The following is a 119,435-nucleotide window of genomic DNA, read 5'->3' on the forward strand; positions in this document are numbered from 1 at the left end:
GTGTAAAAAAAAAACATAAAATAAAATGTTTTATAAAACATTTAAATTACTACACTAAAGCTTATAAGTCGACGGACCGGTTTAAACATCTGTAGTTAAATAATAAGAAACATTTGGGAATTAAAAGATTGTAACAAAAAATGTAGCATGTCCTCGTAATTTGTTTTGCCTCAACTTAACTTCCCTGTTTTAATGGGGACAAGGGCACGACCTATAACTGAGCACTGCCATCAATGTGGGGATGCATCGTCCCGTCGGTGCCCTGGCCCAAGGTGTCCCCCCCCCCCCTGCCCATGCCCTTCCACTCTTCAAGGGGGAAGGTGCAAATCTGTCCAACGATTGAGCATTCGTGTGAGAAGCCTTTTAGGCGTGGGGTCCGGGCCCGCTTAAGGGCCCGTAATTTTTTTGCATTTTTGATGCTCTTTGGTGCAATCTAGGGCCAATTTTGTGGGGGGGGGGGACACCCCTTCCAAAAGTTGTGTCATCCTTTGCCCCAAGGATGCCCATCGGGACACATGGTTTGGTCTTACACAGTGCAACTTCACTTGGGCTTCACGATAAAAGTGGTCAAAAAAATGGGGGGGGGGGCATTTGATATTGTGTCCCCCACCCTCCAAAAGATGGGGGAGGGGGGACACATCCCCCCTGTGCCCCCCCCCCCGATTGACGCCCATGTGTCAAAGTATGGAGGTTACCTCGGCCATGGTCAAAATATCTTTTTTAAACTCGCGCATAATATTGGCGGCTCGCATGCCCTTCCCCCAAAATAAGAGTACCTGCGAGCCACGCACGAGCTCTCCATTTTGGTGTAAAGAAATACTTCTCTCAATTTCATAGTCACATTTTTTAATTTATTAAAAATGAGCACCCGTACTCTTGGAAATACATGCTTCTTCCTTCTTTTTGAAAAAGTAGAGAATGTAAGTTTGCAATGATGCATCATCAAAAAATTACCGTCCCAAAAATATTCCATACTTGCAATATCGCTCATGCCGCATCAAAAATTTCAACGCCCCCGCAATACGCTTTCGTCATTGGATCGGCACGAATTTTTTATGGGAGCGGCATGCTTTCGTTTAGGCCTGCACAAGTCTAGTTATTTAAAGAAATGTGGTGAGCTGCGGAGTTTCTAGAAGCTAGAAGGTATATATAGTTTTTTAAATAAAGAAATGCTACATTTTGCGGAACCTTGTTCAAAACAACCTTTGACCGTATAAACCGGCAGCGCCCTCTTTTTCGTCCAATCAGTGTAATACTACCGTGATTGACCGCACGTTCTCTCTCTGCTGGCTCTCGGCCATTTTGCTGAGTGCTTCACATGACTTCAATACTACACACTGCAATTTGCCTGGGCCACCATCTGACTACTGACGGCCTCCACCCTACACCTGAACCTACACTACGTCCTCTGCTCTTCTCGTTTGAGCCATTTGCACGGAAATTAAATTTTCTTGAAAAGGGTGAGTTTGTTGTTGTGTTACTTTATTCCGGGAGTTTTCAGGGCTATTTTTGTGGTGGTTTTGGTCGTTTATTTGAAGTGGTACATGGTGTTTTTCCTCAACGGCAGTTCTTGTTATTTTCGTCCCCCATTTAAATTGTACACAATGCATTGATGCACTGTGCAGTGCGGTATCTATCTGGCTGTACTGCAACCTCTTTCGATATTGGTCTGAGCATGCGCACTTTGCCATAACAACACATCGCAATGTTTCACCTAAAATGGCAGCGAGTGGATTAGAACGGGACGATGGCGGGCTGAAAATCGAACCGAATTTCGAGCTTTTGGCGCTACTTTTAGCCCTTGCGCTTCAGGGGGAAGACGCAGAAAGATTTCTAGAAGTGTATGATAACATTGTACCAAAGTCACTGTCCGTTTGTGAGGTAAGAAAAAAAGGAGAGTTTGGACCAACCAGCACACACAGCAGACCCAGCCACTACCGAAAACTCCAGAACAAACTGGGTTGTTTCAATTTTGACTTGTCATTCTGAGATAGGCCTAATGTAGGTCTGAAATAAAAATGCATTCCACATTTTACCAACAAATGCCACTTGCTACTGGTTGTAAATGCTTATGTTTCTTTGTTTCCAACTACAATTACATTGTTTGTTTAAATTAAATCACAAAATTTATTGTGTCACAATAAATTTGAAATTACCAAATGTCAACTGTCATGACATTGTGATTGTCACAAAACTGTACAGTTTTGCTTCCATGTTTAATCATGTTTAACCACTTACTAAGACGCTAATTTTGTAAAACAATAAAATGCCCTATGGAAGAGCACAATCCCATACATGATTTTTGGTTCTCTTTCATGATGAAACTATCGATTGGAATGGTCCTGTTTGGACTGGTGCATTTCATGTGAACAATATTTTATGATATTTAGTCATTATTTTATAATTTTTCTTTGTAAAATCAATGCAAGGGTTTCTCAACAAAATTATCAAACAATACACCACAAGGGAAAGGAACTGACTTGGTAAATTTTAAATGATTTCTGTTGAACTAACAAGAATTACTAGAGAAGAGCGGGATTTGAACCAACGACCTCCTACCCCACCTTGTTGAGCTGTAAATGGCTCCGCTTTTATTAACATTGGTCTCATGGCGACAGTGATGAGACTGAAGTTAAAAGCGGAGCCATTTACAGCTCAACAAGGTGGGCTAACGACCTCCGTATTAGTAATGTGCCAGCGCTCTTCCAACTGAGGTATCTATTCTATCCCTATGTTGGCGGTCTCCCTATTTTATTAATCTTTGTTTAGGGGTGACAGTCAGAAGCCATCCATACAACCATTACCTGTTGTGCAGCCAGGAATCACACACATGTTTACGATACAACCTGTGAAGCGACAGCCAGTAGTGTTAGGGGACAGAAAATAATTTACTTTGGAAGTTCTATAAAGATCTAAATAATGATAAAGTACTGCTCGAAGGCATGGTAACTTTTTGTTGATACATGTACCATTTATATGACATGGTTAATTTACAATATATCAGGCCTTCATTGAGTAGACAAATATTGTTTTCAACCAGGAGTCATTTTATACCAAATGCCATAGGCCTACCCATTATAAAGGTCACTTCTGTTTGAAAAACTTCAGTCCAGTTTAGAAAATAAGTTTGTTGAAACGTTCATAAGTTGAGCTAGGAAATACTTGATCGATATCGCGATATATCGCGATATATCGCGATATATCGACATTTCGATTAAAACCAAATTGATCCGATATCAAAATCGTTTCCAAATTAATATCGCGATATTCGATAATATCGTGGTATCGCCCAAGCTTACTAATTGCACTTTGCCCCAAAAATTAATCCCCAAACAATTGCAACCCATGCATCCTGCTGACAAACCAGTAGAATTCAACATTTAGTGCAGTAGTGACAATGACATAGATGTTTTTTTAGCTCGAATACACTAGCTTTAAAGCAGCATTCACAACAGTAGAAAAATCTTCTGCTGATCCAAACTATTGTGAATTTGCGAGTAATTACGGGATCTTCCATTGAGGGATGGTTTTTTTTGTGGATTCACAAAATTTGGATACAGACAACTGAATGAAACCCCAGACCATGTACACGTATAACCAATCCATGGAGGTACAATGCGGAACACGTAAACAGGACTTTATACAGGTGTGTTGTTGGACATGGGTGAGTGGTCTTAACATGCAGCTGTACTTGGTTTATCTATCCACTCTACAGGCACAAGTGCTGCACTGTCATGATATGTTTTTTAAATATTGATAGAAATATCCCACATGCATACATGTACACTTCATGCACACGCAGTGAAGATTGTGTAACCAATGGGGAAGGGGGTGGGGGGGGGGCAGAGAGAGATACTCTTTGCTGGTAGAATGTCTGTAGTATGTGCAGACATACTTCACTTCAATTATATTTATAATGTATAGCTTGGGTGACTAGTGCGACTGGTTATTATTTTGTATTAATGTTTTTTTCAATTTTGTCTACTGATTCAAAAGACACAATGCAGTATAAATAGGGAGTTGATGTCTCCAATGTACAACATGGTACATAGAGTTAAATCGATAAAAGGCAGAAAACATTAAAATGATGAGTGTTGATGTTGCGACTATTGTTTGCTTAGTCGAGTTGGGACTACCGTTATTCAACTAACTCAGTAGAGCTGCCTCGACTTCTACAAAACGCAACTACCTGCTTGGTGAACTAGTTGTATCGCTCACGACTATTCAGACAACATAATTTACTTTCAAAACACACTCAAACATCAGTTACACAATCCTTCAATCCTTTCAGCACAAATTTTACTATTTGCGCCTGCAGCAAAGATAATGCCGCAATTCATCTTGGGAATTAAAAATTAGTCATGACTATTATTAAATGTTGAAAGTTGCAACCATTTTGAGGCACAACTAGTCGTGTAGTCAATTTTACTAGTCACCTATGTTAATATAGTATCTTTCTTGGGAATGTTAAAAATCTAAATATCAGTAACTTTTAACTAAATTATCTTTACTCAACCCTAAAATATGTCATAGTCCCCCTGCAGTTTTCAGTCTTGGTCATCCACTGATAAAGATGAATAATATGATCTATGTATTGAACCTTTCAGACTAGAAGAAAAAATCACAGTTGAGTTGGTTGAAGGTCAAAGTTTATATTGATATCTGATTCCATTCCAGATGAACTCACACAAATGTTGATTTATTTGTGTACTATTTGGAGTGCAGTTATACCTTACACAGTTTGAGGGATCTTCTTCAAGTACTATTGTTAAAAGTATGTCTTCCACAATCCCCTTTCAAGCTCATGGTAAATTTAAACCTTTACAAAACATTTGTGGGCAAAAATGGCCTTCAGATGTTAGAAAACTGTGCTTAGTGTCCCCAGCTCTACTGTCATATGTACAGCAAACTGTGTAGACATTTTGTCTGAAATTTTGTGTAGAAATTGTTGTTTTCACACGCTGGTAGTACAAAAACAGCACCTGGGTACATGTACTTCACCGAGGCAACAAAGGCGATTGGCTCCATTTCCCCTGGCCATTGCCTTGGAGCCCTTGAAATGCTCTCCCCCAGTAGAAATTTACAATTTCCTCATAGGCTGGCCCTTTACCAAGGAGAAAATGCCTTGGTGCCCTTAGTATCTTGCCCTTAAAAAACAAAGCATAGGCCTACAGGCCTGTAGTTTATTTTGGCTTTTGACACACACTGCAGGCACACTGTAGAGCAAGGACTAGTGTTCATGTATGTGCCTAGTACACTGTTGTACATCCTTGTACATGTACTATGTTCAAATAACACAATGTATGTTTTACACATGCATACATCTACATGTACATGTTCATGTCATGTCATGTCATGAAATGTACACTGGTATTGTATACAGTTCACTATGTACATGTACATGTACATGTACCTTGTACAATGAATGTGTACAACACTTAATAATCCAGTACATGTATGGGTATATCATGTATACTGTGTGGTACTCCATGATTGGTACATCCATGTTGTTGTACAGTTGCAATTGTACACAGTTGTGTGTATTTTTGGCTTACTAAATCAATGAGTGATGAGTGGGCATGGTGGGTGTGTCAAAAGAAGAGCACCAATACCTGATCCATATTACACACTGTTATTATCAATGCCAATCAATATAGGTTGTAAAGTCTGCTTCCAATTTCTATTATGATTCGTTGATCATACAATTTGGTTTGTGTATCTGGTGTAAAGTTGAAAGTCTCAATGTCCAATAGTAAGTGTACCACCAGACCACTGTGTATTTAACATATTTAATAGTTCATATTGTACATGACACAGAATAGGGCAATCTCAGTATTTACAAAACGATCATAATGTTGGTGGCTACTTAGTGGCCAGTCATGTTCATTTGGATGTCAGTTTTGAAATGGAAAAATTTGCCTCTCCCCCTCCTCTTGCCTGCTCTAGGCTGCCATTCTGTCAGTCATCTTGTCCACCTGTTGTCTTGGACCCTTGAAACATGGCCTGCCCATCTCCTTTATCCTTTCAATGATTGATGTCCTTGGCTTGTGTTTTCTCTAGTATTTTGTTACATGGTTAATTTTATCCTGTATTGTTAAATTGACCATTCTTCTCTGTGTTGTTCTCAAGTTGCTGACTACAGTCATTTGTTGTAGTCCAACTTTGTGTTATTTTCTATTCCCTATAAAATGTAAGCTTAGTGCTGTGAAACTATCATGATTTTGATCAGCCCTTGAACTTTGCTCTCGGACATGCTGGAGGGGCACAGCAATTTCCTCTTATAAGGTGCACTTCTGTATAAGGAAAATATAATTTGTATTAGAACTTTGCAAAGGGCACCACAAAAGGCACAGGTCACCAAGGCAATTGCTGTGGGTGCAGCGTGGTATTTTTGGGCATGTTGTACACATGGTTGTTTTATTCATACATAATGCCACGTTCTGTATTTGGTAATATACATGTAGTATCTCATCCAGAAATGAAAGTAATTTTTAGCAAAAAATACGCGTTCTTTGTAGTGTGGTAAAATAAGCATTCATTGTAAACCACATGGAGGTATGTGGATTACCATCATCAGTATTCCTTTGTGTGAGTTGTTCCCCTTTTGATCCTTGTTGCGCTGGACCACAATGAGGCCATCAAGATGCACTATGTGATTAGTAGGTTTAAATGTAAGGCAGGCCTCGACCTCTACAGCGGCCACCAGCTGCCATTGCCGCGATGCCCCAGCCAATTGCTGTGAAGCCCTTTTAAAAATCACGTATCTTACTGCCACTTGGCCGTCGTGCCCTTTTCCATTGATTCCATAACATTATTTATTCGAAAAAGTTATTTAATGTTAACATTGTGACCCATTTAATTTATATGGAGGTAAAATTCGGAACGTACGATCCCGCACACTAGTTTTTCACAATGCTGCTTCTGTGCAATAAAAAATGTGTCGAGAATGTGGCATGGTAACCATATCAAACGTAGTTGAGCTGTTTACTACTAAAAACGCAGCACCAGACTACTCCAATGTATAAACTCGCTACAAGTCCCTACATTAAATTACGCATTTTCGCACTGATTTTGTCCATTGAGATCTGTATTTGTAGCGGATGGGGCGAGGGAGGCGCGCGGCCGGGGGCTGGATACAGTCTATGTTTTTCCCCTGGCTATTTCGCTGGTGTCCAAGGCTTGTACTGGATTAATGTTTGTGACCCACCACTACCAGTGATCTGCCTGCCTTGCGACTTTGTTTTTCATTGCCAAACACATGTTTGTGTACACACAAAAAGCGTGGAATTGTAAAACGTCAAACGGCAGAGCCCTAATTTGGCAATCATCAAACTCCATCAAGTTCATTATTGATTAATCAGCATGCCATCCCCACAAAAGATGCAAAAATAAGCAGGAAGGCGAAAGGGCTAGAGTGGTAGCAAAGTGCCAACTTAAGAAGCATTTTTTAATTAGGTGCGTTTGTTTACTTTTTTTATAGTAATTATTTAGCGCAGTCTAGCATGGCATAAACGCCGGCATGCAAAATACAACTTACAAGTTTAGCTAAATGCTAGGCCAATTATTTTGTGCTAAGGGGTTGAGGGTTCGTTTTTAATTTTCTTAATCATATTTATATAAAAAAAGAAGGGAAAAAAAGAAATAAATATTTTTCCAAATCATCGGATTTAGCTGAGCCTCCGGGTTGTTGGTGTATGATGGGGGTTGTTGGCGTGGGGTGGGTTGGGCTCGTTTGTCTCACAGAGTTGGGGTAGTGGTGAGCCAGAGACTAATTGATCTTTTTTCTTCAGATTAACACGCAGGGAATTATTTTTCTTAATATTTTTTCTGTATGATTTTTTCAACAATTCTTTGTTCTGGAGCAACGATTTGTTTTCAGATGACCAGAAGGGAGTTTAATTAAGTCGGTGAATAAGGGTTAGGGGGTAAGTTAATTACTGGGGTAATCGTTTGCAATTCGAGCGCTGCAAAAAAACTGTAAATAATTCAGAAACAAATATTTTTAAACTTTTATTCAATTTCAGCGACAATGAAATAAATATGGGTTGGAAAGTTGACCACCATCTTGAAATCAGTGGAAAGTATTTTAACATAATCATCAACAAATAAAGGTTTGAAAATGGCCTTGGTGCCCTTTCAGTTGGCCTTGGTGCCCCTTTCTTTTTGAGAGCTTTTGAGGCCAAGTGGCCTTGCCCCTCTGAAGCTAAAGGTTGAGGCCTGGTAAGGCCTTTAGGGAGTTCCATACTTGAAAGGAAACAAAAGAAGAAGATTTACCGTATGCATCGTAATAAGGAGGGTTGCTTTTGTCACAATGTATGTAAAAATATATCTCAAAATATGCTCCATACTTTAGTCTAATTATTGGGTTTTCCCCCTTTGACACAGAAAAAGTGATTAAAATCCTGATCCAGTCAATTTTTCTTTGTTCAAACCAAAACAAGGTTAGTCGATATTCAAAATATGCGAACTTGGTGTCATGGAAGAGTTGAATACAATACCAATATTACCAACTTCAGTAAAAGGGGCAATAGACCGATCCATTAAGCTCCGCCCCATTGCGTATTGACCAATCACAACGCAACGAAGGTCCGACACTAAGGTCCGACATCCGTGCACGTATGCTTGGCGCGCGCCGCAGAGTTGTGCAGAAAGGCATTGGAGAGGCTCACATGTTCTTGCTCACACGTGCGTCGTGGGCGGAGCCTACTGGATCGGTCTATTTGCTGAGTCACCTATGAATACACGTGTGTGCGTGTCTGGGTCATACAAACTTCAATTAGGTGTTTTTGTAATGTTTAAATGTATGTTCCTTTTTTTTTTCTTTTTCTTTTCTGTTCTAATGTATTCAAGATTTTTCTCAGCTTAAAGGGAAGTGTTGCCTTGGATGGGGCGAGTTGGTCTATGAAAAGGGTTTGAAACCATTTTTTATAAAATGCATATTGTTTAGAAAGATGTATTAAAAGTATGTATGCCTCGAAATTCCTTGGTTTTCCTTAAGCCGTAAACTTAATTATAAAACACAGCACGCCATTTTGTCGAGTCAAGTTTGTGACTCCATAAAATGGCCGAACGCGTTAGTTTGCTAAGTGGAAAACCACCCAATTTCGAGGCATGTTTGTGTAGATCATTATATTCTACTTTTAAAACATCTTTCTAACCGTATAACTGCTAACCATGCATTTTATATCGAACGGTTTCATGGACCAACTCGACCGATCCAAGTTTCGTTCTTTTGTGCATCTTGTTTGTATTACAATGTAGCACCATGAGAAATTTATGGATATTTTTTGTAAATTTTCATTGTGTTCAGTTTTCATTATAAAAATTGTTAAAATAATTCTTTTACTGTGGGAAGTAAACAGTATCTGCCATATTTTGTGTAGCTCGAAGATCAAGCTTACATTTGGTGTGATACACCAACCTTTTTTTCAGGACGCACCAATGTATGCAGACAAACGTGTCTTTTGGTCATATTATAATAGCAGAGGTCATCCTATACTGTTGTGTATGTATTGTAATCATGTGTGTACATTGTTGATGCAAATTTCTCGTTGCTACATTTGCAGGTTGATAATTGATTGGACCTGCTAAAAGCAGGATTAACAAGGAGAAACCAATCAAGCTGAAATTAATAAATCTTTTATGGGCCAAAGCGTCTACAATATTGTCCTTTTTATCACTGACTGCAGACAATTTTTTAAAACACATGGGAAACTGACTGGGTTTAATTTAAGTTTCTGGATTAGACAAAGCAAGGCTAGAGTGGGGTTTGAACCAGTGACCTCCGGTTTAACAAGACAGCATTCTACCAACAGAGCTATCTGGGCTCAATTTCATAAAGCCTTTAAGCACAAAAATTTGTTTAGCATGCATTTTCTTCCTAATAAAAACAGGATTACCGAGCAAATTTCCATGTGATTTTCAGGATAAACCAAACAACAGCTGAATTCCAGTAACAAGCAATATGCAACAAATTAAAATTTGGTTGGTAATCTTGTTTTTATCAAGGAAGACATTTTATGCTAAGCATTTTTTTGTGCTTGCAGGCTTTATCAAATTGGGCCAAGGGGAGCAAGTCAAAAGCCATTCAACCTGTAACTGTCATATTATAACTAGGGATCACCAGCCCTGATACTTCGGCTTTTAAGGGGCACGGCAGTTTTGCCTTGACTTTTTGTAAAAATTTAGGGCACCAAAGCAATTTTCAAAAATTTGGAAGGGCATCACGGCAATCATAAAAAATTGCGAAGGGCATGACGGCAGTTTGAAAAAAAACCTCGGAGTTGCCTGTAAAAAATAGTTCTTCCAATTTTTCCATTTTCTAACTGTTACCCAATGAAAAAAGAAAGCATTCATCTAATTCAACAAAATAAAGAACAACGACTTACAATACACAATAAATAATTTTTGTTCATACGTAATCCTACTATTGGTCATGCACGTTGTGTAGTTTTTCGTAGAGACGCTAAAATTCCCACGTAACTGCTCCATTTTGACACGATGTTGACAGAATAAATGCATGCGGTGCGCGACGACTATGCTGTACATGATGGTACATCATATGTACCAAGCATGGGGAAAACCACTATCCCAGCATGCACAGACACGTCGAGTCTTTGTCTCAAGGCGTTTAGCGTTGGTTTGCGTAATTTTACCACTAGAGGGCGTTTAATCTCACGCTATCGCTTTGTTCCGAAACGCCCTTTAGCGTTCGATGTTTCGAGTATTTTTTTGTCGCACGCAAAGAACAACGACTAACGGGCCTGAAATCTGCTGTTGTGCCTTACGTGCGTGAAATTTGGGTCTATTTCGTTGCGTGAAATTTACACAGACATCGGGACTTTTTGGCTTATTTTCGAACTTTGACAACGTTGAATATTATTTGTTTTCGGGAGGAAGGGCACGGCGGCAATGATGAGAAAAGGGCACGGCAATCATTGCCGTGAAAAATTGGGTTTTTGAAGGGCATTGCAACTGCGGTAGGGGCAACGACGGCAATTGCCGTCGTTGCCGTCGTGAAGTATCAGGGCTGGATCACGCTCAAGTTTTCAATACAACCTGGGAAGTGGCAGGGGAGGGATCACCTTACGTTTGAAATGCATGGAAGTAAAAACAAATTTAATTAATTTAGCAGAAAAAAAACTTTCAATTTATTTTGTCTAATTTTTTTGTTTTGCTCTTTTACAGGTTAATAACTTGAAAGAGAAATCACGAGAGCTGTCAGAATTACCGGGACAAACTCTCTTGCAACTGAAGTTGGACCAAGAAAAGGAGGCCGCACTTTTTTCATCCCAATCTGCCCCCCTTGCGGGTGGGTGTCTCGGACGTTTTGTCAGCCGTCGCATTGCTGATAGCTTCCACCAACAGAGCGAACCAGAACAGAGCAACAAGGGTACAGGGAAATTTCTATCGAGATCCGGGGCATTGTTGAGTCAACGACTAAATGTCCAAAATAAGACTGCCAGTGGTGTAGAACAGACAAGAGATTATGGTGGTCGAATCAACTCTGGGAATCAAGCTGGTGCTAGTTATCTCGGTGAACACAGTAAACCTCGGGATTCTGCACGGCTATTAAATCAGGATCGCAGTGTTCTTCTTGCTGATGATGACCTCAGCATAGTAGAAGCAACTGGCGATACAAAATCATCTTTAATGCCAAATAAATGGAGCACTATGGAATCTGACATTGCAGGAGAGCGGAAGGTCCTGACTGGTGTAAAATCACAGAAGCCGACATCCGCGGATCGAGAGCTGGTCTTGATGAATGGTACGGCGGAGAATGTAGAGGATAGAACTGTGACTGATAGGAGTAAACACTGCGTCAAATCCAAACCACCTCACGCCCCGACTGGAGAGGGCGCTAAAACCAAAACACGAAATTGTTTTCCGAAAAACACTACAGTTGAATTGCATTGCGACTGCGATTCGGACGAGTGCACAAATGAGGAGAAGGCTGCGCTGATACCCAAGTCCCCACCGTTCAATTCTCTGGAAGACATTGGTCATTCAGTCGGCATACTCCTCACCAACAACAGTCTGCCTAAGAACTCAACTTGCCCACCACCTTTGTTCCTCTCAAATAAGCCAACAACGCATCCAAACTCAATGGATAGCAGTATGGCTGCCAATGCCGAGACTAAGTACGGCAGTATTTCGTGCTCGGATGTGAACAGCGACGCTGCAAAGTTTGACGAGTTCCCAGGCAGTATTACAAACAGCGAGAGCGTCTTAAATCATTGTATGCCTGATGAGAAGTCTGCGAATAAGAAATTGCTTAATGACAGATTACCAAACTCGGACTTAACCGTTTCGTCAAGTGCTCCAGAAGTGCCTAAATCATGTGTAAATAAGTCATCCGCGGACGGCAGTTTTGAAAGAGAGGAATCTGACTTTGGCTGCTCCGAGGATCAACCGCAGAGTATTGACACGAAATGGGCTGCTGCCAAAAAGAAGAAAAAGAAAAGCAAGAAAAAGAAATCCACAGGTAGGTAGCCTTCACCCCCACACTAAGCTTCGGCGTTTCCTTCGATTACCCGGTTCTACCCGGTTCCAAATTGAGAACCGGACCCGCGGGTCCACTCTTTTGTGGAACCGAGTGACCGCTTTCCTTGGTTCAGATTCCCAATCACCTAGACCGAGTCCCAACTGCTCTGAGGAGCTGGTCTCAGGACCGCTAACCGAACCCCACTCTGTAAATTTAGTACTGAGGTCATAAGCATTGATTGCAGATGTACACAGTGAAGAATTAAGAGCTGATAAGAACTTGCCCTCAGGGTGTTTGCCAGAAGTTGGAAGTGAATTGTTTGAATTTGCTATGTCTTGGTGATAGGTTCCAATTACACAAAAAGGTGTCAAAAAGTCACCACAGACCCCTTTGGCTACTTACATTGGTATGACTCTAAAATTGTATCATGCTGGGACCATTGTTGTTAGAGTCGTCATAGACACAATGACTACAATATCCAGGGATCTCTCTACGAGTAATGAAATGTGGTGTGTGTGTGTGGGGGGGGGGGGGGCTTTCTGGACCCCAATTTTTTTTTAAGTTGGCCTAAGCTCGCTGATCAATAAGGTTTGTCCCAGTCTTGACACGCTATGCGAGACACCTAAGAACCTACTCGGTCGGTCCTGCGGTCCATCGTTAAATTTAAGCACTGCTTTTGTAGTACTGCAAAATGCTACACAAAACGTATACATGTATATATTGCTACTCAAAATAAAACGTTTGACCTCGGTCCTGCAGTCTAGTGTAAAATTTAAGCAACGCTTGTATAGCATTGCAAAATGCTACAAGAAACATATCAGCTGCTACTAAAAATCATTGCTGCTCAATATTAGCATTCAGTGTGCTCAAAACATGTTCAGTCAAACTATATTGCAGTGCAAAATTGACGAAATGATTGAACACTTTAATTAATTTGTTTTTCTTAAATGTAGGAACTGTGAACGACATCATGAATGTTAACAGTATGAAGTTGGCATCTCCCCAGTCACCGCCAGAACACCACACTAAACACCCGCTCAGAGACTCTGAAACCAGAGGCGAGGTCACCTCACCACTACCTAACGAGCTCGGCCGTCACCCGCCCATTGTTTCATCAGATAGTGTTACCTCCAGTGGGGATTCATCTACGGATGGAGCTGCCTGTTTGAACGACGTCAGCAGTGTGGGTTTTTCGGCCACTAGGAACCAGCCTGATGCATTGTTTGGGAAGGTAGACCTTCCTCTAAATGAACTGGACGAAAACAATACCACTCAAACCTCAAAACCGGACAGCAGTTTCATTGGGAGAAGGGACAAAGTGCAGCCCAACAACAACAAGGGGGTGAAGATGCAGGATGATCCCGTGAAACTCCAGCATGTGGACGCAACTTCCAAAACAGTCAAGCCTTCAGATACTGACAATCCTGTACTTTCAAAAGTTTCATCTCAGCCTAGTCAAAGTGTTCCTCCTGCCAAATGTTTTCACAGCGACTCTGATAGTGAGAAGCATGACCCACAGATGCAGTCACTTGACACGGTAACTGTAACAGATTGCCACCAAGCCACCACTGTTGGAAAGCCCCACAGTTTGAGTGAGCCAACGGTGAGCGCAGACTCCTCAGCAGATAACGACAATGCCGACTTTAAAGAAGTTAAATATAAGCGTTCCTTGCGCAGCGCGAAGAAACGCGGCGGCGTCATGGACGATCACCGCTACGCTGCCACCACAGGACGGTACATGGACAGGGAGTCCTACCGGAGAAACTTACTCGCCGCTGGGTTGCGTAAATCCAGCAGTGAGCCAACTGGAATGTCCCAGCTAGGTGACAAAGACAGTGAAGATGTTGATCATAACAAGTTGAAACCAAAGAATCTTTCAGAGAATCTTAAGAAAACGGACAAAGTTATTACACCACCTGTACAGACTGAGCCCACCACAGCACCACAGTTTGAATTGTCGTATGCAAGCAAAGTCAAGTCCAACATGAAAGCTTCGTCGCTTCCCCTGAAGTTATCCCCCCAGGTGCTTTTGGACTTTAAGGATGGCGATCATGTGGATAGCCCATCCAATAGCGAGAACTCTATGGAGTCCGTAACTGCAATTAAAACCACGGCCTCGGACTCGAAGGCCCTGCCTTCAGGAGCAACAGTACTAGATTTGAATAATCCTATTAATGCAGAACAGAGTGAGGCTATCGCAGCCGCACAGTCTGCAAAAGACTTTCAATCAGTGAAGAGTAATATTAGACCTGATCAAAAATATATCGCCGCTCAAACTGCGAGGTCGGACAGAAGCAGCAGTGTGGGTCAAGGCAGCAGAACCTTCCAGCGGAGTAGCTCTGTCGACCACAACAAGGTGATTAAGGAAGTGTCATTTGATGATACATGTAGACGTGCAGTATCCCCTCAAGGCCCAGAAGCCAGTGTGCAATATTTAAACTTAGAATCATCAGGACTGACCAATCTGACGTATGCAAACTGTTTGAAACTGACCCCTATTCCTAAAACGGCTGCAGCCAGTCGGCAGCCCCTAGCATCCAATATGCCTCAGGCTCCAATGGTGGCCCTCAAAGACCTGAAATCACAACCTTTGGGGGTTAAGACGAGTGAGAAGGAACCGTTAGTCACAAGCAAGGCTAGCATTGTTCTCTCAACGAACCCTCCATCAGGTCATTCTGCAACGAGCAAAGGAAACTTACCCGCAGCTAAAAAACAAGTAGACAGACCCGACTCTTCCACGGACGAGAAACCAATCAATTTAAGATCCAGAGTCCAAGCTCCAGTACCTGTGCCTCCTAGAAACACCTCCTCACCGACGCCCTCGGCTGGCTCTTCCACATCCAAACCTTACCCCGTCTTTGACTTGGAGCCGCAAGGCAACTGTGGTGTCACTTTTGGCTCGCTTATTTTTGACAAGGGTAATTTTGAGATCTTGGAGGAGGACAACGCTACTCTCCAAAAAGGAAAACCAGCTGTTGAGTTCACGTCCAAGGCTCAAGTACATGTACCTAGACCAACTACCCAGGGGCAGGGATTGAGCTGCGCTGAACTTGAGAGATCGATTATTAGTCAACATTCAGCTCCGTCTTCTAAAATTATTCTGGACACCACTACTTCAGGCGGTCATACACAACCCGCTGGAGGGGTCAGTTTTGGCAAGTTTGACCTGGGGATTGCAGCAGCGCTGGACAGGAAGAATGACACTAATGGAGAATTCAACCACTTCGAGGTGGCTGCAATGCTTTTGGCAGGTAAAGTGGTTTTCCTTTTTGGTTTGAAGAAAAGTTTTTGAGAGGTTTTCTGTTCTCCCTCACCATTTAGTGAAATAAAGAGGAGTGAAATCAAAGTAAGGGAGCATCTCAAAAGTCGGGAACATTCCCATCCAATTTGAACGTTTCTGATTTGTGGACTGCAAACACATGTCCATTTGAACGCAGCCGCTTTCTTTTTGCACCCTTCTGTTAGGAATGTTCACATTGAGTTATTCACTGGAACATCCAAGTGGGAACATTCTTTAAAAGTTCGATCAGAGAATTGTTTGGTTCATTGTTTCGGGTGAAATTTTAATAGTGGTGTTCAAACATTCTCATTCGATTGCAACTCTTTAATTGCAACTCTTTAATTGCTTTTGCTGTGGTGCCCTCTGCAAAGTTCCAATAAAAATGTGCATTTGCCTCATAGAAGCGGAGGAAAAATTCTGTGCCCTATCACAGATTGAAATGCAAGGCCTGAAAAGGCACACACACATGCATACAGAGTAAAAATAATAGCCCAACACGTTTCAGTGAGAGTGGTTAACTGGAGGTGCCTCAAGGTCCTCGGTAAAAATGGAATTTGAACAACTGTTGGAAGGAGACGTTCTCATCTCAACCTTATTCGGTTTCTGTACTGGCAATCTGTGCCACTGATAGACCATACTTGTACATTCAATCAGGGACTTTTTGGACAAAAGGTGGCAGCAGACTAAAGGTAAATCTGTTGTTCTCGGTATTGTGCGCATGCTCAGAACTACAAAGTACCTAAAGAATGGAAATTTACCCGGTAAGTCTGCTGCCATCTAGTGTTCCAAAGTCAATGACACGACACTGTGGCCTAGGTTACTGCACCGAAGTGCGCATAGCACATGTACAATTTTAAGGCATTTTGGTCAGCACCTACATGTATAAGAGGGTTTAAGATTGTTCAATCTATAAAAAACATCTTCCTGTTTGATTGGCAGAATGGCGCAAGACGGAGGTCGAGATCAACCAGAATAAAGTCACCGTTATAGGCATCAACGGAGCACCCAATTAAAACCCAACAGCTGTTTCGTGGCCAGGACTTCTTAGACTCAGCATTATTCTTACAGTATCATCAGCCAGTCAGTCATTGGTGTATTGCTGCAACTGTCAAACATAAAACAGTAATAGGGGAGAAATCTTGACAATATAAGGTATTAAATTACTGTATATAGGTGAATGAACCTTTCCTCTATAATTTAAGACATTCGGTGTGGTTTTTTTTTGTTTATGAGAATTTAATTGGTAATTTGAGGGGGAAGTTGAGGCAAACAGATTGACAGGATGTACATACTGTAAAGTTTGTACACAGAAAATGGAAATTGTAAGGCATTGACTTACTGTAGATTTGGTTGCTCAGTATTACTCAGATCAAGAAATTCTGTTATTTTTGGTGTATTGAATGCGATCGTTTTAAAGGCCCTGGGGTGGATTTCACAGATGGTGCTAAGCTTGTCTCATGGAATTTCTAAAGTGACGAGATGCTGTCTTCTGTGATGGCTTAGTGAGAGGGTTCCCCCCACTGCGCCTTTTCTACAAATTCAACCCCCAAATTAGTATCAAGGGCCACCATAAAGTATGTACACGGAGCATTGATGTTGAGTTACTGTAGTAGTCGGTACCTGCAAGACTATAATCTATGTTCCGGTTGTTGCACTGACTTCTATTGGAACTGTTCAAATTTAGTTTCCAGAGATTTTGTTTATTCAACTTTCACTATCCTCTTGAGACGAATTGTTGGAGATATGATGGGCAGGATGTGGGCAGTTGAGTTGGCACATGTACACTGTACATGCACATGTACAGCGTATACAGTTGTCTCAACTTGGACGTGAAATGTATAACATGAATTCTTTGGTGAGGCCCAATTATGTGGAACTGCCAAAAAGAAAAGGGCATCAAGGCAACTGCCTCCAAGAGACAGCAGGCCTTGAACTTCACTCTTGAAGGGCCACAGCAATTTTCCTCTCGTAAGGTGCACTTCTAGCTATGAGAAAATTGTAAATTTTTATAGGAACTTCGCAAAGGGTTTTACCATAGCAAAAAGCGCAGGGCATAACGGCAATTGCTGTGGATGCTGGTGGTTAATTCGAGGCCTGAAGAGGTATGAAGCCTGCTGTACTCGCAACCACACATTTTCTTGTTTACTGCAACTGTGTTCATTTATCTTTATCATGTGAGAAATTAATGATAACAACTTGAAGATTTTGTTTGTCCCCACAGAGATAATGCCATTTCAAAGGTAGATAGACCCTCAATCCGCTTTTTGGGGGAGACAAAATATGCTTTCTAATTACTAAACTGCTCGATCTTCCCTTGAAACTCATCCCATGTTTTTTTTTATTCATTTTAGTAATGCATAGTCAAACCATATGCTTGGCTTAGCCCTCAGCGTTCTCCCGTAACAATGGTCCATCGGCTTAATGCCAATTAAAACACCCAAGAACCAGTCAAAAATCTCTCCAAGATGGCTAGTTCAGTGTTGAAAAACATTCCCTATTTCATATGAGTGCAAAAGCTAAGGGACCAGTGAAGTGAAAAGCTAACTGGTACTCTTGGCTAGTCACTGGGGTAATCCCTGTCCCTACTTATCTTGTCAAATTCCAAAGATTTTACTGTCGAAGTGGCAGGAGATTCGGTCTTCCCCTTACTGCGAACTGTGTAAAAACCTCTTCTGATGGTGATAGCGCCCTCTTTGGAATCAACCTCCTTCAGCCCTTGTGAAATTCCCATATAGGGGACAGAATCTTTGGCAGACAGATTTCCCTAAGACACCTGCATGGCTGCACTACTTGCACCAAAAGCCAAGGCCCAATTTCGAACAGCTGCTTAAGCAGAAAATACTGCTTAACAATTTTCTGCTAAGCAGAAATGAGCAGGATACTAGTCACATATTGTACTTGTAACATGGTAGTTTGGCTGGTAACCATATTCTGGTAAACGTAATTTTGTTATGCTTAGCTGCTTGTTCGTGCTGAAGCAACTCTATAGGAAATTCGGCCCCAAGTGAGTTTGATGGATTCATAGAAGCCCAGAAAAATCACTGGGCAGGTAGAATTAGGCTTAAATGCCAAATTTTTCCACTCTAACCCTGAATGAATGTTTGTCTCACACTATGCATTTTTAAACACTGCCCTCTATTGAAACTGGGTCCTGCTATGTACAAAGTCAAACTTTTCCTACTGTCTACTTACCTGTATATTTTTTAGACTTGAGTCACTGACCATGTTGTCCTGTCAAGCTGATTGCCTTTTTATTTTGAAGATTGGGAATGTTCTACAAACAAACCATAATTTCTGTTAAGCAAGTTCCAAATCCTCTTTGTACTTCAACATTAGTAAAAAATTCTTTGTCGTTTCAAAAATGTTTGTGGGTGTCGTGCCGAAGGTCTGCCGGCAACTACCCACTCTATTGTACATCAAGATGTAAATAAACATTGCTTGAAAATATTGTTTTCTGGCAATGCATTGCTTCGACTCTATACAACAGTTTGAATTTTACTTTAAAAGTTACGAAATCCAAGATCAGAAATGTTAAAGATCTCTTTCAGACTGGCACTGTGGCTAGAAAAGAAAAATTATATATTATATGTGTATATATAAATAGAAGAAGAAAAATGGTTTATTACAAATTTAAGTGACAAAAATTTGAGCATTTAAGGGAATACCTAAAAGGTTAAGGTTTATAGTTTCGTTTTAAAATTCTTGAAATTTCTTTCAACTACCAATGGTGTGCATAAATTTCACTCTGCTAAATGTAATGAATTGAACCTTTGAAAGCTCCATTGTTTTACTCGGCATCAGTTGGTAATTACTCAAAACAATTGTTAGCATAAAACCTTACTTGGTACCGAGTAATGGGGAGAGGTTGATAGTATAAAACATTGTGAGAAACAGCTCCCTCTGAAGTGAAGTAGTGTACGAGAAAGAAGTAATTTTCCATGAATTTGATTTAGAGACCTAAGATTTAGAATTTGAGGTCTCGAAATCAAGCATCTGAAAGCACACAACTTCGTGTGACAAGGGTGTTTTTACTTTCATAGTTATCTCGCAACTACGGCGACCAATTGAGCTCAAATTTTCACAGGTTTGTTATTTTATGCATATGTTGAGATACACCAAGTGAGAAGACTGGTCTTTGACAATAACCAATAGTGTCCATTGTCTTTAAGTACTGTATACCCAGTACTTTCTCGAGTCTTGTGGCAATAAAATCCAGGCATATTACTCGGTTGGGATTTGAACCCACAGCCTTTGCCATTCCAAAGAAGATTACCGAGTGCCTGACACAAATATCTTCTTTACCACTGATGCAAATTTAACATTCATTAAAGACATTCTGCTTAGCAAAAATAGATAAGCTGATTTCCTCTTTTTCTCAGTTTTCTTTAGTGCCATTACAAAAGAGAAACTGAAAAAAAAAAAACTGCAACAAGTTTTAGTGTGGAGCAGTTTCCTCTTTTTTACAAAGCAAAGTTGTAAGTCTGTGTATGTCATTGTGGGGGAGTGGGGATGAACCCTTTAACACCCAACCCCCCCCCACCACCACTGTTAAAGGGTGTTTCCTTAGGCACATTAAGTTTTACAACTCTAACCTCTTTGACAGCAAACTAATTGAAAGTGTGTGGGGTTTTTTTAAATTTGGTTTTGTCCTTCCTAATTTGAAATTTTCAGTGGAAGGCGTTTTTGTTGTTGGAGTTTAGTACGTATCTGTGTGTAATCTTGATTGATAATTATATACTCCCTGCACTAGACAGATTGTATGTCCATTTGTTCATTTTAAATCATACATTTACATGTATTTATATTGTTTTTTAAAATTATCAATTGAAGTGGGGGTTGCGTTAGAGTTTTAATTCAGAAAGGAGCATAATGGATAGTTCCGGCATGAATGACATTACCCAGTGTAAACTCGGCCATATGTATTGGCAAAGTTATCATTCTTTGAGTGCACAACTATGCATTTTGCATTAATATATCGTGCGGCATGAAGGGATTTTATTAAATTCTGTGCATGATTGGTCGGTGAACCACTTGGCTGTGTAGTAAAGTCAGAACACAAGACGCAGCCCAAAGCCAAAACCCAAGACGCCCTTAAAAAGATGGCATCTATTGGATCTGTAAAGGGAATTATCTAAGAAAAAAGTGGTGGTTAAAAAGTGTAGGTTACAGTTATGGCTGCGGCTATTTATGAGTGACTTTAAAGCAGCAGCCAACAATTTGGATACTTCCTACGGCTCTTTGTCTATACAGTTTAGAGTTAATCAGAGATAACTTTGTTTTACTTTAAAATTTGGGGAACCAGAGTTATGGAACAGAGTCATATTTCCTTGCAGATTTTGAATATTTTTTGGTGCAGTTGAGAAAGATTTCTTGTTGATAAATTTTAAATTGAATTAAATGTACATGGTTTATTTAAATAATGTATACTTCTATTGAATGATTTGTCCAAAATGGTTGCTACCAGTAACATTTATGATGAGATACGGTGAGGTCATTGCCCAGCTCTATGCGCCATCTTTGAAAAATGCTTAATATCGGCGCCTCATTATTTTTAAGACTCCGAAGAGCTGTGGCTTATTAATAATAAGCTCAAAAAAATAAAATAAAATATAAGTAAATAAAATTTAGAAAAAAAAAAAAAAAAAAAGCAATAGAAAAAAAAGTGCATTTTCCAGTGGTTACTTTCTGTAAACTTGTTTTTACTTAATACCCTTGAGATTTAAACAGCTTTAGAGACATCGTGTATTTCATTGCTTCCTATAAATTATGTCCAATTTACCTCTTTTAATTTTTTTTTTAATCTCTTAGAATAGAACTCTTTTTTTTCTGTGTGTGTTTTAATTTCATCAATTGAAAAGTAACAACACAGATTTACACAAATCTTTAAGATTACCACTGCTCGACCCTCTATGCTTTTTCCTGCTGCCAATTGCAAATTATTCAAATTGCATACACTGTTTGCAGTCTAAAGGTAATTGTTTATGAATTTATGAGTAAGTTTTATGCTAATAATTATTTTGAGTAATAACCTTTAAGTTTTTGAACTACTACAGCAGATTATGTCACTGAACCTAAGTTCATAGGGAAATGAAGTTGGAGCGCTGTTTTGTCATGCTTTCTCTGAACATTTATTGAATTGACTCCCAACCTTTGTCCTTCTCTGGATATATCACCTTTTTCCTCAGTAGTTTGAGTCCCTAGTGGTGCAAATTATTCAGTGGATTAATTTAATCAGAAAGTTTGGTGATATGGCATCCTCAATTAATTTGGTTTTTGTACAGCTTTTTTGGTAGTTTTTGGTGAAACTTTTGTCAAACAAGTGAATTGAAAACAGGTTTACTCCTTTTGGTATAACTAAATCTAAACATTTGACCATCCAGGGGTCAATTTCACAAAGAGTTAGGACTAGTCCTAACTTAGGACTAGTCGTAGGGGATATGAAAAACCTATGGCTAGTCCTAAGTTAGGACGAGTAACTCGTCCTAACTCGAGATAAGACTAGTCTTAACTCTTTGTGAAATCCACCCCAGCAATGTTTCAGTCTGCACTTGACCCAACTAATTTGATGTCGCCAACCATGGTTGGGGCCTTTGAAGGAGCCATATTATTCCCTTTGTGTTATTGCGTACATGTATTTTGCAGTGTGCATTTGTAGGTGACGCTGAACTGGTTTAACACAAACAATTATCTTTCCATGAAGTCTGCCTTCCAAAATGACCGGCTTTAGTCAGTTGCCTTGTGTGCAAGGTGTGATTGGGTCGCTTTATGTCCGCATTTTGATATAAGTTCTTTCAAATTCATTGATTTTTACATGTGTAATTTATGGTGTTGCTTACTGAATGGTGACTGCTCTATACTTTGACACCCCTATGGTGCATACACCCCTATGTTCCAACAACCCGGTGTAATCAATTTGCTTGGGTTGGGGTAAGGGTTATGGTTAGTTTTTGAGAATACATGGTTTTTGGAACTAAAGGGGTGACTGAACATAGGGGTGTAACCTACTGAATACTACCAGTGTGTGTTTGCAAGTTTTCTATGCCATGAAAACAAAACAATTTATTAAGCTTTTGAGAAATGAAAAGTCAAAATGTATAATTGGAAATGTATGTTTTGTTGTGCACAACCATTGTAATTATATACTGTCTCAGTACATTTGCCGACCTCATTAATGTAAATGTTTGTTTAACTCATCACGAACCAATTACACTGATCTCCTTCGACGTGAATTGACAGCCAATTTTGTTAAGTAGATTAAATTGGTCAACAGCCAAGTTTCATACTAATATTGGCCTGATACTTCACGGAGGCATTGCAGGCGATTGCCTTGATGCCCCCCTGGCATTGATGCTCTTGAAATGCTAGAATTTGTAGAATTTTACAATTTCCTAATAGGGTGCCCTTTACCAAATAGAAAATGCCTTGGTGTCCCTGCCCTTTCAAAAACAAAACATATAGGCCTGCTGATTAGTGAAACTTGGTTGTTGGACTGTATTTATAAAACTTTGCTTACCAATACTGCTTTAGTTTTTTCAACAATATCCTATCATTATTATTGTGATGTAAAGGTGACTCTGTCTTACATTGACGGGTCAACTGAACTGACATCAGCAAATTAGATTATAACTTCTGAGTGATATTAACTTTAAAATTAGTTGAGAAAACTTTGATTTTGAAAAGTACAAGCCAGTTTTGAAATTTGGCAGAAGTGTTGTAATTAATTGTCCCACATAAATAACAATATCAAATTATATTTATTTAAATTGTTTGTGTCAAGTTAACTGTGTCCCATAGGTAAAAGATCCTTCAAAATGTTAAACTTGGCTATGAATTGTTCTGTCCATTAATTTATAGAAAAGGGAAATATTTGTGTACATGTTTTTGATTTTTGATTTCTTTTTAAGAATTATAAATTGGCAAAAGTAATGGCCAATAACAGCAATTTAAACTATACACGGCTGCTTGTAGACAAATGTAATGATGTTATTTCTGTTGCGGCATTTAGTTTGCATTACTTTGAATATTACGAGCACAGCAAACATTGTTTAAAAAAATGTGTCCGGGAAATGTACTGTTTACTTCTAGCTGAATAAATCGATTCATTTTCAAAATGACAAATCTTCTATTATGCCTGAATTGCACCTAACATGCTTAATAAGCCAAACTTTCAATAAATAATATAAAAAAATATTAAAAATTATGAGCTCAAAAAGGAAACAAATATCATGGATGTGATGGACTGCTTTATTTTAGTATTTGTCGTTCTTAGTAAGTAATTTTTTCGTTTGTCTTTTTTTTGCATCACAGTATTGATGTTTGTTCCTTTCCAAGCTGGATTGTTTAAATTTTTAAAACTTTTTTTCCCGAAAAAAATCAACAAAAGGTGTGTTATCACATTAATTTGTTTTCAAGCTGTCTGCTTATTCCACCTTGGCTTGTCTTAAAGACACTGGACACTATAGGTAATTGTCAAAGACCAGTCCTCTCACTTGCTGTATCTCAACATATGCATAAAATAACAAACCTGTACAGCAAGTGAGAGGACTGGTCTTTGACAATTACCTATAGTGTCCAGTGTCTTTAAGACAAGCCAAGGTGGAATAAGCAGACAGCTTGAAAACAAATTAATGTAATAGTGTAGTCTAGATTTGCCAGTGTAGTCTAGATTTCAAGCCGTCCAATTAACTAAATCATACCATGGCGGGCGTGCTTTGGCGATTCAACCGCGTGTAGTACACTATCCAGAATCAAGCACCATAGTCTTGGGCCAAGACTAATAAAATGCACGAAGACGAATTGTACAATAAAGTGGGATATATTTTGGTACTCATTAAAGGAACACGTTGCCTTGGATCGGACGAGTTGGTCTATAAAAAAGCGTTTGTAACCGTTTGTTATAAAATGCATATGGTTGGAGAGATAATTTAAAAGTAGAATACAATGATCCACACAAGTTTGCCTCGAAATTGCGTGGTTTTCCTGTTACTGTGCGAACTAACACGGTCGGCCATTGATGGGAGTAAAAAATTTGACTCCCATAAATGGCCGACCGTGTTAGTTGACGAGGTAAAAGAAAAACCGTGCAATTTCGAGGCATGTTTGTGTGGATCATTGTATTCTACTTTTACAGCATCTTTCTACCCATATGCATATTATAACAAACGCTTTTCAAAGACCAACTCGAACGATCCAAGGCAACGTATTCCTTTAAATCTGTCCTGGCAAGGATGACTTTTTCTTCTTCTCCCACAGCAGTTGGATTCATGTATACCACAACCTCTGCCCAGCAGCAGCCCAATGAAGGACTCTTTCGAGTCGAGGGCTATATAGTGAACAACAATTTTGACCGATGATGATGGCGGTCTTGATGTGGTCTTAGTCAAAATTTATGACCTTTGAGGAATGCAGTGGCGGAGGAGGATCATCCACGGTGGCTCATGGCTGAAGGGAGATGGCATCTTCCAACCTTTTGCTTTTTCACTAATGTGAATTTTCTGAACAATTTAGATTTCAGACGATTTTATGTTTTATTAAATAAAATCTCAAGGATACTCATTTGATGGCTCTTTCAGAAAACAAATCGTGTACTTTCGCCCCTTATCTGAACAAATTCATTTGTTTTACAAAATAGTTAGACACTTGGGATACAATCAGAAAATATTTCTTTAATTCTGTTTGGCTATAATATGTATGGCAAATATATATATTTAAAAAAGTAAGAGAGATAAGCGGACAGTTAAAACTGTTTATTTATTTTTTATTTTTTTGACAATTTGTTTCTTTTGTCTTAATGACACACTATTGTATTCTCTGCAGGGGGGTTAAAGTTTGGGAGTGAACAAAACTTGGGTCTTCAGAATAAACTGCTGCCTCTCCTACTCCTATCAATAGGTGGCACTCTTTAATGAGACACTTCAACTCAACTCAATCTATTCCGAGCTAGATACCACATCTTAAACAAAGTACAAAACGCCCTCTTGTGGACGACTTTAAGTTCAGTCTATATCCTCCATGATATACTTGTACATTATAATATAAAAAATAGGCCTATTTTTGCCTCCGTTTTTTTTTTTTTTGGAAAATAGTAAAAACGTACAAATAACAATCATTTGGCCTACTATTTGTGATAATGTCAGAATCTGATTAAATATGATTAAACAGTTCAAACATGCAAGCTTGCTTTGTAAAAAAAAAAATGAAATTGCTTCTGCATATTCCTTTGTAGTTTGCGCCAGAGTACACTTTTGGGTACATTTTGTAAATATTTTGTGTCTGTTTTAAGGCATGTGCATATCAGAGGAAACTTCTTATTTTTGATTCAAGAGGCAGTATTTCTTTATCATCTTCTTTAGTACTTGGGTCACTTGCCGCTTTCTTCCCCTCTTTTGGTGGTGGGGGAGGAGGGGGGGGGGGGGTAAGCGGGGAAAGATATAATTCATTTCTACATTTGTTTTCATTCTCATTTTGTGAAATTACTCTTTGTTTATCTATTGATTTTATTGTTTATTTAATAATAACAAAAAACATTTATTTATTTAGCTTAATCATTTGATTTCATCTAATACAAAATTACTCAAACAGATCATTGAGGAGGAGGGAATTCATTCACCCATGCATGGCGCAAGGATCACAGAGGGTTCATATCGCTGGTTGTTTACTTGACTCATAAACTAGCACAATCTGATAAAGAATGGATCATTTATGACAAATGAAGCCCTCGCCCCAATAACTCCAGTGATCACAGATAATTGCCAGAATTTATTTCAACTTAGAAACGTCACTGCAACACCACTGAGTGTGTGACTGTTCTCGTAAAAGTCGATTTGGAACATGAAATAGCCGTCAAGATGCAGAGACGAGAGGATTAATGCTCCATTATTTCCGCGATGCCTGGAACTCACGAAAAAATATGGACCGTGATTTATACTTAAACTATACGCCAAGGTTGCTTGTAATTACTTGATTTCCTGCTCAAATTATGTTCAAGTCAAATTCCAATGTTGTGCATAATTTAGTAAAGCACACGTTTAATTTTGTGTGAAAATATCTCGACCCGAGTGGTGTGCCCGGACGGAACGTAGGATTTCAGCAAGCGGGGGCGATATTGAAAGTTGGTATTAAACAAAATGGCGACCACGACGAAGAACGGAGGTAAGTGAATGTCAAAACAAAACATGACTGAAAATTGGGAATAACTGGGAGTTAATAGCTGAATGAATTACAGATACGGAGCTGAGATTTTAATAATCATGCTTGTGTTTTATTTACTTATTTTGTAGATAAGGAGCATCATGAAAAGCTCATTAGGACCGTTAAAAAAGAGGTAAGCAAAAAAATGAATATAAAAATTATAAGAAGTTGCTTGTGTTTATAAATAATGTCAGGTTGGTTGTGCATGCGGTGCAAAGTGGCCAGGGGGTGGGTCCGCCGATGAATGAACTGGACAGATCTTGCAGTGGTGGACTAGGGATGGATGGTGTTTTGGGGTGTAGTAGTTAACTGGTTTTTGGTTAAAAAGAAAATCCTTATCTGAAGTCATTACATTACATTGTTGACGTTTCACTTAATTCAGTTCAGTCTTCAGTTTTCATTTTATTTTTAGTTGGGGGCCTTTTCTCATTTTTAATGTAAGTTTAAAGCCATTGGACATTTTCGGTAAACAGTATTGTCCAAGGCCCACATTTCGTGTATCACAACTTCTATATAAAATAACAAACCTGTGAAAATTTAGGCTCAATCGGACGTCGGAGTCGGGAGAAAATAACGGGGAAACCCGCTCTTGTATCCGCACGTTTCGCCGTGTCATGACATGTGTTTAAAATAAATCCGTAATTCTCGCTATCGAGAATTGATATTGTTTTACTGTTTTCTCAAAAAGTAAAGCATTTCATGGAATAATATTTCAAGAGAAGTCTTTTTTTGTTTTCTGTACCGAAAGAGTCCACTGGCTTTAAACAACAAAATACTCCCACCAGTCCGTCCTGACTCCTAGTGATTGACAGTTGCTTTCATGGGTTAGTGTTGTTCTTGCTGGTTATGTTTACAACTACTGAATAACATAGGATTTAAAATGACATTAAATTAAAGGCACTGGACACTATCTCAAACTAATTGTTGGCATAGCCATAACAACTTACTTGGTAACGAGCAACGGCCACATGATGAAGAGCTGTTGATTGTGTAGAACATTGTGAGTAACGGCTCCCTCTGTCTGAAGTAACATAGTTTTTGAGAAAGAGGTAATTTCTCAATAGCACGCAAATTTGTGCAATAAGGGTGTTTTTTCTTTCACTATTCTCTTAAACTTCGACGACTAATCAGTCCCAAATTTTCACAGATTTATTATTTGCTGAATTTGATTGCCAAGGGTACTACTTTAACTTTTGCAGGTTGCACTCATCTTGGCAAAGCAAGCGCCAAAAAAGAATTCCTTGATAGCTTCTGACCTGTACTTGGCTGAATTTAGAGAAAGATTTCCGTATCCTGTCGGAAAAAGGAATATATATTATTTGAGTAAATTAAATACTGTTTTATTTAATTATAAATTTCTGAATTTAGTACTAAAAAAAAGGCAAAGCAGCTCTTAATTTCTATCTGATTATCATGTTGTTGTGTAATTTCAGGTCAAACAGATTATGGAAGAGGCAGTTACTCGTAAATTTGTGCATGAAGATAGCGGAAGCATTATTTCATTATGTGGTAAGTAGATGGCCTTGCAAAAGAAACATGTGCAGCATGTAACTCGCACTACTCTTTTTCTGACTCCTACAAAATGCGTGCAGCAGGCCTGCAAGCTTCGTTTTGTATAAGGCCAGGTTAGGGCACAGGGTACAAAGGCATTTTCTCTTTGGTAATCCTATGAGGACACTGGAGGGGCATTCCAAGGGGCACCAAGGCAATGACCAGCAGGGGGGCATGGAGCCAATCGCCTTTTTCGCCTCCATGAAGTATCAGGCCTGGGGTGCAGGCTTCGAAATAACCCATGACACACACAGCAATTGGCGTGGTGCCCTGTGCTTTTGCTGTGGTGCCCTTTGCAAAGTTCCAGTACAAATTTTCATTTTCCTCATATAGTAGTGCCCCTTACCACAGGGAAATTGCTGTGCCCCTTCAAGACAAGGTTCAAGACCTGTGCATGAGTTGTACAGGTAAAGTGATCATGTGTGACACAAATCACAGTTAGCCAATGAGCAAGTTCGAGTGTGCACCATGGCTAACTAAAGGTTGACTATTTTGACTCGAACCCAGGCTAGTCGACCATTAGTCGACTACTGTGGTCAACCATTTGGAACCAGCCTCATGAGCATGGTTTCTTCACTGGTCCCAAAAGCCTGTTCCATACTACATGTGTAAAGCGCAGAGGGGAACCAGTGACACTATCGCGGAAACCTGTAAGGCAATGGAGTGTTGAATACCGTAGTAATGATGGAAAACTAGACTTCTACTAGACTAGTCAACTAAATGTGTGCACTCGAACTTGCTCATAGTTAAGTTACACTACAGTGGTAAGCAGAGTTGCTGGGCATTTGAGGGAGTTATAAAATAAAGTACCAGTACAAATTATCTCAATGTCGTCTGGCTGGCAAGTTCATGGTACTCTAAGACCACACGTAAAGCACTTCAAGTACAAATTGTTCATAAGGTTTTACAGGACTCATTTTTTGACACATGTTCTCAACATCCATGGCTCTGGAGGATTGTAATGGATAAGTGGCAGCCATGCCCTGATCTCTGGACAGGCTGACACTCCTTTGTTATGTATTTAATAATCACAGTCAAGTGTCAGTTCTTTTGTCTACAGTTCAATGTCAGCAACCCAAACAGTGCCAAACAGTTGATTTCTGAATGCATAGTATGCTAAAGCTTAAAAAATAAACCATTTGGGGCAAACGTTTGCCCAACCATTTCCATTTGGACTGTATGCCTCAGTATCTCACTTTTAGAACCTCACTTGGTAGTTTCAGACCTTTTAACGGTCATGAATATTGTTGTGTTAATGCTCCTAAGAACATAAAACAGTTTGTACGGTTCGCTTAAATACAAGGACTCAACAGAAGACAATTTGTCTAAAAAAAAAAGCTTAAAAAATTAACCATTTTGGGCAAATGTTTGCCCAGCCATTTTCATTTGGACTGTTTGCCTCAGTATCTCACTTAGAACCTTACTTGGTAGTTTGAGACCTTTTAACGGTCATGAATATTGTTGTGTTAAATGCTCCTAAGAACAATACAGTTTGTACGGTTCGCTTAAATACAAGGACTCAACAGAAGACAATTTGTAGTTAACTTCATCTGCATGAAGTCTATCTATTTTTTACAAAAGGCTTTCCTTTCGGTTACCATACAGTAGTGCACGATTGGGTGCCTAAGAGTAATAATTAAGAGTAATAAATTTTCTTGCTCTAGCCCACTTTTATTTCTCCTCAAATCATTGAAGGAACATTGGTTTTTGCTAACAAAACAGTTGCTGGCAGTGTAAAGCACTTTATGTAATCCACCATATACATAAACTGACAAACCTGTAGAAGCTTGGGATCGATCGGTCATCTGGGTCACGAGATAATAGTTAAAAACCGGTTACAAATTTTGCATTGCATCGATGCCAAAATAAAAAGGAATAAAACAGTCACTGAGCGATAAACTCCAAACGCGAAGTTAGATTATTTATTTCTCATCAAATATGACATTTTTCATACCAATTCTGTAACATTCCTTTAAGATGTCATCATTCCTTGAATGAGGCAAAAACCACATCCTTAAGTCCAGGTACATGTAGGTCCCTAACCATAGACCCCCACACAGATACCCACTACTACCACAGTGACCCTCTCACAACCAGGATCTGTGTGAAAGTTTGGACATAGACTTATTGACATCACAAGCATGAAAAACATGTCACAGCTTCCAAACAAATACATTTATTTAAACACAGACAAATAAATCCTTTCAAAATACCTCAAAAAACATGTAGTGTATCTGTCTCATGTTTATTTCTTTGCTCGTGAATGATTCAATGCAGATGCTCCATGGTGATTATTAGTCTTCTCTGCTTTTCTGAGCTGGTCATTCATTCGTAATCATTCAGTAGCTTAGTTTATGTACGGTGGAACAACTGCACAGAACTGTGAACTGTACATTCTGTATCTGTCAAATACTGCAACAATGTCCACACTGGGATATATTATTAGTTGCAGGCAGGCGCAATAGTGGCAAGAGGACAAATTCAATGGTGGGCCCTCCTCAGGAAAGTGGACATCTTTATAGCATTAATCTGATAAAATTATATTATGCATTCACCACAACATAATTGCAGGGGGTAGGCCTATTTATTTCCCACTCAGTGCAGGCCTGAAATTTCATTTTTGAACATATTAAAAGAGCAGGGCCATCTTCATTTTCAAAGGGCACTTACAATACATTGGAAAAACTTTAAGTCTCTAGGAAACATTTTGAAGGGCACTAATGCCAGGACCAGGGGCAACGGAGGCCTCTGTGGCCTGCGTGTACTTCTAGGCCTGCTATGTACTGTATGGAGTATGTAAAGACGATGTGACCTCTGACGTCACACGAAAACTATAACATGGTTCGCGCGCATACCGCCGGGCAAAACCTTTGTGTTTTGGCAGCTAGAAAGTGTACGCAATCTTACTATGACTACTCAACTCAGTGCCCGGCGAAACATGACGTATATAGTGTTTTGTCAACAGAGGGCAGTTTGAATGTAAACATAGGTCACATCGTCTATTCACCACTAGAATCATATTGCAGGCTGTTATTTTTTCCCATTCAGTGGATGATCATGAAGGATCAGAAAAGATGTCTTAAAAGGCCTGATACTTCAAGGAGGCAACGATAGTGATTGTCTTCACCCTTTAATTGCTCTGGTAGAAATTTACAATTTTCTCATAGGGTACGCGTTACCGAGGAGAAAATGCCTTGGTGCCCTTGCCCATTCAAAAACAAAGTATACAGGCCTGAGAAGAAGACAAAATGAAATTTGGGGGACAATTTTGTTGTACAGCTTGTTGACTTGTGAATGGGGTGAACCGTGACATATTGAATGATTTACAGCATGTGGAATCCAGGGTTTACTGTTCAGTTATTCAATAGCTTGCTACTTGGACACTGTAGCATTGCATTCCTCTGTCTACTTCACTGATCCTACAACATTTATCTTTGAAGGTTTCGCTGTTGTCATTGTTATTTTATGGGACTTCAATTTGAGGTCATGAACTGTCTGTGTAGGCAGTTAGCAGGGCTCAACAATTCTCAAATATGCATCCCTTTGGAGACATCTTTTGTTCTTTCCATTGTCCCTGTACTTAAGATTTGCCCATATACGTTGTACACAAAATTTCTTATGAAGCCCCCCTGTCTTTAGAATTTCCCTGTGGAGTCATTTTATTTTCCCTATTTTGTTTCGTCCTTGGTCTCCAGAAGGTACCGAATATGAGAGCAAATTTGTTACAATTTCAGGCTTGAAGAAATTGACTTTAGCAGGGGGCCAGTGAACTCATGCCGGGCAGTCTTGTGTTTTTCAATTCAATAGTAATACCTCACTGTGTAATATCTTGAACAAAAACAAATACGTTCAACTGTTGACTTTAGGTCTAGAATAATTTTTTAAATTCTTTTCAGAGATGGAATTTCCATAAAGACAAATAAGATAAAACTTCTCTTATGTTCAGGCATGATAATATTCTTCCTACTTAAAGACAGTGGACACTATTGGTAAATGTCAAAGATGAGTCTTCACAGTTGGTGTATCTCAACAAATGCATAAAATAACAAACCTGTAAAAGTTTGAGCTCAATCGGTCATCGAAGTTGCGAGATAATAATGAAAGAAAAAACAGCCTTGTCACACGAAGTTGTGTGCTTTCTGATGCTTGATTTCGAGACCTCAAATTCTAAACTTGAGGTCTCAAAATCAAATTCGTGGAAAATTACTTCTTTCTCGAAAACTATGTCACTTTAGAGGGAGCTGTTTCTCACAGTGTTTTATACTATCAACCTCTCCCCATTACTTGTAATCAAGAAAGGTTTTATGATGATAATTATTTTGAGTAATTACCAATAGTGTCCACTGCCTTTAAGTCTGATTTCTAATTTTGTGAAAACTCAAATAGAAATTGTATCATGACACACCAAGTGGTTTTTGTTTTGCTTTGTCAAGACAAAGTGCACTCCAACTATCCCGAATCACCCTGGGAATATTTTTCATTGGAATGAAACATTGAAACATTTTTGGCTTATCCTACAACAACAACCTCCTGTTTGCTGACAAATGATCGGTTGCGGTACATTTTATGATCATGTTTTTCTTTCATTTAAATGTGATTTGCAGCTGCCGTAGATAACTGTCTATCGCAAGGCTTGAAGAAAAGAATCTCCGGGATTTTTAAAGGGAATTTAACGACGGCATCTTTAATTAAGCATCTCGCTAAGCACCACCCGGAGGCAGCCGAAGTCGCTCATAAAGTACAGGAAATCGAGGCCAGACTTGAAGAGGCTAACAAGTGAGTTTTTTGTTTTGCTTTCTTTCCTCACCCCCTAATCCTCGGAAATCCTTCCTCATGCTGTCTTTCATAGCCTCCATTGCCCCGGGTTGGCCTTGGTGCCATTTCAAAAGTTTCCCATAGACTTTAAATTTTTTCAACTGGAGTGCCCTTTTTAAAGTCATCAAATGTTTCGTATAGGCTTTAAGATTTTCCAATGGATGTGCCCTTTTTTTAAATTGTCAAAAGTTTCCAAAAGACTTAAAGCTTCTCCAATGGAAGTGCCCTTTTCAAAATGAGAATACCCGTGCCCTCTCAAAGAGGAAATTCCAGGCCTTTGTTTGAGATTGATTCCTTACTCCTTTGGGTAATTCAATTGGGTCCTTCCTCACTCTTACGAAATCCTACACCATTTTTTTGTAGCCTTCGAGAGAAAGACTCAAAGAGCCGAAACGTCGGGTCAATAACTATTTTATTTTGCAAAATTCTACACCTTTAAGAGAATTCAACAATCACTGACTCTGATTGTGGTTGTACTATGTATGCGTATAAGTTTATTTGTGCAGTCTGCAGTTCAAAAAAATCAAACAAAAAGTGTGGTTTGTTTTGGTTGGGCTTGGTGTTCACAACCAAACCAAGCTTACATGGCATGCGGCCATGCATGTCAATATTATCTATTGATGTATTTCCCTTCCTCCATGATTGAAGTAAACATCATCGATCGTAATTGATATTGTTAATTAGGATGGTCGGCATTCAAGTGGGCCTATTTTTGTTTATAAAAATTCATACAATGTTTCATTTTATAGATTTAAGGACAAACTTACACAAATAATTAAACAAAGCCTTTCAAAACTATCCAAATGTCACAATAGAGCATAACAAAATGACCTTTCAATTCATCTTGCGTCAGCCAAACAAAAAATTGGGTCTAGAATGCCCCACAGTTTAAAAAAAAAAAAAGGAAAAAAAGAACTAGATGGAAACCTGACCATTGAATGAAGATCTTTCTTCACAAACTTCAATTCTGCTCTGGTTTAATTTATTATAAAATATGAACAGGCTGCTGGAACATAAAAATATCAACTTTCATGTAGCTCTGTTATCGAGGAAATTTCCCCCCAAGGTAATCTGTTATGAAATATTGTCATCAACATTTTATAATTATGTTGACTGTGGTAGCACGAGTTACCGATGGTGACAAGCCTGCCTCAGGGCATGGCTACTCTAAGAATTGAAAAAAAAAGTAAACTCATGAGATTTTCTCAGATGTCTTCAAGGAACAATCGTTTGTAATGCTAATTTTTACCAAAAAAATAAATTATCGGAAGGCCGTTTCATAATAGGAATTACTTGTAGAGCTGTCTCATAATGAGATATTTACGTAGGGTGTTCTGCACAACACTTCCTGGTCATCTGTTTACCAAACATCATACTGAGCAGGGCTCTGTTTTGTGGGGGAATATCTATTACACTGAAGGGCTTGTACATACATGTAGCTCGAACTTCTTACAGGATCAGATGGGGCCAACTTCACAAAGAACTGAGATTGATCTTAATCAGTTAAGCTTGGGCGATACCACGATATTATCGAATATCGCGATACTAATTTGGAAATGATTTCGATATCGGATCGATTTGGTTCTAATAAAAAAATCAATAGAACGCGATATCGATTAAGTATCGCGATATCGATTTAGTATCGCAATGTATTTCCTAGCCGAGACATCTTGCACCCCATAGGTTTGGAGTAAAACCAGAAGAATAGGTCATTAGAACACCTCTCTTTCAATGCTATGACTGTCTCTTCTACAACTTTCACTGGGAGTTTGAAGACTGATGATGTCAAATTTAATTAATCGGGATTATCGAAGATCGCGTTATATGTGAAATGATTTATCGTGAATAAAATCAATTGGTATCGCCCAAGCTTAGAATCAGTCTGATATTGGTATTTGCAAAATGTGATGTCACAGTTCAAATCACTACTCACAGGACACATCTTCAATTGCAATTCAATTCAAATCAACATTTATTTTCCTTTGGGTATAAAAAAGATTACCAGTAAAAATAACAGGTCACATGTTCCGTCTGTGTCAGGTATTCTGCTAATTTTTTTCCTAGCAGAACAATTGTCAGCAATATTTTATGCTGGTGAAGCAGTTATTTGGCCCTGATAAAAACAAAACGTGTATGAAAATATTGCAGAAATTACAAAGTAAATTGTGTAACCTGAAATGACTTGTGACTTAGTTTACCTTGATTCCCATGCAGATGACTTGTAAGTGAGGCAGGGCGCGAAATTAACACTGGGCCACAGGCCCCAGGCCTTTGAGTTTATTGTTGGGCCAATTTGTTTGTGGTCTTGTTGTTTTCGTTTGATTAAAAAAAAAAAATTATCATTGTGTAATTTATCTTTGTGAAAAAAGTTGACTGGGAATCATAGAGCTTTATATCTAGCTCTATGCTGTGAACGAAATACTTATCTTCCAATTCTGTTTAAAGATTATCAAAGCTCACTTAACATTTAAAAACACAATTGAAATAGATTCCCTGAGTGCTTATTCAACAACTCATCGTGGTTCGGGTGTTGTAAAATAAATAAATAAATTCTGTTCAAGTAAAACAAATATTGGAGCTGCAAGCCGTACAGTCTTGTGGATTTTTCTCTGAATTCAAGTCCTGAAGACTCCTGAGTGAGGCGAAGAAATAAACTCAGTGATTAAAAAGCCATTCACACAGTGTGCAAACTCGGGGGGATACGCAAATGTGCCTTGATTCAATCTCTGCATCCATTACTGGCAAGCTTTTTACGCGCATTGAGGACGAGTCATGAACCACGTTCAGGATCCCGGGTGGAAAGTTCTCTGTGATGATTTGGAAAAAACAACAGGAAAAGCGCTCTTTGAATGTACGCACAGTGTCTACAATGCCTGTATTACCATTATCATCTTACATTTGAGATCAGAGGGGAACACTCCATTCAAATCTTTATTCATCATGCCCAGCATGAAAATCACTTTCTCGGTTTGCAAAATAAAATACAGGATTTAAAAATAGCAGAAAAAATACAACATTTGTTGTTTGCGATCCTGTGTGAATTTTACTTCTCCCTAGTTAAATTTTCGTCGTGATGATTCAGAAAAAAACCCAGGAAATGCACTCTCTGAATGTGCTATCTACAATTCCTATATAACCATATTATTTGATCACCTTTAATGTACGTTTGAAATAAGAGTGGCTACCCTGTGTAAATAATATATTTAATAATAAATTATAATAATAATAATAAATAATAATATTAATAAGGGTTTTTCCTGTGTCCTCAATGCGCTTAAAGCCTTGCAATTGTACACCAATGTGTGTGTTAGCACTGAATACTCAATCTTTGTGAAATTGTGTATTTAGTCGGTAATAATAATAATTTGTAAGCGTGCCATTTTGTTTTCAATTATGCCACAGTGCTGATTTCAGTCATATACTGTATACAGCAGTAATCAATATCAGCCATCCACTAACCTAATGAGATTCTGTGGAATCCACTCACTCATCCTGCATTGTAGAATAGAAGATCATAAGCTTTAGTGTCTACAATTAACGCCTACAAACATGACAAATGAAAATGCATTTCATTTGATTTCCATACAAATCCCAGACTTAACTCATACAGGAGGATTATTGTTTCCTTGATTGGTGTGGTTGTCCTTGGCAGGCGGCTGTGTACAAATCTCAGAAGTCTTGCCTTAAAGGCACTGCACACGTTTGGTAATTAGTCAAATAATATTGCATAAAAACGCACGTAGTAATGAGCAATGGAGAGCTTTTGATAGTAAAACAATGTGAGAAACGGCTCCCTCTGAGATTGACTTCAGGCCTGAAGCCTTTCTCAGGCATCTGGGCCAATAACATTCCTTTAATCTTTCTCAGCTTCCGGAGCATGCAGCTCCTGGCTGCCTAACGTTTCAAAGGTTTGTTCATACACAATGAATTCTACCCTTTTATGTACATGTACGTATACTTGTACCCATTTGTACCCCTGGGTAAAGAGAATCAATTATAGTACAGCATCTAAGGCTCAAAGACACAAGTGTCATCGTGACTGGAATTCAAACCCATACTCCGATGACTTAAAGCCATTGTACACTCTCGGAACAGAAAAAAAAAAGTTCACAGATTTACAAACAAATAATTTACAGGTTTTACAGAAGGTAGTAGTAAAAGACTTCTCTTGAAATATTATTCCATGAAATGCTTTACTTTTTGAGAAAACAGTAAAACAATTATCAACTCTCGACAACGAGAAGTACGGATTTATAGGCGAAACGTGCAGAAACAAGGGTGGGTTTTCCCGGTATTCTCTCCCAACTCCGATGACCGATTGAGCCTAAATTTTCACAGGTTTGTTATAAGTTGTGACATACGAAGTGTGGGCCTTGGACAACGCTGTTTACCGAAAGTGTCCAATGGTTTTAACCACCTAAACTTGAATTTGATGCTTTAAACCAATAGCCATGACACAAGGGAAAAATGCTTTGCCTTGAGTTGACATACTATACAGGCCTTGAAATAACCAAAGACACCAACAGCAATTGTCACGGTGCCCTGTGCTTTTGCTGTGGTGCCCTTTGCAAAGTTCAAATACAAATAAAATTTCCCTGATAGCAGTGCCCTTTACCAGAGGAACAATGCCCTCCCCTTTCAACAAGAACGAAATTCAAGGGCTGTGTACATTTTTTTTTAATTTATGGCGTATGAAACATGCACTGTACAAAGTTCGTTTCAGATCAATGTTATTTTTTTTTATGTATTTACCTGGTGACATATGGCCCATGCTAGTCTAAGTACAAATTAATTTTGATCACACATGTCATGAATCTGGTTTTCAAGGTTGTAAACCATCTTTATGGATGTACATAATTGTATGTTCATGATAAAATATTTTCCCGTTTTAAAGGGATGATAATTGTGTACATTTGGTTTGCGGTAACACCATGTGTGTATCTACTTGCCAGGTAGAGTTGTTCTTAGGGAACTGTCTTGCTTTATTCTACTGCCGCGGAGTAGATAAATGGAGGTTCTGGAGACTTCTCAGTTCTGAAAAGAACTGTCCTGCTTTTGAACTATTACCTGGGCGGATGGTATAGAAATTAGACTGGACTACTACTTTAGCTTATAGGATCGTAATTAACTGTACTGCCGCGGAGTCAGTTCTGAATTGGTCTCAATGTTTGGTCTCAATGTTTCGAATTAGCAATGATAATTGTGATTAACAATTTGCAACCAATGACCAACAACATCTTTCTGTGTAAATACATTGCTCTATAATGAAAGATACATTGTAGTAAAAGTACAAAACACGCAAAAGGAAAACACACTATTCAATTTTTTGTTTTATTCCAAGTTTGACAACAAATACATACATTCTGAAATATTTTAGCAGCGTAGTTCTACATTATACCTCTCTCATGCTAAGCTAACGTATCGGGCAGATAAGTGCAGATTTTGACTTTTTTTTTTTAAATCAAATTATTAAAAATATTAATGCATGATTTTAATTGCTCAGTAGAGCTTTTAAAACCAAATATAAACACGACATAAAAATAATTCTGAGGTCACCTACAGTTTGATGAACAAAGCCTGTTTAGGCTAAACACAGAATAATCAGTTTCAGAAATCCCCACAGTTTTTGATAAAATATTAGGACAACCCTGTACACCATGGAGAAAACACTTGTATCGTACATATAGCAATAGAATCTCTCACTGTAATAAACCAACCAGACAAATGGAGCAACTTCATTAGCCATAATGTTCCCCTTTCACTTTAATGATGGCAGACTGTAGACTGTGATCCTAAACGTCCCATTAATTCGACCAGGTATCCAAGGTTTATTGTCTTTGTGCAATGATCCAGTGAAATTAATGGGGCGTGACTCCTGTTGTGTTTTCACCCTTACTGGATTCATCATCTATTGCTTTGTATGAGAATGTGATTAAATCATTACAGGGGAGTACAGGGTGTGCATACAGCATATGGTGGTGCATGCCTGCTGGCCACTGATAGACGATGCGTTCACACTAAACGCTTATAAAGGGGAAATTTGGGATTGGTGATGTATTAGTCTAGTTGTGAACAGTCAGTTGTTGATTTTTAATCAGAATGGCTGAATCATACATTTTTAAAGGCAAGCTTTAAGGGATTAACGCAACTCTCTGAAATTATTGCTGTGTGATTATTTATTTTTTTTTCCTTAAAAACTTGACGACTAATGAAGCTGTAAATTATGTTGCATGGTGTACATCTTTATTCACAGGTCATGGCCAAAAAATTGATCTACAAAGGGGAAAATTCAGGATTTGTGAGTTATCAGTTGTTGATTCTTAAAGACACTGGACACTATTGGTAATTTGTCAAAGACCAGTCTTCTTTCTTAGTGTATACTCAACATATGCATAAAACAACAAACCTGTGAAAATTTGAGCTCAATCGGTCTTCGAAGTTGCGAGATAATAATGAAAGAAAAAAACACACTTGTCACACGAAGTTGTGTGCTTCCAGATGCTTGATTTCGAGACCTCAAATTCTAAATCTGAGGTCTTGAAATCAAATTCGCGGAAAATTACTTCTTTCTCGGAAGCTACGTTACTTCAGAGGGAGCCGTTTCTCACAATGTTTTATACTATCAACCTCTCCCCATTACTAGTTACCAATAGTGTCCACTGCCTTTAACCAGAAAGGCTGCACAAATGTATACCTAATATTATAATTAGCTGATTATTCTGCCAGTTATCCAAAGGTAAACTTTAATTAGCTGAATCGTCAAGACAATTGTGTGCTAAATAACCAATGTTTACAATAAATATTGAAACTGATAATTATATAATTTTCATGAAAATCTATTAAGCCACCCACCTGAATAACATATTTATGTCCATAGGCATAGATCATATGTTATTTTTTGTGTATATGCAGTTACAGTTCTATACAGCTGAAAGAATTGCATTTATTCATCATAATATTAATTATGCAATGCAACTGTGTCTTAAAGTTACTCTTTTGGGGGTAAAATATTGTCATTAGGGAAATTGAGTTTTAGGGAAATATCCACAAAAATGTAGTACTTGTAGCAAGAGTTTTTACTGGACCCAAATTTTTGTCCAGCCTCAAAAGTGGGAAAATGACAAGACCAGAATCAAAATGAAGTCTTTGAGACTGCAGGACTTGATGTTCAGAATGTTTATTGAGCCCAACATTGGTTCACAAGGGGTACTTGTTTCTTTCCCTGGCCCTCAACTTCTAGGACCCGGGTTTGAATCCCACTGTTGGCACTAATGTTGTTTTTATTTTGTTTAGTCCCTCACATGGAAAGGGTTTTCCCTGGAGTCTGCATTTGCCTCCTTCATGGACATTTTAAAACCCTTTAATTCCCTCTTTGTATTCTCTCCATAAGCCTTTTTGAGGTATGGCGGACGCGATACGCGCGCGTCACACGCCGCGACTGATAATAATAATAATAATAATAACAGTATTTATAAAGCGCCAAATTGCCAAAGGATACAAGGCGCTGAGAAGGAATGAAGAGGGAAAAAAAAAAAAAAAAAGACAGAACAAAGATAAAGATGACCAGCTACGAAGAGGCAAAAAGGTGGGTTTTGAGAGCACGTTTGAAGGCTGGGACACTGTTGGACACTGCCACGCTCACCATGTTGGTGGTCATTAGGTTTACGTGTAAACGCTGCGTCGCCTAAAATGCGCACTTCACTGAATAACATACGTTCTATTTCTATGGTCAATACGCACAAATTTACCACAACAACTTTACAGTGTTGTAGCATTGTGTCCGCCATACCTCAAAAAGGCTTATGGGGTTCTTGGATAAAATATGGATTAAAATTCACAACTGACTGAGAGTTAATTAACAAATGAAATGACATGTGGTACATGAAGCCTTAAACCCTCCTGTACAGCTACACACCATTTCTTTTTGAATATGATTGCACAGACCCAAGCTGCACAATCCTGATAATATAGATTTTGGCAGCATTTAATTTCCTGCGTAACCTATGTTTGCTTATATCTGTACAATAAAGCGTACCGTACATGTACATACATACCTTGTGAGGCAAACAAAATTATGGTTACCTAAATGCATGGAATGAGGACACCAACCAAGCTCTGTACAATGTCACATGCATCATTAATTACTGGTATCCTGCTCATTTCTGCTAAGCAAACAAATTGCTAAGCACTTGTTTCCCTGCTCTTTGAAATTAGGCCTGCATTTTAGGTCATGCAGGTTGTACACACAAACTGCATTACCGTAATGCACATTCGAAATGCATGGTTAGTCATTCTCATTAATGTTAGCAATGTCATAGTTTACATGTATTGACAATCAATGTAATTTTGTCATACAGTACAAAATAAAGAGAATAAAGTGTTCAGATTAGTCCCTTGAGGCCAGAGCTTTTTATATATTTTTATGCTGGTTATGAATAATGGATTACTATGTGATATCACTGGAACGGAGTAAATCAAAACTTTGTGATTTAAAGTGCCTAGGGACAGGAGATTCAGTGTGTACAGATATTAAAGGGACTGGACATACACGTAGCAATAGAATAATGAAAGAAAAAACACCCTTGTTGCACAAATTTGTGTATGCTTTCAGATGCTTGATAAAAGGCTTCAGGCCTGAACTCTTGTATAGTTATTTGAGTGAGAAATTACCTCTTGCTCAAAAACTCTGTTACTTTTAGAGGGAGCAGTTTCTCACTAGGTGAGACAGCTCTCCATTGCTCGTTTTTTCAAACATGGATTCACAAGTCTTTTGAAGTCTTTCTATGTTTTGATTTAGGCCGTGTCCGAAACGGCGACTTCGGCTACAGCTACGGCTAGATCGCGCGCGTCTGCCTATTCTTCAACACTGGTAGACGCGCTGATCTAGACGTAGCTGTAGCCGAAGTCGTCGTTTCGGACACGGCCTTAGTCAGATTCCATTGTGTTTGGTACACATGTACCTTTGGTAACTACTAAACAAATTACTATTGGATCATGAAACATAAAAAAACTGACTTGGTAAGAAGCACTGACATAGTAGTTGCTAATATATGTATTCGACGGAACAATTCCCTTTAAAGAAATGTGGTTTTAGTGAGGGGGATTCAAAAATAATTTAATATATATGTAAACTGTTAAAAATAAAACAACTTCACCATGTTAGGGGGGGCGATTACTTTTGTCGCTTTTGTGAAGTATTCCTGTAGGCTAATACATGTACATGTATATGGCCTGCTATGAATGGTTAAACACATGTATAATAATGTTTTATAATAAATAACTACAGTACATGTAGTTGTTATTATTGCTTTTTACAGTTATGTTTCAATGCCTTATATGGTCCATGGCTAACTGCCAGTTGTACACATTTCTGTAGGTAAACTGGGCATCTTTCTGCAGTGAATGAGAAATATTGCCAATACGTACACCCCATACTATTATTATACGTTCACTATACGTTAACTTCTTCGTCAAAATAAACGTAGGTGGACTTTGTCCACGCTGCATCATTTTCATATTTTGTATAACTTCTGTTGGTAAACAGCTGAAGGAGACAGGTTGTGAATATTGACGTCCACCCATGTTTACCACACCGAAACCAAGCGCTTGTTAAATGGGCATAGTAGAGTCAGTTGATGATTGCTTGTGTGTACGTAGTGCTGCACACTTGTACGCTGCGCACTACACGCACAATGTATATTTAGAGTGTTGTGCACTGTGTTTAATGGCCCAGTAGAACCTGTGTTCTAATCTGGTAATAGAGTTTATGGTTGTCATCAAATGCCCGAGGGACCTTTGTCGGACAATCGGTCGGATGGCACTGTTTACTAATATTTATATTATTCAATAAAAATATTATCTTGTTTTACACGTCCCAAAGTGTGTATTCACTGAACATGTACTTTCCACACTTATGACAAAAGTTCTATCACATATTTAAAGCCATTGGACACTTTCGGTACAGAAAAAAAATTAAAAGTTCACAGATTTGCAAATAACTTACAGGGTTTACAGAAGGTAATGGTGAAAGACTTCTCTTGAAGTATTGTTCTATGAAATGCTTTACTTTTTGAGCAAGCATTAAGACAATATCAATTCTCGATATCGAGAATTACGGATTTATTTTAAACACATGTCATGACACGGCAAAACGTGCGGAAACAAGGGTGGGTTTTCCCGTTATTTTTTTGCCGTCTCCGATGACCGATTGAGCCTAAATTTTCACAGGTTTGTTATTTTATAGAAGGTGTGATACACGAAGGGCGGACCTTGGACAATACTGTTTACCGAAAGTGTCCAATGGCTTTAAGTATCCCTGAATCTTCAACTTTACAATTAGCACATAAATTTTGTTCATTGAATTAATGTTACTACTTCATGTTTTAAATTTTGTCAAAAAAAATTTGACATACAATTGCAAACAGATTACTGATATTGTGTTCTACGCTTTCCTAAAGTTTCCGCATTCATGACAAAAGTTCACACGTAAGTATCTTGGAATCTTCAACTTTAAAATTAGCGCATAAATTTGGTTAATCGATAATTGTTGCTACTAAAATATTTTCATTATTAAATTTAATAGAAAAATATTACATTAACATGTACATCATTAAACAAACTACTTTGCTCGAAACGACTCGTGTCAAGCAAGATCTAATTAGCGTCCTGAAAAAATTACAGTCAGGTCATTACCGAACCTTTCCTTTAAAACTCTGGGATGCAAGGCCAGGTATTTTCATTCACAATTGAAGATGTTCTCTAATTTGATTGATTCTCGACTCCCTGGGTATCTGACACCCTTAATGAGCCTTCAGTTGTCATGGTATTGTCTGGTCCCATCAAAAAAAAAAACATAAAAAAAAAAAAAAAACCTGCTTCACAACAACAGATGCTCTGTATACTCTCAAGTACATTGTTACATGATGACTCGACTAGAAATGAAGTTAAAGGCACTGGACACTATTGGTAATTACTCAAAATAATTGTTAGCATAAAAACTTACTTGGTAACAAGCAATGGAGAGCTGTTGATAGTATCAACATTGTGAGGAATGGCTCCCTTCAAAGTGCATACTAACAAACACAGTTTTTGAGATACATATACATGTAACTCACAAAAATATGAAAAGACTTTGAACAGGCCTTTTAAGCATCTGATGAAAACACACAAATTTGTGCAATAAGGGTGTTTTTTCTTTCATTATTCTCTTGCAACTTTGATGACAAATTTAGTCCAAATTTTCACAGATTTAGTATTTTACGCATTATGTTAGGATACTGGTCTTTGACAATTACCAAAGGTGTCCAGTGCCTTTAAAGGGACATATTGACATGTGTGTGTCACCGTACATGTACATAGATGATGTGATGTTTACAGTCCTGATACTTCACAAAGGCAATGAACCGATTGCCTCAATGCCCCCTGTTCATTGCCTTGGTGCCCTTGAAATGCTCCAATAGAAATTTACAATGTCCTCATAGGGTGCCCCTTAGCGAGGAGAAACGTCTTGGTGCCCTTGCCCTTTCAAAAACGAAGCACAGGCTTGTGTTTACTTTGCTTTGATTATTAATTATTTTGAGTAATTACCAGTAGTGTCCACTGTCATTTAGTAGCCCTTAATGAAATTGAGCCCTGACTCTCATCCCTAAATTTTAATTCACGGTAATTCATAAGTAGATTAATGGTCTGACAATCTCCGATGTGGCAGAGTCACTGTCAAAAGCTAATGCCAAGAAAACATCTTGGTTTTTTTAATCCGTCTTCGGAGACCGAGAACACGGGAAGCGGGCAGTCGAAAGGCGAGCACAAACATGCGGTGCGGTCCATCAGACCAGCTGTACACAGCTGCACATGATCGGTACTGAGTACACAAACAAGTGTACTTGATGTCATAAAACCATGCTCGTACTATGTACTCACCGCGCTCATTTAGCTATTCGCCAGCTTTCAAAACGTACAAGGTGACCTTTTCAACATTAAAGGGTTTTGATACCTTTTTGTAGATCAAGTTCTCGAGCATGACATGAATTCCTACTCACTGTGAATGAAGATGTATGTAATATAACTTACCTGTAGAAGTTTTAGCTTCATTAGTCATCAAGTTTTTGAAGAAAAAAAACGTGAAAATCACAGACCAATGTTTTCAGGAGAGTCGTGTAAATCCGTTTAAATGCACGCTTAAATAATTTTCGTATCACTGAGCCGAAATTTTTTTTTGTGAAACTGTTTTACTCATTTCTTAAAAACTATACAGCACCTCAGCAAGTAATATTTTAAGGAAAGCTTTCTACCATCAATATCTTCAAACCCGTAAGTTTTAAATATAATCTGTGGAAACTTTTGTTTTGTCTCATACAAAAAGTACCCAAATAAATAAATAATAAGTGCATACATTGTGTAGTACGTATCAATTAGTGTGAAAATTTAGAAGCAAAACATTAAAAGAGTAGTGGGCACAGGGCCTCAAAATATAAAATAAACAATCATTGATTACCTAGTCTGCAAGTTGCTGGACCCAACAACGCTTTTTCACATATAAATATATAAACATATAAATAAGATAGTGAACGATTAATTTTCTACCCGGTACACAATGATTACTGCAAGAAAAAAGTATGATTAAAAATCATCTTCGGAAAAAGGGTGTTTTTAACTGCTTACAAATCCAAGTTTTTGAGGCACTTACATGTAGCTACAGTGGCAATTTGCCAGATGAATGATGGATTGTTGTGATGAATGTGCGTAACACACGTGTGTAATTACTCAGACAAATTGTTCATGTACACTGAAAAAACAAACATGTACACAATGTATGGTATAACAATTTTCTGCTTTTGTACACGCAGGCCTGTATGCTTAGTTTTTGAAAGGGCAAGGGCACCTAGGCATTTTCGAATTGGTAAAGGGCACCCTATGAGGAAATTGTAAATTTTAAATGGAGCATTTAAAGGGCACCAAGGCAATGACAAGGGGGCATGGAGGCAATCGCCTTTGTTGCCTCTGGAAGTATCAGGACTGTTAGGTACACAATGTAATACAATGTATTGTACAATGTCACTGACTGATGGAGCAAAAACACTTGTTCTACAACCGGAGAGATCTGTGTGTATAGAAAGAAAAAGTATTATTAATAATAAAAACAATTTCACGTACACATTGTAATAACAGACCTTATGCTCTGACTGTGTAAGGGCAAGGATGTTGTTCCCCGGTAAGAAGCGCGAGGGAAATGTTAATTAAATTATTCAGAAACATTTTAAGTGACACCGACACCGAGGTTTATGACTACGAGGCATTAAGGCAATGGGGGTGGGGGGGGGGGGGATTGGGGTTGATAGGATCAATGAAGTGTCATGTAAAAAAGAGAAAAATATACCTGATGTGATCAAGCAAAATTAGTCGTTTGTCGACCAAGGTCATTTGTATGATTTTTCACATTTGAAAAGAGCATTAATACACTGTACACTATTGGTAATTGTCAAAGACCAGTCTTCTCACTTGGTGTATCTCAACATATGCATAAAAAAACAAACCTGTGAAAATTTGAGCTCAATAGGTCGTCGAAATTGCGAGATAACAATGAAAGAAAAACCACTCTTGTCACACTTAGTTGTGTGCTTTCAGATGCTTGATTTCGAGACCTCTAAATTTGAGGTCTTGAAATCAAATTCATGGAAAACTGTTTCTTTCTCAAAAACTACGTTACCTCAGAGGGAGCCGTTTCTCCCACTGTTTTATACTATCAACCTCTCCCTGTAACTCATTACCAAGTAAGGTTCTATTGCTAATAATTATTTTGAGTAATTACCAATAGTGTCCACTGCCTGTAACCAGTTTTTAATTTTGTTACAATACCAGGTTGATAGATACCTTCTTTGGTTTAACAGTTGTGAAAGTAGAAACACCGAGAGATAAGAGAGAATGAAACTTACAAAACAGACAGTGGACACGATTTGTAATTACTCAAAATAATTATTTTAGGATAAAACCTTACTTGGTAACAAGTAATAGGGAGCTGTTGATAGTATAAAACACTGTGAGAAACGGCTCCCTCTGAAGTAACGTAGTTTTCGAGAAAGAAGTAATTTTCCACGAATTTGATTTTGAGACGTCGGATTTAGAATTTGAGGTCTCGAAATCGAGCATCCTGAAAGCACACAACTTCGTGTGACAAGGGTGTTTTTTCTTTCATAGTTATCTCGCAACTTCGACGATCGATTGAGCTCAAGTTTTCACAGGTTTGTTATTTTATGCATACGATGAGATACACCAAGTGAGAAGACTGGTCTTTGACAATTACCAAGTGTCCAGTGTCTTTAAAGTCGGCACATTTTCTTTCAGTCTCAATTTTAACCCCTTTTTGACGCTATTTATCAGGAGGAAATTTGCCAATATAAAATAAGATAAATTTTTTAATTTAAAGCCATTGGACCCTTTCGGTAAACAGTATTGTCCAAGGTCAACACTTCGTGTATCACAACTTATATATCAAATAACAAACCTGTGAAAATTTAGGTTCAATCAGTCATCGAAAATAACGGGAAAACCCACCCTTGTTTCCGCGTGTTTCCCCGTGTCATGACATGTGTTTAAAATAAATCCGTAATTCTCGTGAACGAGAATTGATATTGTTTTGCTGTTTTCTCAAAAAGTAAAGCATTTCATGGAATAATATTTCAAGAGAAGTCTTTCACCAATGCCTTCTGTAAACCCTGTAAGTTATTTGTAAATCTGTGAACTTTTATTTTATTTTTTGTACCGAAAGGGTCCAATGGCTTTAACCAATTTACAAATATGTCAACAAATTTCACCGCTGTTAGTCTGTTTTGGCTTGTTTCTCCATAATGATATTTCCGACAAACAACTTCTAGTTTGATTGCATCATGTCATCTGGTAGTCCATTAACTCAACTCAAACCAAGACGAGACACTTCAAAAGACTAAAGGTCACCGGTATCATCCAAACGATTTTGAGAATTGATTTTGCACTGAGATTATTAGAACCCAAGACAACAGGTGAAATGAGAAGCTCACAGATTAGCAAAAAGGAAGAGGGCAACGATAGAGAAGATGGGTTTGCAACAATCTGTAGAAACAGATGGACATCTCATATAAAGGGCTGCAGCCAGTACACAATTTTTGCACGCTGTGACGGGGTCCATGGCGTTTTGTACACCCGAGGGGGAAAATGGCACCCGAGGCGAACCATTTGCCACCGAGGGTGTACAAAACCCATGAAATTGAAATTGTTTTCAGTTTTTCAAAAAATAATATACAACAACAAAACTGACTAAATACAAGATATTTGGGTTTTTTAGAACAAAGACAAATTTACTAGAGCAAGGTTTTAACTATGGACTTCCAGATCAACTACCAACTGAGGTAGCCCTATGTTGGTGGTCTCCCTTTTCATTTTGTACTGAGGAAGGGGGAAAGGAATGTGTATGTTGTCCTCCCAGAAACCATGGTCTCCACTTTAAAAATGTAATACTTTAGTATTTGCAGGAATATATTTAAAGGCAGTGGACACTATTGGTAATTGCTCAAAATAATTATTAGCATAAAAGCTTACTTGGTAACAAGTAATGGGGAGATGTTGATAGTAAAACATTGTGAAAAACGGCTCTCTCTACAGTAACATAGTTTTCGAGAAAGAAGTAATTTTCCATGAATTTCATTTTGAGACGTCAGAATTAGACTTTGAGGTCTCGAAATATAGCATCTGAAAGGGTGTTTTTTCTTTCACAATCATTATCTTGCAACTTCGACGACCAATTGAGCTCAAATTTTCACAGGTTTGTTATTTTATACATATGTTGTGATACACCAAGTTAGAAGACTGGTCTTTGACAATTACCAATAGTGTCCAGTGTCTTTAAGATATTACAACTATTTAAAACGTAAAAGCGTCATCACTGAGTTACGGATATGAGCGCTATAAGAAACCACTTCTATTAGTTGTATTATTAAAAATGTAATATCTTTGTATTTACATTTGTTCTTGTCGTGACTGTCTCAATCAACTTCTCTCCTCTTGCATCAGGAAAATCAGCAGCAACAGCAACAGTTTAAATGGAGAAAGTCCCAACAAACCACACACAAGCATCCGTGCTACACTGCAGCAACGCTATCTGTGGATACGTGTCGCCCTCTTTGAGAAAGAGCTCTCCAAGCTCATTGAGTTCATCAATCAAGAAAGCAGGTCAGTTCCTTGGTCATGTTCCTTGTATTCAGCAACAGCAGTGACATTTATTGTACAAAGAGGAACCAGACTAATTCCCATTTCAGCCTCGGTTTGGTTACATTGATTTGAATAGGACTAGTCAGAGACTGTAAACACCACAATCAATTGTTATTAAGATAATCAAACTGACTGGGTAAAGTTGAAATCAATTTGGGTTGAACAAAAACAAATTTACTAGAGCGGGACTGGAACCTGCGGCCTTCGGATTAACGTCAGCACTCTACCAACTGAGCAACTTGTATAGCTTAAAAATGTACAGGTGGTCTCCCCTTGTCAACAATTTTGTTTGGGGTGCCATTAAGAAGACATTCAACCTGTAACTGCCATTCCTTTGGTGGATTGCTGTACCAATCCAGACATTCAACCTGTAACTGCCATTCCTTTGGTGGATTGCTGTACCAATCCAGACATTCAACCTGTAACTGCCATTCCTTTGGTGGATTGCTGTACCAATCCAGACATTCAACCTGTAACTGCCATTCCTTTGGTGGATTGCTGTACCGATCCACTACAGGAACATTTCCATCTGAAAAATTGTCAAATGTTGGCATTTCTTTTCTTTGATGGATTTTGTCAATGGTTGGTATGAGCTTTGCTGCTTGTGAGCTTTAAAATTGAAACAAATCCTTTTTTTGTTTAAAATCAATAATTCTTACAAATCCATGGGTGTATTTTTGGGGTGCTATATGTAGTCCGCAGCAGACTTACCAGATAAATCCAAATTGTTCTCGATAATGTGAGCAGGCTCATAACTACGTTAGAAATGAAAATTAAGCCTGCTGCCACCAAGCGATCAAAAGTCTCTTATTAAGAAGATTTAATGTTGTTGATGAAAACCATGCATCTGTGCTCATAATGACATCTGTTTCCCCCACACCTGTTTTCCCCTTGCTCACAAGTCACCTAGTCCATGTAACTTTACAGTCCTGATACTTCACAGAGGCAACGATGGCAATTGCTTCCATGCCCCCTGGTCAGTGCCTTGGTGCTCCAGTAGAATAGAATTTTACAAAATTTCTTCATACATGTAGGTGCCCGTTACCCAAGCAGAAATGCCTTGGTGCCCTTGCCCTTTCGAAAAACAAAGCATACAGGCCTGACTTCACAGGTTAAAGTTGCAGAACAGGTGTACACCTACATTACAAGTCACTGCCTTCTCGCACAAACACTCCAAAACCATTGACAAAACCCATCAAAGAAAAGACTGTTTATAGCAATTAGCTCGCAGCATTTTCAATTGAAGAAAAACAAAAGAGGAAGAAAAAAAAACCCACCCGAAACCCTCAGGTACATGTAATGTAGCTTTGAAAGGTTTTAAACTCTGCATAATAGAGTGAGCTCTGCATCATGAGACGGGCCACGACTTCACAGGAAGACGCACGAAGTAATAGCGCACTTACGTTGAATTGCTAGAAGCCATTAGTATTCGCTCTAGCAGATGAGGCAGGAGTACTTTAGGAGAACCTCAGGAAAAACAAATCCCAACGGATTATGTCCCGAGCTGTTATAATTATGCAAACTGTTGTGATTACAGTGTTTGTTTTTACAAGGAGATTATAGCACCTCTAAATGCTAAAATTAAAGTGTGCTATCATTTACATGTTGTACATTGTACATTGGACATAATGTGTATCTTCATGTTGTTATCGATTTTAAAGGCAGTGGACACTATTGCTAATTACTCTAAATAATTATCATCATAAAACCTTTCTTGATTACGAGTAATGGGGAGAGGTTGATAGTATAAAACATTGTGAGAAACAGCTCCCTCCATGAAGTGACGTAGTTTTTGAGAAAGAAGTAATTTCACAGGTTTGTTATTTTATGCATATGTTGAGAAACACCAACTGTGAAGACTAGTCTTTGACAATTACCAATAGTGTCCACTGTCTTTAAGTTTTGCAACTGTCTTTAAGTTTTGAGTGACTGCAAACTATCATTTCTTATATGTTGTGTTTACAGTTATCTGCTTATTGTATTATGGGAAAACAGAATTAAAAAATGTAGCTGTTGCAAACTGCTTACCAAACAAAAAAACCATGGTATAAATGATTAGTAGCCTGACATTTCAACCCTATTGACCCCTTGCACGCGCGTCACACGCGGCGACTGATGCCAAGATCACCATGTTGGTGGGCAGTTAGGTTTACGTGTATTAATACGCGTCGCCTAAAATGCACACTTCACTGCATAATGCACGGCATAGAGTTATATCGGCATAGAGTTATATATGAAAACGGCGCATTCAAGATGATGGCGCATTTTCTGATGATGACCTCAGGTGAAATACGTCAATAGACCGTATTGAATATGACATCACCATTCAAATATCTGCCCTACAACATGGCGTCCTTGGGTGTGTGCGTGCATGTGCCTTAGAAATCAAACCGGGAAAGCTGCGTGCTGCATGCTTCATTGATGTACGCGTTTGGACGTGCATACGGTTTGCCCTACAAGATGGCGACTTTCATAGCAATTAAGGGGTTATTCAATTGGTCTATAGTACCAGAGTATTCCTTAATATATTGTATTTCTTTTTGTTTGATTACAGCAAGTACTATGAGAAGGAAGCCCTGATGGCCGACCCAGTAGAGGGTCCTATAATTGCCTCATTACTTGGTAAGTGTGTTTTGCGGGAAAGTCTCATACCTACGTGTGCTGGTACTGCCTGCTTGCTGCCTCCCAAATAGTTTGCTAAAATGTCAACCCTGGCTTAGCCTTTGGTTGATAATGTACACGTGGCAGATTCAGTGCTACTAGAAATGCAACTTACCTGATTTGAATTGGAAATCATGTAACTTTTTACCCCCAAATATCCTTTCTTTCCCCAAGCTCCCAAAAGAAGTGTTTTCCTAAACCCAAAATGTGTTTAAATCCCCAAAATTTGGAAAACGCTATGACACTAGAGGTGCCTGTAAAGAAGGCTCAACTACCTCGCCCTACAAGAAGTGTTAATTACCCTAGTACTTGTACATGTGGTGACTTACAATTATCATGCTTTGAGTCTTTCCTCAAAGCACTTTGATTGCTGTGCAGCTACACGCGTAATTATTTGTTTCAATATTTTAATGTTATCACCCAACATAGGGTATGCCACAATATAACACTTCTGCATTCCAAATCCAACGAGGCCAAAGACCAAGTTGGATACGGCACGCAGAAGCGCTATATTTTTTTCGTCAAGCAAACTTTAGGGGCAGCTTAACGCAAGGGGCAGTGTTGGAACAGCTTGTTTTGCGTGTACAGTAGCTTAAGATGGCGTTGTTGGAACAGCTTGGTTTGCTTGTAGCTTAAAGTAGCGCAATATGCGAAGTTAGAACTGCACAATACTCAGCAGTTTTTGATATATGCTGTGTAATAAAGGCTTTGATCACACTTCTTGTTGCTATGGGTAGTCCAATTAGAATCAAGGATTCTTTAGTTTGCTTGAAGGTAATTTTATTTAATGCACAAGAGCCTTTTAAGGGGAATACATGTATCTCACAACATTAGCTCATTTCACAATATTAACCACAAATAATGTGCTTAACATTAGTGCCCTGGTCATTGTGCCAATAACATTCCTGTAATCTTTAGCTCCCTTAGGATTATACAGCCCCAGGTTGTTGGGGCGCTCTGAAGGCTTTTTCATGCACAATATCAAGAGCAAGCTAGATGAAACAATGATACCAATTAAAGGCAGTGGACACTATTGCTAATTACTTAAAATATTTATTAGCATAAAACCTTACTTGGTGACGAGTAATGGGGAGAGGTTGACGGTATAAAACATTGTGAGAAACGGCTCCCTCTGAAGTGACATAGTTGTCGAGAAAGAAGTAATTTTCCACGAATTTGATTTCGAGACCTCGGATTTAGAATTTGAGGTCTCGAAATGAACCATCTAAAAGCACACAACTTCGTGTGACAAGGGTGCTTTTTTCTGTTGTTATTATCTCGCAACTTCGACGACCAATTGAGCTCCAATTTTCACAGGTTTGTTATTTTATGCATATGTTGAGATACACCAAGTGAGAAGACTGGTCTCTGACAATTGCCAATAGTGTCCACTGCCTTTAAGAACTCACTCTGCTGTAGGGCAGTTAACACCGATCCTAAAGATTAAAGTAAGAGTCCCAGCCAATTTTCTACCTTCCGCCCAGGTACTGTAGTAGTTAAAAAGCAGGACAGTTCTTTTCAGAACTGAGAAGTCTCCAGAAAAATCTGAAAAAATCTATTCCACGGTAGTAGAATATATAGCAAGACAGTTCTCTATAGACCAAACTCTACCTTGCAAGTAGATATACGCATGGTGTTACCGCAAACCAAATATATTTTATAATATATCGTTTCCCTACTCCCTGCCAAAACATAGGATTAGAACTGCCTCTAGCTACCGGGCAACCTCGGTAGGGTTAGTTGGTAAGACACTGCTCTAGAATTGCAAGGGTCGTGGGTTCGAATCCCACCCGAGAAACATGCCTGTGATATTTTCTTCACAGGACTCAGGAAAGTACTGATTATACAGTGCTAACACACATCGGTGTATGGGTAAAAACCGAAATTAATACAAACATATATTGATACCTCACCATGCAATGCCTCAAATCCTATAAACTTGCAATCTGTCTTTGTCTTTTCTTCACCAGTGGGGCCTTGTGCTCTTGACTATTCCAAGATGAAGACAGCGGACCACTACTGGACCGACCCTCCAGCTGACGAGCTGGTGCAGAGACATAGGATTCATAGTATGAACCCTGGTGTTAGCTCCAATACACCGGCATCTCCAAAGAGACCTGGACTACAGGTAGGATTGAATCATGGAACCCGTTTACACTAGATCTAGAAGTTACTAAAGTCCAATAACAATGATATAAAGTGATGAGCTAGTGCAGAGACATGTAGGAGCCATAGTATGAACCCTGGTGTTAGCTCCAATACACCAACATCTCCAAAGAGACCTGGACTACAGGTAGGATTGAATCATGGAACCCGTTTACACTAGATCTAGAAGTTACTAAAGTCCAATAACAATGATATAAAGTGATGAGCTAGTGCAGAGACATGTAGGAGCCATAGTATGAACCCTGGTGTTAGCTCCAATACACCGGCATCTCCAAAGAGACCTGGACTACAGGTAGGATTGAATCATGGAACCCGTTTACACTAGATCTTTTAAGTAGATCAGACCTTGACCCAATTTCGTGGCTCTGCTTAACGCCGAATTACGATCATGATTCCCCGCTTACGTGCAAGCACCGAATTTCTGTGCTAGCCTTGTAAGCGTAGAATGCCTAGATCCCAAAATTCGTCGCTAACCCGTGAAATACACTTGTTGCAAGAACAGAATTCCATGCTTCCGTAAGCGTCGATTCTGTGCTTACGGTAAGCAGAGCCATGAAATTGGGCCCTGGATCTCATCATGCAATGTTGATTAAGAGCTATTTTAAACGCAAAAAAACCCAGGTTATGACCTGTTTCAAGTGCCTGCAATTTTAATCCACCTTCTTGAGGAGGTTTGATTACACAGTCCAGACACAGACACAAGCTCTCGTCGTACAGCATACCTTCTACACTATTTTTGCCACAGTCTGGCTCCGTGGTGTTATTATTGGTTTTGTATAAGGGGATACTGCGGGAACCAAACACTGTAAGTAAGAGTGCGAGTGAACCACACGATTGATGTTTGCTAAAAAATCCGACTTAGAAAAAAACGTCTTTTGTTTTCAGTTCTGACTTTTTAAAAATCACTGAATTTTGAAGTGGCGGGCAAGTCATATCCTTTCATATCTGTTGAAGAACCTGTCACCCCTCTCTTATTTCCTTATTTAATTTGCTGAACAAATACACTTCACAAAAAACGAAAAACAGTTGTATGCTTTGCTAGTTTTTTTTCCCTTCATTTTTTGTTTTTTCATTCACATCATGCTTAGTTTGGATCTTACACTCTGCATTTGATTTTCTTTTCCGCCCAGGTCAAGCGTACCCACGGACAGGGGTCATCAGATGACCACCGAAGCACACCGCTGTCGGCGAGAGACTATGTGGAGTCGCTGCACCAAAACTCTAGAAGTACTCTGCTGTACGGGAAGAACAATGTCATGGTTCAGCCGGTGAGTCACGTTTAGTTCGTTAATCCCGCTGGGGGTCCTGAAATGAAATTTTGTATGATTATGATAATTGGGAGCTCAATGCGAGAGTTGTTACTGGAAAAGATAGATAGATAGATAGATAGTTTATTTCTTTTTACATTCATGGCCAACGGCCAAATTACAGTAAAAATTACAATACATACAAAAAAAGTTTACATACAAAAATAGTTACATATAAAAATATACAGCAAGTTTATATAAAAAATATAACGCCATTGGAGGCTATATTAAAATTTAAAAATTTACAAAACAACTGTTTGAGTTAATAGATGTTAAATTTGCATCGGGGATAAAGAATATTAATTTTTGTAACATCAATGTATGTAAGCACTGTATACTCAGTACTTTCAGTTATTTGCCTGTAATTTCTTTCTTACAGAGCTCGAGGAAGTACTGAGTATACAGTGCTAACACACATCGGTGTAAGGGTTAAAACCAAAGTCTCCCATTAAACTCAAAGCCTGGACCAAAACAGAAAAAAATTTCTACTCTTTGCTTTACAGAAAGAAGATATCCAGCATATACCCGGCTACCTGTCTCTGCATCAGACTGCCGAGCATCTGACGATTAAATGGACTCCAAATCAACTCATGAATGGCGGAGGAGGAAGCTCCGAAGACAGCGAGATTGACCCTGAAAAAAGGTAACTTAAGAAATAAGAAATAAAAAAAAACACTATTCTGATATTTGGATTCGGGTTGTACATGTAAATAACATACATGTAGATTTTCTGCGAGAAACGTAGGGAAGAAACAAAAAACAAGTTGGGTTGTGACCGGGGACCAGGCATGTTTCATGTACCTTCATGCAATGCTTCAAGCTTTCATGTGGTTGTGCACACATTATCGCCAGCTTTTTCATCATGTTGCAACCATCATTGGTTGAATTAATTGATTGGAAGTCTTCATATAATTTCCATGGCTTGATCACCATGATCAGTTGGTATTGTCTGTGTTTAATTTGAGACCTTTCAAATGAGTCTTGAGTTTGTCTTACATGAATGTTTTAATATTCTAACGAATTTTCATTATTCAAAATTGACTTAAATGGGATTCGAACCTGTGACCTCTGGGTTTAGGCGAATAAATTAATGTAAATTACTTACAACTTTCAGGTTCTTCCCTTTAAGGGGCAAACACCACCAAGCCAAGTCCAAACATGCATTGGCTAAAGAAAATAGCAGTGAAGAAAACTGTCTTTGGTAAATATCAGAGAACCTTCTCTGACAAGAGCTGATGTTGAAGTGGACGAGCTTTTGCATTGCGCCCCTCGTTGTTGCTACGCCTCAGTGGTTTTCAAAAGAAAAAAGGTGCTTTCAAACAAAAACGTGCGTCTTCTGCGCACAAGGAAAGCATTATTCATCCTTACAACGAATTCACTACAGAAGATTCCACTAGGGTCGAATCGTCAGGTTATTACCACGTTTTGCATGTTTATTTTATAGCTTTGCTGCAAACGGCATGCTACTGTGTACATGTACTATGTAGTCACACATGTATCATGTTTTCAGATTAATATCATTTTTATTTTCATTCTCTTTTGTTATGTCAGTATTTTTGTGTATCGAACACGGTAAGTTGAGCTGCATCCGTACATTGATTCAATTTAAGAAGGCAATGGAAACTTAATCTCGGTCATTCTACTACATGTAGTTGCCACCTTCTGGCTCCTTCTTTCAATCCATGGCTACAACTACGGCTATGGCTTAGACGCTATCAGCCACCTGTTAGAGCTGCATAGAGGCAAGCACACAATTATCAAAATGGCAGGTAAAGTCAAAGCCATGGCTTAGAGAGGGCTCCTGATTTCTATAGATCGTTCCAAGTACGCAAGTGTTCCCTTTTGCCGCGCAGCCATTGCTGGGTCGCGGCAGCGCAATGTTTTGTAAAGGAGGGCATGGCAAAATCATCATCTTTTTAGCTTGTTATGCAACTTAAGTGTCTTCCTAAATGATTTCCACACTGTCCCTTGCAGGGCAGTTTGACACAATTATGTAATACATTCTTATTAAATAATTTGAAACTAAACAGAAAGTGAATACTGAAATTTTGTTGAAAAACCGATGCAACACAGTGTAGAGACCCCACCGTGGAGTTTCTGCGTCTATGCCACTTAAAGGCAGTGGACACTATTGGTAATTGTCAAAGACTAGCCTTCACAGTTAGTGTGTCTGAACATATGCATAAAATAAAAAACCTGTGAAAATTTGAGCTCAATCGGTCATCGAACTTGCGAGATAATAATGACAGAAAAAAACAACTTTGTCACACGAAGTTGTGTGCATTTAGATGGTTGATTTCGAGACCTCAAGTTTTAAATCTGAGGTCTCGAAATCAAATTCGTGGAAAATTACTTCTTTCACGTAAACTATGGCACTTCAGAGGGAGCCGTTTCTCACAATGTTTTATACCATTAACCTCTCCCCATTACTCGTCACCAAGAAAGGTTTTATGCTAATAATTATTTTGAGTAATTACCAATAGTGTCCACTGCCTTTAACTCACCTATTGTCTGCTTAGTTTTCAGGGTAAAATTTTCGTTTAGTAGTCATTATTTATGACCAGTGTTCTATACATTGATATTTTATGCTGCCCTGTGACTGAAATTGTGTTAATCGTTGAGAAAGACAGCCTAATTATGTACATAAAGAGTAAAAAAGACAATGATTTTCCCATGTATTTGTGTACAAAACATCGCGCTGCCATGACCCAGCAAATGCGGCGCAGCCAACGACAGCGTACAACACTTGCGCATGAGGCCTAAAATGGAATGATCTATAGAACCCTTTGCATACTATTTCTATAGACCGCTATAAGTCATGACTTGAAAACTAACTCATTACGCCTTCTAAGGCGTTGCAGGTGGCTGATAAAGGAAACCCCTCTTCCCATGCAAGCGGTGATGGCTTTTGATCTTAACCAATACTTGTAGACAATCATTCTTGTAGACTTTCTAGACTGATTAACGCTGGTATCTTTGTTCTGCTGAATTTTTGGAAAACAAAATTGGGATCGGAAAGAGAAAAATTTACCTTTAGGTGGGTGATAACGGAAACCCCTCTTCCCATGCAAGCGTTGATGGCTTTTGATCTTAACCAATACTTGTAGACAATCATTTCTAGACTGATTAAGGCTGGTATCTTTTTTTGTAGGACAAAGAAACATTGGCAAAGCGAGATTTGAATCAATGACCTCCGGATTAATGTGCAAGCGCTCTACCATTTCTAGCCCTATTTTTCTGGGCTCCCTAGGGCTAGATAGCTCAGTTGATAGAGTGCTGGTGTGGCAGGAGATTCTGTCCCCCGGAGATTCTATCCCAATATACGGCAGACTGTGTACAGAACTTCTTCTGATAGCGCTCTCATTTGAACCATCCTCCTTCAGCCCATGTTAATTTCCCATATGGTGGACAGAATCTCTGGGGGACAGATATCCCTGGGAAACTTGTACATTAAGCCGAAGGTCCTTGGTTCAAATACCACTCTAGCCAATTTTTTTACTTGTTCACACCCAAACTCTTTAGAATTTACCCAGACAGTTTCCCTTGTGTTTATTACTTGAATTTACGAAAATTAGTTCATGAAAATCAAGCTACAAATCTGGCCAAAATGCTTGGGCTAGGTGGCACTAAACATACCCTCCCCCCCCCCACTCCCTTGCTCAATGTTGTTAGGGTGCAGACTGGACAATAAGAGGCAGACCTACCAAGTCTCAGGCATTAGGCGTGAGACTCACGCATTAGGGGTCTGTCTCACGCTCTCACGCGCTGCAACCATTTTCTCACGCATTGGGGCCAGACCAGAGAAAGAAAAAAAAATAACGACAATGCATTGCCATATTGCGCAAGTGTGTACAAAAAAAAAACAAAGTTTGCACAATCTTCAGATTGCACGCAGTTTATCAGAATCATCAACTTGAGCTGCCGTACAAGCGAAGAGCAAATTTGCAGATTGCGCACGCTTTTGCTCTCCCAGCAGATTCAGCAGACAATTCGGCAGAGCGCAAAACGCACATTGCGCACAAGTATGTCCCCGATTCGTTTAGCAAATTCGTTCATTGCGCTCCATGAGCGTAGACTCTTCAAAAACGGGCAGAAGTAGTGAGCAGAGGATTTTAGGCATAATTTTTAGCCGAAAATTGATCTTTTCGGGGGAAATAATCTGACACAATCGACCCTCCACATTGACCAGCAACATCTCCTGTGTACCTCATGTGAGTTTGAAGTATACTGAAGAGGTTTTTGATGCGTTTTGAAACACTTTTTTTGTCCATAAATAAATTTCTGGAAAAAAAAAGAAGTTTTTATTATTACTTTTTTTTTTTGGGCGGCGATTTCCCAGAGAGAAAAACAGGCCTTCCAAAATGCTTTTTTTTTAGGGGGGGGGGGGTAGGCTTCGAAAAATCTCACGCATAGCTGGCCTCTGAACTTGGCATCTCTGAAGAGTTGCACCACAGTAACAAGTTTACTCATTCAAGAAAATAGCAGTATATTATATTTTCTTTAGAACAAAAGTATTGCCCTCTTATTCTTGATATACAAAAAAAGACAAAGTAGCAAAATTTCCATTTGACTTTTATTATTTTCATTTCATATAAAGCACATATAACTTGCTACTAAACCAACATTGAACTGGGGCCGGGGGACGGGGGCGCCATATGGTCGGGACTGTAGAACCCTTGCATGTACGGGGTACATCAATACGTGCTGTATATGGAAAGGGACACAACAATCAATAATTGGCCTGAATGCGTGACTAACCGTAAAATTAGAAAAGAAATACAAACATTTGCTGTTGACTTCCATGCCATAGTACTTGCTAATCCATTGACACGCTTTTCGGGAATTGATCGGCAGAGTGTTTACAATGCTGTCCATCTGTGCCCAATCTCCCCCGTGGGCACAATTTCATAGACCTTCTTAAGCACAAAAGTAACTTGGCATGACAAAATTATGCTTACCAGAATAAGGTCACCAGCCAAACTTCAATGTCACATGTTCAATTTGTGACTGGTATCCTGCTCCTCTCTGCTCAGAAACAAATTGTTAAGCAGTTTTTTTCCTGCTTAAACAGCTCTATGAAATTGTCACACTTCAAATTTATGATCTGTTTGATTTTGTACATATAATTAGTAGTTAATTTGAATGACAAGCGTCACGGCTGGGGAATCGAACCCACACTCAGCTGATCAGAAACACAACTGTTTGAATACTGTGCTCTTAACCACTCAGCCATGACACTTCCAATTTTGCTGATATTCAATCAAGGCAGCCTTGTGTTTGGCCTTTTTGAGACTGGCGCCAAACAAATCCCCTTTATATTGCGTAGACCCAATCGTTTTTGATGTACGATAATGTCTCGTTTCAAATTCCGTTCTGAAAGAGTATCACTCAAAATGAAAGTTAACACCATTTCAATGTGAATTTCAAGACTTGTATTACCCCCCCCCCCCCCCCCCCCCCCCTTCATAAGAACTCTTTACTGAGTGCATCACAAAAATGAATTTGTCATTGAAGCCCCTCTTTAATTATAGAACAAACATTCTGTGCTGGGAGGGGAGCTTGCTTAAAAAAAAAAAAAAGTTTTTTGTTTACTTATGGGAAAACATCAAAGATGCCAGCAGGGATAAATTTAACAATCATTCATTTTAATATAGACTGAAGCCATTTCTGATTTAGTCTTTTTTTCAAGGCCCTGGATCCCTCTGTCTCTCTCTGTTCTTGTCTGTCACTAAGTCAGGACGGCTGGTTCGTTAGTTTCTCTTGCACCATGATAATTCATTAGATCATCCCATCGACACTGCCATCCTGTCTTCTTCATCTTACACCTGCAGCTTCCCCTCGGTGGCAAATATTCAACACTCATAAATGATTTATTAACCGCATTGATTTGTTAACATCTGGCATTAAACTAGTCATAAGAAGGCCTAGCTGTTTCAAGGAAGTCTGTTGGGGTTAGCAGTCAAAGGGGGCAAAGACCAACCCATTTTTCTCTTAAATTTCCAGTGTAAAAAGGGTAAAACTAGACTTAAAGGAACACTGTGCCTTGGATCGGACGAGTTGGTCTATAAAAAAGCGTTTGTAACCGTGTGTTATAAAATGCATATGGTTGGAAAGATAATTTAAAAGTAGAATACAATAATCCACACAAGTTTGCCTCGAAATTGCGTGGTTTTCCTTTTACTGTGCGAACTAACACGGTCGGCCATTTATGGGAGTCAAACATTTGACTCCCATAAATGGCTGACCGTGTTAGTCGACGAGGTAAAAGGAAAACCGTGCAATTTCGAGGCATGTTTGTGTGGATCATTGTATTCTACTTTTACAGCATCTTTCTACCCATATGCATATTATAACAAACGCTTTTCAAAGACCAGCTCGACCGATACAAGGCAACGTGTTCCTTTAAAGGTTTGCATGGTTGAAGGGTTTTTGGCGGTATTAGGTTCTTTAGTTTCTTTCAATCTGTCTTCAATATAGTCAAGTTACACCATGTAATGATTATCTCTAAAATGAGTTTGGGTGGTTCTGAAAAGAACCATTGGTTTCAACACGACGTTTCAGTCAGCTTATCCCAGGTATAGTCAGGGCTTGAATTTGGGGGAATAATCCAGAAGACCGCAGGGACTTGTAGCTTAGACTCTTTACTGGACCAGGATTTTATTTACAAGACCACATGTAGAATCAAAACGCGAAGAGACTATGGAATAAAAATAAGAACAAGGTTTTATCAACTGAACTGTTTCATTTGGACAAAACACCATAGGAAGATTTTTCTCTTCTGTAGTATCGGTGATACTAAGACCTCTGCAGTTGAAAGATATTTATGAGACTGAAGCTCAACATTTGATTACCATTCTTTTGAGACAAGGATGTTGAATTAAAGACCCAAAAAAAATCAAGATCACCGGACTTGTTCTGTCTTGATCATGTGGATGAGCTTATTTGGACCTCTCTGTGTAACTGCTTGGTTTTCTCCAATCTGTCACCAGTTTATAAATACAGCCAGACTTGTTCTGTCTTGATCATGTTGATGAGCTTATTTGGACCTCTCTGTGTAACTGCTTGGTTTTCTCCAATCTGTCACCAGTTTATAAATACAGCCAGACTTGTTCTGTCTTGATCATGTTGATGAGCTTATTTGGACCTCTCTGTGTAACTGCTTGGTTTTCTCCAACCTGTCACCAGTTTATAAATACAGCCAGACTTGTTCTGTCTTGATCATGTTGATGAGCTTATTTGGACCTCTCTGTGTAACTGCTTGGTTTTCTCCAATCTGTCACCAGTTTATAAATACTGCCAGACTTGTTCTATCTTGATCATGTTGATGAGCTTATTTGGACCTCTCTGTGTAACTGCTTGGTTTTCTCCAATCTGTCACCAGTTTATAAATACTGCCAGACTTGTTCTATCTTGATCATGTTGATGAGCTTATTTGGACCTCTCTGTGTAACTGCTTGGTTTTCTCCAACCTGTCACCAGTTTATAAATACAGCCAGACTTGTTCTGTCTTGATCATGTTGATGAGCTTATTTGGACCTCTCTGTGTAACTGCTTGGTTTTCTCCAATCTGTCACCAGTTTATAAATACTGCCAGACTTGTTCTATCTTGATCATGTTGATGAGCTTATTTGGACCTCTCTGTGTAACTGCTTGGTTTTCTCCAATCTGTCACCAGTTTATAAATACAGCCAGGCTGTTCCTGTGTGCCCAGAGAGATGTACATTTGTACTTTTGCCTGCACTTGATGTAAACAATAATGAACTTTTATTACCTAATGGGAATTGTGTAGCCTGTGGTGTACCTTATCTTTATCTTTAATGTAAAATCTCTTGGTTTTCCCTGTTATGTTCCAATCTGTCACCAGTTTAATAATAAAAGCAAGTTCTTACATTGTATATAGTGCATTTTAAAATAACCATATCACCACGCTTTTCAATACTAGTGGCCTGGTCATTGGGCTAATAACATTTCTGTAATCTTTCTCAGCTGCCCGGGGAATATACAGCCCTGGGTTGTCGTGGTATAATTGGGTACCTGCGAGGGTAGAGGTTGATATTGTGTTTGAAAAAGCCTTTCTGCGCGCCACTGCAGCTCAGAAGGCTTTTTCATATACAATATCAACCTCTACCCTCACAGGTACCCATCTTAACCCGTAGGTGAAGACAATCAATTATAGTAAAGCATCTTGCTCAAGGACACAAGTGTCACAAACAGGATTCAAACCCATACTCTGATGACTTACATGTAACCACCAGAACTTGAACTCGATGCTCTAAACCTCTCGGCCATGACACCCTACAAATACTCTGGGATTGCCAGGTTGTTCATGGTACAGACAGAGACGTACATGTACATTTGTACGTACATGTACATTTGTACATACATGTTCACCTGCACTTGATGTAAACAATAATGAACTTTTACCACCTGATATGAACTGTGCAGCCTGTAGTCTTATCTTATCTTCACCTCTCTACGTAATGTCTGTGTTTTCACGGTTTATCTGTCATCGGTTTGTTACAGTCTGCCGGTCTTACAGGCTGATTATCTCCTGAACTTGTCGCCCACTCATACATCACTCAGCACCTCCACATTTAAGACTAGTTGCCTGCGAGGGAGGCGTGCATGCAAGAAGAAAAAACACTACAAAGCATCCTTAAATGATTGAAGGAAAATTAACGAAGCCTTGATATAAGGTGTCATGGCCAAGTGGTTTAGAGCATCAAGTTCAAGTTCTGGTGGTTAAAGACACTGGACACTATTGGTAATTGTCAAAGACCAGTCTTCTCACTTGGTATATCTCAACATATGCAGAAAAAACCTGTGAAAATTTGAGCTCAATTGGTCGACGGAAATTGCAAGATAACTATGGAAGAAAAAACACCCTTGTCATATGAAGTTGTGTGCTTTCAGATGGTTGATTTTGAGACCTCAAAATCTAATTCTGAGGTCTCGAAATCGAATTCTTGGCAAAATTACTTCTTTCTCGAAAACTACGTCACTTCAGAGGGAGCCGTTTCTCACAATGTTTTATACTGTCAACAGCTCCCCATTACTCGTTACCAAGTAAGGTTTATGCTAATAATTATTTTGAGTAATTACCAAAAGTGTCCACTACCTTGAAGGTCATAGTGTGGGTTGGAATCCGGGTCATGACACGTCCCTTCACACAGGGGTATTTTATAAATGGGTACATGCGAGGGTAAAGGTTGATTGTGAATGAAAAAGCCTTTGGAGCTTGTCTTCCTTGACTCTTATCATCTTAATTCAGACTTTTCAAAGTCTGCCTGGTAAACAAAGAATGCTGCATATTTCTCAAAATTTAATAATTCTTTCTCTTGGACATACTTCTCTTAGAATATTGTTCCCAAAAGCTCCTTGGAATGTATAACTCCAGGGGTGATCCTTTGCATGTTTGGCGCGCAAGCTTATGTATGCCAATTTATTTATGCGGAAGGCAATTTATAGCTGTAAGTGTACCTGAGCGTGATCGTATTCGTATTCGTACCTGTACGCACGTATGTATATACACAACTTAACTTGCACCAAACAGAATTTTTATAAAGTTTTTGAAAATGTACAAACTTCAAAATTTCGCTAGAAGAAACAGATTGTCTATAATTGTAAACAAAAAAATTGCTTAAAAAAAGGGCAGTAATGAATGGGAATAAAAGGGTAATGACTCATTCTTAAAAGGGCGTATAATAACATTGCAGAGTCGTGCCACGACCCTGCCGATTTTAAAAGGCTGTTTAAGAACTCGTCGCCACTCTTTTATTCCCTTTCTTATGTTCTGGTTCAAAAGAACAAGAATATAGTTGGTAAAGTATAAATTGATTAATAATAATGATTATTAATGAAATTAATTTTCCAATTGCCATACGTGTCTTAACTTCGCCCATGAACTCTTACCCATGTTAGCAGACTGGACAGAAAATTTCTTAAGATTGGGGACATTCGGGATGTACCGGATAATTAATAATGTGTACTGTTTTTCATTCTTCAATTGCAGTATCTACTGGGACTATGCAGTGACAGTCAACTTGGAGGATATTGTGTATCTACATTGCCATCAACAGCGTAAGTCGCATTAGGAAAACCAAGGACATGGCAAGACCATTTTTATTTTGCAAAGGGCACTTCCATTGGAAAATCTTAGACCCAAGGGCAACAGCGGCCAAGACGGAGACAACAGAGGCCATTTCATGGAGAACACTTGCCTTTCCCTTATTGATATCATCTTGGAAAGGTTTGCGGTAACACCGTGTAATGACTATCTCTAAATGAGCTGGCGTGGTCCTGAAAAGAACCGTTGGTTACAACTCACAGTTCGATATCTGATCGTCTTCTGGAGAAAACAAAACAAAAACGAGTTGAAACCAACGGTTCTTTTCAGAACCACCCCAACTCATTTAGAGATTGTCATTTCATGGTGTTACCGCAAACCTTTCCATATTGTATTTCCTCCATGCAAAGTTTCAAGTCCTACTGATATCATCTTATTGTGATTGTTCTATTTCACCTCTATACATGTATGCTGTGTTATTGTTAATAGTCCCCTTTACAGCTGGTCCTACATGTTGTTTGAACTTGCATCCCTCTGTCATGTCTGTAGCCACCTCAGTTCACTTTTTGTTTGTTTGTTTGTTTGTTTGTTTGTTTGTTTGTTTGTTAATTTCCAAATATACATTCTTAAAACAAACATGCATCTTTGAATAAGAATGAACTATAAATAATAGTATTTTCTTTTACATTTTATACTGTTCAACATTTCGAACAGTATACTGTGCTCGTCTTCGAACAGTCTACACCAGACCAGCTTATTTCAGAGCCAACACTCCCTCACAAGAGTTTGATTACATAGTTGTACCCGCAAGTTTACTATTATTTATAGTTTATTCTCATCCTCTTACTGATCTTTGTTATTGTTATGATGATCCTCTGTTGGATAGGAACAATTAATATCTTAAAATAAAAGATTTAAATAAATAAAATGAAACGAAATCTCTCACGTTTGTCTTCCACAGCTGACAGCGGTGGAACACTGGTCCTAGTCGGCCAGGATGGCGTGCAGTATCCCCCCATACACTTCCCCAAAGGCGGTCACCTCCTGGCCTTCTTGACCTGCCTTGAGAACGGTCTCCTCCCCAGGGGACAGCTTGATCCTCCTCTATGGTCTCAGAGGGGTAAGGGGAAGGTGTTGCCCAAACTGCGCCGTAAAACGTCACCGCTCAGCTCAACTTTAAAGGAAGGCACGCAGATCTTCGAGGGAGAGGAAGCCACGGATTATGTGTTCAGGATTATCAAGGCATTCAAGGCAGAGTATGGTAAGTGAAAAAGAAAATCATCTTATATTAGCTTACACATGTTAGTAAAGTTACATGAGAGCGTTCGATTAGCCACCACGTTTACTAGTGTCTGTTCCTGTCGATGTCAGCCACCGCAACACTAGCATGGAGCGGTTCTCTGGTGGATAAATAAGGGAATAAAAGGGTAGCGACGAGTTCGTAATCTGGTGTTTAAAACCGGCAGGGTCGTGGCCGTGCGATAAAGGCCATCGCCTTCGGCTCGGGCCTTTATCACACGGCCACAACCCTGCAAGGTTTTAAACGGCCAATTAAGAACGAGTCAATACATGTTTTATTGCCATTCATAAATGCCACTTCAGTAAAAGACGTAATAAAGTAGGAAACTCTGTAAAAAATTATCTGACGTCTAGCGTGGTGCATTTTTATGAGACAGTTTCAGGTATGTATTTGTGTGCGTAATTAATCCTCGTATCCATGGGCTAAAATGACTCGGCGAGATCAATCACCCCTGGGAACGACGTTGTGGGCTAACCTGCACAAACGTATCTAAATACAACCGGTTATAAACAGCTCCAGCTAATCATTATCAACCGTTTAAACACCCCCACGTGACACGCTCTCCACCAATAGGAATAGCTAAACTGTCTGGGGTATTTATGAATAAATAATAATAATAATAAAGATTTGTGATGCGCACATATCCGCCCTGCTGGGTGTTCAAGGTGGGTGTTGGCTGCCAAGTTGTCATGACATACATGTACACGTAGTTGCCGGCTGCAGGCATATTATACCAAGATGGCGGGGACAAGTTGAATTCAACAAAAGTACAAAAACTACAAATTAATAGAAAGATTTATTTTCTCTGAACAAATTATGGCAAATGGAAAAGAAATGTATTTTCAGAAAAATAAACAATTGGTGACTGTGTGTAAGTTATGAACACAAATTATGTCATGTCATGTACGTGCATCGCACACAACAGGCCAATGAGCAAGTTTCTTTTGACCTCTCTCCGAGGGTGTTCGCTCAAACGACAGCGTGTGCCTAAGATTTAACATTGATTTTTTTATTCTGCCAGTTCCAGAAGACATGATTGACCCCAAGAAGGGAAAGTCAGGAGGTTTTCCTTGGATGTTAAGAGACAGCGGTCCGAGACACACGCTGATCCGGCAACATGAGGTCTTATCAAGCCCTACGGCCACAACGTCTCGTATCTACTCTCCTTCCTCACCGAATACTGAAATACCAGCAATTGTTGCCGCTACTTCAAGGTCAGTTTCAATTTTTTACATTACCAACCTTTCTTTTTTAAAATGGAGACATTTTTTCAGGCATGTGACTTAAGGAGTAGCTGTAAACCTCTGAATTATAACATGAAAATTGTCATTAAACAGTCAGAAAATTCTGTTAAAACTTTACTACATTAGGAGTTAGTAATAGGTATTTTGCTTGTATAGTTTAAGACTTGGTTCCAAGTCTGTGATCTTGGATTTTAAACTACCCGATAGCCAATACATTATGTCTGAAATAGCGCCCTCTTGTATATTAAACTCCGTCATTTAGCCTACAATCGCGAGACTGTGTGTTAGGGTGTTTGATATTACTGATCAGTGGGAGAGTTTTTGCATGGCTGATGCTGATCAATAAACTGTTTTTGCGGCTCTAACCGATAACTGTTTCGGTTATCGGCTAGTGATCAACCAATGGCCAATTCAACCAAAACAACGATTGGTCACAACCGCAAAAACTCACAACACATTTTAGTCTGCTCTTGTACAAGTTTCCCTACTTTTACCAAGGGCCAACTACCAAGCCTGAGTAATTTAATTGTTATTTGTTTACAGGTCATCAATCAAGTTGCTGTGTGATACTATGAAGAAACAGATCATATCCAGAGCATTCTATGGATGTAAGTCTACCATAAATGTGACTGGATTATTCATCCCAACTCCCAATTTTATAATTTTATATGTTGTCTATATAAGATCATTTCTGGGAATTTGTGAGAGCTCTTTTGCCATTTCAAAGTTGCAAAGGTATACTAGGTATGGATGTGAGCATGTCCTATCTGAACCTCTTTTACACTTGCATCCCGTTTTATTTCAGTAGTTGCTTGTTTTCCCCAAAAATGTTGCGTTAGGCTGTTTGCCACAAAAGGGCCATATTGTATATTTTATTGCATACATTTAGGGTGGCATGGTTGGCTTGTGCGTAAAGCGCTCACCTCTCATCAAGGTGACCCTGGTTTGATTCCCGGCCAGGGCCATTTGTGAGTTGAGTTGTGCGTTGGTTCTCTGCTGTGCCACAAGGGTTTTCCAGACCATCCGGTTTTCCTCCCTCGGGAAAAATCAAACACTTTCATTCTTGACTGTGCTCTGTGGTCATAATGGGTTGATGTGGCTGGCAGCCAAAGGCGCCCTCGCATGCCAGCTTCTCAAACACGTTGTAGCCGTGTCCTTCGCAATTCACCTCATAGCTGCGAGTAAGGATGATTAGCCCCCAAATTGTTATTATTATTATACATCGTGTGTCAGATCTATGTATAGGAAGAGTTTTCATATAGAGGGACCAGTTTCCATTGGTCACCGCTCCATTTTCAGGAATTTTCACATTTGTCAATTCTTCCCTTTTATCATGATGACATATCCACTAAAGATTCTGTGTTTCATTATTCAGGGAATGGAACTCTTAATTTTGTTTCTTATCGTGACTTTTTATTTGCCTGTACCATAGGGCTAGCCCACTGTCGACATCTGCGCACGGTACGTACTCATTTATCCGGTTTGGTGGACGCTAACGTGATCGGTTTGGATGCATCAGAGAGTCTGACTGCCGAGAAATGGGCATCATTCATGGAGGCTGGAAAGGTGAGTCAAATGGCAAAATTAAACTAAACATGTTTGGCGTCCTGCCCTTACGGGGAAAAAAAAAGGAGAGCCCTTTTTTCTTCTTTTTTTTCTTTCTCAAAATGGATAGTTGACATAAAGACAACCGGCTAGTTTTTTTTTCAACATTTTGTTCGTCTGTGATCGTTAAAACATATCCTTTTTTTCCTGTTTTTAAAAATGGGGCACAAAAAAGAAGGCGTCCTTTGAGGGTAGCTTGTTTGTTTGTTTTGTTTGTTTGTTTGTTTGTTTGTTTGTTTAGATGATCTTCCCGTCAAGGGAACTCTGCAAACTCCCACAAGGGGGTACAAATGCCAAGCTAGCAACAGCCAATCTCTCCCATAAAAAGCATTAGTTTATTGTCTATGGTACATGGGTTCAGTGGGAGAGCTTTCCAAAGACATGGTCCAGCCAGCAAAAAAGAATGGTCTCTGAAGGGTGTTTAGAATGAGGGATGTTGAGGAGCATGTATGTAGAGCAAAGCCAGCCTGTTGAAACACTTTATAACAAATAAATAAATAAAATAAAAACATGACGGAGCACAATAAAGCCAGTGGTGGTCACCACTAAACAGCGCCCTCTAGATAACACTAACCTTCTAAATACAGTACTTTGTAAAGATCCAATGTGTTGAAACTGCAGTGGTTTTATTTTTGTTCTTTTTATTATTGTAGGAGGTAAATGAAGATGAGGTGATGCAATTGGTTTACTTTGGAGGAGTGGCTCATAACATCAGAAAAGAGGTGAGAACAATTTGTCACTCCACACCTTGAACTGTTGTGTGGTTAAAGGCATCTGCTTTAAACTACAGGCGAATAGTTGGACTACTCTGGCCAGAAAGTTTTTCTAAGGTTTTTGTAATTGGTTTGGTTGGGCCATAATGACGTAGCTGTTTCCATCGTATTCGAGTTTGGTCAAGCAGAGTTTCAAGATTCTGCAATTAATAAGTTGACACAACTTTTTCAGATTCCACTTCATTTTTAGAAATATATTAAGTAATTCATCTGTTATTTTTTAGCTGTTTCAACCAAATCTGAATTTGGCCGGGCAGAGTTTGAAGATGCTGGACTTATTCAACTGACACAAATTTTACAGAATTAACTTTATTTGGTTTAAGACATTTAGTAATTTATTTTTTATTTTTCCATTAACAATAATTATAAAACCTTGAAGTCTCAAACAAGCAATTAAAACATTGTTGCTAATAACATGTCCTTTTTCTTTTTAGGTGTGGCCATACATGTTGGGACATTACAAGTTCGGAGCAACAGAAGATGAGCGAAGATCAGTCGACGCAAACACACGTATGACCTATGAGCAGATCGTTGCTGAGTGGATGGCTGTCGAGGCCATCATCAAACAGCGAGACAGAGACAACCAAGCCGCAAAACTCTCATCGGAGAACAGCTCGGAGGGACAGATCCCCCTGCAAGGTCACGACCCCAGTCTCGACAGCGAGGTCTTCGAGCTGGAAGAAGACAACGATGAGTATTTAGAAGCGGGCGAAGTGCGGTCGAGCACGGAGGACATGTCTCAGGAACAGAAGGAGATGATAAAGCGAGAGGACTATGTCGTCATCGAGTGCCAGAGTCCCGACAAGGAGATGGTTGGGTCACACTCGTCGCTGAAACACAAACAGAGCGACACCTCGACGGACGAAGGGATGGGAGCTAGCATCGCCAGCTCCTCCAGCGTTCAGTCGAGGGACGGACTGAAGCATCGGAGCACGACATGCAGCGAGACAGACGTTGGGCAGGAATGCGACCATGAGGTGGAGGACGCTGGTGGGGTGAGAGTGGAACTGTGCAATGGTGACGAGGCATCTGGTGTCGAGGAGAGTAAACATGTGGACACGATGAAGAAGGATATTATCTCAAGCACGCTGAATAGTCATCTGACGGCAGAGGGGATGGCTGTATCTCCGGCTTCATCTAACGGGGGAGTGTACACGGTAAGACAGCTTTCATAGGTCCTGCTTTATGGACCTATCTATCGCAACGTCACAGCCCAAGTTTTTGCCGACTGGAAAAAGGCATGATTGAATTTAGGAAAACAAAGCAACCAATCATGGGGGTTATTTTATTCAATTGAAAGTTTGCAAAATTGAATTAAATTTGGTTAACGCGATTAAATGTTTTGCTATCATTCGATCATCCATGCCAAGCAGCTGGATTTGTTTATTAACAATGGAAAAGGTCTATACCTTGTACAGTATGTATGGATTCAGTGTTCTCCAAGTTATAGGTTGATGCTTTGGAGGGGGGAAGGGCGGGGCTTAACACCATGCCTTTACGGTGTGGGGTTTGACCACCAGATGCCTTTTTTTACAACTGCACTTTGGGGCATCATTTGTCCTCTTTGGGCATTATTAATACCATAGGTCCATTTGGTTGTCTTACCAGAATAAGGTTACTAGGCAAACTACCTTGTCATGTATACAATTTGTGACTGGTATCCTGCTCATTTCTGCTAAGCAGAAAGTTGTTAAGCAATATTTCCCTGCTTAATCAGCGCCATGAAATTTGACCCAAATATATATTTTTTTTGAAACCAGACGGAGCTGTTGGATACATTCAGTCTGAATCTACACCGTGTGGATAAGGATGTCCAGCGCTGCGATCGTAACTATCACTACTTCAACGATACCAACCTGGAGAAACTACGGAATATCATGTGTAGCTACGTCTGGGAGCATCTGGACGTTGGATACGTACAGGGAATGTGCGATTTGGTGGCACCGCTGCTGGTCATTATTGACGATGGTGAGGTCTTGTCCCTTGGTCCTTTATATCCCAACTTTATCTGTATGCTCTCGTTTAGAGGAATTGGACGCTTTTAGTAGTTACTCAAAATTACTCAAAACTTTCTTGGTAACAAGCAATAGAGCTGTTGATGGTTTAAAATTTGTGAGAAATGGCTACCTCTGAAGTAATGTTGTTCTTGAGAAGGAAGTAATTTCTCACTCAAGTATTAAATGACTTCAGGCCTGAAGCCTTTTATTAGGCATGTGAAAGCACACAACTTGTGTAACAAGTGTCTTTCTCTTTCAGTATTCTCTTGCAACTTTGACAACCAATTGAGTCAAAATTTTGACAGATTTGATATTTTATGCATATGTTGGGATACACCAAGTGAGAATACTGGTTTTTGACAATTACCAAAGATGTTGAGTGCCTCATAAAACCTTCTTATTTTCTGAAACCCTACATTGTAGCTGTGGCCTGGTCTCTTACTCCACTTTCACGTTTGCAAGTCTGAAAACTAAACTTGTTTTGTGATTTGTCACTTTTGTAGAAGCAAAGACGTACAGCTGTTTCTGTGAGTTGATGAAGAGGATGAGTAAGAACTTTCCCCACGGTGGGGCAATGGATACACACTTTGCAAACATGAGGTCGCTCATACAGGTAGGTGCAGGCATGATATTCTTACTGCTTCAGTCTGATTTCCGATTTTTTTGTCTTTGGAAAAATCTGAACCACTGTGCTTAAATAGCCTGAAAAATCTATTAGAGCTTACACCATTTGTACGTGTAGGTCAGGCCTTGTATTTGGTAAAATATTCCCGCTTTTACCAGGGATAAAATATTATGCCTGAGTAGGTGCTTGACTCCATTTGGGGATTGGGTTCTTTAAAGTTGAGGTATTTCGCCCTGCATTTTACAAAACTTTATGTACTGCATAAGTCCACTTGCGCATTATTTATTGCAAAAGTTGTGCACCATTAATGCAAGATTATCTTGCAAAAAGTTAAATGAACTCAGCTACTGGTTCGATTCCCATCTCAGATCAGAGCCTTGTGCATGGGTTTTTGTTGTCCTTTCAGACATTGGCTCAGTCGTTTCTTCCCTGCCTTTCACATCTGTTACCCTCATTGCAATAATCACGGACTGGAGCTTATTTATTTGTTTTAACCCTCAAATTACTCAGAATCACTCAGGCAGGGTCTGACGACTGGGTCTAAAGACCAACAGGTTTAAGGATTCCTTTTTTGCTTAGTGCTACGTTTTTAACAGTAGATGGTCAAGATTATTTGGGGCATTTTAAATATGTTGTATATTCATGTGTAATTTTGTCATTTTTACTTTGTGTTGTCTATTGTTTTTATATGCCCATTTTCTTTTATTATTATCTCCTTGTACACATTGAAAACAAATTTCATGTTGTTGTCACGACAAATATTGTGAATCTTAAATCTTTAATCTTTGAATTGCATTGTGGATATTGTTTTTAATTGCTACCTTAGTGCATGTTTTTCCATGCTCTCCACATAACTGACATTTCTTCCTCATTTTCTTTCTTTTATATTTTGCTTGTATATATTTTGCTTATGGGTCACAGTGCTCATTAAGGGTCCTTTGGCTTCATTCCCGATACTCATAATTAACATTTAATTACCCAAGTGTCCTTGTATACTTTTGGTTTTCCTCGTGTTTGTAAAACTGAACCTTTCATAATAGTATTCTTTCTATAGGTTTCATCAGGCCTACTGTATTCAGTACTTTCTTTTTACCGCTCCTTGATTTCATAATCAGGAAGATAACAAACAATTAGGTAGTAATTAGGTAGTATTTAGTAAGAAGGACAGTTCTTTTCAGAACAAAAGTAGTCTCCCTTTCGGAAATCTACTCTCCATGCTTACAGTAAACTAAGAAGAATGGCAAGTTCTCAAAGAACAAATCTGCACAGCCATGTAGATATACATGCCGTTACGGCAAACTGTTTATACAATTGTTACCAATACCGTTAAATGTATGTCATTCTTCTTAATCAGAGATACAAATTTCATGATTAATACTGTTTAGCTTTTGGCTAATTTGTTATTTTATGTGTAACTATGTTATTTTTTACTCTTTGTTGTTTTTCTTGATTGTGATGATTCTTATGCTGTTGTAGATTTTTGTAATGCGCTTTTGAACATTTTATGGTGTAATGCGCACAATAAATGTGTTTTTAATTTTTTTTTTAATTCATAGTTATGTAATGTAAATAACCTTATTTCCACTTCTATTTCTTTCATTCAATGAATTGTAACACAGTCACAACATTGTGGGATAATTTGATTGTTTGATGTTATGATCCCTAGATTCTCGACTCTGAGATCTTTGAGTTGATGCATCAGAACGGTGACTACACTCATTTCTATTTCTGCTATCGATGGTTCTTACTGGACTTCAAAAGAGGTAAGTTTAAAAGTTGTCCGAAATCTTTTAAAGGCGGTTGACACTATTGGTAATCACTCAAAATAATTATTAGCTTAAAACCTTACTTGGTAACGAGTAATGGAGAGAGGTTGACAGTATAAAACAGTGTGAGAATTGGCTCCCTCTGAAGTAACGTAGTTTTCTAGAAAGAAGTAACTTTCCACGAATTTGATTTTGAGGTCCCGAAATCAAGCATCTGAAAGCACACAACTGCGTGTGACAAGGGTGTTTTTTCTTCCCTGATTATCTCGTAACTTTGACGATAAATCGAGTTCAAAATTTCATCAGAGGTTTGTTATTTTGTGCATATGTTGCTTTGACAATTACCAATAGTGACCAGTGTCTTGAAACCAAATGATCTGTCTGCAGCCTGCAAAACACTGCTGCCAGACTAGTCTCTCTCACCAGTAAATATACCTGCATTACATTACTCCTATATTAAGAATTTCCACTGGCTGCCAGAATTCAGTACAGCCTTTGCCTAATCATTAACAAAGCCCTACACAACAATGCTCCAGAATACCTTATCATCAACCTCATCCACTCACCTCAGCGTAAATCAGACTGTGTTTGAATGAACTCATGGCAATGCAAAGGTCATGAGTTCAAATCCCAATCGATTGATTTGCCTGGGGTTTTCTTCTTCTTACAGAAATCAGGAAAGTACTGATTATACAATACTTAACCCACACCTGTGACGTCATGCTATTGTTAAATCGCTCCATTATATTGCACGCCCTCGGGCCATTCTTACCCACGAATGGCGCGCACCTCGGGCATTATCCTATACTTAATACACATCAGTGTAAGGGCAAGAAACAAATTACAAAGATTCTTGTCTGTTTTTTTTTTTTTATTTATCAGAGCTTGTGTACGATGACACGTTTGTTGTATGGGAGACCATCTGGGCTGCCAAGCACTGTGCTTCCAGGGATTTTGTACTCTTCATTGCATTGGCGCTGGTGGAATACTACAGAGATATCATTCTGGATAACAACATGGACTTCACAGACATCATCAAGTTCTTCAACGGTAAACTGGAGTTATTAATATTTCTTGTTGACGTTTGGCACAAAATGTTTTGGATTTCCTACCTTCCGCCTTTTTTTCATTTCATTTTCATTTTATTGGAATCACATTTCGTGGCCCACAGGCCAAATTGCACATGATTTACAATAATTAAATAGTATAAAAACATTATTATTATTATTATTATTATTATTATAGAAGTTTATGGTAGTAGTTAATAAGAAGGCGGTTTTTTTTAGAACTGAGAAGTCTCCCAAGTTCCCCAAAATCTACTCGGGGGAAGTAGAATATTAAACAAGATACATTGATACCTCACCATGCAATGCCTCAAATCACACGTGTTCCTGATCTGGATAGGGACAGAAAGGTGATAAGTTTGTCTTTTTGTGTATTTCTGGGTCACTTGCCCTTTTATCTTTAGGGTGTTGTTTCGAATATACATTTGAATGTTTTCTGCTTTTTATCGTATTAAAGCCATTGGACACTTTCGGTTAACAGTATTGTCCAAGGCCCACACTTCGTGTATCACAACTTCTATAAAAAATAACAAACCTGTGGAAATTTAGGCTCAATCGGTCGTTGGAGTCGGGAGAATATAACGGGAAAACCCACTCTTGTTTCCGCACGTTTCGCCGTGTCATGACATGTGTTTAAAATAAATCCGTAATTCTCGATATCGAGAATTGATATTGCTTTAATGTTTTCTCAAAGAGTAAAGCATTTCATGGAATAATATTTCAAGGGAAGTCTTTCACCATAACCTTCTGTAAACCCTGTAAGTTATTTGTAAATCTGTGAACTTTTTCTTTTTTCCTGTACCGAAAGTGTCCAATGGCTTTAACTACCTTTGGTACACTAGAGACGGTAATTCAGTATTTTTATTCCCCCTTCAGAGATGGCAGAGAGGCATGATGCCAAGGCAATACTCAAAGTGGCTCGTGAGTTAGTGTACAGAGTCCAGACGCTGATTGAGAACAAGTAAAGAAGAAAAAGAAGAAAAAAAACAGCACCTAGTGACAAGTAAGTTTCCAACTATCGATCTGTTTCCAACTGTCAATAGCAGTCAAGGATTTCAAGCGATGTATATAAGAACTAAGCCTGGGCGACTAGTAAAATTTATTACTTGACTAGTTGCGGCTCAAATAGTTGGTAGTCTAGTTGGTAAGACACTGCTCTGGAATTGCAAGGGTCGTGGGTTTGAATTCCACCGAGTAACATGCCTGTGATATTTTTTCACAGGACTCGGGAAAGTACTGAGTATACAGTGCTAACACACATCGATGTATGGGTAAAAACCTATATTAATATTCAAATAGTCTCATTGTGTTTTGTGTGATCGTGGTGTGTTCGGCATTTCGCGACATCTTCGAGTGAATTTTTGTACGTTTGTAGCCAAACTCTAAAAATGTGATTATTTAACCGGGCTTAGAAAGGTTTAAGCGTAGGAAACAAATAATAAAATATGATAAATGTATAGTTTATTTGGATACATCTTTGTTATTAAGACATTTTTTGTGCTAATCATTTCCCATTGTTTTTCTTCTCTTGTAGGTTTGTGTGTTTGTGCTCAACAAAGACTTGAGCCCTGACTACTCGCCACCCACCCCTCCGGTCCTCAAACTACCTCCATCCGAAGTCTTCTTGTTGTCCAAGCTTTCTTCTTTATCATCTCACTACTTCGTTTCACCTGTCTCACCTTCAACCTCACCTGTAATTTTTGTTCCTCCTGCCGCCGATTTCACAAAACTTAACGCAACTGCGTAAGTCCACTTGCTCAATGATTAGCGCAAGTGGACTTACGCAGTTGTGTAAAGTTTCATGAAATCTGTTGCAGTTCTTTACACTTCTGAATCCCCATCTCACTTGTATCCTTCCCGCTGTCTGACCTTTGATCCTGACCCCCTTCCTGGTTTCCTTAACCCCTCTCCTCCCCCTTCCTCAGTCAGAGCACTACACAGTCACTTCAGCGCATAGTCGTCACATTCCGTAGTCAGCAATATTTGCAGATAGTCTTACTGCAATCACTCCCGGATCCTCTAGTCAGGTCACGTATCCTTGAACCACCCACCCCCCCCCCCTCAAGTACTAAACTGTATAAAGTGTATTTACTAAATGTTATAGTTTCATAATGTGTTGATGAATTTGTATATAGATTGTAAAACAGTCATATTATGTTGTATATTAACAATAATTCTGAAACAAGTGCAACGGAAAGAAATGTATATGTGTTCATGTGATTACAATGTGATTTAAACATTTAAACAAAAAAGTACTTAATTTAATTTATTATTAGGATGTCTAAACAAGATGTATAAAAGTTATATAATGTTATCTAGCGAGGTTGATACAGTCTTGTTGTTATATGCAAGTGATAGGTACTTATGAAATGGTGTTTTCCATAGTCTAGAAAAGATTCAACGCATGATTTGTTTTGCCTGTAAAGATTGCCATTTAAAGGATGTGAGTACTGTTTGTAAGACACAAAACACAATGTCCACAGATTTACATTAAACTGACACGGTTTGAAGATAATGATGGAAGAAAGCTTCCCTGAAAATAGTACTTGCCGAGGTGCTGTAGTTTTTGATAAATGAGTAAAACAATGTCATAAAAATAATTTTTGGCTCTGTGAACCAGAAATTATTTTAGCATGTTAAAACGTATTAACCAGTTATGGTTATTTCCATAACTGGTAAAAGCTGATGAAAGCTGTTTTCGTGACTTGTTTTACTCATTTCTCAAAAAGTACAGCACCTAGGCTAGTAATATTTTAAGGTACGCTTTCTACTATCATTATCTTCAAACTGTGTAAGTTTAATGTAAATCTGTGGACATTGCGTTTTGTTTGACCTACAAAAAGGACCCAGACCCTTTAAGGAGCTAAAAGTCCCTTTCACGTTTGACAGAGGGAAAATTCCTGTGGATTTCGGATGACCTTTGCACTCTTTAATAATTTGTTCTGGCAAAACCACCGGGACAAAGTTAATCAGAGTGCGGAGTACGGTTAAATGAGCATAAAAAAAACCCAGGGTACAGAAAAATCGCAACTAGTGTAAAAATGAATGCGTGGTTTGTCATTCTTGGAATTGGACTCGGAATTTAGTTTGACAAATCATGTGTAGTATCTTTTGAGGGCAGGCCACTAGTGCGTCTGTTTCGGAGACACAAAAACTACAGGGAGATACTGTGTAGAGAAGATATAATGAGTGTATAATGTACTAACTTATGGAATAGCTGCATGGGAGAAACAAAGATACCATGGGTATGATAAAAGCCAGTTCCAAAGAATCTTCACGTGAAGGTTACTTTAAAAAAAATCTCTACATGTGCTTTTATGATCTTGCCAGCGCCAGACATAGTTGATAGAAACATTGGCAGTTCATTCAAGTAGAGAATTAATAAGCATTGGATGAAACTTTGCACGGTGGGAGTATAATCAGGTAAGGTTTGCCGTAGCACTGTGTGTAAATCTCTTTTGAGTTGTAAGAGATGTACCCGTTGCCAAAACATAGGATTCGAACTGCCTCTAAGCTACCGGGCAACCTCGGTAGTCTAGTTGGTTAGACACTGCTCTAGAATTGCAAGGGTCGTGGGTTCGAATCCCACCCGAGTAACACGCCTGTGATATTGTTTCACAGGACTCGGGGGAAAAGTACTACAGTGTACAGTATACAGTGCTAACACACATCGTAGTGTGGGTAAAAAAAAAAAAAAAATTCTCTTCGAGTTGTGATGGTTCTGAGAAGAATCATTGGTTGAAAACAGTTCAATCATTTTGTATTAGACGTGGGCTCATCAAATACAACGTTATACATCAAAGAACCGGTCGTTGACAACTGTAGTCAACCGCTGGTTCTTTTTCAGAACCAACACAACTCAAAAGAGATTTAATGGTGCTACTGCAAACCTCACCTATTGAAGAGTGTTATGATTGCACGTCCAGGTTACGAACTACGCAGGAGAATTTGGTAATGTGTACCAAGAAAAAATAAGAATTTATGTTGTTATTTATAGCTTTGGGAATGTTGATCAAGGCCGTGTAGGAAATAGCGGCTACAGCTACGGCTTGATATCCGTGTCAACATGTGTTGAAGTATAGTCATTCCTTAGCAGCAACCTTAGCAACAGCCGTAGCTGTAGCCGCCAGTTCGGATATGGCCTCGTCGACATCTGAAGTTTCCAAGTTATATCACTGTAATTTATAACGAGGTTTACTGTACTATAGAAAAACCAAACCCAAATGTTGTAATTCCAAGTATGACTGTAAAAAGATACCAAGAAGTACACTGTATGTATAAATGCCCCCCTCCCCTGCATGTGTAGCTAATAATGTGTTCAGTAATACTACTTTAAAAATCAAGGGGCCTCTTTCCAAACTTCCGGCTGCGGCTTGGGGAGCTCTTATCAGCCATTTTGGAATTTGGATGTTGCCTCAGTATGGCTGTTAGCCAAAGCTGTAGCCGGAGGTTTGGGAAAGACCAGGGGTGCGTTTTGGTGGTCGTAACCAATAACTGTTTCGGTTGAACTTGCCATCGGTTAACCACTGGCCAGTGACCGAAACAGTTATTGGTTACGCTTGCCAAAACACATCTAGGGGAATCTGTTGTTGTTACACTACTGAAGTAAACTCGGTGTTGAAGTATTGTGTATTCAAAATGTCCTCTAGTTACATTGATGTGCAGTTACTAGAAGTCATCGTCATGAAGTGGTATTCATTGTGTGTAAAGATAAATAAGAATTGAACTAAACTTAAGCTGAGTGGCTTATACCTCACATGAAAGGCAAAGGGGTGGGAATTTTGTTTTTCTTCTGAAGATCGTTGATGAAAAATTTCACATCGGACGTTTTGCATCTTCACACATTTCATGACAGCCCGCATTTATAGAAGTGATACCTTCTGCCAGGTGCCTCTAAGCAGAAAGTGTGTCTTACCAAATATTTGTGCTAAGCAATTGTTGACAGGGGACCAGTCAATGGCAGTATGTTGCTTGTTAATTTGGCTGGTAAACTAACTCGGCTAGGCAATGTGTTTCATTGCTTAGTATGTTTTGCCCTGGGTTAGGCCTATTCCTTTGTAGTAGCGCTACCCTTTGGGCTTTAGTTAAAATACGATCATAACGACAAAAAGAGAATTCTGCGTGAAGCACAGTCATGAAATTGGGCACTGATGCTTGGCACTTTTACGGGCACTAAAGATGACTTTAAAGACACTGAACACTATTGGTATTTGTCAAAGACTAGCCTTCACAGTTGGTGTATCCATGGAGGTAGAAGTGGTGTATCTCAACATATGCATAAAATAACAAACGTAAAAGTTTGAGCTCAATTGGCTGTCGAAGTTGCGAGATAATAGTGACATAAAAAACACCCTTGTCACACAAAGTTGTGTGTTTTCAGATGCTTGATTTCTAGACCTCAAATTCTAAACCTGAGGTCTCAAAATCAAATTTGTGGAAAATTACTTCTTTCTTGAAAACTACATTACTTCAGAGGGAGCCGTTTCTCACTTTGTTTTATACTACCAACCTCTCCCCATTACTCGTTACCAAGTGAGGTTTTATGCTAAAACTTATTTTGAGTAATTACCAATAATGTCCACTGCCTTTAAGGGCACCTCAAGGGAGTGTAAATATGAACATTATAATTAAGGGGCTCCGAGGCAATGACCAGGGGGCATGGAGGCAATTGTTGTTGCCCTGAAGTGTCAGGCATGGAATGTTTTGGAAGACATTGGCTTGTCTCGTGGCCTATTGCCAAAGACTATGGGGTTAAGGAATGAATGGGGTTGGGCTAGGGTTAATGATTGATAGTTCAATCTGATTGATATTTGCATTCAAGTGAGGTATGAACCACTATTTATTAAATAAACAGATTTAAGATATAAACATTCCTCTTTTCTTAAAAATTCATTAAATTTTATTTTTTTTGGACAACGATTAAGCAAGATGTAGAAAAATGTCAGGATGCGACCATTTTTTTGAGGTCCCCTGTATACCAGTAATGCACTGGTTATCAATACATAAAAGGCACCAGTCCATTTTCGTTGCAGCCTCAGCCAGATTCTGCACGAGTATTTTTGATGGGTGTACAATGTACTCCTCAAAAGCATGTTGAGTTCAGTCAAGCAAAAACCTGGCATATTAACCTACATAGAGTGATGTTTAGTTCTCTATATTTAGAAATATTAATGCCTATTTAAGTATTTGTTGATGAAACGTTGAGACAGCTTGTAGGTTTTATTTAGTGTTTTTATTGTATGTTTTTTATTTTTTCGGTACTCATAATATAATATGTCAGGTGTTAAAGTAGAGAGGCCAAAACACTTCACTAGAAAAATGACAAACTTATTCCAACCAAATTTGTTCAAATTTTGTCATTCCTGGGAACGGATCGTTGTTCATCCAAAGATATTTATACAAGTAATATGCCTGTGATTTTTTTTCTCAGAACTCGGTGTATATGGGTAAAAAAAACAAAATGAATATTCTGTATCCCCAATGCAAATTTAACATCTATTACATCCAAAGATGTTAAATAGGGTCCTTGTTTAATTAATTCAATTTACTGACAAGAACCAGAGATGCGTCTTGGTTCCCTTCACACGATGTTTCCTCGCATGTCTTTAGTTAAAAATTCTGCTAGCGGAAGATTTTCTCATAGGTTCGGCCCTCAAACAAAATATAGCAATGTTTGACAAGATTTTGACCAGGAACCTTGGACACTCAAAAAACTGTTGTCCTTTCACACGAGGTACATTTTGTATAAATCCCACAACCTTGCTATAATTAAGCAAGGGACCCTTGCTAAATTGCTCTAGTGTGAACGGGGTTTAGTTCATCTCTTCCAGAGTCACCACTGGTTCTTGTAAGGTTTGTTTTCACATAGGACCAATTTTTTTCTGAAAGCTGCTCAGCAGAAAATCTTGCTCATATAATTTGGTAAGCAATAACTAGCAGGGTACCTGTCACAAGAAATGAACATTTTAGCGGGTACCCATTTCTGCTAACCAAGTTTTGTTTATTTATATTTCATAACTGTGCAATACCCATAGTGCTTACCATCTGTTTTGTTTAGTTTTTTTTTTTTTAATGGCCCCTTTTGTTGTGTGGTTTCCATTCATAGGGCCAGTACAGCGGCAAATAAGTGATCAGTACTCTTTCCTTAGCTATTTATGAGTTAACTTTCGTGCAGGCTCAAGGATGACGTAGCTCCGCTAGCCCCCATGAGCACTCGCCTCTGAAGGCTTGAGAGAATTGGTTATAGAAACTGAGAGCTTCTGTCATTATTAGGCTCTATAGACAAGAAGTTATTATGTCATAACATTAGATAATAGGTCTGTATTTATAAACTTTGTCAATAACTTCGGTTAATCATAACTTTAAGCATAAACTAACATGTCTTTTGTTAATCAACCATCCTACATTGTAATGCACACATTTACTGAAATCTAGTTAAGAAGTAACAACAGTAAAAGTTTACTGTTAAAAACTGGTTTATCATAACTAAGGGTGTTAAATTCAACTTGTACCTAGTTAAGAAGTAACATCAGTAAAAGTGGACTTACAGTTAAACCATGTTAATTAAACTGTGGTTTATCATAACTAAGGGTGTTAAATTTAACTTGTACCTAGTCAAGAAGTAATATAAGTAAAAGTGGACTTACAGTTCAACCCTGTTAATTAAACTGGAGTTTATCATAACTAAGGGTGTTAATTATAATGCACACATTCATTAAACTAGTTTGGAAAGTAAAGGTTGATTAAAAGTAAAATCTGGGTAATTGAACTGTGGTTTATCATAACTAACGGCATTAACCAAACATCTAAATGCACACATTTGTTACGGTAATTAACTCCACCTTGACTATTTGAGACCGAAAACAATCTGTATGAATTTTACAATCATTGAGTGAGCTTCAAATAGAAGCTCCTAAAGTTTGTTTGTTAGTTCATTAAGTCAATACTTTGTCTTTATGCTGAAAATTGAAATAAGAACGACTAGTTTATTAACAAATTTGAACTAGTTAATAAGTTGATCTGTTCATGTGGGACATTTGACAATTTAATGCTATAGTTCAGTAAATTTTTTGTTTTCGTTCCATTCTTTTATGGAGTAAAACTTGATGTCATTGGAAAGTATATATAGACAAATTGAAAAATTGAAGCTGTATACTAATTTAGACAAAGCTGCACAATTTTAAAGTAATTAAAATTCAAAATCTTAACTACACTGACATGGAGAATTGTCATGCTATACACAGCCTCCCAATATATTAAGTGGTAACTTTTAGGATAAAGAAAACATTTAGTAAATGGTTGATAGGTGAGGGATGGTGCCTTTGATGTGGAATTTGGTAAAACAACAAGCAATTTAATTTTCAAAATGACTGCCATTAATTTTCAGAATGGCTGCCATTACTTGGTTTTTAGTTTGCAAAGGATAAACCTACAATGGACTATAACCAAATATTCTCATTTTCACTTACTCTGACAAGCTTGTGTCATATGAAAGTAAAATTTACCCAAATATTTCCCATATGTATGAAGGATTTTTACCCTCCCCCCAAACAATTAAAAGTATAATATTAAGATAACAGTTTCAGAAACAGTACGCCTTTAAATAATTTGTTCCTTCATAGACCTTGTTGAACAATTTGTACAAAATTGAGCGTAAATCATAACTCCTGGAATTAAGGACTTACATGTAGTGCCATTTTGGGTCGTTGGAAAGTCAATTTTCTTGGAAATTTTTACTTTGTCCAGGATTATTATAATCATTTGTTGTTTTTGGACCAATTTTGAAGCTGCTTTCTGAAAATATAAGTGCAATATTAAGTTTATTCCGTTGTTCCAACTTCATTCATTCTCATATTATTGATAGTTTTGTTATTGCCATGTTTTTGTTAAAACCTGCAGTTGAGGCATATTTGCCATTCTTGGTTTATATTGCCTAAAACCAGAAATGATAAAAAAAAACAAGAAAATATAAGAGGAAAATAGAGAACATTACCAATATTAATTATAAATGTATGCTTTGTATGTATTACCTGAACTTGTTAATGTAATAAATATTTATGTATGAAAGAACAAAATAATGTTGGTGTGTGTTTTAATTTGTCTTTTTACCCTTACACCAATGTGTTAGCACTGTATATTCAGTACTTTCCCCCGAAATCTGTGGGGGAAAAAATCAGGTAAATTACTCTGGTGGGATTCAAACCCACGACCCTTGCAATTCTAGAGTAGTGTCTTAGCAACTAGAGGCAGTTGTAATCCTTTATTTGGATTACAAAAACATGTATATTGTGTGTTTATATGCGTATTTTTTAAGACGACTGGGTTATCATTCTTTTTCCTTTTGAATTTGTTTTTCAAACGATTGAAGAAAACCTCACGGAGGCATCAAAGGTAAACTTGCATCCATGCCCGTAGTCATTACCTTGGTGCCCTTGAAATGCTCAAGTAGGCATTTTGGATAACTTTGCGTATCCTGCCACCACTTTTTCACTCATTGTCACAAAAAGGGATATCTCATTGAGGTCTCTTAGATACTACTATTATTTTATATCATATGAAAAAGTGGTGGCGTGATACGGAAACTTTCCCTACAGTTTCAATTTCCTCATTCCCTTTACCAAGGAGAAAATGCCATGGTGCACTTGCCCTTTCAAAAACAAAGCATACATGCTCGACAGCTCGGCCCCTGCAGAAGTCTTTTTTTGTATTAGCAGTGAGGTCGCTGATCGTATTCACAGATTTACAAATAACTTACAGGGTTTACAGAAGGTAATAGTGAAAGACTTCTCTTGAAATATTATTCCATGAAATGCTTTAGTTTGTGAGAAAACATTGAAACAATATCAATTCTCGATATCGAGAATTACGGATTTATTTTAAACACATGTCATGACACGGCGAACCGTGCGGAAACAAGGGTGGGTTTTCCCGTTATTTTCTCCCGACTCCGATGACCGATTGAGCCTAAATTTTCACAGGTTTGTTATTTTATATATAAGTTGTGATACACGAAGTGTGGGCCTTGGACAATACTGTTTACCGAAACAGATTGGGGAAACCACACAAAAAATTTCAACAAACAAAAATAAAAAGTAAGCAAAACATCTTTGCAATATAATTTATTCTGCTGATCATGGAACTGATCTCGGTGCATAATAATCTATCAAATAAATACATGCATCACATTTGACTTTCAAGAAATATACAACTTTCTGTTTAAACACATATGTCTTGTGTACATAGAATTATTAATATTATTTACACTCGAATTTAAATCTTATTTTTATCAAAATATACAAACTGTACACGAGGTTAAGTTTTGAATTAAACAACATCCAATAAGCCGTTTGCAGGCTAGATTTGAATAATGTCTTGTACAATGACTTGCTTAGTCACAACGTACCGCTTACATTTGAATTCATCAGACTATAGAGACAGTTGTTTTGTCAAATGGTTCATGGCAAGCTTTTGTATAGCATCCTACGGATGAGCAAACCCTGGTACCATTGTGCCATACACATGTATCAGAATTGTGTACGGTTGTTTCAACGTCTCTTGCGTAACTACGCAAAAGCTTGCCCTGAATCATGTGACGCAGCAACCGTCTCTAGTCTGAGGAATTCAATTTTTAGTGGTAACTTGTGATCAAGCACGTCATGGTACCAGACAATATTCAAATCAAACACGCAAATGGCTTATTGTCGTATTTGTTATTTTAAGCGTTGACTTTAATTCCTCCGCATTTTACTTGTATAACATTGGAGAAATCACTCGTTTACATTACATGATCTTGTGTAGGAAAATATCATTTAAGTCTGATTATTAAACATAAAAGAGTTATTCCTGATTTAAGGAAAATATTTTGTCTGGGAATTAGCAGGTAAAGCAAATTGGATATTGCGATTGAAAAACAAGAAAAAAGGGGGGGGGGTGGTGGGTGGGGAGAACCCACTTATTGATGCCATTGAAAACTTATCAATATACAGTAAATTGATAATCATTATCATAACATGATTTTGACAAGAACAATTGTGTGTTCATAATAATTGTTGAGTGATGATGATCCCAAAAAATTATGCCTATTTTTTGAAGATTATACAGAAACTTATGGGATAACAATTTAAAATGGAATATCTGTTATATAAGTTTAGAAAACATTAGATTAACCAAGTTAAATTATACAAACTTATACAACAGGGTTTGAAATTGGATTTAATGTTTTGCTCCAGAGATGTTATACTCTTGATCACATCTTCCTGCAAACCTACTACAGTAAACCGCTGATTTTCACAATGACTAGAATAAGTATTGCCGTCTAGTTACTTAACATCACAATTTCTTGATTTGGTGCAATTCATAATCATGTGTAAACCAATGTTGGTATAAGATAGTACAGATTAGCTGTAACCCGCTTGGTGTTTATAACCACTTGATGGAAAGACCATCTTAAAGGAACGCGTTGCCTTGGATCGGTCGAGTTGGTCTTTGAAAAGCGTTTGTAACCGTTTATTATAAAATGCATATGGTTAGAAAGATGTTTAAAAAGTAGAATACAATGATCCACACACAATTGCCTCAAAATTGCGTGGCTTTCCTTTTACTTTGCGAACTAACACAGTCGGCTATTTATGGGAGTCAAATATAAATGGCCGACCATGTTTGTTGATGAGGTAAAAGGAAAACCACGCAATTTCGAGCGATACTTGTGTGGATTATTATATTCTACTTTTTAAAATACCTTACACATGATTATGAAAGGCAACAAGTTCCTTTAACAATAAACTATGCACAAAATTAACAGTGCAAGTTTGTACTGCACGTGTATAAAGGGTCATTGCTGACAGAAAAGTCTGAAACTGCGATCCATATCTTAGAAAGTACATTAAAATGATGAAATTTTCACCTTTTGATAACCCCAGAAGTTATAGATTCCAAGAAGCTAGATTCTTACATGTAGATTCTCTCAGCGCTAGAGAAGTAGACTTATTTCGTTTGGATAAAAATACTGTATTTTATGTTCGCCGGGCAGACTTAAAAAAGAAGTCTGAATTCAGATAAGTGAAAAAATAGTATTAGCTGTTGCAAACTGTATACCAACCAAAATGACCTATAGTATCAATGCAAAAATATTGTTAGTGGCCTGACGTTTCAACCCTAGCGGAGTCTTTCTCGAAGGTTGCTACTTCTTATCCCATTACTGAGTAGCTGTATTTACCCCTTGGCATCATAATGAGAGCAGGCATAGTTTAATCTATCTTTTAGAACAAGAGTGGATGATATTGAATGGTCAGTAAGTAGGAGGGTTGATGCGTACTATGTTGATGCATTCCCCACATGATATATTACAGGCTGGCATAGTTTATCTAGCACTAAAAACTATAGTGAATGATAATGAATGGTCAGTAAGTAGGAGGATTGACTGTGTACTATGTTGATGCATTCACCACATGATATAATATTGCAGGCTGGAATAGTGTATCTATCATTCAAAACCAGAGTGAAAGATAATGAACGGTCAGTAAGTAGGAGGGTTGACTGTGTACTATGTTGATGCATTCACCACATGATATAATATTACAGGCTGACATAGTGTATCTATCATTCAAAACCAGAGTGAAAGATAATGAACGGTCAGTAAGTAGGAGGGTTGACTGTGTACTATGTTGATGCATTCACCACATGATATAATATTACAGGCTGACATAGTGTATCTATCATTCAAAACCAAACAGGATGTTATTGAATAGCAAGACAGCAGAAGGATTCAATTGTTTCAATCCTACATTCCAATGAAAATGGTTATCCCTTCATAATCCAAGGAAAATGTGGCACAGAAAAACTACAAAAAGTACAACCTGGAATATTGAAACTTGTAATCTACCCATCGTTTACACTCACATAAAAATCCTCTTGGAAAAGTATGGTATACAAAATTAAAACAACTTTTAAACATTTTTGACAAAGTTCTTAGTTTGTCAGACGTACATAAACAATTATGTACAAGTAAGTCACATCGCCATGCCAAACATTAAAAAATGCATACAGGTATAAATTGTGCATGTGTGTAGAGTGGGGTTTCTTCAGAGCTGAAAGGAACAATACAAAACACGTTTTCCCCAAAAATTTTTGTTTCACCGTTTAGTCCACTTAGCTTTCTGTAAGCAAAGCTTGTACACCTTTTTACCAGACATGCTTACGGTTAATAGCAGCGCTACGAAAGGGAAGTTGCTTTACACTTTGGTGGGAGTATAATCAGGTGAGGTTTAAAGGCAGTGGACACTATTGGTAATTACTGTACATAATTATCAGCATAAAACCTCACTTGGTTACGAGTAATGGGGAGAGGTCGACAGTATAGAACATTATGAGAAACGGCTCCCTCTGAAGTGACGTAGTTTTCGAGAAAGAAGTAATTTTCCACGAATTCGATTTCGAGACCTAAAATTTAGAATTTGAGGTCTTGAAATCAAGCATCTGAGAGCACACAACTTCGTGTGACAAGGGTGTTTTTTTCTTTCATAGTTATCTCTCAACTCTGACGACCAATCGAGCTCAAATTTTCAAAGGTTTGTTATTTTATGCATATGTTGAGATACACCAAGTGAGAAGACTGGTCTTTGACAATTACCAAGTGTCCAGTGTCTTTAACAACGCTTCTTGTGTTATCTCTTTTGAGTAGTGGTGGTTCTGAGCAGAACCAATGATCGACAGCTCATCGTTTTGATCAGTATGCTCCGATCATCTAAGGGAATGCAAAAAGTGCAACTGGTTTACTTCACATGTACAAACAAAAAAAGAGACCGGTTCATACTTCCTGCGAATGCGATATGATGACGTCACAAGTCGCGTTGAATAATTCACAGGGGTTGAGTTATGCTCAACTCTCTTGCGAATATCACTGCAAAAACAGAGTTGTGATGTCAAATTCACGTCAAACTCACATCGCATTCGCAGGAATATGAACCGTGATTTACACACCCTGCTACATTTAACAATTGGATTGTGATTGGATTGAAGCACTGGGCAAGTTCAAGCAATGACCATTTGTCAACCACTTGGCTACCTATGCATTTAATACATCATGGATACCTGGCAAAATCGCCCAATGGTCGACTGTTAGACCCACGCTCGAACTTGACCAATGTTAGAGATTCTACTTGCCAAATGGTTATCATTTGGTTTGTGCATTGTTTTTTTAGGGAGCTGAGGGTTTACTATTCCAGATTTGTCAAAACACTTTTTCAGTTCACACCTTAGTTCCCAACTGAGGCGTGACATTTTATCCTTGATAAATTGTGTCACCCATTGTTGTCATTTAAAAAGCCCTTTAGAATTACATATAAATGAATCACCAAGGTTGGGATTATGTCATGATTGGCTATGTAGTGGTTGCGGCGACTTGACTGTTCGTTACTCTGGCCTCTTGCATGGTGCTGCTGGAAGGCTGCGTTACCGCAGATGGAGTTGTTGCTATGGCAACAGCACTTGTTGACGATGTCACCACTGCAGTCGTTATGGGAAACGGCGATCCTTTAGTCGGCAATCCGTTGCTAATGGTCGATGAGTTAAGCCAAGCATTAGAGACTGATGTTGTCGTTTGGAGAGGCAGTGCATGTACTATGACGCCATTGGATGTCTGGCCATTGCTCACAATTTGATTGGTCGCTGACGTCGCTGGTACCCCCACTGGTACCCCGCTATGACTACTAGTTAACGCCACTGGGGATATAAGGGGTACTTGATTGGTGAACGGAAACCGATACTGAGGGAATGGTCCAAATGACAATGTGGTGTATGTTGGTGCAGTCACAACCGCTCTGTTCGTATTTAGCATGGGATAGGCCACTGCCCCAATGGTGACAACAGGTGGTAACGTTACACCAACTGTAGTCTGCGGTACACTTGTCCCCGCGACACAAACTGTCGTCATATTCTGAGGTATACCTGCTGTGGGGACTAAAGGATGTCTGATGACAGTGTGTGGAAGAGATGGATTGACAAGTTGATGGGATGAGTTGGCTACAGTGTACGCAGCAATGGGTGGTTGAGTGAACAGAACTTGGGTCAACGCTGGCTGTAAGGTTAGCCCAGGAGAAATGAAGGAGTGTCCTTGGGGAGAGGGGGGAGGGAGAGTCCCCTGGGTGACGCCCGACACCCTGGCTTGTTGGATCATAGATGGCGAGAGGAATGGGGTCTGACTAGTCAGGGGTGAGTGAAGTCTGACTTGGTTTTTATCATTGACGCCTATGTTTGTCAAATCTGGCGCTAAGCTCCGTGTGTTTGCCAACATTGCCTGGCTCAGAAGGGCAGCATTTGCAGCAGTCAGCATGCCAGGGTTGGACAAGTTTGGTCGGATCATGGCCGCCCCAATACCTCCCTGGGGAAGGTAATGCTGAAAAGAAGGTAACATTGTGTTGTGGCCGGCTATGAAGCTCCGGACGTCCAATCCCGGCGGTGGAGTTGCATGCTGCAGCGCCACAGAGCAAGTCGGTATCGTGTTGACGACATTCGCAACAGTGCCACTGCCCGAGACAGACACTGTACTTGTCATTGCACTTGTTACATGCACGGTCTGAGGTTCTTTACTTGTGACTGGTTTGGATAATGTATAGCTCACTTGTGTCGCTGAAGTGTCCGTGCTAATCGTCACTAATTTTGAGGTTTTGGGCATGATGTCCACAGTTTGGGAGCGTGGGCTGAATGGGTGCCGCGTCACTCTCTGCATAACAAACTTGTTATCCGTTCGACGCACCGGTTGCCTTACAACCATTGCCTGTTGCTTCCCAAGTAGCTGGCTGACAGTTTGTCTGGCGATGCCGCCTGCAGTTGTGACGGTTGCGACAGCCGTTGTCGTCGCTATCGTAACGTTAAGTTTTGAGGTAAGAGGGTCCATTGTAGGTGCTGTGTGTGATACTGAACTTGATTCTTTCTGCTGCTGATTAAGCTGCTTACTCTGAGCTTTATTCTTCAAGTGCTCTTGAACAGCGGATACAGCCGTCGAATGCCGTATGACTTGGTTGGGGGTCACTTTAGGCTTGACTGAAGAATTGATTGTCTGGGTAGGGACTTTACTCTGCTGCTGCATTTGGTCCGTGGTCAAAGGAGTGACTATTTGCTTTGCAGTGGTCTGAGGGGTGATCACAGGCTGTGCTGTGGTCAAGGGTGGGGCCTTTGGCTGCGATTGGGCAACAGTGTCGTGGATAAGGACCGGCTGAAGCGCTGTGGATTGTGTGGTCACAACCAGCTTCTGCGTTGTCGTCACCATCTTTTGTGAAGTGGCCCTTCGAATTTGCGGCCTGATCATGAACTGTGTAACGACCTGACGCCGTGTGAGCTGAGGGGGTGCTACCCTGGTTGGATCCTGTGGAGTTGCATACTCTTTAGCTGCTGTGGGAATCGGTTGACGGATTCCACCAATGCCCCGCGGCTGCTGCTGAAACTGAACAGGAGGCATGGTCACAGGCTTTGGCTGAAACTGAGATGGCGGTAGGGTCATGTTCTTTGGCTGGGTCCCAACCTTCTTTTCTGTCGACCCCTGCTGGGAGTGTTGTTTCACAACAATAGGCACGTGCGCAGGGGGGACCGGTTGCTGTCCAGCGGCAGTGGTAATAGGCACATGGGTGACAATCCTCCTGCTGATTACAAACGGCCCCGACGTGATGAAATGGTCTGAGGATTGGTCAGTTCTTACGAGTGTAGGTTCGACCTTCTGGTCAGCTGGATCTGTTTTACGCAAGACTTGATGACCGATTTTCGGCTCCGGTGATTGGGCCCTTGATTTCCTCTCTTCTTCCTCTGCCTCTGTAAATAATATAAGAACCAAACTACAGTAAATTTTAGCTGGAAGCAAAAAACACTGAGAAAGAAAAACTCACCCCAAAACCAAAAAATGTACAGCTTTGGATTCACGGTAGGAGTACATAATAAAGTCACTGTTTCGTTTTGAAACATTCATGGACACTATTCAGGGCTCAGTCTAATTTCCATACTTAGACGCATACACAAATAATTGTTGTACGTGTAGTAACTGCACTTCTAAACAACAGTTATTTCTTTCTTTAAATAACACCTGTTACACAAGATACTTAAACATTATTGTTGTGTCCTTCGGATGGGACGTTAAGCTGTTGGTCTTGGTGTTGTGTAATGCACAAACAAAAGAACCAAGTGAACTTATCTTAAAAGAGAATGGGTTTACCACAGGGCTTCTGGTTTAATTAGCAGCATATTGCGCTGCAGCACCTTGTAAACCATCACATGGTGGTATGTCAAGAAATTGGTCTCATACTTCAAGCTCAACAATACCTTGCAGGAAAAGACTGAATATTGAAGTGCCTTGGTGCTATATACGAATTCACTATTACTATTACGACAACTGACCTGAGGCAGTGGAAGTACTAGTCGAGACAGAATCGCGGTCCTCTTCATCCGTCTCCATGTCCTCTTCTCGTTCGTCCTCTTTCTCTTCCACCTTCAAGCTTTTCTCAATTTTCCAATGAGAGTACGACCCCTTCAGCTTGATCAATTTGTCTTGGTACTGAATCTTTTGCCGAGCAAGTTTCTCCGTCTCGTATTCCAGGTCGCGTTCTTTGCGCTTCAAAGCCTGGGACGAAAAAAAAGGACAACATAATTTCACTCTGTTTTTTTTAACAACAACATTCAGCAACTAGTTCTTACATAGCACATTGTACAATAACCAAATTTCCTCGCGATTTTCAGGATAAGCAAACAACAGCTGAATACCAGTAACAAGCAATTAATCCTGTTTTATCAAAGAAGAAATTTCATGCTAAGCAAATTTTTCTGCTTAGCAGCTCTATGAAATTGGGACCTGGTCGTTGGGCCAATAACATTCCTGTAATCTTTCTCTGGGAGTAAACAACCTGGACAACCATAGTGCTCCAAAGGCTTTTTCAAATAAACCTCTACCCTCACAGGTACCCAATTATACCCCTGGGTGAAGAGAAGAGATTACAGTAAAGCATCTTGCTCAAGGACCTAAGCATCTTGCTCAAGGACCTAAGCATCTTGCTCAAGGACCTAAGCATCTTGCTCAAGGACCTAGTGTCAACAAGACCAGTATTCAAACCAACTTTCTGATGACTTCAAGATTGATAGAAATAGGTCTCATACTTAAACACGTAGCTCCACATACTTTGTAGAAGAATACTTTGAGATGCCCATCGGAAGTATACAAACCGCCATAAAAGAACTGCATAATACTATAACAATTTTACTATCAATTTTACAAACCTGCAAATATCTCAGGGCTCCCTGTAGTATGCTCAAGTTGGACGGCTTCATTTTCTTGTCGTCCATGTTTGGAATTGTTTCACGTAAGTTGTCAAAGCACTCCTTTAAGTGAGCCCGCCTGTAAAACAAACAAAAAATAGATCTTTAAAAACGAATCAAAACAAAAACCAAGGTCACCGTGGTCTAGTGGTTAGTCGGCAGGACATGCAATCACAAGGTTGTAGGTTCGAATCTTACCAAGCTTACCCCTGATTGCACAATGCCTAGAATAAGTCTTGTTGTCTAGTTTATACCGAATCAAATTTTTTTATTTGTGCAATTCATAATAAAACCAATGCTTGTATTAGAGTGGTTTAAGGTGCCCTTCCAGTGTATACCTTTTTACATGCTAAAATAATTTTCTGTTTCATGACAACCGAGATCAAAATTATTTTAATGACATTGTTTTACTCATTTTTCAAAAACTACAGCACCTCAACAAGTAATATTTTCAGGGAAGCTTTCTGCTATTATTATCTTCAAACTGTGTAAGTTTCATTTAAATCTGTGGACATAGTGTTTTTTTGTCCTACAAAAAGTACATAGACCCTTTAATGAAATATATCAATGCCTAAAAGCTTCACCTGTTTTTCTCCAATTTGTTGTGCACCTCCCTTGTACCAGATCTGTGGAAAAGATAAAAGAAACCTTGTCAAGAATATTGTTGTTTAATTTCTTTTTACTGTAACACCAATGTGCATTAAGCACCGCAGGATTTGAACTGCCTTTAGCCACCGAGCTTACTCGCTAGTCTAAGTGGTTACTGTTAGAAGTTTGCCCTAGAAATGCCAAGGTCGTGGGTTCAAATCCCACCCGAGTGGTTTGCCAGTGGATTTTGTTTTCACAGAACCCGGGAAAATACCGAGTATTCACTGCTTAATACACATCAGAGTATAGATAAAAACAACTTATATTCTTCATCTCTGATGCAAAAAATTGAAATATTATGTTTTATTAGTATACATTATACAGGACCACAATTCATTTAATTATTGAGAAAGCAAACAGGCTGACTTCAAGTTTTTTTAGGCATGACTGTCAGCCAAACACACTAGACAGCTACATAAATGCCATGCCTCAATTATAAAGAGTTTCCTGGGTAAAATTCAAGTCGCAAATAATAACTGCTTTCGATAATCTTCTTTTTTTTCATTAAAAAGATCTTAGACTGTTTATGCTCATTAAGATCATGTTTACAAATGTGCACTACATAAACAAAATTGGGGTTATATTTCCCCCTTACAGGAATGATTGACTTCACATCTGCCCATGGTAGGTAACTATGGAAACGATACAAAATTTCAATCACCCGAGTTCAGTTTCTGTGGTTTAATGCCAATGCCAATTTGCCACGAGGCGCTGTTAGTGTCAGTCAAATTTTAATTGGCACTGGCTGTCATTGGGAAATGACAAGTATTGTTTGAGCCGGAAGTCCACAGGTCTAAGAGACAGACAGTTTGGAGACAGACCAGAGCTGCTTAAGCAGAAAAAGTTGCTAAGCGCTGCAGAAGTTTTCTTACCAGAATAAGGGTCCCAGCCAAATTAACATGTCACATTAGCACATTGTGACTGGTATCATGCTCTTTTCAGCTCTTGAGAGTAAATTGTTAACACAAATGTTCATATTCATAGATCTACTTGAGCTGAACATATTGCCCAACAAATATTCTGCTTAGCAGAAATGAGCAGGATACTAGTCAAAAATTAGACACATGAAATGGTAGTTTTCCTGGTAACCTTATTCGGAAAGCATAAATAAATTTGTTGGGTTTAGACACAGGTGTCCTTTAAAATATTTTGTTAGTGAACAATTTGGACGCCCGTTTTTTAAAATTCCCAGCAAATTAGGACACCATTATAACTAATCATGGCTAAAACCAATTGCTATGCTTATCTCAGCTAAATTTAAAGGATCGGTCAAGTTGGTCTTGGGAAAGTGTTTGAAAACTGTTTATTGTGAAATGCTGGTTAGAAAGATATTGTATATAATACACACAAGAATCACTCGAAATTGCACGATTTTCCTTTTTCGTCGCTAACCAACACGGTCGGCCATTTTATGGAGTCAAAATCTGGATTCCACAAACTGGTCAATCGTGTTTCTTTGCGACGTAAAAAGAAAAACCATTTCGAGGCATGTGTGGTGGATCATTATATTCGTCACTTAAATTATCTATCTAACCATTGCATTTCATAACAAACGGTTTCAAATGCTTTTCAAAGACCAACTAGACCGATCCAAGGCAACGTGTCCCTTTAACTAGCCGATAACATTTTCATACCTTTTGTCGTCTCCTTCGTCGTTGTGTTTTCCCGATGAGACAACAGGGCTAGAGGAGCCGGGCGACGACAGCGGACTGCTTGACAACCCTGTCTGGGTTGCACCAGCTTTGGCTGATCCCGTCTGGCCATTCTTGCCGCCAGTTTGGACATCCGTTTCTTTGAAATAAAATGGGATGAGAACAAAATATCAATCACAAAATCCAAGGAATAAATCATTAACCTCATTAACCACTATTATAGTCATATCTTGTAATAAAGTACCTCAGCTCAAATGATAATTAATGGTACAGAGCAGCATAGATTTCTACTTGACAGGTAGAGTTTGTTCTTAGAGAACTGTCTTGCTTTATTCTACCACCCCGGAGTAGATGTTCGGGGTTCGGGAGATCTACTCCGGGGTAGTATACTAAAGCAAGACAGTTCTAACAAACTCTACCTGGCAAGTAGATACACACATGGTGTTATCGCAAAACAAATATACAATTGATACCTCACCATGCAATGCCTCAAATCCTATTTAATATTATTAATATTATCATTATTATTATGATAACTGACCTGAGGCAGTGAAAGTACTACGTCGAGACAGAATCACTGACCCTACGTTTTAGGACAGATGGGTGGCGTTTTTTACTTGCACTTTTTTCCATTTGTAAATAGAGGATGTCATGTTCCTGATCGCGCACTTTGCACCTTACAATACAAGTTATACAACTACTCTACTAAAAAGAGGATTGTACTTCGTTGTATAGATAGATAGATACATGAATTAAAACAAAAGAAATTGATTGGCTTCCATCAGATTGAAACTGAAAGCGCTACATTTGTAAATTAATTAGTTATTAATTATGTAACACTCTATATAATTACGTTTTATACATTCATAATCACTGAAAAACTACGTAGTAAATAATTAAAAAAATCTGTGAAATTTTATTATCTGCAATAATTACACTACACAAGACCTGAGAAAAACCTAAACTAACAAAAGCACCTAGCTCAATGTCCTCATGTTTATTCATTGTAAATCACATTAGCAAGCTAGCAATTGGCTGTCGAGTCATGAATATTCAGTTTAAATGACAAGCATCATCGAACTCAAGGTTAAACACTGAACAGCCCCGGCCGGCCTTCATAAAAACACAAATCAAAAAGTGATAATTTCTGAGCAATTTGGACGAAATTCCTTCTTCATGAACAATCATATTTAATTGCTCACTTCCTGTAGGTAAAAGTGGTAAAACAATGAAGGAATCGGACCTGTGAAATTGCTCTACGGACACTAAATATTTAGTAAACTTTCCATGGAAAATACAAATCGACAATCATACCATCGTCATCCGCACGTGCTCCGTATCCAATTTGCGCAGACCATTCCACAAACTTTGCAGCCTCCAAAAGAGTCTCGATACTCATGACTGATGCTCCGATCAGCACCACCCGTAGACAGCATCAACTACTAAAGACACAGATCTTACACTTTTCTTCCTAAAAATAATGGGTTTATACCAAAACTTCCCCGAAATCGTCGATTCCTTGGAACATCCACAAAGATGGCGGGAGAATCCTACGTATAAGAATATGCATGACATAATCTGAACGGCGCTTCATCTCTCCTTCATTGCATCGTACATGGGCGCAGTCCGTGCCAACACCACGCGTACGTCTGACATCAAAACATATAATGGCATCGTTCATTTTTAATAAAGGGGGTTTTGACACGTGTCGTCGTAGAATATTCTACAACTTAAAACATCTTTTCGAAGCAAAAACAAAGATTTCATATTTTAAAATAACATATCGATTGAATAAAAGTATGTTGTGTTATTGTTTTTAATTATTTTAACTTACTGAACAAAATAAAAAAGATTTAAAGTTCATTTTCTTTTCAACAACCCCACCGATTATGGAATCAATCAACTAATTATGCAGACCGTTCCCTAATTGGTCAGTCGGTGTATCGTGTGGCTGCTTGTTTACTACACACCTGCAATCACGTGGGAGTAACGGTAATGTCATTTTTTAATGTCTAGCCCATGCCTCTTTCGAGCGTTTTAGTAGGTAGTGTACATTTTGATGACCAGACTATTTTGTGGCTATTTGGATGTCGGTGACGTCGTCGGTAACCACAGCACGTGACACATACGGCGATGTTTTACTCGCCGCATAGACCTTATTGCAGTCCATGATTGCAGATAGCAAAAATCCGACGTCCCGCAAAGGATTGTGGGAAATATTTTGCATCTCCAGTTAGGTCGTCACGTAAAATAACGTGTTCTACAAAGTTTTTTTGTAAACAATAAGTTTGTAAACATTGACATTGTTCTTGGTGGACGGTCATGCTTCTGTGGCGGAAGACAGTTTCACCCACGAATGTGTGTACCTCCATGCTTTATTTAGCCAAGTCCAGATGTGTAATATTAATACAAAAAACTACGACAATAATGCCATCGGACCAGTGTGTGCTTTGCGACTCAACGGAAGAACGAGGGACTGTACATGTATGTACATACGTGTAGGTAGGTAGGTCCATGCATGTTCTTTTGACTTTGATTGAACACAAAATAGTTTAATAAAATATCAATAAAGCTTGTTTATGATTTAATCATGACCGGGTCATGATTAAATCATCAAGCATGTCAAACCCAACAAGCTGTAGGCTACAATTTGAGTATTGTATAGGCTAGATTTATGTGTGATTTGTGGTAGAAACTAAAAAAGAAACATACATAGGCCTATTCAATTATATATTCCTCAACATTTTTTAGAGATGACAGATATTGATATTATATTCAGAATATAATATCAATATTCTGATAATGATACTGCTCATTAATTAGCTCATAGTCATATTAGTCATGACTGACTTTCAGGGCAGAGTGTTTGGTTATGATTTACAAGGCAAAAGATCATTCATAAATGCCTCAATCAGTTTCGCTATCTGCATTCCTGTTGAGTTGTGGTGGAGAGCGCTTCACGTGGGGTCAGGGTGTTTAAAGTTAACGAGTGATAAAGACCAGCTGGAGATGTTTATAACCGGTTGTTTTTGATATGTTTAGATGCATAATATGTGCTGGTCTTGGTGCTAGATGTTTCACCGATACGGGTGATGTTTGTGAGTTGGCCGCGCTGGGTGTGAAAGCAAAACAAGAAACGTCTTGCACCAAGACTAACTACGCACACACCACACAATGCATCCGAAAACTGTCTCAGTCATTAAAATGCAACACATGTCAGGTCATCAAATAAGATACGTAAAAGAGGAAACAAGAGCGTTGAGAATATTGATCCAGATCCAGATCCAGATCAAGGGCTGAACGACCACGACCCTGCCTGTTTTAAACGCCTTTTTAAGAACTTGTAACCACTCATTTATTCCCTTAGTTTTTGTCTGCTTTATCTTTCAGATAATTACTTGTGCATCAACATGCTTCGTGACAGGACTCATATTGGAAGCAGTTATTCTCCCAGTTCTGTGTTCACTCCAAAGATGTGATCTGTACTGTTGTTTTGTGGACTCGACCAACCACATCCTACTTCTTTTGCTGCAGGAGAGCTCATTGACCATCTTCTGAATTGACTAAAGGCTGTGTGTGTGTATGTGTGTCTTCATGCTCTTGAGGCCATTTTTGACTGATGACACGTAAATTGGCGATGAAAAGATAAATGTTAATTGCAGAGTGAACTGTGACGCAAGCGAAGGTATCGCAAGTGCTTCTTAATATGCCTGTGCGTGGCGTCCTGCGGTTGTAGGCTACAATTCTCAGAGAAAGTAGAATAATACAATACAATACAAACAATAACACAGTCCAAACGTCCATTTCCACTGTCTTGAAGAGTTTAAAGCTTCATTTATTCTGGTTACTTAAATCATACAATAATACTTCATAATGCAAAGATTTAAATAATACCAAGGGTTGCAATTGCAAAGATCTAGAGGGTTGTAGTTAACCGCCTCAGTACAGTCAACATGAACAATACCTGAGGCAAACAAGGGTAGATAATAATTGAGTGAAGTAATTTGCAATGTAAGTGTTTTTAAGGGGCCATGAAAATACCAAATGTGTTATAAAGTTAATATTACCAATTTAAATATTTGAAGAAAAAAATTAAAGGATGGAAATTGTAAATAAAAAAGTGTTTGTTAACAAATATATTGAACAAAAAATGTGACAGTTTTGGATTTATTTTCAGCAAGAGTTAAATTATGTGTACCCACAGTTATCAATGAAACCTTTAAACTCTCACCATAAAATGGGTCAAATAATTACAGATGCTGGTTAGATTGTGAACAATTGTTTTCACACCAACCCCGGGAGTTAAATTCACAACATGCATGATATAGCATTCACAAACAAGAATTTGTCACAGGTTTTATACATAGCTGCATGTTTATCATGGCACAGTCATCTTTAAGATTCCATTCCAACCTGTGGGTGTAGCAGATAGTCTGACCCCTCTTCTAGAGTCTTTTTGTGAACAAGGACTCTGACATGCATGACGTGTTTGCCAAAGGTGGCTGCAGCTTAATAAATATCAATTGTTTTAATGTTGGCTTTGTGAAGTCATGAGACAGCTTAATACATTACAAATTGCCTCTGGCAGTACTGAACCCATTATTAGTGGGCCCTGAACCACCTGACCACAGTGCCAGTCAACTTGTTAATTTAAATCCAAATTTTTAAGATGCAGAGTTTGCAGAGAATCATATTTAAGTGCTCACAATACTTCTTTGATGGCAAGGTTTGAAATGACTTTTCACCCACTTAAACTACAAAATGAGACCTATCGGTATAATTAGTTTAGAATCAGGTTTAACAGATGTACAAATATAGCCTATTATTTATAAAGAATATAAAAGCGAGTTACTGTATAAATAGTCCTCTTAATATGGCTTTTTATTAGTCTATCATAACCAAAAATGTATTAATTGGGATAGTTGCCCCCAAAATAATAAAGTTAAATGGTAACAATTTCCAAGTAAAACCAAAAGGATTTATTTTTTGAGGATGCCCAATGCAGAATCTATTTTTTTTATTGAATAAATCAAACTTATTTGAAAACAAAAATTTAAAAGAAATTATATTCTTTTTTCAAATTCCTACCTTAAGAAGGGTTTCGCTCATGTGACCTAGTCCTTGCTTTTCGAATTACAAACCTACAAAAACTCAGTCTCATATCATATGATAAAATTATAGACATAACAAACATACCATTATTACAGTACCAGTAGGGTCTAACAATAAAGCTTACAACTTGATGCTTTATGGTACAGTGTACTAAAAGTATCATTTTTGTTATACATGCACAAAACAAAGCACAAAGTATGTAATTATATTATGCACAGAATCATGTTCGTACAAAACGTGTACATCAAACTTGTATAAACTGAACCCTTGATAAAAAAATGTTTATGCTAGGACTACTTCTAAGTTCTAGAAACTAGAAGTATGCTAGGACCTACACCAGAACCTTGTCGTACTTGTCATGTCATGATCTACGGTATAACCATGGAGGTAGAAATATATTTATATTAATAAATATAAACATAAACCACAATTACTTAGTCACTTTTGGTCACTTTAATTTTGAACCATATCAGTGGTAGACCTAAAAAGTTGATGGTGTGAGAAATAAGGAAAAAGTATCATCTGCCACATAAAGTTTTAAAAATGTACAACTACCATGATTGAAAGCTATTCTATTTACGTCCACGTCATTGCTGATTAGTGGCATACAATTACAGATACAATCGAATCAAGACAATGTCACCATTGATGGGCTTTATCCATAGAGCTATATCTAGACCAGGAATAAGAAATGTTTTTATTTTTTGTAAAACAGTCATGACAGTCCTCGATCATCATGACCTTGGCAATGTTTCTCTGTTTAGTAACAGAAAACAATGTCTTACTTTTGTCATGGAGGTCGTCCATGCTTATGTCGAAGTATTTATCAGCACAAATCGGAGTCACTGGTGGGAAGTTTTGGTTGTTATTTCCGATCCTTCGAGGGTGACTGATGGTTGCGGGAGGGTCACTGATCCGTGTTGCAACTTCTCGCCATTGACCTTGTCAAATGTCAGTCTTCCGACGCCCTACCTACAGACGTAGACGGGCAAACCTAAAAACAGTAATTTTATCGCGAAAAAATGTCGCCTTTGGAGTTTGTCTTTAACTACTGTGTCTTGGCACATTCACTTTAGCTAAAGATTACCTTAGTTCGTCTATGCCAGAACTATTTATTCTATCAGTCAGCTCTTTCTCGGTCACTCCTGCCACATCCATTTTGCAAACCGATCGATCGTGTACGATCCAAACGTTGAACGTTGTTTACTTTTTTGAGCGAGGTGCCAAATTTTTCCCACAGTCCTTTGCGCGCACATGCGCAGTTGTTCAAAATCGCTATCTGCAATAAGGTCTATGCTAATGAGCAGTGACCTCGACCTCCCTAGTCCAAAATCCAATTAAGGCCGTGTCCGAAACGACGACTTCGGCTACAGCAACGTCTAGATCAGCGCGTCTACCAGTGTTGAAGAATAGCAGACGCGCGCGATCTAGCCGTAGCTGTAGCCGAAGTCGCCGTTTCGGACACGGCCTATTTATATCAATCGATACAGGAAATATCGATGGATGTTTGTCCAACGATGCAAGAGGGCGCTACCCGGTTTTTAAAACAGCAAAATCACACATGGTGACAGACGAAAATGATTGAAACTGTTGTTGAGGTTGATCCTGTTCCTGTCATCATCACATACCTCTGGTGATCAGTTGTGTAAGTAAGTTTGTGCATAGACTAGAGCAAGGTTTGTGTGTATGATTTATGGTGTAACTGCTCTACATTTACACACTGTAAACGAACTCGTGTTGAAACCAAAGCGGGGCAAATTCAACTATATGATTATGAGTGAACATGGTGAAGAAGTGTAAACAATTACTTTGGCTGTCGCGCAGCATGCTGCATGGACTGGTAGTAGTACTAGTAGTAGGTAGTAATTTTTTGCAATCAGAGAAGAGTGCCAAAGGTCAGACCACCCCATCCATATAGAGGTAGAAGTAGACATCGGAGACAACGTGCCGTATAAAAATAATTTGATAACTTTGTGTATGGCGCCACCACTTTTTCACTAATTTCTTTATAAATAGCCGAATCGTGTGTGTGTGTGTGTGTGACTGTGATGTAGATCTCCTCCCTGGATATTGCATCAAATCTTGTTAAATTTACACGGAAGAAAGGAGCTTTCTTGACACTCGTCTATTTTTGACTGAAATCCGTTTAGAATTGACAGATTTATGAGCAAAAAAACACCAAAGTTTGTGGGGTTTTGCGCGCCGTTTCTACTGTTGCTAGGTAGCTCGCGCGTACACTGCAAGCAAAGAACTGTTGCTATGGGCCGCTCGCGTACAGTACAAGCAAAGTTACTGTGGGGATGGGATCATGGAGAACGATAATTAGAGCACTTGGTACGGGAAGAGGAAGGGGCAGGGGGACGGGGGAACGGCACTTAACACGCAGTGCCATTTTTTCAGGACATGCATCTGTCCTCAAGTAAATTATGACAAACTGAACAAAACAAGCCTTAAATGCACATGGGAACATTAATTTTTATTTCAAACCTCGCGCCATCTACACCTCTTTTGTTATGATAAGTAACCCTCCTCTCGCCGGCAGAGACGAAGGCTCCGCCATCGGGAGGAGGGTTCCTCCAGCTCCGCCGTTGGGAGGAGGGTTCTGTTATCGCAACTAGGGCATCGCAGGCCATGGCCTCCGTGGCCTCCAAATTAAAAAATTCTCAAGTCTTAAAATTAGAAAAGGAGTTGCAAATTCGCAAGGCAGTGAGATGAGAATAGAGGCCATATTTAGTTTTTTTTATTGGCACTGTGTGTGTCCATGTACGTTTGTTTTAATACTCAGTCGTTCATCGTTCATGCGCATTGAAAAATTTGCTAGTTTACAATAAAAACTGTTTACGGTTGAGAATGTAAGAATGAGTATTTTCAACAGGTTTATTTCCCTTTTTCAGAAATAAAAAAACGCACTTTACGACCATGGAACCCCCAAGTCAGGTAGATCGTCTCGAAGATGATTTTCACATCAACTTGTCTGAGCCTGTGGACCTCGAAGAACTCTGTAAACCAGAGAGTAAAGGTGTGGAGTTTGAGGTGTGTCAACCAGTGGGTATGTGGACTTCATAATGCTGATTACACCTAGTTAGAGTAGAAACTGGGTTGCTGAAAGGACAAATAAAAAAAAAAACATGTTTTAAGCGTCCAGCCTTTTTGAAAAAAAGGAAGGAAGCCCTTTTTTCATCTTTTTTTCTTCTTTTTTAAATGGCCTATTTTAAAGACAACCTGCTGGGCTATTTTTCAAAATTATTTTTGTTTCGTCTTAAATCGTTTAGAGGTAGCCTTTTGTTCTTCTATATTAACAAGAAAAAGAAAAAAGGGGAACGTTAAAAATGTTTTGTTTTTTTCCCTCTTTTTTTTGCTAATATTTTTTTGGGGGCGAAATTTTGACATCTGCAGTCTTACAGTATTAGCGCCCCAGGAAATCACTGACTGTTATCAGTGGAGAAATTGCAATTCATCTATTTCCATGATATACACCCTAAGAATGAACTGACTGTCTATTTCGATCGCTCAAAAGTTACTGCAAGCCTTATAATCTTTTATGATCTCCACCATGCAAAGTTAAAACCTTGCTCACTTATGGTGTTAATGCAAACCTAACTAGATGTTACCCTTTCAAATCCTACTCATGTAAAGGGTGCAACTACAAACCTTGCCTAGATTGTATCTCCACCGTACAAAGTTTCAAAACTTACTTATTGATCTTTTGATTCCTTTATCTTTGGTCACTCAGAGTCGACTGAGAAGAACTACTTTGATGAGGAGGAAGTCTTCAAGCAGTTGAACCGTGAGATGATGGACCCTGACGATGACGAACCAGGAGATGAACATCTGGTGAGACACATCACCAAAGCCTTTCACTGAATAGACCCATTGCATATGACATCACACTCTCAAAAAGCTGAGGCAGATCATTGGACAATGGCTGTTCTCTGTGCGTAAAAACGTGTGCGTGACCTCTACGTACCTGAAGCGTTTTGCTTTATGCAAGGTGGAGCTATTGACTTCTTACACAAAACAGAACGCGCCTCCGAACAAGTGCGCGTTAGGTGTCAACTCTCTTTTGTGCATGTTTGTACACGATTCTCACACCCAAAATGACACCCAGGATAGGCACATGTGAGTTTGGCCATGAGATGATTCCCTACTCACTGTGAATGAAGATGTACGTAATATAAATTACCTGTAGAAGGTTTCAGCTTCATTAGTCATTGGCATTGGCAACTTTTTGAGAACAAAAGTAAAATCACAGAGAGATGTTTTCAGTAGAGTCGCCTAAATACCATTACTGGTGATTTCGGTGTACATGCTAAAATAATTTTAGTCTCTTGAGGAGATGAAAGTTATTATCGTGAAGCAATGGTATAAAACCTGAATTGTGTTCTGGTGGGTAGCTATTTTTGCTAAGCAAGCTATATTTTGTGCTCAGAAAGTTGTTGTGCTTACACTACAGGCTTTATGAATTAAGGCCCAATTCACTTTTCAATTGAGTAACATTTGTTTCAATGATGTAGTTCCTAAAAAAAAACACATAATATGTTGAAATTACCCAAGTTGTAGCATGAAATAATAAATATATTTTGATTCAATAGTTACCAGCAGAATGACAACATTTAGGTGTAAGGTTAAGCAGAACGCTTTTGAACCATAACCTATGGACAAACAAACATAAAACCAAGGAACCATTACAGGACAAAGGACAAAGGAAGCAGACAAGACAGTATGAGACAGTGCCAACACACCTTACAAGTTACACTATATATTAGTCTATGAATCAGAGTCACGGAACTGAGCTCTTGGGTTTTTAACAAACACAGATAGAGAGGGTGAAGATTCCCCCTAAAATGTTGATCCTAGATTTAGACCTTTCTGTTAGCAACCGTTCTCACACCATGCAACTGGTCCACAGTAAATGTTAATGGTTCTTATTTTCTTTTACAGTCGCCATTTGAAAAGATCAGCAGGCGTATGCGTCCTATTATCGGTGATGGCGGTGTGATGAAGAGAGTCATCAAAGTGGGATCTGGAGAGGTCATAGGTCAAAGTGATACTGCAACAGGTTAGTTGTTGACTTATTAAACTTTCAAAAGCTCCTTGAAATCTATATCACACGAGGTTGAAATACAGCATCACATGGCTGAGCGATAAGAGCGCCAGATTCAAGCTCTGGTGTTTGATCAGCAGAGTGTGGGTTCGAATCCCGGTCGTGACACTTGCTACGTAAAATTGAGGAGGTAGTGCTTTCTGCTCTACCGGCCACGCTTCGGACTGATGATACCCAAGCCTACATCCGTACGGACCGTAAAAGGGGTAACCCTGTTTCAGCCCTAGGAGTAGGTGGCAACGGCCTCTGGAAAAAAATAATTGTAGCTCACACCTTGAAGTGGCCTTCGGCCTTGTGTGTCTGGCGACTTGCATAAAAAAAAAATTTGAGAAAAAATACATCACCTCCATCTACTCCAAATGCCTTCCTGTCTTTTTAGAAAGAAAGTGTTCTTTGTAGAACTTAAAGAGTCAAAAGTGTAATTAGAGGGGTAGTGCAGGTTTGCCCTTAAACTTGTTTTAAAAGTGAATGGCCAGCAGGACCAGTCATTAGTCCATTAGCTTTTTCAATAGTCAGGCCACTTGAAGAGAGATTTGACCGGTCCTCGGGTGTTTTAAATGGCATTTGATCAGGCACCACTGTAAAAGCCATTGGACACTAATGGTAATTGACAAAGACTAGCCTTCACAGTTGGTGTATCTCAACATATGCATAAAATAACAAACATGTGAGCTCAATCGGTCATCGAACTTGCGAGATAATAATGAAAAAAAAAACACCCTTGTCACACGAAGTTGTGTGCGCTTAGATGGTTGATTTCGAGACCTCAAGTTCTAAATCTGAGGTCTCGAAATCAAATTCTAGGAAAATTACTTCTTTTTGTGAAAACTATGGCACTTCAGAGGGAGCCGTTTCTCACAATGTTTTATACCATCAACCTCTCCCCATTACTCTTCACCAAGAAAGGTTTTATGCTAATAATTATTTTGAGTGTATACATTACCAATAGTGTCCACTGCCTTTAAGGGAGAATGCTCTTTTGAATGACAAAGTGTCACTGCCCATGCTTAAAGTCTGAAGTCTCATCTAATGTTAATCCTTTGTGAATGCTCTTCTCTTAAAAATTCAGTTCATTATAATGGATACCTTGAATATTCCGATGACCCGTATGACTCAACGAGACTTCGGAACAGACCAGAGAAACATCGTCTGGGAGAGGGTAAGAGACAAAGAAGGAACATATATAACACCTCTGATATTTATCAGGCCTTTTGCGCCAACTTTTTCTTGACTTGGCAGCCGGGCTAGTTAGCTGTACGTTTGACAAGCCCGCACAAGTATTAACGAGCCTGTTGGGGTAAGTTAATACAGGTAAATTGCTCATTTCTGACTAGACTGTCGGGCTACCTAGAACCACGTTTGACTATAGCCCGCAGTTCTCTGGGCCCTTTGCACATGCACAGGGATGCCAGTTTTCCGGCTACTGCCGGAATTTTCAAATTTTTCCTGAATTTTTCCAGCGCTCAGTGTTTCATCTGTTTCAATATGTTTTTTGAAAATTGGCAGTAAGTAGTTGTTGGACCCTTTCCAAATGTGCGTTGCTGACCGATAGGACAACCGATCCTGAAAATGCGAACCCATAAAAAATGGTTGTTGATGCAAACAAGTTTTATTTTAGTTTTTATTTTTTATTTTTTTTTGGGGGGGGGGCCAGATTTTTTTTAATTTTATGTTTTATAAAAAGAATTGTTGTTTTAATTTTTTTATTTTTTTATCTGGCTACAGGGGGGAGGGGCGGTGACCCCCCTTTCCTTCGCAGCTATGATTTTATGAAGGAAACAGTCACTGGCAATTAATTAATTAATCAAGCCCTGACTTTTGTTTTGTTTTGAATCAGTCTGTTTCCTGAGGTGAGTTGCCAGTTGGGCTCTCTCTATCTTGATAAAGTGGAAAGTTCTAGCCATGGACCTGTAGCTGAAATATCAATTAAATGTGTTGCTACAGTGTAGAATGTAGCCCAGTAGTCTATGGACCAAAAGAGGGCACTTGTCCTCAAATAAAATGGTAAGTAACATGGAGTACGCACGCGCAGAAGCAAAAATTCGCCGCCAACCCGTGAAATACGCTTGCCGTAAGCACATAATTTCCTGCTTCCGTAAGCGCCGATTTTATGCTTACGGTAAGCAGAGCCATGAAATTGGGCCCTGGGCAATGGAGGCCATGGCCTCCGTGAAATTCCAGGCCTGCTCAATGGCTCTCACTGAGGTCAAATGGAGACCTCACTGTCTCTCACTGTGAGGGTGGGGGTTAGGAGAGATGGCTATCTCATTTTATGGATCAAGTAGTGACACATGATATTGGCTCAAAAATGAAACTCGGTTGTTCCTTGCCTTGGACATCTTTGACAGTTTTTCGTAATTCCACATATTGAGGTGAGTGTGTCTTTGAAATTTTGATGTAGGTAAAGTCATTGAAGGTCTTGATGTATCTATTTCAACGATGCGTAAAGGTGAAATATCACAGTTTTTGGTGAAACCGGAGTACGCCTTCGGAGCTATGGGGGTACCACCTAGGATACCTGAAAATGCATCAAGTAAGTAAAGGATTCATTGTAAAAGTCATCAGTTTTAATATTTGAGTTCTTATGAAAAAGTGAAGTAGTACTCTCAAAGAGAGCACCCCTGACTTTACGTCCCATCTGAAGGACAAAGCAATAACAGTTAAGTAATAGTAATAGCTTGCTAGTTGACCTACCTTAGAGCACGACCTGGTTTCGAACCTACACTCTGTTGATCAGAAACACCAGCCGCCGGTTTCACCAAACTCTTTCTAACTTAGGATTAATCTTAGGACCGAAAGACAAAGGACGCATTGAATCCATCCTAAGTTAGGACGGGTTACTTGTCCTAACTCGAGATAGGATTAATCCTAGCGTTTTGTGAAATCGGCTGCTGAGCTTGTGTTCTGTGCTCTTATCTGCTCGGCCAAGCCAACACAGTCTAAGAGCAAGTTCGAGTGTGAACCATGGTTAACTAAAGGTTGACTATTTGTACTTGAACCAAGTCTAGTCAACCAATGGTTGACTAATGGGGCCGACCATTTGGAACCAGCCTCATGACCATGGTTTCTTCCGTGGTCCCGATAGCCTGCTCCATTCTAACATGTGTAAAGCACAGAAGGGAACCAGTGACACTTTAGGGAAAACACGGAAGGCAATGGAGTGTTGAATGCCGCTGCGCATGTTAGTTGCTAGTCAGTGGTCAATCACAGGTCGACTAAACGTGGGGCATAAACTTGTTCTAAGCAATCTGGTTTTAAGTTATAGTGCACGAAATATTCATCTTTAAAATAAGTTTTGTTTGTTTTCCTTGCCAGTTTTATTTGAGGTGGAGCTGGTGAATATAATGGACAATCCCGTAGCTGGAGAGTTTGACACATGGACGGTTGAACAGAGGAAGAAGGCAACGTTTTCTGAGATTCTTAACGTGGCGAATGCAGAGCGCAAGGTATAGCTTGAGATGATTGTATGGTTTTGTGTATACTGGTCTTGAGTTATATGTAAATCACTTGAGGGATTTGGGTTAGGGGCTGTCCAAAGTAGAGGGGGTCGGAGACCATGCAGGAATTTTTAAAAAGGTGTGTAAGATAATAATATTAAAATAATGGTCATAATTTTTGAAAGAAAAATGGTAAAAAGTAGTACTTTCCATTGAAAATTTTTGAAAAAACTTTGGATGGTCCCTTATAATGTTACCTCACACTAATTAATTAATCAAGGTACATCAAGGTACCTGTTTGTCAGACAAACATTCTTTTACCCAGCTCTCAGATGATTACCGCAAGTAAAAATAAAGCTTCGATATGATGTTGCACATTTGATTACAGTGTCTGAGATCCGGGTACCAAGTTGTTTATTTGTGTTGATTAGTTAGTCCTTATTAAACCAACCTTCTTCTTTTTTCCACAGAGTGGCAATGAACTTTACCAAAATAAACTATTCTCCAAAGCCAGTTATCACTACGGAAAGGTAAGATAAATTTCATTTGTGGATATACCTCGTATAAAATGACATCAGGGTGCCTAGAAGACACCTGATGTAGGTAAGGATTAGTGTAGTTGTTATTGCTGGGTACAATTGAAAAAAAAACAGTATTGTATTTTAAGAAATTCCCCCTGGATAACTAAGAAATGAATAAGTAAAACCTTCCTAACTGAATGACTTTTTCATTCAAAGTAGATAACATTGTTATCAAGTTCCCAAATGAGAAGTAATCCTCCCTGATATTTTGCTCATATTTTGGCTCGTGGTGGCTGAGCGGTCTAGTTCACCGGACCCAAGCTCTGGTACTGTCAACAGCAGAGTGTGGGTTTCATTCTCGGTCATGACACTTGTGCCCTTTTGCAAGAGTCCTATAAACCATAACTGCCTCGTACAAAGTTAAGAAGGTAGTTCATTCTGCTCTACCAGCCAGGCTTTTAGTGGATGATACCCATGTCTACATCCTTACAGACTGTGAAGGGGGTAACTGTGTTTCAGACGAAGGAGTAGGTGGCAACGTGCTTGGTGACAGTTGACTTGGGTCATTACCAAATCAGTTAAGGGTAGCTCTCACCTTGAAGTCGCCGTCCGGCCCTGTGAGTTGGGCGATATCTCATAAAAATATATATTTAAAAAAAGCTTTGCATTCTGTTTTGTTTAATTGCATCCTTATCAGGCCATCAGACTCCTTGAAGAAGCTAGACTAGCCGATGAGTCTGAAGAAGATGAAATGAAACGAGTCCTGCTTAAGTTGTATCTCAACTCAGCCTTGTGTAACATCAAACTTTGCCACTCAACGAGGGCGTTGTCCAACTGCATGAAGGCGTTAGATATCGATCACAATAATGTCAAAGCTATGTTTAGACGAGGCCAGGTAACTAAGATATATATATATATTTTTTTCTTCTTCTAGGCATTAGCTGAGGTCTCGAAATCAATTCAAATATTTCAGTGAGAAATTACTTTTTTTCTCAAAAACTACGTTACTTCAGAGGGAGCTGTTTCTCACAATGTTTTATACTATCAGCAGCTCTCCATTGCTTGTTACCAAGTAAGTTTTTATGCTAACAATTGTTTTGAGTAAATACCAATAGTGTCCGCTGCCTTTAAAATTAATGGCGATACTAACTTTTGGTTAAAAGCCTACTGCAGCTCTGTTTAAAGGCAGTGGACACTATTGGTAGTTACTCAAAATAATTATTAGCATAAAACCTTACTCGGTGAAGAGTAATGGGGAGAGGTTGATAGTATAAAACATTGTGAGAAACGGGTCCCTTTGAAGTAAAGTAGTATTCGAGAAAGAAGTATCTTTTCCACGTATTTGATTTCAAGACCTCAGATTTAGAGTTTGAGGTATCAAAATCAAGCATCTGAAAGCATACAACCTGATGTGACAAGGCCGTTTTTTCTCTCATAACTTCGATGACCGATTGAGCTCAAATTTTCACAGGTTCGTTATTTTATGCATATGTTGAGATACGCTGAGTGAGAAGACTGGTCTTTGACAATTACCAATAGTGTACAGTGTCTTTAAGGTGATATCTCCTTTTTCATTTGGATAACTGGATACATATTATCATTACTCTAAGTACAGCCAGTTGAGAAGAGAGAAGACAATGGAAAAGTTTCAGTTCTCGGAAAAACCCACAGAATTATTGCAGGGGAAAACCCACACAATCAAGTAGGGAATGAAAATCTAATCCACATAGTGCCCCCGGAAGGTATGGAACCAGGGGTGGATTTCACAAAGAGTTAGGACTAGTCTTATCTCAAGTTAGGACCAGTTACTTGTCCTAACTTAGGACTATCAATGCAATTTGTATATCTCCTAACTCCTTGTGAAATCGACCCCAGGGTCCTAGAGGTGGAAGGGGAGGCAAGCCACCACTACGCCAACCTCACCGTGCAGGGCCCAATTTCATAGAGCTGCTAAGCACAACAATTTGCTTAGCATGAAAAGTCTTCCTTGATAAAAGCAGGATTGCCAACCAAATTTTCATTTGTTGCATATTGCTTGTTACTGGTATTCAGCTGTTGTTTGCGTATCCTGACAATCACATGGAAATTTGATTGGTAATCTTGTTTTTATCAAGGAAGAAATTTCATGCATAGCAATTTTTTGTGCTTAGCAGCTCTATGAAATTGGGCCCAGATCTTGTATTTCTTCTTTGGATAATGATTGGTCAACTAGCCATACAATATTACAAAGAATAGAAAGGTTAATACAGGCTGTGTTTTTCTCTTAGTGATACCCATATTTTTGATTGTATCTTCTTTGTTTCAGGCCTTTTTGCAGCTGAGTGAGTTTGAAAAAGCACAGAAGTGGCTGTCTAAAGCCCAGAAGCAGTGTCCAAACGACACAGCCATCGTCAAGGAGATCGCTAAATTGCACACGGCGAGGAAAACTTTCAAACAAATGGAGCAGTCAATGTACACCAAAATGTTCCCCTCGGCAACGAAAAGCGCAAACAAAGGTACACAAATGTAGAACGGAAGACTTGTTTCACGTCCAGAATCTGTGAATTTGTCTTTAATCAAACCCAAACTATTTACTTAGTTGTGTCAGTTTCCCTTGTGGTTTATTACTTGACATTTAATATTAAAAAGTCGCATCCCCTTTAAGGAACACGTTGCCTTGGATCGGACGAGTTGGTCTGTAAAAGCATTTGTAACAGTTTTTTTTAAATAAAATGCATATGGTTGGAACGATGTTTGAAAAGTACAATACAATGATCCACACAAATTTGCCTCGAAATTGCGTGGTTTTCCTTTTACTGTGCGAACTAACACGGTCGGCCATTTATGGGAGTCAAAAATTTGACTCCCATAAATGGCCGACTGTGTTAGTCGACGAGGTAAAAGGAAAACCGTGCAGTTTCGAGGCATGTTTGTGTGGATCTTTGTATTCTACTTTTACAACATCTTTCTACCCATGTACATTTTATAATAAACGGTTACAAACGCTTTTCAAAGACCAACTCGACCGATCCAAGGCAACGTGTTCCTATAAGGTGATCCCCTGGCCGACACCCTCCAGGTTGTACAGTAATTAGGGGTAGGATCCTTGTCTACACTGCAGATAGCGGTTATATGGCGTCTGACTGGCACCCCCAAACAAAGATATTGACTGATGTGATAGGGGGAACCGCCAACATAGGGCTGGATAGCTTATTTTGTAGAGCGCAGGTGTTAATCTTGAGGTTGTTTGTTCAAGTAAACTTGTCTTTGTTCAAGCCCAAACTATTTTTAACACTTTCCCAATCGGTTTCCCTTGTTTTTGTTTTTTTGTTTTTTTATGCAAGGGTGGTGGTTTATTACCTGACATAATATGTAGAACTTGCCATAACTTGCACAGTATTTCAATATTTATGTTCGATGACTTGGCTCTCCCTATAGGCAAGCTAGTGTATCTGGCCAAATTCTTCTGGTTGCGGATTTTTGGTACAGTTCACCTGAGGTCATCATCACAATTATCTTGGGAGAATATCTTATTTGTGTCATTATCCCAAACCCAAATTTAACATATTTAAATTCTTGCGAAACCTGCTGCTTAAAGGCACTGGACACTATTGGTTATTGTCAAAGACTATAGTCTTAACAGTTGATGTATCTCAACATATACATAAAATAACAAACCTGTGAAAATTTGAGCTCAATCGGTCATCGAACTAGCGAGATAATAATGAAAGAAAAAAACACCTGTGTCACACGAAGTTGTGTGCGTTAAGATGGTTGATTTCGAGACCTCAAGTTCTAAATCTGAGGTCTCAAAATCAAATTCGTGGAAAATTACTTCTTTCTCGGAAGCTACGTTACTTCAGAGGGAGCCGTTTCTCAGAATGTTTTATACTATCAACCTCTCCCCATTACTAATAATACCAAGTAAGGTTTTATGCTAATAATTATTTTGAGTAATTACCAATAGTGTCCAGTGCCTTTAAATAAATAGAACTACCTCTAGCTACCGGGTCAGCTCAGTGAGTGGTAAAGACGTCTGTTCTTGAATGGTAAAGGTCATGGGTTCGAATCCATAGCCCATTTTTGTTTCCCACAGGACTGATGGACAGTTTTGTGTATACAGTGCTTTACACACATACTACAAAAATATAATTTGTTATTCCTGATACAAGTTTAACATCCATTAAATTGTTATAATGGTTGCTTTCTTACAGAAAATAATACTTCCAAAACTCAAGATGGGTCCAGTGGGCTTGATAAACAGAAGATGTGCCCAGCGGAAACACAAGAACTACTCAAGAAAAGACTCAAGTAAGTACACATGTGGTTTTCTACCATGTGTTTTTAATGTTTCGTCTGCTTGCTTGTTTGTCTTCTCCCTTCATTTATAATCTTTGGCTGTTTTTCTATTTTTAATATTAATTAATGTTTTTTAAAACATATTTTTATATTAAAACCCTATCAAATATAAACATACATGAAATAGAAACTTTGATTGGCTGTTATTTTCCCGCTTCTTTCTGGATCCTTCCCTTAATCCCTTTCCCCTCTCTTTTTCTATAAATGTATATGTATTTGTTTGTACTTGTTTTATGCCTCTGAGGAAGGTCCAGTTTGGATCAAAAGCTAAGGCCATCTACCCTATTCATTAAATACATTTTTGAAATTTTAATGTGTTTGTAGTTGCTGGGCACCTCTGAAATACAGTGTTTCACTGAGAGGTTTCCCAGGGTAAATAAGAAATAAAAATCTTGATTTTGCCTGTGTTTTTTTCCTTCATATTTATATACTAGTTTTTTTCTGCCTGCAACTTATTGAATATTTGATGAATTGTTTGAAAGTCTTTTTGCATACTTACTGTAATGCATACCTGCATTCTTGTGTGGCTGTCTCTGGCATGGTTTTGTTTGTGTTCTAGGGTGGATTTCACAAAGAGTTAAGACTAGTCTTATCTCGAGTTAGGACGAGTTACCCGTCTTAACTTAGGACTAGTGGTACATTTTTGGTATCTCTTAGGACTAGTCCTAACTCCTTGTGAAATCGACCCCTGGGTTTTTCAGTCCTGTTTTTCTGTTGTCTTGTGTTGATCCTGCCATTTCTTAACTTCTCAGACATTTTGTAAGGATTTTAATCATCAGTATTAACCGCAAGGGAACTGACTGGGTAAATTTTTAATGGTTTGAGGGTTGAACAAAAAATTGACTAGTGGGATTTGAACCAACGACTTCCGGCACGTTAATGCGGAGGTCGTTGGTTCTAATCCCCCTCTTGTCAATTCTTTGTTAAACCTGCAGAAGGTTTTACTGGCAGGTGAATTTTAGGGGAAGTTTGTTAATGACAGAACTTCCTCAGCAAACATATATGGGAAATCTGCTTCATATAAAGTAATTAAATACTTTTTCCTCCGTTTTCCAACATTGATTCGACACCTGCCTTAGGTTTCTGACCAAAAGGTTTTTGTTGCTATAAATTTTAAGTTTGAATACCAAATGTATCATTCAAATGTTGATATGTTAATCTGATACGCAGGGCATTTGATGAGGACAAGGCGTTAACTGAGATGCCCATTGCTCTTGACACTCTGACGTCTGCTGAGGTTGACTACATCCAGCAAGCTGCCACTGAGATGGGTCTACATGTCAGAAAACTTAACCAGGTAAAGACCAGTCAGGCTTATTGGATTTTTCACTACTTACTTTGCTGTTGGAGTTTCACTTAAATTAATTAGGTGTGAGAGTCATTACAGGTATAAAAGTCTGAAACTAGGACCCAAATTTTAGGAGGTATTTCAAAATAATTCCCGATAGGAATACACAATCTGGATTAAAATTTGGGGGAATAAAACTGATATCCGAGTGAAATGTTTCTTTATGCTATTGAAAGCTGATGTAGGCTTCTAACCGAAAGTTTTGATTGCCAATAATTTCAAGGATGATTGGAAACGTGAACCTTCCCTTTAAATCATGTGTTTTGTTTTCTTCTCCCACAATCTCATATGATCTTGACCCGTTTCTTATTTCATAATTTATTTCAGAACTCGGACAAGTACCTGAAGCTCTACAAACCAAAGCAAGAGGAAAACCCCTTAGAAACTGTTCCTGCAAAACTCCCTGTTGGGTAAACATTTATACCCATATTTGTTGGATTTGATTGGACTCGGGAACTTGTGCACTACAAACTATAGCCTAGCCAAGGAAACTTTGTATGATGTCGGCGAATACAGCTCCATTTTTCTCCTCGGCTTTGAAGAATATTGGGCTGCAGTTGTTGTTTTACTGCTGATGAAATTGTTTGTTTGTTTTATATGGTCTTTCCGCCAACGGAACTCTGCAAACTCCCACAAGGGGATGTAAACGCCAGGCTGGCAACAGCCAATCTCTATCATACAAAACATTGGTTCAACATCTACATGTATGATTATACTCGGACACATTACAGACTAAACAATAACAAAAGTAGTTTGATTTAGGCCACAGCTTAAAAGCCGAATTTATTCAAAAAAAAATTAAGCTGTGACAAAGTGACAATAATTATGCTCCCGTCAAACTTTCAGCCACTCAATTGCAAGACCAATCCTAATTGGTCAACCATGTAAACCAAACCAACACAAGCTTATGTAAGCCACGCTCCCATTGGTTGCTGAATACCCAACACTACCATTCATAATACCACACACATGATATGCCGTCGTGTTAATGCAAGCCATAGGGAAAAAACATAGACTGGAAAACAAGTCTCGCCATGACTCATGCGAACTAACCAATAGGGAGCAATATGCAGTATAAATAATAAGAGTATAATAAGAGTATAAATAAGAGTATAATTCATTTTATCGCTTGCGCGATAAAATGAATTATTGGATGCAATGTGACAAATTATCTATCACTGATGGTTAAAAACCTAGTAGCCGGATAGGAAACTGTACCAGGCATGATATTCTTTAGAAATTTTTTGTTAAATTGGGATTAAAGACACTGGATACTATTGGTAATTGTCAAAGACCAGTCTTCTCACTTGGGGTATCTCAACATATGCATAAAATAACAAGCCTGTGAAAATTTGAGCTCAATTGGTCGTTGAAGTTGCGAGATAATAATGAAAGAAAAAACACCCTTGTCACACGAAGTTGTGTGCTTTCAGATGTTTGATTTCGAGACCTCAACTTCTATAAATCTGAGGTCTCGAAATCAAATACGTGGACAACTACTTCTATCTTTAACACTACGTTACTTCAGAGGGAGCCGTTTCTCACAATGTTTTATACTATCAACCTCTCCCCATTACTCATTACCAAGTATGGTTTTATGCTAATAATTATTTTGAGTAACTACCAATAGTGTCCACGCACAGCCTTTAATACCCCTGACATGTCTATTTAGAGCCTACACCATGTGTACATGTAGGTCATTGTTATACTCTTTCAAATATTCCTACTTTCTTCCAAGGAGCAAATGTCATGCCTGCTGTACTGCCACTAAGTAGTGCTTGAAACAGCTGAACATTATCCCACCATAGTGCATCAACTTGATTCTGATGGATTTACAACATCAGGGGCGGATTGCAATAAAACGGTCTTAGTCAGTGGTCTAAGACCAGCCAGTTATAGCCAGCTATCTGCCTTAGACGGTCTTAGCTTAGTCAGTCATTATTAAGCCTGTTGCAATAAGCCGGTCTTAGAAGTCCGCGAAAGTAATGCAATACGAACAAATGTCCCATAATACTTAGCACATCTACAGCACATAGTTAAACAGCATTGTTCATATTGCTGCGGTTTAAATCATCGAATATCAAGTCTGTGAATATTTTTTTTTACTCTTGGGAACATATATTTACGATGTGTCATCATCATTATGCCGTTCATGGGCGTAATCCATTTCTAAAATTTTATTAGTAAAGTTGTGCATAAAAATGCAAATAAGGGCAGTGAAACACAGTGGCACTGTCTCGGGGTATGGTTAAAAAACCAAAACAAAGACCGATTATAGCCAGCTCAGAGCGGGCTCAGAGACTGGCTATAATTATAGACCGTGCTATTGCAATCGGTCTATAATTAAAGACTGTCTAAGCGCGTCTCAAGTTAGCCGGCTATAGCGCATAGACCGGTTTGAGACCGCTTGGTTTCATTTTCATCTTGAATTTGGTCTCTGTACTTGTTTTTGACACCCTTTGTTGTCTTTGAATCAGTTTTGGCGTGCAGGGACTTTTGTAAACCCAACATTTTGACTGGTTCCTGACAAAGATCGGGTGTTTTCATTTGTGTGTGTGTTTCTTTAGCCAAAACACTGCATTTTACAAATAAGTTATTGTACGATTGATAAAGCATCAAAACAGTGAATCTTGAGATATTAAATTTTATCCTGAAGTTTTGCTAGATATTTGGCCTTTGTGCCCTTGAAGAGTTTGCCATAGATTTTAAGATTTTCCAATGCAAGTGCCTTTGGCAAAAAAAAAAATGCCTTGCCCTCTCAAAAGTGAAATATCACGCCTGCTGTTGAGGGGCCTATAAAACGGTTTCACTTTCCCCGGAGTTCTTTAGGGAAAAACCCACAGGCTCTCTC

At 38.8% G+C, this 119,435-nt stretch overlaps 4 protein-coding genes across 5 annotated transcripts; 3 read left to right on the forward strand and 1 right to left on the reverse strand.

Moving 5' to 3' along the window:
• The first annotated feature begins 1,719 nt into the window (after positions 1 to 1,719).
• Positions 1,720 to 18,063, forward strand: LOC117290877 (nucleolar protein dao-5-like). Its single transcript, XM_033772433.1, has 4 exons — positions 1,720 to 1,881; positions 11,188 to 12,484; positions 13,438 to 15,735; positions 16,704 to 18,063. The coding sequence occupies exons 1-4, from the start codon at positions 1,720 to 1,722 to the stop codon at positions 16,775 to 16,777; spliced, it is 3,831 nt and encodes a 1,276-aa protein (XP_033628324.1). The 3' UTR covers positions 16,778 to 18,063.
• An 8,565-nt stretch (positions 18,064 to 26,628) lies between these two features.
• LOC117290590 (small G protein signaling modulator 1-like) lies at positions 26,629 to 78,188 on the forward strand. Of its 2 annotated transcripts, XM_033772049.1 has the most exons (23): positions 26,629 to 26,915; positions 27,044 to 27,087; positions 28,388 to 28,463; positions 33,110 to 33,281; positions 49,362 to 49,520; positions 52,114 to 52,181; positions 54,191 to 54,348; positions 55,517 to 55,654; positions 56,197 to 56,336; positions 57,245 to 57,265; positions 65,706 to 65,773; positions 66,721 to 67,020; positions 68,081 to 68,273; positions 68,847 to 68,911; positions 69,736 to 69,869; positions 70,562 to 70,630; positions 71,116 to 71,838; positions 72,442 to 72,649; positions 73,182 to 73,291; positions 74,970 to 75,066; positions 75,952 to 76,119; positions 77,010 to 77,136; positions 77,668 to 78,188. In XM_033772049.1, exons 1-22 carry the CDS (start codon positions 26,891 to 26,893, stop codon positions 77,096 to 77,098), a joined length of 3,225 nt encoding a protein of 1,074 aa, XP_033627940.1. In that variant the 5' UTR covers positions 26,629 to 26,890; the 3' UTR covers positions 77,099 to 77,136; positions 77,668 to 78,188. The 2 variants fall into 2 exon arrangements, with proteins under 2 accessions (XP_033627940.1, XP_033627941.1); XM_033772050.1 differs by lacking the exon at positions 57,245 to 57,265.
• An 11,561-nt stretch (positions 78,189 to 89,749) lies between these two features.
• On the reverse strand, positions 89,750 to 98,308 carry LOC117290947 (mucin-5AC-like). Its single transcript, XM_033772526.1, has 6 exons — positions 98,039 to 98,308; positions 96,707 to 96,863; positions 95,009 to 95,050; positions 94,386 to 94,503; positions 93,513 to 93,735; positions 89,750 to 92,933 (listed from the first exon to the last, which is right to left on the reverse strand). The coding sequence occupies exons 1-6, from the start codon at positions 98,121 to 98,123 to the stop codon at positions 90,511 to 90,513; spliced, it is 3,048 nt and encodes a 1,015-aa protein (XP_033628417.1). The 5' UTR covers positions 98,124 to 98,308; the 3' UTR covers positions 89,750 to 90,510.
• Positions 98,309 to 103,332: 5,024 nt separating this feature from the next.
• LOC117290948 (inactive peptidyl-prolyl cis-trans isomerase FKBP6-like) lies at positions 103,333 to 117,871 on the forward strand. The gene is made up of 13 exons (XM_033772527.1): positions 103,333 to 103,481; positions 104,731 to 104,885; positions 105,570 to 105,670; positions 106,778 to 106,895; positions 108,010 to 108,099; positions 109,342 to 109,473; positions 110,256 to 110,386; positions 110,848 to 110,907; positions 111,596 to 111,793; positions 113,204 to 113,393; positions 115,092 to 115,188; positions 116,407 to 116,533; positions 116,912 to 117,871. The coding sequence occupies exons 2-13, from the start codon at positions 104,756 to 104,758 to the stop codon at positions 116,996 to 116,998; spliced, it is 1,461 nt and encodes a 486-aa protein (XP_033628418.1). The 5' UTR covers positions 103,333 to 103,481; positions 104,731 to 104,755; the 3' UTR covers positions 116,999 to 117,871.
• The last annotated feature ends 1,564 nt before the right edge of the window (positions 117,872 to 119,435 follow it).

This window comes from Asterias rubens, chromosome 5 (assembly GCF_902459465.1).
Source record: "Asterias rubens chromosome 5, eAstRub1.3, whole genome shotgun sequence".
NCBI lineage: Eukaryota > Metazoa > Echinodermata > Asteroidea > Forcipulatida > Asteriidae > Asterias > Asterias rubens.

Coding starts and splice junctions, on each gene's coding strand:
- LOC117290948 (XM_033772527.1), top strand. CDS start 104,756: ATGGAACCCCCAAGTCAGGTAGATCGTCTCGAAGATGATTTTCACATC. Junction 111,794..113,203: donor CTATGTTTAGACGAGGCCAG/GTAACTAAGATA, acceptor TCTTTGTTTCAG/GCCTTTTTGCAGCTGAGTGA. Junction 115,189..116,406: donor CTACTCAAGAAAAGACTCAA/GTAAGTACACAT, acceptor TCTGATACGCAG/GGCATTTGATGAGGACAAGG.
- LOC117290590 (XM_033772049.1), top strand. CDS start 26,891: ATGGCGACCACGACGAAGAACGGAG. Junction 65,774..66,720: donor TCTACATTGCCATCAACAGC/GTAAGTCGCATT, acceptor TGTCTTCCACAG/CTGACAGCGGTGGAACACTG. Junction 67,021..68,080: donor GGCATTCAAGGCAGAGTATG/GTAAGTGAAAAA, acceptor TTATTCTGCCAG/TTCCAGAAGACATGATTGAC.
- LOC117290877 (XM_033772433.1), top strand. CDS start 1,720: ATGGCAGCGAGTGGATTAGAACGGGACGATGGCGGGCTGAAAATCGAA. Junction 1,882..11,187: donor AGTCACTGTCCGTTTGTGAG/GTAAGAAAAAAA, acceptor GCTCTTTTACAG/GTTAATAACTTGAAAGAGAA. Junction 12,485..13,437: donor CAAGAAAAAGAAATCCACAG/GTAGGTAGCCTT, acceptor TCTTAAATGTAG/GAACTGTGAACGACATCATG.
- LOC117290947 (XM_033772526.1), bottom strand. CDS start 98,123: ATGAGTATCGAGACTCTTTTGGAGGCTGCAAAGTTTGTGGAATGGTCT. Junction 95,051..96,706: donor GACGAAGGAGACGACAAAAG/GTATGAAAATGT, acceptor TCTTTTCCACAG/ATCTGGTACAAGGGAGGTGC. Junction 94,504..95,008: donor AACAAATTGGAGAAAAACAG/GTGAAGCTTTTA, acceptor TTTGTTTTACAG/GCGGGCTCACTTAAAGGAGT.